The sequence below is a fragment of the Podarcis gaigeae genome (assembly GCF_964106915.1).
Source record: "Podarcis gaigeae genome assembly, chromosome: 8".
Lineage (NCBI taxonomy): Eukaryota > Metazoa > Chordata > Lepidosauria > Squamata > Lacertidae > Podarcis > Podarcis gaigeae.
Genome location: NC_139684.1, coordinates 20,004,452 through 20,130,060, shown reverse-complemented (window position 1 = coordinate 20,130,060; position 125,609 = coordinate 20,004,452). Strand labels below are relative to the sequence as shown.

The 125,609-nt window shown below is 46.1% G+C and overlaps 5 protein-coding genes across 5 annotated transcripts in view; 4 read left to right on the top strand and 1 right to left on the bottom strand.

Annotated features, from left to right (window-relative positions):
* Positions 1-18,701: 18,701 nt before the first annotated feature.
* TMEM278 (transmembrane protein 278) lies at positions 18,702-41,765 on the bottom strand. The gene is made up of 2 exons (XM_083752893.1): positions 40,647-41,765; positions 18,702-19,165 (listed from the first exon to the last, which is right to left on the bottom strand). Exons 1-2 carry the CDS (start codon positions 40,914-40,916, stop codon positions 18,896-18,898), a joined length of 540 nt encoding a protein of 179 aa, XP_083609019.1. The 5' UTR covers positions 40,917-41,765; the 3' UTR covers positions 18,702-18,895.
* Positions 41,766-58,888: 17,123 nt separating this feature from the next.
* On the top strand, positions 58,889-68,464 carry ANKRD65 (ankyrin repeat domain 65). Its single transcript, XM_083752721.1, has 4 exons — positions 58,889-59,299; positions 63,365-63,593; positions 65,649-66,198; positions 67,949-68,464. Exons 1-4 carry the CDS (start codon positions 59,293-59,295, stop codon positions 68,414-68,416), a joined length of 1,254 nt encoding a protein of 417 aa, XP_083608847.1. The 5' UTR covers positions 58,889-59,292; the 3' UTR covers positions 68,417-68,464.
* Positions 68,465-71,794: 3,330 nt separating this feature from the next.
* On the top strand, positions 71,795-77,436 carry MRPL20 (mitochondrial ribosomal protein L20). Its single transcript, XM_083752896.1, has 4 exons — positions 71,795-72,035; positions 73,313-73,423; positions 75,220-75,297; positions 77,196-77,436. Exons 1-4 carry the CDS (start codon positions 71,949-71,951, stop codon positions 77,367-77,369), a joined length of 450 nt encoding a protein of 149 aa, XP_083609022.1. The 5' UTR covers positions 71,795-71,948; the 3' UTR covers positions 77,370-77,436.
* A 4,167-nt stretch (positions 77,437-81,603) lies between these two features.
* CCNL2 (cyclin L2) lies at positions 81,604-98,079 on the top strand. Its single transcript, XM_083752678.1, has 11 exons — positions 81,604-82,205; positions 86,695-86,769; positions 87,398-87,507; positions 88,158-88,278; positions 90,298-90,362; positions 92,850-92,949; positions 93,213-93,317; positions 93,710-93,851; positions 94,872-94,989; positions 95,467-95,559; positions 96,689-98,079. The coding sequence occupies exons 1-11, from the start codon at positions 81,855-81,857 to the stop codon at positions 97,044-97,046; spliced, it is 1,638 nt and encodes a 545-aa protein (XP_083608804.1). The 5' UTR covers positions 81,604-81,854; the 3' UTR covers positions 97,047-98,079.
* A 19,593-nt stretch (positions 98,080-117,672) lies between these two features.
* Positions 117,673-125,609, top strand: part of LOC310850843 (C-signal-like) — a 14,611-nt gene continuing 6,674 nt past the window's right edge. The window contains exons 1-3 of the mRNA XM_083752846.1: positions 117,673-117,853; positions 123,047-123,098; positions 125,495-125,609. The exon at positions 125,495-125,609 is cut by the window's right edge and continues 73 nt beyond it. Coding sequence (XP_083608972.1) covers positions 117,713-117,853; positions 123,047-123,098; positions 125,495-125,609 — 308 coding nt within the window. The 5' untranslated portion in view covers positions 117,673-117,712. The remainder of the gene's footprint in view (positions 117,854-123,046; positions 123,099-125,494) is intronic.

Below are 125,609 nucleotides of genomic sequence, written 5' to 3'. Positions count from 1 at the left end.
ATCTTTTCACTCGCTCCATCTCAGTTTGCAAATAATTTCAGGCTTGTCAGCCAGCGATGTTGACTTCCTGGCTTGGGCTGATAAATGTTTCATAACGCAGAAGAAGCCTGACGATGACGAGAGCCCTGAAATGCTGCCCGCAGCAACCATGAAATATTTAACGGGGTGTTTTTTAAAAGCCAGAGTTGCATAAGGGACCTTTGTAGGTCTGGATTTTGTTCTCTCTTTAAGTAAAGCTACGGACACAGTGGCCGGTGGCCAGTTTGTGGTTCTCTGTTCATCAGAGATAACAGTGAAAGCGTTAGGTAATTTTCGATTCTAGACTTAATGATCTTATTCTCCTTCCTCCCCCTCCATGGCAACAGACACATACACACAAAATCTTTAGCTCAGGGAAACTGCCAAACTTTGGGGGCTTCTTCTACCCAATCAGGGATCACCATGCATAATGAGATATTACTATGTCATCGTGCAACCGGTCAGATTTGCCCATACAAATATTTCAAGAGTCTATAGGCTGATAGTGTTGGGGTTTGGCTATATATTTCCACAGTAGTGGCAAATTCAGAAGTGCAGCATTCCTTCATGGTAGTCATAGCCATGCCCCCTTCTGTTACATACAACCTTCTAAGATTATGCAATAATCCTATAATTATGGAATAATAATAATTAGAGATCAATGCAGACCTCTGTCTGTTTCTACTATTTTCTGGGCACATACACAAGCGAATCATTCTGAGTGCTCCAGTATAATATTTTTGAGTGGGTTAAGTTGCATTTTCCTTGACGTCCCATTGTACGTAAAAGAACTTGCACACCATTCTCTGAAAATTGTGCTTTCAGTGTTCCTAAAAGCTGAGCTTTGGAGCATGCAGAACAACTCCTCCTTGGTGCTCTTCCCACAACCTTTCTTCAGAGTGACTCTGAGAGCCAATCCTCAGTGGTTGACTCACCTCCTTTTACTCTGTAAAGGTAAAGGGACCCCTGACCATTAGGTCCAGTCGTGACCGACTCTGGGGTTGCGGCGCTCATTTCACTTTATTGGCCGAGGGAGCAAGCGTACAGCTTCCGGGTCATGTGGCCAGCATGACTAAGCCGCTTCTGGAGAACCAGAGCAGCACATGGAAACGCCGTTTACCTTCCCGCCGGAGGGGTACCTATTTATCTACTTGCACTTTGATGTGCTAATGAACTGCAAGGTTGGCAGGAGCAGGGACCAAGCAATGGGAGCTCACCCCGTCGCGGGGATTTGAACCACCGACCTTCTGATCGGCAAGTCCTAGGCTCTGTGGTTTAACCCACAACGCCACCCGTAACCCTGTCTCCCTTTTACTCTGATTGGCTCCAAAAGGCACAAAGGGCGAGAATACTTTTTTCAGTGACTAAAAAGTTCCACTTCCATGCTGATTGTTAGGGATTTCCCTTGCATGAGAAGACAGGCTCTGGCGGATTGAGCAGATGAGACCAATAGTGGGTCCAGCGGTCAAGAAGGTGGTTTCTGCATGTGCTGTAGAGGGAAGTGAGGGGCAGATGGTGCTTGTCAACCTGGGAAGGGAGCCCATCTAGGAGAAGGAAAACTCTGATCCTAAACCTCTACTGCCTTGCAGGATATATTTGGGAAAAGAAAAGGCTTAGGAGTATACCCTACACAAATCTGGAGTGGAGTACCTAAGATGGTTGGGTGGCACCTTGTAAGCCTCCTTCTGGCAACTCTGGCAGCCAAGCTGGTGCCAAATGTATTGCTCTTCTTTCCTTTGGACCACTGTGTTGCAAAGAGAACGTCAGCAATGTCTAGGCAACACGAAGACCATGTACATATGCAACAGACAATCTTTATAGAATTCCTTCAAACCATCACAAGTACAAAATGAAATCTTTAGTCTCAAAGACTCTGAAAATCTTTAAATGAAGTGAGGTACCAGACTGTGTAGGGACGCGGGTGGCGCTGTGGGTTAAACCACAGAGCCTAGGACTTGCAGATCAGAAGGTCGGCGGTTCGAATCCCTGCGACAGGGTGAGCTCCCGTTGCTCGGTCCCTGCTCCTGCCAACCTAGCAGTTCGAAAGCACCTCAAAGTGCAAGTAGATAAATAGGTACCGCTCTGGTGGGAAGGTAAACAGCGCTGCTCTGGTTCGCCAGAAGCGGCTTAGTCAAGCTGGCCACATGACCCGGAAGCTGTATGCCGGCTCCCTCGGCCAATAAAGCGAGATGAGCACCGCAACCCTAGAGTCGGCCACGACTGGACCTAATGGTCAGGGGTCCCTTTACCTTTACCAGACTGTGTACGATGAAAGAGAAGCTGTGAAGCTTTGTGTATTCAGCAAATATGATGTCCAACACTGAACAGTGATTCCGGATATTGACTACTGTTTCGTAGAATTCTTGGTCAGCTTGGTGGAAGGTTATAGAATTGCTACATAAACTGAAAATAAAATTTTACAGTTGATGAGCTGCATGCATTGTGTTGCTCTGCTTTCCTTTGGACCACATCAGCGAGGCTGAGAGGGGAGTCCTGTTGCCTGGGCAGCCCAGGGGAAGTCACTTGGGTGCTGCTAAGGCAGCAGTTTGACTTCAGCCCGGAGGTGCACTCCATTGTCTCTTGAATAGGAGACGGATGCTAACAACATGCTGGTTGGGTGACTCTAGGATGCTGGAGACAGGGACCTTTTGGGTTACGTGCACACACACACACACACACACACACACACACACCAGCAGAGTGCAGAAATAAATATTCTGGCAAGACTGCTGGTTGAAAGAACAAAGAAACTTAGGATAATAGAGACTTTTTAAAAAGATTGGGAACCTTTTATGATGTATATACAGAAGCAACGTAAGGAAACGGACTCACTTGCAGGGTTTGATTAGACACTTACAATTAACTAATAAAATATAATAATGATCTATAATTTTAACTCTATTAGGGAATAAGATAATATGCAGGAGAAGCAAATGCATTATAAACCAGAAAGGGAAGTTGGGGGAAGTCGTGGGGGGGGGGGGGATTTGGAAACTTATTTTGTGGTTATATTATCAGCAGTGAATATGTTAAAATTTGTTGTAAAACCTAATAATAATATTGGGGGAAGGAGGGGGGAGAAAGAAAGAATAAAGGAACTCAAGGTGTTTTTTATTCCTGGCAAACAAAGCCATTCTGAGTAGAAGCTTATATGGGACCATCATAGAGTCATCAGGTCAAGAGATTAACAAAAGATCCAAAGCAAAGTGGTTTGGAGAAGGAGGAGGAAGGAAGGAAAGCATAAGGACACACGACATGAGAAAGAATCAGCAAGGGAAGAACAGGGTGGAATCTACACACATGCTGAAAACGTTAAAATGCTTTAAAAAAACCGTTTTGAAAAATGCATTGAATTTGCTATAGCTCACCATCGCCATCTAGTGTCACAATTGTACATTGTACTCAATGTACAAACATTCAAAACGTTTTATTTGCAGCTGTGTAGCTGAGTCCTCTGTTGCCTTTCTGACCATCACCCTCCACTGGTTCAGGTAGCTCCTGGCATGCTTTTGTTGCTTTCCTCCCAACAGAGACTTTTACTGCCTTACGTAAAAATCGGAGAAGGAATCCCAAGGCAATCACGCAACACAACACAAGCCTAGTCAGTCATTGTGAATTCAAGGCATGCAGCTCTACAGCAGAGATCAAGTTCCTTCCTTTGACGTCACAGCAGCTGCTAATTTCGCAACGGTGGCATTAGAGAGGTCGTGCTGAAAACTTGATTTTCATATATCCAGATGCCTTTGAAAACCATTCACTCGTCCTTTCTCTCTTCCGCCTCTTCTCTTGCTATTCAGTATGTACCCTTATCCCATCTTTCCCCTAAAACTCGATGAATATATATTTGGATTAAATCATCCAGTTGTTGTTTTACATTCATGTCAGCATCAGGAAAATTATACAGCCCTTTGTTTTCCTTATTAGAAATGGCATGTTCTGCAGGGGTCAAAAATGCATCGTTCAGCATCCTAGAAAACCATGAGCTGGAAAAGTGAATAATTCAACCCTCAGCAATTTTTGAGCAATCTCTTTGTTTATTTAAGGGCTGGGCCAGGAAACTGCTCCAGTTGAATCAAGAGGCTTCAGAGAGTGAAAAGTGGTGATAGTAGTAGTAGTTTATTAAATTTGTATCACATACACACAGAGACCACTTTCCTTGTTCATATACTGATCACAGTTCTGTTTTCTGATCTGTACACTATGATGACTTCTTGAAACAATTCCAACCAATCAGGGGGCTGTGCCCACTGATCCAGGCTGGCTCTCGTGTGCTATTGGCTAGAAACAAATTTAAAATTAAATTTGGTGCCACGTCAACCAAAATATCTCTTACATAAGCTCTCTGGTGGCTTAAGGGTCTCGTCCCATCAAGGAATCACAGGTAGCTGCTGCTATGTCAGCCGTGTAATGAGTTCGTCTTGCATCATTTACTTACACACACTTAGTTTGTGGCTAAGACCAGTGGGAGGAAGCAAATTCCACGCTGAACAGATAAGCAGCAGTAAGAAGAATTCTCCCTTACCTCTGTGCTGCTTTTCTCTAGGCCCACAAGTAATCTTCTTCTTCTTCTTCTTCTTCTTCTTCTTCTTCTTCTTCTTCTTCTTCTTCTTCTTCTTCTTCTTCTTCACTTGAAGGAGGGCTGCCTCTCAGGTTTTTTAAATCAGCTTGTTACTGAGTTTTATAAACAGGGATCATAGGTGTGATAAATGATACAAATAAATAGACCAAGTCTTCTCATGTCATTTGTACGTCACAAAAATAGCACAATAAATTTGCAATAATATATGCAACGTATGGTTTGTTGTTAGTGGTCAATGCACATTGTCTTGGTTCACGGTTTAAATAAAAACAATAACCATAGCAAAGAGAAAACGGGATAGAACAGAGTTAATGGATAACATCCAACCCGAGTGCGTTGCTCATCCCTGGTTTGTCACCAGTGACTATTTCTGGAAAGCCAAGATCTTGTTCCGGTGAAATGGCATCAGGACCAAGTTTTGCAGAGTCATTGGCCTTGAGGAATCCCTCAGAATGTTGCCATTGATCTATGATGACTATGTGTCAGGGACTGGACTGAGGAGGAATGGTAGGGACTGCCACCCCCTCTTCCTGAACCTTCCCGAGAAGAGGACAGTATAGATCTACAACAGTGGTTTGCAGAAGGTCATAGAGGCTGCAGAAGGGAGAAACTGTGAAATATTGTGAGGGGAGCAGCAGGAAGAAGAAGTACTGGGGGAGAGACAGCTGACAGACTCAGCATTCTTAGAAAGTATTCCTGACCCCTCCCCTCCCAGTGTGGTGTAGTGGTTAAGAGCGGTGGACTCGTAATCTGGTGAACCAGGTTCACTTCCCCGCTCCTCCACATGCAGCTGCTGGGTGACCTTGGGCCAGTCACTCCAAAGTCTCTCAGCCCCACTCACCTCACAGAGTGTTTGTTGTTTGGGAGGAAGGGAAAGGAGAATGTTAGCTGCTTTGAGGCTCTTTCAGGTAGTGATAAAGCGGGATATCAAATTCAAATTCTTCCTCTTCCTCCTCTTCTTCTTCTTCCCAGGACCAGATGAGCATTGGGAGTAGTAGAACAGAAAGCTCAGAGGCAGAAAGCACAGATCAGCGGGCGCAGGGATGATGTACAGTAGGAGAGACGGAGGGGGTGGGACTTGGAGCAATGCCATTTTCTGAGACACTGCTTCCTACGTCTCTCTCTCTGTGAATATTGAATAAAATACCTTGCTAAGAGTTTCCTGTTTTTTTCCATTACTGGCAGCTTGCCATGAGGCAAGGGGGGGTCAGATTCCCTGAAGCCTGACGTTATGTTCCCCCTTCGCTGTCAGAGGATCTGAATGCCAATAGCCAGGAATCGCAAGTGGGGAGAGTTCTGCTGCACTCAGGTCCTGCTGGTGAGCTTTGAAGAAGAAGAAGAAGAAGAAGAAGAAGAAGAAGAAGAAGAAGAAGAAGAAGAAGAGTAGTTTGGACTTGATATCCTGCCTTTCACTCCCAAAGGAGTCTCAAAGCGGCTATCATTCTCCTTTCCCTTCCTCCCCAACAACAAACACTCTGTGAGGTGAGTGGGGCTGAGGGACTTCAGAGAAGTGTGACTAGCCCAAGGTGACCCAGCAGCTGCATGTGGAGGAGCGGGGAAGTGAACCCGGTTCACCAGATTACCAGTCCATCGCTCTTAACCACTACACCATGCTGGCTCTCTTATAATGGTTATCTGGTTGGTCAATGTGAGAACAGAATGCTGGACCAGGCAGGCTGGTTGACCCAGGTTCTTCTTAGGCTCTTATAAATAACATTGATGGACGGCTGTTGCTTTAATGTCCTGCCAGGGGACTTCCTGGAGCCATCTGATTGGCTACTGTGAGAATAGGATGCTGGACCAAATGGGCTGTTCCAGCATCCAACTGGGTTGATCCAACGGGGCTCTTCTTAGGTTCTTATAATATGGAGTTTGGTCCTAAGATCCTCCAGCCAAACACATCTTGCTTAACTGTAGGCAATTGGCCCCCAATATCAGATCAGAGAAGCACTTTTTACCCATTTGCTTTAAAACGTTTGCTGCTTTTTACTGTGTGCTTTGAAGAAGCTCTGTAAGTGCCTTAGATATATATATATATATATATATATATGCAGGTTTTGGTGTCCTCGGGTGTCTTCCCGTGTAAAAGTTGGGGTGTCTAGGCGACGTTTCGACGAGGTCTCACTCGTCATCTTCAGGCTGGTGCTTTCGGCTTCTTGTTACTGGAACAGAGCGGGATCTCAATGTTTGAGTTCCTATAAATACTGTAGAGGGGGTGTGGTGTCTAGCCTCCAATGTTCTGGGCAGAGAGGAAGTTCCCAGGCTAGTGTGCCTTTTCTTCTTTTGTTCCTTAATTATTTTTGTTCCTTAATATTTTGTTCCTTAATGTATTTATAGGAACTCAAACATTGAGATCCCGCTCTGTTCCAGTAACAAGAAGCCGAAAGCACCAGCCTGAAGATGACGAGTGAGACCTCGTCGAAACGTCGCCTAGACACCCCAACTTTTACACGGGAAGACACCCGAGGACACCAAAACCTGCATTCCTGTACCCGTGAAAATCTACGAAAGCAAATATATATATATATATATATATATATTTGTTTTCGTAGATTTTCACGGGTACAGGAATGCAGGTTTTGGTGTCCTCGGGTGTCTTCCCGTGTAAAAGTTGGGGTGTCTAGGCGACGTTTCGACGAGGTCTCACTCGTCATCTTCAGGCTGGTGCTTTCGGCTTCTTGTTACTGGAACAGAGCGGGATCTCAATGTTTGAGTTCCTATAAATACTGTAGAGGGGGTGTGGTGTCTAGCCTCCAATGTTCTGGGCAGAGAGGAAGTTCCCAGGCTAGTGTGCCTTTTCTTCTTTTGTTCCTTAATTACTTGAGAGATACCTTGAGTGATTTCTTGAGTGATATCCTGAGTACCACTTAGGTGGGTCATTAGGTGTGGATTAGTTGCTAAAGTCTTTGTGTCTTGACCTCTTGAACTTTGTGAAGAGTTTTCCTGAGAAGATGGCTGTATTGCACTTAGTTGTGCTTTGGCTTGGCTTCGTGTATAGGGGCGAGCTGTGGTTTTGTGGCTTGTGTCAGCCAGATCTGTGTAGGGATTGCAGGGGGGTGCAGCATCCGGAGGTGCCACCATGGATTGGCTACTGGATGGTGTCAGTAATTCATCTGTGGAGAGGGTCTGGGTTTGGGTCTGGTGTGGTTGATTGGTGTTGGCGTTCTGTGTGCCTCTGGATCTGGTGTCAGTTTTTGTGGGGAGGGCTAATTTCCAGATGTCTGGCAAGCGGGATGTGTCGTCACGCTTGTTCATGTTGTGAGGGTGTTTCTCTATCTCGATGGCTTCCATGATTATTCTCTTGTGGTGATGTTCCGTGTTAAAGAGCAATTTGGAATCTGCAAAATTAATTTCGTGTCCTGTTTCTTTCATGTGTTGGAAAAGAGAGGAGAGCCCCTATACACGAAGCCAAGCCAAAGCACAACTAAGTGCAATACAGCCATCTTCTCAGGAAAACTCTTCACAAAGTTCAAGAGGTCAAGACACAAAGACTTTAGCAACTAATCCACACCTAATGACCCACCTAAGTGGTACTCAGGATATCACTCAAGAAATCACTCAAGGTATCTCTCAAGTAATTAAGGAACAAAAGAAGAAAAGGCACACTAGCCTGGGAACTTCCTCTCTGCCCAGAACATTGGAGGCTAGACACCACACCCCCTCTACAGTATTTATAGGAACTCAAACATTGAGATCCCGCTCTGTTCCAGTAACAAGAAGCCGAAAGCACCAGCCTGAAGATGACGAGTGAGACCTCGTCGAAACGTCGCCTAGACACCCCAACTTTTACACGGGAAGACACCCGAGGACACCAAAACCTGCATATATATATATATATATATATATATATATATATATATATTTAACGCCCTACATCTTGCTCAGATAACCATTTTACTACCTGTGCTCTCTCAAATGCCCAGATATACAGCCTTGGTCCAGCCGGGATCTCTCTGCTAACATCAAACATGTGTGCCTGCTGTTTTGCAGAGGTTTGGTTAGGAAAATATATAGCTGAGACTGAACACCCGTTTGACTACATGAAGGTCACTGGGCGTTAATGTTGCAAACAGACACTTCTGGGATATTTATGAGCCCTGCACTAACTTCTCCCTACTTTGCTTTTTTCACGTTTTTGAGCTTCGTTGTAGTTGGCCTGAGGTTTGCACATCTCTGCAGGAGAACCCTGGATATGATACGCCGCATTGCATGCAAATGCACCCCATTAATCTTTGGCGACGGAGCTCAATAAAACGATACAGCAGAAAGCGAACTTGCTTTAGGCTACAGGCAGAGCGCAGGGGGGTTGCGGCATTTCTTCAACGAACCCTTCTCCAGCCAGGAGTTAACTTCCAAAACAAGTCTTTGCACGTGCTCTGAGAAAGCCACGACCTCTGGGAGTTGATTAATTGTGCGGATTTGGTTTGGTCACTGAAAGTGCATAAGTCACTTTGATAATACTTTGGGAGAAATCTGTCAAGGTGGCACGGCCAGACTCACGATTAGGCCAAGTGAGGCAGAGGCAGCAGATGCCACAACACTGATGGGTCCCATCTGCTGACTTGTAGTTTGTTAAGGGTGCTGAGAGTTATTAGGAGACTCCCCCCTTTTCCCCTACAATATTCAGAGTCCACCTCTTTTCCCAAGGAACTTTGGGAACTGCATATCTACCAGTCCTCATTAATAACCTCACTGCCGTACTTTGAGCTGGCTGGAGTTTCCGAACTGTTTGTAAAGGCAGCCCAATGAATAACACACTGCAGTAATCCGTCAGCAGTTTTTTTCTAAAGCAGAGCTAACCGTAGCAAGACGTACCTTGCCATCTTGTTGAGAGATAAGCTGCAGGCCTAGTAGTGGTAGTACTCTTCTTCTGTTACATCAGGGTTGGGGAAGCTTTTTCATCTTCCCTTCTGGACCATCTACTGGGGCCACCTGCCAGTGGCCAGAGGCCAAAGTGGCCAGGTCAATAATGTAAACATCACCTTTGCACAGTAGGCTAAATTTACACACATGCAGACACCTCTCTATCCTCCATCCAGGTGAGCAAAATTATGAGAGTTCACCTCATACATCTCATGGAAGGGTGTGGAGCAGGGACTGTGATGGCCTGGCCTGGAGAAAGAGGATGTTCTGGAGAAAGTTGAGGGCCACGTAGAGAGGACTAGAGGGGCACATTGCGCAAAAAATCTGACATTCACTCCAAAATGGCACCAAACACCCAGAAAAGGCCCTGGGCAACGGTTGGTGGTGAAAACACTACTTTTCCCAGAGACAAAACAAACAAACAGCCCTCGATGCCCTAAACCCTGGGGTCAGGATTTTGCCAAAAATCTGATACCATCCGATTCACTCCAAAATGGCGCCAAACACCCTGAAAAAGCCCTTTGCAATGTTTGGTGATGAAAACACCACATTTCCCAGAGATAAGCACTGATGCAGTGCCACGGGCAGGAGGCTAAGTGGTGGTGAATGTGGCACCTGGTAGTGGTATGGGAGAGGAGGGTGGTACTTCCTGTTTTGCCTCAAGTGGGAAAATGGGACGTACCAATCATGACTTCAGGATTCCAGAAGGAACAGCTGTTAGTTTGGAGGGAAGGAGTGCAAGGACTCGCAGGCCAGGTGGGGCTTGTTAGTTGTGGGAAGAGTTGCCTGATTCCTCAGCTGGAGCAGGCTCAGGGCAGGTGAGGATCACATGCCTCATCAACCCCAGAAGATATAACAGGAAAGCCACGCTGGCCTGGCCTGCAATAGAGATAGTGCCTGCTTAACGTGTGACAGGAGGGTTGGTGCCACTACACCACATGGAATTGACCACCTGCTGAAATGGCATCTTCAGGAGCCAGTGTGGTATAGTGGTTAAGAGCGGTGGACTTGTAATCTGGTGAACCAGGTTCGCGTCTCCGCTCCTCCACATGCAGCTGCTGGGTGACCTTGGGCCAGTCACACTTCTCTGAAGTCTCTCAGCCTCACTCACCTCACAGAGTGTTTGTTGTGGGGGAGGAAGGGAAAGGAGAATGTTAGCCGCTTTGAGACTCCTTCGGGTAATGATAAAGCAGGATATCAAATCCAAACTCCTCTTCTTCTTCTTCTGTCTTGCTCTGGGATTAATTGGGCACACAAGGGAAGAGATTACCTGTCAGGTATCCAGGACCTAAGCTGTATGGGGCTTTTGTACAGTGAGACATGATTGCAGTTAAACCAACAATTCATGCTTTGCCAGATGGGCACATGAAGGGGCTGAAGCTCACAGAGCTTTCATGTAAATTATTTTAGAGCGAACTATGTGAGATCACTTCCTTTGTCTGCCTTAGCAGGAAGCTGTAACGCGGCATACTTCCTTCCTTCCTGGGCGGCCTCCTCTTTCTTCATCATGCTTCCAAACTGACCACATGCGCATGCCTGAGCAATGCAAGTCAGACACCATTTTTGAACTTACATTTTGTCCTTTTGTGATTTAGATAGTGGTTATAACCTGCCTTCATTTTGCGACTGTAATTGCTGCTAGATTATGTAAGTAAATACTACTTTTATTTCTTCACAAAACAATGTGTGTATGATTGTTATTTCTAAGGGGGAGAAGAGGGGTCATACCAGGGAAAATTGAGTCTGCTTTAAAGCAACCTGGATTATTGTTTCTTGAAGGTTAAATCAACCTCACCTTAGCTTCCAAGTTTAAGGTGCAAAGGATGGCACTCTGCTGATCTCACTAATGTGAGCAAGGAAGGATAATAACTGAACAGTATACCCTTTCCTAGTACCTAAGCCCATTCCTACATGTACACCACTTCCAACACCTTGAACTTGGCTCGGTAGTTCATTGCAATTCTTTCAGCAGCAACTCACAGTGAGCAGTTGAGAACCTGGGACCTTCTGCATTCCAAGCACATCCTCTTGCTGCGATTTGGACTCAGCTTTCGGCTTGACCCTTGCCTCGCATTTCCCCCCTTCACATTTCAAAGCTCAACGGCTCAATCAGAGAGGCAATTGGCAGGAAAATCCCACTTGTCTTCCCCAATCAGGTTAATGGGGGAATTGAATTTCCATGGTAACCAACAGTCCCTTGCCTCCAGCACAACTAAGTAACCACCACCCCTTTGATAAGACAGATGAAAGGTCACATCTGGATCAATTAGACCTGATCCTTGAGATTTAGATTGGATTATGCTCAGGAATAGCCAAACCTGTCAAATTTGGTTTCTCATTTGGCTTTATTTTACAAAGCCCTGAGCAACTTAAGGTCCAAGATATCTTAGGGTCCAAACCCTTATCTCAGGCTTCCTCAAACTCGGCCCTCCAGATGTTTTTGGCCTACAACTCCCATGAACCTTAGGCTAGCAGGACCAGTGGTCAGGGATGATGGGAATTGTAGTCTCAAAAACATCTGGAGGGTCGCGTTTGAGGAAGCCAGTGTGGTGTAGTGGTTAAGAGCAGTGGACTTGTACTCTGGGGAACCGGGTTCGCATCCCCGCTCCTCCACATGCAGCTGCTGGGTGACCTTGGGCTAGTCACACTTCTCTGAAGTCTCTCAGCCCCATTCACCTCACAGAGTGTTTGTTGTAGGGGAGGAAGGGAAAGGAGAATGTTAGCCACTTTGAGACTCCTTTGGGTAGTGATAAAGCGGGATATCAAATCCAAACTCTTCTTCTCCTTCTCCTGGCTCAGACACTGAGATTATCCACAGGAGTGTCATTGGTGATCCCCTGAGTTGCCAAGGCTCATCTGACAGCAACAAGAAACTGTATCATCAACCATGTCATCGACCCAGTGAAATGCTCTGCCAATAAAAAATTTGGCAGGCACCTTCCGCTTCTACCAGTGTTTCCCAAACTTGGGTCTCCAGCTGCTTTTGGACCACAATTCCCATCATCCCTGACCACTGGACCTACTAGCTAGGGATGATGGGAATTGTAGTCCCAAAACAGCTGGAGACTCAAGTTTGGAGAAGCACTGCTCTGCACGCCTGCTGAAACTTTTCTGTGCTGGGGAGCTTATGCAGGCAATTAAGAAAGCATCTTTCTGTAATAGTTGGTTGGTGGTCTCTGATTTGTAACAGGGCCGTAGCTCAGTTGCAGAGCACCATCTCTGCATGCAAAAGGTCCCAGGTTCGAGACCCAAAATCTCCAAGTAGGGCTGGGAATGTCCCCTCATTGAAACCCTGGAGAGCTTCTGCCTGCCAGTGTAGACAGTACTGAGCTAGATGGGGCCATAGCCTGGCTCCATAGATGGCAACTTTTCAATGCCGACATTGGCAGATTGCCAGCCCAGGGAATCAGAGGGCATGGAAAAGGCCAAGTCATCAAGGCATTTTAGCTACCTGATATGGGAAATGAAATCCAATTTTATTTCACCCCTGAAAGCCTCTCCTGCGCTGCGGGAAGGTTAATGGCGGTTCCCCGGCAATTTCATTTTTCTGTTAATGATATTAAAACCTCTCATCTGGGGAAATAATAGAAAAAAGGGCAAATTCAATCTTCGCCGACATTATTAACAAGGCTTGTTCTGGAGAAGAGGGCTTGTTTCTTTGCTATCGCTGATGGAAAAGCCACAGCATTGATAGAAAAGCAATGTGTGTATCTGAAGAAGTGTGCATGCACACGAAAGCTCATACCAAGAACTGACTTAGTTGGTCTTTAAGGTGCTACTGGAAGGAATTTTTTTGTTTAGAAAAGCAATGTTATGTGTTTGGAGATTTGGGAGGAACATTGTTCTCTGGTCTGGCATCCACATTTATAAAATGACAGCAAATGATGGAATGCAGCCAGCAAATTCTGATTCTGAAGGTGACTTAGAGACACCAGCATAACAGCTTCCTCTTGTGGGGGGGGGGTGTCAGCAAACTTTTTCAGCATGGGGTCGGTCCACAGTCCCTCAGACCTTGTGGGGGACCGGACTATATTTTGAAAAGGAAAAAAAAAAGAACGAATTCCTATGCCCCACAAACAACCCAGAGATGCATTTTAAATAAAAGCACACATTCTACTCATGTAAAAACACCAGGCAGGCCCCACAAATAGCTCAGAGATGCATTTTAAATAAAAGGACACATTCTACTCGTGTAAAAACACACTGATCCGTGGGCCAGATTGAGAAGGCGATTGGGCCTCTGGGCTTTAGTTTACCTACCCATGGTGTACATCTTTCTTTCTTTCTTTCTTTCTTTCTTTCTTTCTTTCTTTCTTTCTTTCTTTCTTTCTTTCTCTCTCTCTCTCTCACACACACACACACACACACAATTTATAAACTTCTTAACACTGTAGTTTCTTAATGGACTATAATCAGGGTATATTGCTAGGGGGGAGCTGACATTTCTCTCAACCCAGGTTCGTCAACATAATATCTGTGGGCATAATGGTGCCCTTGAAGTCTTGCCCTGGTGCCCACAAAGGGGGCTCACTGCCCACTTGGTCACGAGCTGCATTGAAAACTGCATAATGTTGAAGGAGGAAGTGGGGAAGTGATGCTCTTCCCAACTTCCTGTTTCAGCTCTATGTGCTTTTCAGGGCTCAGAATAATTCTACTGGGTCTGACTTTTACCCAGATTCCTTAAAAGGCGAAATGTGCGTGTACACACATATGCTTTATAGCTTATTTATATATCTCTCCGAAGACAGGGGCTTGATCCTGAGGAGGTGAGAAAAGTGATGGGGGGGGGGGTCACACTTATGGCCCTTGCTCCAAAATCCAAACACGCCCATGAGCCTCGAAAAGTTGTCAACCCTTCCTCTAGCCATGTCTGCATCTTCTTGCCTCCTTGGTTGTCCTGAATTTACTGGAAGGGAAGGAGGGAGATGAGAATAAGGGAAATCTATTGGGGCATAATATTCAGATGGCAGATTGGGAAAGGTTATGCAAAACAGATCTGAAATTTATGGCATGTTGTACGCTGAAAGAAAATTATATGAAAATGATGTACCGGTGGCATTTGACTCCTAGTAAGCTAGCAAAAATGCATAGAGCAAGTATGAATACCTGCTGGAAATGTAAAGAAAAAGAAGGTACCTTTTATCACGTATGTAGTGGTCATGTAAAGTAATAAAGGCTTTCTGGGAAATGATATATAATGAACTGAAAAATAAGTTTGAAATAACTTTTGTAAAACAAACACACACAAAGCACCCAGAAGCCTTCTTATTAGGAATTGTAAGTAAGTACCAACATACCAAACGAACAGAAAATACTTTTTATGTATGCAACAAAAGCAGCACAGATGCTACTAGCCGAGATGGAAAGAAGAGTCCCTACCAGAGAGGAATGGCAAACTAAGCTGTTAGACTACGCCGAAATGGCAAAACTGACCGGAAAGCTCAGGGAACAAGAAGACAAAATTTTAAAGAAAAAATGGGGGGGGGAATATAATTTATTTAGGAGACCACTGTAAGCAAATTAAAACATTAGCAGGATTTTAACAACACTTGTAATGTAACAAACACTATGGGCAATTTGAATAGATATAAAATATAGACTATGATATAATACACAGTTGAAAATGTTGACAATAGGACCCATGGAGGGGATATGGGGAAGTCTCAAGATTCAGGGAAATCTCTTTATGTGGATATGTATTTGGTTTTGTTTTAAATTTATATTTGTAAAAACAAATAAAAAAGTGGTGGTGTTTTTTAAAAAAGAGAATAATGGAAATCTATTAGTATAAAAATGATATTTTAATATATAGGCAGAGATTGCAGGAGCATCAGGTATCACATGGAAATCGTACAGGTGGAGTCCAGAATAACCACATATTTATACATCAGGAGCAGGAGCTGGAAGAGTTACAGAGAACAGATAGCAGAGTTTCACACACCATTTCAAAGAAGTGGGTTGAGATTATCGCTCCCCTCCAACCCACTGTAAACAGGTTAAAGAAATGCACTTTAAATGAGCCAAAGGTTCTGCACATAATATGCATTTGAGGAAGGAGAGCGGATGGATCATAGAATACTGCGTGCACATTTCTTTCTGTTAAAAGGTAGCGTGAAGATAGAGAAGCCTCCTGCCAAGCTGGGTCTACTTTGAGCAGGGTGTGGGGAATCTTTGGTCCTACAACTGTGGCTGAACTACAATTCCCATTATCCATCCGGCCATTGGACACACTTGCAGGCCTGATGCCTGTGTGAATGGATCATTCATCTAGAGGACATGTCTCATGGGTTCTGGGACAGGATGTCCTCCGAAGACATCAACCAGGAAAGCATTTTGTGATGGCCTGGGATTTGGACTCGGATGCTGAACCTGAGGGATCCCAGCCTGCACAGGATTCCCCGCCTCCAGAACCAGATGAGCCAGGGCTGGGGCATGAGCCTGAAGAGTCCTCACCTGTGCTGGATCCTCAGATGCAGGCTCCAGCTGAGTCTGCTCTGGCTCCTGAGGTGATGGAGGACCCATTGTCCGCAGGTGCTCCACTCTCAGCCCCATCAGAGGAAGCTGAGGTTGCCTCTGGGTCCGGTAACCCTCCAGCCTCTCCTGAGCTGCAGAGGCTCAGGGCAGAGAGGTGGAGGGAACTACGTTCCCCCGCAGGAGGAGTGCTTGCCTCCAGGCCAGGAGAGGCGAGTCACCTGTGGACCGGGGCCACCTGATGACTTGGGGCAGATAAAAGCCAGCGAACCCCAGTCTCAAGTTGCAAGAGCAACATTGTGGTTGCTAGTTCCTGCCTGAACCCTGTCCTGCTTTCCTGTCTGAGCTCCTGACCCGCCCTGGCTCCCTGCTTGCAAGCCTGTTCCTGACTTCACCCGACTCCCTGCCCTGCACCCAGCTTCAGCTGCTACGGACTGCCTCCACTTTGACCACGGACCGGACTTGGACCACGCCTCTCAGGTAACCCACAGGACCAGCACACATTTCCTTCAAGGAAGAGTGTTTGCAAAACCATGGCAGTTCACAGTATATTGGAACTGGGTCTCTGCACTTTCAGGGGAAAGAACGTCGGTTTAATCACATCCTCACAGCTATTGTGCATTTTGTTCCTCATGAAGGTAGCTACGTTGAGACCAAGCATGCCTGGCAGTGGTGAAGACAAAGCATGTGGGAAATATAGTGGCTTTCTTTTTCCTCAAAATGGCAGCTGGTAATCCCTACTTGGATATTCTGGTTCTTCCCCAAACCTGAGACCTGTGTGGCAGTAGATGGGTTTGTTTAAACTAGGTGTGTCCCAGTTACGTATAAGCCATGTAGATGGGAGTGATACCTTCTGCAGAGAAGTTTAACAATCAATTCCACTTCCCAAGGAATTCTGGGAATTGTAGTCCTGTGAGGGAAATAGGAGGGGCTCTGAATGAATTTCAGCACCCTTAATAGAAAACAGCTCCCAGAACTCCTTGAAAGAAGCTGTTAATGTTTAAAGTGGTGTCATGGTGCTGTAAACGTCTGGTGTGAATGTGGTATAATGTAGGTGCATTGATTCTAATAGGTCTACTCTGAGCAGGACTTAATGGGGTACAACCCAAAGATTAGGGTCTTTGGTATATGATAATGATTCAAAATATGGATGACTACCATTAAGGGGGCGGGGAAGCTGTCAGGGTCCTGTCAGGTTGTCAGTTGAAGGGTGGCTGCCGTGGGAGCCTGGTCTCTTAGCGGTTGTGGGAGCTCCAGAAGGCAGTGGGTTCAGAAGACAGCTGTCCTGTTCAGCATAGCCAGAGGAGCACTAGAAATAATATTGCTTAGCACTGATAGAACTTAAATCAGAAATTGTGACAACAGCCCTGCAAGGCAGAATATTCTTGCTACATACCCTCCCACATTCCTCAGATGACAATAGGGACATTCTATTCTACATCAGTACCACTGCCAGTTAGTTTTATTCATTGATTAGGCTTCCCTAAATGCAGTACATAAATTCAAATATTTCTGTGCTTAAAATACTGCAGATTGGTGTGTTTCCTCTAATAACTTTAGTACTTGACCAGGAGGAAATGCTACATCAGTGATATGATGTAGAATAAGGTAAAGGTAAAGGGACTCCTGGGGACGCGGGTGGCGCTGTGGGTTAAAGCCTCAGCGCCTAGGGCTTGCCAATCAAAAGGTCGGTGGTTCGAATCCCCGCGGCGGGGTGCACTCCCGTTGCTCGGTCCCAGCGCCTGCCAACCTAGCAGTTCGAAAGCACCCCCGGGTGCAAGTAGATAAATAGGGACCACTTACTAGCGGGAAGGTAAACGGCGTTTCCGTGTGCAGCTCTGGCTCACCAGATGCAGCTTTGTCACGCTGGCCACGTGACCCGGAAGTGTCTCCGGACAGCGCTGGCCCCTGGCCTCCTAAGTGAGATGGGCGCACAACCCCAGAGTCTGTCAAGACTGGCCCGTACGGGCAGGGGTACCTTTACCTTTACCTTTAAAGGGATTCCTGACCATTAGGTCCAGTCGTGGCCGACTCTGGGGTTGCGGTGCTCATCTCGCTTTGTTGGCCGAGGGAGCCGGTGTACAGCTTCCATGCCATGTGGCCAGCATGACTAAGCCGCTTCTGGCGAACCAGAGCAGCGCACGGAAACGCCGTTTACCTTCCCGCTGGAGCGGTACCTATTTATCTACTTGCACTTCAACGTGCTTTCGAACTGCTAGGTTGGCAGGAGCAGGGACCGAGCAATGGGAGCTCACCCCGTCGCGGGGATTCGAACTGCCGACCTTCTGATTGGCAAGTCCTAGGCTTTGTGGTTTAACCCACAGCGCCACCCGCGTCCCACCAATATAGAATAGAATGTCCCTATTTTCGTCTGAGGAACGTTGGAGGGTATGTTGTTATCCTTACATGGGCTGAAGTGAAGAGAGTGGTAACTACCCTAAGGTGAGAGTGGGGAACCTCAGGACCAAGGTCAGCATGTGGCCCTTCGGGCTTCTCTATCTGGCCCTTGATACACACTGCCATACACATTGCACCAACTGAGCCTTGCATCCTCCTCAAATGTTCTTGCCTGGCCTGGAATGTGGTCTTGAATTCTGATTCTTGCTTGCCTGGAGGTGTATGTGTAGGCCGCTTTCCAAAGGTACAATTTGCATTTGTTGCTCCGCCCATTTGTTGCTCTGCCCACCCCCAGAAGGTTGCCCGGCAGAAGATGTAGCCCTCTGGCTGAAAATGTCCCCCACACTCACGCCCTAAGATGAACCATAAGATGCTCCATCTCACGGAAAGTTCCAGAATCAATGGGAGGCCCAGCGCCCCCTGGTGGAAGGAGAAGAAGCCATGGAAGTTTCCTCTAGATGGGTTTAGCCGTTGCCTGCTTCTTCATGGTGCCCTTATGGGGAAAATGAGATTTGGAGGACCGGAGAGAGGGGTGTGCTGGCAGGCAGACCAAGGAGCGAGAAGCGCTTAAACCCAGGCCTTGACATGGCTGCTCCACTCCTTGGCGCAGCCGCACAGCCCCCCGTCTTCGTACCACCGCCACTTCACACCCTTGTACGTGGCCCGGGCCCAAGGCTGGAAGCACAGGAAGAGGCGGAGACGCCTGACCAGGCCGCAGTAGATGGCCATAGCCACCACGATGAGCGGAGACATGATGACGAAGCCGAGGATGATCAGGGCGGAGGAGCTGTTGTCGTCCAAGATGGTCTTGCAGTAGGAGGCTGTGGAGTGGAGCACCTGCGAGGGGGTGGAGAGAGAGCGAGTCAGAAGATGTGGGAAGGGGAAAGAGTCGGGACCAGGGCATTGTTACCCAGGCTGCCTATCATAAGATCATAGAGTTGGAAGTGTTATATCAGAATTCTAAGGTCTCAAATATAAATTAAACGTTCATAAATGTACAAGGCAAACGCATACGTAAGTATATAAACCACGTGTCTGAAATAGTACAGGAGAGCAATCCTGAAGCCGTTTTGACTCTCCCAGTGACCTCAGAGATTCCTCTGAAGTAAGGGAGGCAAATGGGGAAAGCCTTCCCATTGTCTTTTTGCTTGCAAATTCTGTCTTCAGGGCATATTTATGTATGAAAGAATGGATTCAGGAACTAAACTATTAACCATCACAAAAGTATGCCCAGACTGCCTAGGTAATGCAATCAGTGACCATTATCAGGTATCCTGGCAGACAGGATTTCTGCTGTAGACCGCCTCCTTCTATGATGTATGTATGATGTTTTGGGAGTTGGTCTTGGGCTACAGGGCAGGCAATTTCAAAGGTCTATATAAGGGCTTGCACACCATTGTTCTGGGTTCCCTCCTCCCTCCTGCATGTGGTGAGTGGGGACCCTGTTGCAACAGTTCCTTGAATAAAGATCAGGCTTACTAGCCGCTTTGCTTCTCAATGTGCTCTGGTTGGCCTCTGTTTTCTCCTACCAATAGGGAACCCACTTAAGGACTCTATACGGAAACCCCATAAGGAAAAAGGAGCAGGGTTTTTTTCTTATAACAGAAGGGATCCTGAGGATCATCTAGCCCAACCCCCTGCAACGCAGGAATATGTGACCTGGATTGAACCCGCAACCTTGCACTCTCTAACCACCTTCGCTGTACTTTCTCTTTGGCGCCTGCTGGAAACATTCCTGTTTAGACAAGCCTTCTCAGATGCTTATAAAGTTAAGCTAATTTCAATCTGTTTTAGTATTTTAATTTTTGAAGTGCGGCTGTGACTTTTATTGATTTTACTGTTTTGGTTTTTTGTAGAGGTTTGTTCGTTGGTTGGTTTTTTTGTTTTTTGCAATCAAGCAGTGCATAAATTATACAAAACAAATAAGTAAATCATTACCACAACAAATAATGTGTGCTCCACTTCTACAACTTGCTATTGGCTACATTCATACCATACATTTAAAGCGGGGGCACTTCTAACAGCCTTGGCTGTTCTGGGTTTGTTGCTTAAGACCTGAGAGGACCAGGGTTCAAATCCAGTTTGGCGTAAAAGTTAGAGTGACAGACTATGACCTGGGAAAGACCAGGGTTCGAATCCCCACTCAGCCATGAAATTCACTGGGTGACCTTGGGCCATCTCTTAGCCTAACCTACCTCACAGGGTTGTTGTGAGAATGAAATGAGGAGGAGAAGCACATACACCATCTTAAGCTTGGAAGAAAAATGTCATCTATAAATAAACAAGCAAACAAATCCCCACTCAGCCATGAGGAAATAGGGAGGGGGATAACTATAAGCTCCTACCAGGAGATGCCAGGGGCCTTCTACATGCAAAGCAGGCACTCTGCCCCTGAGCAGATAATAGTCTAATAGCCACCACTGTGCTCACCGAAAATTTATTTTCAGCCGTTCACCATTTGCAAAGCATTCATTTCACTCAGTTCTCCCCACCCTGAAGTCAAAAAGGTGATGTTATTTGTATCTGACGCCCTCTCTAGGTTACCAGTAATTAATGCTGAACAGATACTGTTAGAGCCAGAGGGGAGGAAAAGAAATGGAGTTTGATGTTGGAGGGGATGGATGAGCCTCAACGGATGAGCAATGATGAGGGGCAACCTGAGCTGAATGACGCTCCTCCTTCCCTCTGTGCCAACCCCATCCCTCACTTTTGCCAATGAAAAGGCAGCTTCAAGAGGTAGCATTTATACTCGGCCAAGCAGGAAATTAGAAATGAAACAAGCTTGTAACAAACCACTGCTCCAGCTCAAAACTGATGCGCTACATACTGTGGAACTAGGGGTGTTTCTGAATATTATTTGCTGGGGACTCCAAGTGTGCTTGTGGTCTTCCCATTGAGGCATCTGGTTGGCCACAGTGACCCCAGGATGCTGGACTCAATGGGCCCAGCAAGAATTTCTGAGGTTCCTATGGCCCTAGCAAACTCATGATTGGCCATGGCCGATCATCAGTCTGTTTAGCTGGGAACTGGCAACGGCTCTCCAAGGATTCAAGCAAGGGATATTCCAAGCCGTACTGAAGAACCAGGGTGATGTCATGGTTAGCGTGAACTTGGGAGTCATGGGTTCATCCCACCCACCCCAACCAGGAATCTTGCTGGGTGGCAGAGAGAGGTCCACAATCAGAAACCAGAGAGGCAAGAGACCAAGAGGCAGAGATGAATCAGGCTGGTGAAGATGCCAGGGTGTTTCCCCCTCCTGCTGTGACCAGTTCCCCTCCCACCCCCCGGTATCCCAGGACCAGAAGAGGTATGAAGAGGGCAGAGGGCAGACAGGAGTCTCAGATTGCTTGGGAAGGTACCTGGGAGAGGAGGGAATTTAGGCAGCTGTCTTCAGCCTTCATAGCTGTCTCCTTGAGGCAAGACCTACTGATAAGAGTTGTTGTGCTCATTACGCTTGGCTCCCCTAAACAGCCTTGGTTTTTTTCAATAAAGAGTTAACCTTATTTACGCCGTGTGATTTATTGCTGGCTGGCTCTCTGACAATGTCCCAATGAGGAACCACCTCTGGAAAAGGTGCAAATCAGGCCCCGTGAGGAGCATGGCCTGGGCAGGGAGGCTCAAGGGCCAGACAGAGGGCCACATTTGACCTCACCCCCAGACCTGAGGTTCACCACGCCTGCCTCAATGCTCCAGGATCCTACCACAAGCCCGCCATCATGGCGTCGAGTTTCTCAGCATGACAAACATTCCTCTTTCAAAAAGAAAACCAGGAGGGGGAAATAAGTGAGCTTCTATGAGCCATTGCTCCTTGGGCTCCTCCATCGGCTTCAATCTCATAAAGGGAAATGAAATGACAAAATGAAACTGCCTACAGATTGAGTTCCCATGTGGCTGCTCTGCCTCTTCTTCCCCTGTTGTATATTCAATCTCCAGCCTGCCAGCCTGCCCTGATAAATTGCCGAGAGAAGCTAGCAGTCATCAGATTAAAGGTTTAATTATCCATTATGTCTGCCCGGCCTGGTGACAGCTCCTCAAGCTCTTACCCAGGGAACAGGCCGGCGGGAGATGCAGGTGACAGCTCTCACCCGGATGGCTTCCCAGTTCTGCTCAAGGGGACTTGGGTGTTTCTCAAAAGGGTTTGAGAAATGTCCAGCAATGGCATTAAAGTCTCTGTGTAATAGAAAACCTGCATTGCATACAGAAGGTCTCAGGTGCAATCCCCAGCATCTCCAGGTAGGGCTGGGGAATCTTCTTTCTTCCTTCTTCTTCTATCACTCGTAGCCAAGTAAGATTGTCTTCCATAAACACGGTTTTAACAATGAGTCCATAAGTGACTGTGGAGGCCAATTCTGGATCCACACGTCCTTCCACAGTGGGGACATTGGTTTCCGGGCAGGAGTTGATCACGGTGTGGATTTGCCAAGTGTGCCTTCCTCTTAACACGTTTCTCCCTTGTGTCCTGAGTTCAAGTGTCTTCAAATCCCATGGCATCTTTGGTAAAGGCTGTTCTCCAACTGGAGCGCTCACAGGCCAGTGTTTCCCAGTTGTCAGTGTTTATACTACATTTTTTTAGATTTGCCTTGAGAGAGTCTTTGAACCTCTTTTGTTGACCACCAACATTACACTTTCCATTTTTAAGTTCGGAATAAAGTAGTTGCTTGGGAAGACGACCATCAGGCACCCGCACAACATGACCAGTCCAACAAAGTTGATGTTGAAGAATCATTGCTTTGACACTGGTGATCTTTGCTTCTTCCACTACACTGATATTAGTTTGCCTGTCTTCCCTAGTGATATGTAAAATTTTTGGGAGACGCCATTAATTGAATCTTTCAAGGAGTTGGAGATGGAGTTTATATGTGGTCCATGAAACCCTGGACAGCTGCAGACAGTCAGTGTAGTAGGCAATACTGAGTCTGCAAACAGCTGCCCCCCCCAAAAAAGTAAAGTGCGGATATCTAACTGTTGGACATACAATAGGGATAATGCTTCTTTAAAATCTATGTTTTTTCATTGTCCTATATTGACAGATTTTTGGCAGGAGGTAACTGAAACCATCAACAGAACTGTACGGAACAACCTTACATTTACAGAGCAAAATATCCTCTTGAATTATATACCCAGCACATGCAACCTTACAAAAGGACAATACGAATGGGCTCTTTGCGGCCATACCACAGAAAAAAGACTGATACTGATAAACTGGCAAAATAAAAATGCTTCTCCGATTGAAGACTTATACAAACTCGCAACATATGAACAACTTGCTTATAAAACGCACACTTGCCATGGACAAATTTAATGATATTTGGAATCCATTCTTACAAATACTGTTAATAGGTTAAGATCTGGTGAAGTACAGTAACAACCTTGTAAAATATACAGTTTGGGGGTTCCCCCCCCCCAATGTTTTCATTTCTGAATGGGTTCTGTTTCTCTTTTTCTCTTTTTTGTTTGTGTCTCACCATGTCTGGTGCACATATGGTTATGTACTTTTTGAACATTCAAGATATTTTATTTTTTTAAAAGGAGAGTGCAGGGGGTATGTTGAGTGTTGGAGCAACATAAACGTTCTCTGCTGTGCTTTTACCTGCTGTAAAACTATCCAAACCTCCAGTTTCGAGTTTGATTTTCCAAGTAACAGTTTCCAAGAGGAAAAGTCAGGATACCCCGCAAGGTCAGGGCAGTGAGGAGGAGACACAGCAGTGAGAAGGAGTTGGGTGCATTTAACCTGGAGAAGAGATGGCTGAGAGGTGATATGATCGCCGTCTGCAAATTATCTGAAGAGCTGTCATGTGGAAGATGGAGCGAGATTGGTCTGCTGCTCTGGAGGGTGGGACCCCAACCAACAGATTCAAATGGCAAGAAAAGAGATTCTGATTAAACATTAGAAAGAACTTTCTGGTGGCAAGAGCCGTTGGATAGTGGAATGGTCTAGGTCGGAAAGTGGTGGACTCACCTTCATTAGAGATTTTTAAACAGAGGCTGGGTGGCCACCTGTCAGGGATTGTTTAGATCTTATTCCTGTATTGCAGGGGTTGGACTAAATCAGGCATCCCCAGCCTGTGGCCCTCCAGATGTTTTGACCTACAACTCCCATGATCCCTAGCCAACACAAGGATGGGCAAACTAAGGCCTGGGGGCCCAATCGCCTTCTAAATCTGGCCCACGGACAGTCCAGGAATCAACGTGTTTTTACATGAATAGAATGTGTCCTTATAGTTAAAGCTATCGTTTTCCAAGTAGTGAAGTATGGAAGTGGACCATAAAGAAGGCTGATCGCCGAAAAATTGATGTTTTTGAATTATGAGAGTCCCATGGACTGCAAGAAGATCAAACCTCTCCATTCTGAAGGAAATCAGCCCTGAGTGCTCACTGGAAGGACAGATCATGATGCTGAGGCTCCAGTACTTTGGCTACCTCATGGGAAGAGAAGATTCCCCGGAAAAGACCCTGATGTTGGGAAAGATGGAGGGCACAAGGAGAAGGGGACGACAGAGGACGAGATGGTTGGACAGTGTTCTCGAAGCTACCAGCATGAGCTTGACTAAACTGCGGGAGGCAGTGGAAGACAGGAGTGCCTGGCGTGCTCTGGGCCATGGGGTCACGAAGAGTCGGACACGACTAAACAACAACAAGAATGTGCCCTTTTATTTAAAAATACATCTCTGGGTTATTTGTGGGGCGTAGGAATTCGTTCCTTTTCCCCCCTTCAAAATATAGTCTGGCCCCTCACACGGTCTGGACTGGCCCCCTGCTGAAAAGGTTTGCTGACAGGACCAGTGGTCAGGGATGATGGGAATTGTAGTCCAAAACATCAGGAGGGCCAAAGGTTGGGGATGCCTGGACTAAATTACCATTGGGGTCTCTTCCAACCTTAAAATTCTATGATTCTACCACCACAAGGGATAATGGAGAATCCCAACAGAAACAGAGAGCTAGTATGGTATAACAGAGTACTGGAACAAGACTTGGGAGACCAGGGTTCGAATCCTCACTCATCAAGGAAGCTCACTGGATGACTTTGGGCCAGTCACAGTCTCTCAGCCTGACCTACCTTGCAAGGCTGTATGAAGAAAAAACAGGCCAGGGGCGGGAACTATGCGCACGACCTTGAGCTCCCTGGGGGAAAATATGGGCTGTAAATCCAATAAGTAAATAAACATCTGATTTTCACTTCTTCATTCCATGTCTGCACCAGAAATCAATCCAGCAAATGCAATCGGTGACCACTGTTATTGTTCGTTCCAGTATGCAAATAGTACATAATTGATTGCACTCCCCCTCGCTACCCATTTGCACTGTGTTTGCTTTGCAATGAGATGAATGGGGTGGAATAATGTAAAGGCTACATAATTAATCACATGGCTTTGCTGCAGCCAACAATGAAGTGAACAGCCGACTTTTTTGGCAGAAGGCGGATTGCAGCGGAATGGAAACGCTGCTCCGTGTCACGAATGGAAAAGGATGCCTTCCTCCAACTACCACCACTCTATGTGTTGCCTTCTGCTGCTTGCTAACTGAAAGGTTTGATGCCCTGCCCATCAGAGCCTGTCCGCCTTTTGTCTTGCCTGCTCTCTTTTCCGTGGCCAGCGTGCCTTCGCTTCGCCTTCGGCTGCAAATCACGCAGAGCAAAGAAACAGATGCCGGCTTTATTAGCGGTGCTTTATGACTCAGCCTGAAATTAAAACTGTCTGAGTCCAAACGCGGCTGCTTGCTGCTGCTGCTGTTTCTTTTGTCACCCAAGAGGCCGGCGAGAAATGGAAATTCTTGCCTTGTCCCAAAACAAATGAAAAAGGGCCGCAATATTTGTCCTCCTTTACTACCGCAGGAGACGTTGCCGAATGGGCTCGCGCTGATTTGAAAGGCGTCCGCAGCGCCAGGATATTGGATGTTACGGGGGGGGGGGGAGAAATTCTGGAAAGGGCAACTGAAAAGGATCAAGGGGTTGGAGCAACCCCCTGATGCGGAAAGGTTGCAGCGTTTGTGCCTTTTCAGCTTAGAAGGAAATGAAAATGACTTAATGGAGCCATTTCTCAAACTTCCTCCCTTTTTTGGAGCCCCTGCCCATAGGAACACAAGCAGATCCTGCTGGATCAGGCCAATGACGCATGTAATCCAGCATCCTGTTCTCACAGTGGCCAACCAGAAGCCTGTGAGAAACCCAAAAGCAAAACCTGAGCATTACTGCCCTCTCCCTTTCTGTTGTTTCCAGCAGCTGCTATTCAGAAGCATTTCTGCCTCCAACCGTGGAGGCGCAAATAATAATAATAATAATAATAATAATAATAATAATAATAATGGGCATTGTTGTCTTGGAAGATGTTAGACACTGGAGAGACCTGTCAGGAGTAAGCATGGACCAATGGTACCAAATAGTATGGGAAACAGCCCTACTAGAAAAAATAACCAATAATAATAATAATAATAATACAGTGGTACCTCAGGTTACATACACTTTGGGTTACATATGCTTCAGGTTGCAGACTCTGCTAACCCAGAAATATTACCTCGGATTAAGAACTTTGCTTCAGGGTGAGAACAGAAATCGTGCTCTGGCGGTGCAGTGGCAGCAGGAGGCCCCATTAGCTAAAGTGGTACCTCAGGTTAAGAACACTTTCAGGTTAAGAACAGACCTCCAGAACAAATTAAGTTCTTAACCCGAGGTACCACTGTAATAATATATTATTTATACCCTGCCCATCTGGCTGGGGTTCCTCAGCCACTCTGGGCGGCTTCCAACAGAATATTAAAATACAATAACCTATTAAACATTAAAAGCTTCCCTAAACAGGGCCGCCTTCAGATGGTCTTCTAAAAGCCTGGTAGTTGTTTTTCTCTTTGACATCTGGTGGGAGGGCGTTCCACAGGACGGGTGCCACCACCGAGAAGGCCCTCTGCCTGGTTCCCTGTAACTGGGCTTCTCGCAGCGAGGGAAGGTGGAGGGTATACTGGATCGAGGCCGTTTAGGACTTTAAAGGTCAGCACCAACACTTTGAATTGTGCTCGGAAACGTCAGAGCCCGTCAGAGCTGACAACACTAGCTTGATGGACCACGAGTCCATCAAGGCAGCTTTCAATGTTCTCTTACTGATGCCGCGACGTTTAATGAGAACTATTTTCCACTGCGTGCTTGAGAAACAGACGTCGAGGCCATTCATCGTGGCAAGAGGTTTCGTCAACAGCTATGATGAGCTGCCCTTGCTAGAAAGGGGGAAAGATGAAAGCCATCAGCCAAAAGGGAGCCCTTTTCAAAAAGCCAAGCAGTAATGACTGCTTTTCACCTTGTTAGCTGCACCAGGCAGGATCAAAGAACACAAAGCCAAACTAAAATGCGAAAGGGCAAGCTAGCATCCTTAAGAGTAGACATGCTTCAGAAGAACTCCCCTTGAGACTCTGAATTCTGCATCAAAGCTAGACTTGATTGATAGGTAGGAGCAGCAGGGCAAGCTACTCGAACGTCTGCCCCCAGCTGGTGAGAAGGGGCAGCGCTTCAGCGACACCTTACTCATGATTCATAACCAGTGGCAGATGTGGCCCAAATGCCTATTTCACATCCTGTTTCCTCGTGTTTCCGCTGCTTCTTTCCTCAGCTAACCTGCATCAACAGTTTCTTGGTGGCTCCGGTCAATTCCTCCGTTACTTGTTGATTTTATTCAGGGGCGCCAACTGCAATAAAATATGGAGGGGGGCACATAATCAATCGCAAGATGTGATTCTGGCCTCCTCAGATATTTTATTGGGTGGGATGAGAGTGTTGCAGCACTGGGAGATTGCAAAAACTGACCCCAAAGAGCAGCAGCTCGCAGCTGGATTTTCCCTGACTTCTCCTGAGGAGACTCCTCTTGAGAAAATGTCTCCGCAGCTAAACCCCTGCACAAACTGTGAGCTTTTCTGGAAATCCGGAGGGAGTGGGGGGGGGGTTGGGGGCATGACTTGGTTAGATAGGTTGCTGGGGGGTAGGAGGAAACATATAAGACCCTGATAAGAGCTGTATCTAGTCCAGCAATGTGTTCTCACAGTGACCAAGCAGATTAATTTATTTGTTTGCTTGCTTATTGCACTTATATCCCACCTTTTCCTCCAAGGAGTTCAAGGTGGGGTACATGCTTTCCCCCACCCTCCTTATTTAATCCCATAATAACCCTGTGAGGTAGGTTAGGCTGAGAGGCTTGCATCAGGTCATCCAGTGAGCTTCCTGGCTGAGTGGGGATTTGAACCCTGTTCTCACAAGTCCCGGTCTGGCATTCTAACCGCTGGCATTCTAACCACCTTGGCTCTCATTGGCTCTCAGTGGAAATTTCCATTTGCATACCAGACTGGTTTCCACACTATGCTTACAAATGCCTTCTCTGTTCTCTGTCCTGGAAACAAGAGGCATTGTGGGGGTTTAAAGGCATATTCCAGTCAGGCCAAAACACTCAAGGAGGGTATGAAACAGAGCCAGTGAGGGGTGAGGCCGGGGGACAGTTCTGAGGTCAAAGCAGACAGCTCCGAAAGTGTGATTGCATATAACATGGGTAGGCAAACTAAGGCCTGGGGGCCGGATCCGGCCCAATCATCTTCTCAATCTGGCCCGCGGACGGTCCAGGAATCAGCGTGTTTTTATACGAGTAGAATGTGTCCTTTTATTTAAAATGCATCTCTGGGTTATTTGTGGGGCACAGGAATTCGTTCATACAACGGGCATGCTTTGTGGGGGGCTGTGGTAGAATTATAGAATTATAGGGTTGGAGGGGAAGTTTTTAATGTGTGTCATTTTAATGTATTTTTAATCTTTGTTGGAAGCTGCCCAGAGTGGCTGGGGAAACCCAGACAGATGGGTGCGGTACAAATAATAAATTATTATTACTATTATTTATTATATTGAGCATCATCTAGTCCAACCCATTGCAATGCAGGAGTCTCGGCTAAAGCATCCATGACAGATGGCCATCCAACTTCTGCTGCTTGTATCCATGCCAGAAGATGCAAATAGTGCAGGATGTAGGGGCCACACTGGTCCCAGGAGCAGGCTACTTGTGGCATGTTACTTCTCTGCTGGTCATCACTTTGGGCAGTTCAAAGTTCTTGTGTTAATCCCAAAGCCTGGAACAACTTGGGCCCAAGCGGTGCCTCAATGACCACCTGATTCCTTATTCTCCACCTTGGTCATTGAGATCCTCTGGCTCCCCACACTCTCAAGGTTCAGTCAGCCTTTACTGGTGTGGAAAGCGTTGCCCTGTGGAACTCCCTGCCAGTTGAAGCTGGGCAAGAACAATCCTTGCCTTACCTTTTCGCTTCTCTCGGAAAACTGTGTTACTCAGGCAGGACTTTGAAATGTGACTTCCGCTTTTCCGCCAACCAGCTTTTAATTTTTTTTTAAATGATCTTCCTGTAATTTTGCACGTTCTATGCTGTCTCTCTGTATTTTTCCTGAACAGCGTGGTCTATAAATATCTAAATAATGAACTGAAATGAAAAGGGTCTGGAAAGGCGGCCAGGACAAAAAAAGGACAGATGAGGAGAGAAGGCGGCCTTGCAGGCATCGTGACTGATTCCTTTTCAAGGCTGCCTACTTTAGCCATTAGTCCAGCGAAAGGATCTGCTCATCAGGCAGAGCCTAATGCAGGGAGAGAGGAAAGCTTTCTCCTTCTTCGCCACCCTCTGCTTTGAAAATGGCCCAGAAAAAAAGAAAAGCCCGAAAGCACATAGAGAGAACATTATTTAGTGGACAAAAGCAAAGGTTTGGATAACCCTTTTCGAGCAGGATGGTCTGTTAGAGAGAGAACCAGGCAGGCTTTGAGAGCGGAGCTGCTAAATGGAGAGGGGGCATTGGTTGACGTTCCCCCCCTCCTCGCTAAAGTGGTCAGTGGCTTTTTTAAAAATAAAAAGGAGAAGGAAAACTCAGCAGCAGGCAAGCCTAAAAGAAAAGAAACCAGCAGTTCCCAAACATTTGGGTGCCACTGACCCCTTGGCTCCAAAAACTCGTCTCCAGCCAAAGCCCCCTACCCAATAAAAACAGATTATTCAGAATAACAGTTTGCACGGCCCAGTAAGGAGCGAGGAGACAAGGGACAAGGAAGAATGAGCAAAGGGGGAAACCGTGATTTGGAGCCTGGGGGAGGCAAATCCAGAAATCAGGACTAAATATTAGATCTAAAGGACACAGCAGAGCTAGGAAGACTATCCAGTCCAAATAAAAGGTAAAGGGACCCCTGACCATTAGGTCCAGTCGTGACCGACTCTGGGGTTGCGGTGCTCATCTCACTTTACTGGCCGAGGGAGCCGGCGTACAGCTTCCGGGTCATGTGGCCAGCATGACTAAGCCACTTCTGGCGAACCAGAGCAGTGCACGGAAATGCCGTTTACCTTCCCGCCGGAGTGGTACCTATTTATCTACTTGCATTTTGACGTGCTTTCGAACTGCTAGGTTGGCAGGAGCAGGGACCAAGCAACGGGAGCTCACCCCGCCGCGGGGATTTGAACCGCCCACCTTCTGATCGGCAAGTCCTAGACTCTGTGGTTTTACCCACAGCGCCACCTGCATCCCACAAATATGTGGCCTTTAATGGTCCTTTCTGAGGTGCGATCCCTGTCTGAAACCCTGCAGAGCTTCTATCAGTCGGTGTAGACAATACTGAGCTACACAGACCCCCTGGTTTGACTCTGTATAAGGCAGCTTCCTATTTCTCCCAAACATCATGCCATCTCTTCTCCAGGAAGTTGCTCCAGCCCCGCTGAACATTTCTCCACATCTTTCTGGCTTTCCGGATGTGCTGAGATGGTGGATGGGGAGATCTCCTGCATGACAGGTAATTAGGACCTATAAAATCTTGGAGAGCTTCCTCGTTCCTTGGAACACTGACAGTAAACAACCCCAATGAGGTAGGCAGTCTTGCTCCTCTGTGGCTGAGAAAATGTCAGCGCTAACAAATATCCGGAAGGAGGAAGCTAAAAAAATAAAATAAAATTGGGGGGGAGTGAGGGACACACAGACTGTACAGATTGAAACAGCATCAAGCTATTCCCTTACTCTTTTGAGGGAAGAGAGAGGGAGCTGTGTTTAGAAGAGGTAATTGTGTTTTGAGGGAGGCATGGCGTCCTGTTGTTCTTTCCACCCACTTTTCCTGCAGGTCAAAGAGGCGCAGCAGGTTCTTAAAGCAGCTGACAAACCTGACAAACCTGTTCAGCCAAAGGCAAAAGTATGAAAGTTCTGCAGGGAAGGGGAAAGGGAAATTAAACTTGCCATCATCAACATATTTCTCTTTCTCTCTCGAGACTTAAAACACGGGTAGGCAAACTAAGACCCGGGGCAAGATCCGGCCCAATCGCATTCTCAATCCAGCCCATGGACGGTCCGGGAATCAGTGTGTTTTTACATGAGTAGAGTGTGTGCTTTTATTTAAAATGCATCTCTGGGTTATTTGTGGGAATAAGAATTTGTTCTCTTTTTTTTCCAAAATATAGGACGGCCCCCCTCTGAAGGACAGTGGACCGGCCCCCTGCTGAAAAAGTTTGCTGACCCCTGCATAAATAGATTTGGTAGGTAGGTAGGTAGGTAGGTAGGTAGGTGGAAAGCTAGATAGATAGCAGACCCTCCAAATGCCCCTATTTTCCAGGGATGTCCCTGATTTAGAGAAGACGTCCCAGTTTCTGATCTGATGCCGGAATGTCCCGCTTTTCCTTAGGACGTCTCTATTTTCATTGGAGAAATGTTGGAGGGTATGGAGTTATCTGATCCCCAAGCCTTCTGCAGGCAATCCTGTATAGGGATTTACGTTCTTATCTACGCTGGATGCTGCCCAGAGTGGCTGGGGCAACCCAGTAAGATGTGTGGGGTACTCAGGGGTATTCAGCACTGGCACCTCCCGCCCAAAAAGGTTCAAAGTGTGGGACTTACTCTAACAACGCCTTGGTGAGTACTGGCACCTTTTTCTTCTTAAAAAAGCAAAGCACTGATGATGGGCTGCTGCCAGGACAAACTAGATTTTAATTGCTGGTTCTAAATGTGTCCTATGTATCTTATTCATTCTTTCTCACTGGTTTGCTCCTATTACTTTGTATTGTTGTTTTTCAAGGTTGTAAGCTGCCTTAAAGCCCACATTAGGAGACAGGTGCTTTCTCTCTCTCTCTCTCTCTCTCTCTCTCTCTCTCTCTCTCTCTCTCTCTCTCTCATTATCTACACACACACACACACACACACACACACACACACCCCAGGGCCGGATTTAGGTTTGATGAGGCCCTAAGCTACTGAAGGTAATGGGGCCCTTTATATGTCCAGCTGTCCTTTGTCAACAACAAATTGTCACTGGTTTTTGGTGTTGATTCTATCCTATACCATACTTTATGGACCTAATAGGTATCTAAAGCCATTTGCCACTGTTGCTGTATGTAGGTTTTATTTTATTTGTTTTTTTATCTTATATTTTGGAAATGTACATCCAGGTTTTTTCCCTTTAATTTTTTTTGGGGGGGCCCCAAGTGAGTGGGGCCCTAAGCCATAGCTTGGTTAGCTTATTCGTAAATCCAGCACTCACTCACTCACACACACACACACACACACACACGGGGAGGGAACCAATATGGCCCCCAAGCCTCTCTGTTTGGCACTCAGGACTCTTCTACATAACACGGCTCAGTGGTAAATTATTTGCTTCCCATGTGGCAGGACCCAGTTCCATTCCAAAAACTCCAGGCAGGCATGGGAATGTTCCCTGCTTGAAATCCTGGACTTGCCAGTCAGCATGGATGCTACTGAGCTAGATACCATACCCTCCAACATTTCTCCAATGAAAATAGGGATGTCCTATTAATTAATTAATTAATTAATTTATTATTATTATTATTATTCCCTGCCTATCTGACTGGATTGCCACAGCCATTCTGGGTGACTTCCAACATATATAAAAACCTAATGAAACTATACAGGGCTGCCTTCAGATGTCTCCATAGCTATCAACTTTTCCCTTTTCTTGCGAGGAATCCTATTCGGAATAAGGGAATTTCCCTTTAAAAAAGGGAAACGTTGACAGCTATGCTTATCTCCTTGGCTCGATGGAAATAGGGACTAAGGAAAAGTTGACAGCTATGGAGCAAGTGGCGCTGTGGGTTAAACCACAGAGCCTAGGACTTGCTCTGGTTTCGCCAGAAGCGGCTTAGTCATGCTGGCCACATGACCCGGAAGCTGTACGTCGGCTCCCTCGGCCACTAAAGCGAGATGTGTGCCACAACCCCAGAGTCGGTCACAACTGGATCTAATGGTCAGGGGTCCCTTTACCTTTACCTTTTAAGGAAAAGTAGGACATTTCAGGATCAAATCAGAAACCGGGATGGCTTCTGTAAATCCAGGACTGTCCCTGGAAAATAGGGAAATGGAGGGTCGGAGATACTGCAGTACACAACAGCTTCCTATGTTCCTATATGTTCAGGGAACGGCCGAACTCAGTGACAGAGCATCTGCTTTGCATGTAGAAGGTTGCAGGTGCAATCCCTGGCCTCTCCAGGTATGGCTGGGAGTGTCCCATATTTGAAGATGCCAATTCTGAGCTAGATAGACCAACTCAGAATAAGGCAGATTCTCATGTTCCAATGGAACTGAATCAGGGAAATAGGGGTCTCCCTTTGTAAACCCCGTGTAGAATCAGAAATGGCTGGTTTGGTTTTGGTAAGGAAATTTCCACTCGCAACGCATGCAGCCCCTTCTCCGCAGGGACTGATTGCCGCAAAACCCATCTCATTTGTTCATTTTATTAGCCAGCGACTGTCTTGGATGCCCAATTGAGCAAGCTGCCTCCTCAATGATGGCAAAGCCATCTCAAGCAAACAACCACAACCGTCTCCCAGGCGAGGGCTGGATCAGCAGCAGCAATCAATGCGCAATTAATCTCCCGATCAACAAATTGTAGGAGAGCCTACTTTTCGAGCTGTACGGGGACACACAAATGGCTTTGCCTTATACCCCCCCCCCCCTTGATCCCAGGGTTTGATCACAAAACAAAACCGCACACCGAGGCCATTTGAACGCCTTCGTTTGTGCACTTTATTTACGGTAAGTTAGTGCCTCGAAGCTGCTTCAGAGCAGACGCTCTTAAATCAGTTCAAGAGTAACCGAAAAGAAGGAGAAAGGAAGCCTTTAATCATTGAAGAGCTGAGGGCAGCTCCAGAGGCTCGAGGATTTGTGGGTGGGTGAGAGGCTGGAAGAGGACCCCAGTTTTGCCAGCACAGTCACGCTGCAAAGGGCACCTGAAGGAGGGGAAAGCTGGAACAGAGACCTCCCAGAGCCAGTGAAGGGTGTGGCTAATAATAATAATAATAAGTTTTTTGTACCCAGTCCATCTGACTGGGAGTCAGGCTTCAGGGAATCAGCTCTCCCCCCGCCCCCTTTGGCAGTAGTTAAGCAGAACAAAGAGGAAGGAGTCTTCTTACCAGTTAGAAACTTTAATGATCAAAGTGAGAGAAGAATCCATTCCTCAGAATGAAGGTGCTCCCAATTAAGGGTTGCACCCACTTCCTCCCTAGTCATCGATATCACTACCGCGTCTTGTAACATGATCTCGCAACCACTGTGCTTTCTAGGCTGCCACCTTCTCTGCCCTTCTTGACCTTGGGCTGAGCAGATGAATACTTTCCAGAGACAGTGAATCTGTTAACCCTCTCTCTCCCAGTTCTCCTCCTCCTAGCTGTTCCCCGTCCAGTACTTCCCAGCTTCTGCCTTCTGAACTATGTCCCTCTGCAAACCACTGTTCCAAATCTATACTGTCCTCCTGCTCCTGGGAAGATTCAGGATCCTGATCAGGAGCAGGGGGAGGGGGAGGGGGAGTCACACACCCCATTCCTCCTCAGTGCAGCTCTCCTCAGCACGGTCCCTGACACTGGGTTGCGCCAGCCACCCTGGGTGGTTTCCAACAGAATATACACAAACACAACAGAGCATCACACATTAAAAGCTTCCCGATACAGAGCTGCCTTCAGATTTCTATGGAAGGTCTTATAACATTTATCGCTTTGACATCAGATGGGAGGGTGTTCCAAAGCTTGGGGGCCACTGCCGAGAAGGCCCTCTGTCTGCTTCCCTGTAACCTCCCTTCTCGCAGTGAGGGAACCACCAAAAGGCCTAGAGAGAAGGGAGGGGCCTGGGGGAGAATCCCAGGGGCCAGAGAGAGAGAAATAAATTGGAGGGCCACATTTGTAGAGGAGCCTGATGTTCCCCCGCAACTGTTGTACAAGGGGTGGGGAATCTGAGAACTATCAAAACTTGAGTCGCTAAGCGCAAGCTCCTCAGCAGCCCCAAGGCAGAATGATGAAGGGAGAAACGAAGCCAAATATTCTCAGCTCTCCCCTTAATGGAAGAATCAGAGAGCCGTGCATCCATGCACAGCCCATGTGCGGAATACCTAATGAGAACGAAATTAGTTTGTCAATTTGAATAAATTGCAGGTTGTCCAACGGAAGCTGGGAAGGAAGCCCGCACAGCGCTCTGGGATCCGCGGCTGTAGGGTGGATTCTGTTTCTACAGTTGCTGCCGGTGGTCGGATACCCCCCCCCCCCCACAAACACACACACTCTTCCTTTCTCTGTTTAATTGAATAGACGAATTGCAGAGGCCGCGTCTAGCAGGGAGCAGCCTTAATTAAAATGAAATTAAAGAGATTTTTAGCCTGCGTGAAGGCAAGCACAGACAAAAGCAGGAGAGCAGGAGAGCTGTTGGCAAAAGTGGGGAGGGAATCGAGGGTGGCGATGAAATGGAGAGAAATATTGTGACAATAAAATAAAAAACTGCGGTGAGTAATCAGTGCTGGGAAGGATCCTCTGTCAGCCGAGACGTTACTGTATTTATCCAGATTGTCACAGAGGTTTGGTAATTACTGCAAAGCTATTTTCATGGGCTTTTTTAAAAAAGAAAAAGAAAAAAGAATGCATAATAATTTGCTTTCCTCCCCACATCTCCTGGCTCCAACTTTCATGCTTGCTTTTCTTAAATCTGCAGCAGGAGTAGGGTCACTTTGGCCCTCGGGATGTTGTTGAACTACAACTCTCATCTGACCCAGCAAGCATGATGTTGGGAGTTGAAGGCTATGCACTTGCTTCACGGGTGGAGGCAGTAACGCTTCTGAATTCCAGTTGCTGGAAACTGCAGGAGGAGAGAGTTGCCGTTGTTCTCAGGGCCTGTTTGTGGGCTTCCCAGAGGCATCAGCTTGGCCACTGCAAGAAGAGTGTGCTCAACTCAATGGGCCTTTGGCCTGATCTACACTTGAAGGAGCGTCTCGACCCCCATCATTCTGCCTGGACACTGAGGTCCAGCTCCGAGGGCCTTCTGGTGGTTCCCTCACTGAGAGAAGCCAAGTTACAGGGAATCCAGCAGAGGGCCTTCTCGGTAGTGGCTCCCATCCTGTGGAATGCCCTCCCTTCAGATGTCAAGGAAATAAACAACTTTCTGACTTTTCGAAGACATCTGAAGGCAGCCCTGTTTAGGGAAGCTTTGAATGTGTGATGTTTTATCGTGTTTTTTATATTCTGTTGGGAGCTGCCCAGAGTGGCTGGGGAAACCCAGCCAGATGGGCAGGGTATAAATAACTTATTATTATTATTATTATTATTATTATTATTATTATTATTATGGCTCTTCTCATGTTAAAGGATTCTGGAGAGTATTCAAGGATAAACACCGTACCCCAACACATGCACATGCCTAGACCATGACATGATAGACGTTTATAAGATTATGCATGGCATGGAGAACATAGATCGAGGAAAGCTTTTCTCCCTAGAACTCAGACTCCCTAGAACGCTAGATTTCAGGGCAAACGGAAGAAAGGACTTTGTTACGTAGTGCGTAGTTAAGCTATGGAATTCGCTTCCCCCAGGAAGCAGTGAAGGGCCACCAACCTGGATGGGCAACTTGAAAGCTATTATCAGTGGCTACTGGCCATTATGGCTATTCTCTGCCTGCTCAGTTGGAGGCTTCTGAATACTAGATGCTGGAAAGCTCAGGAGTGGAGAGGACCCTTGTATTTGGGTCCTGCTGGAGGGTTTCTGATCAGGACATCTGTTTGGCTACTGTGAGAACACGATGCTGGATTAGATGGCCCATTGACCTGATTCAACAGGCTCTTTTTGTGTCCATTAATTTTTCCAACTCTACTCTTCGTTTGATACAGCCCAGTGGGGATTTACTTCCGAATCAACATGCATAGGACGTACGGCACTGATTTGGTGTGTTTACTAATGCTTTCCTGGGCCCTGATGATTTCAGTGGCATTATTCACCAATAAAAGGGGAATCCTGCTCAGCATAAGGACGGACCAATCTATCCATTTCCGTTTCTCATTTTCCCAGCCTTAAATTAGTTCATCAGATTTTTGCATCAGTTTGCAATTAATAAAACAAAAGGTCCTTGTGAAAGTTCACCTGTGTTTAGTGGCTCTAAAATGAGAACGGAGCCAAATTTTTGTGTGTGAGTGCACACACCCTTCTTCTTGGCCAAGTTTCAGCTTCTCATACCCCATCTAAGCCAGAGCTTTAGTCCAGCCAGGTTTCTGCAACCTAATGAACTGCTAGAACAGAAGAGTGTGAAGCCACAGAGTGAGAAATGTCGAAGCCACATTCTGAGAAAGGTACTGGCGAGTTGGCGCTGTCCATTGCTAGGTGGTGCTGAAAATTTGGAGTGGCGTTGGCTTTTTTCCAGAGCTCTGGCCATGAAAGCTACTTCATATGCCCATTGGCTTCCAATGGAGACTGGCCCCTTAGTATGGCTAACTGATCCACCAACCGTCAGTCTGTCCTCGACCAGCCCCCATTTGCTCGCCTTCTTACTTGCATCCAGACCAAGAGGGTGCTGCTTGACCTCCTTAGTTTCAATGTTGCCTTGAGCAGATGAAGAACTAGAATGAGTTGCCTTTGCATATTAGTGGCTCTGACTCAGCCAATCATTGGCTCTGGCTCCACCCACTGTTTGGGCTCCCTGCACTCTGCCCTGCCACCCCACAATGGGCCCCAGCCAATGTTTCCTATATTATTTATTATTATTTATTAAATTCATATACAGTACAGCCCTTCATCCAAAAATCACAGGGTGGTTTACAGCATAAACATACAAAATGACACATAGGTTAACACAATGAAATGTGACACACTGGAAACCAAGCCATATGAGGAAGGATTGAAGGAGTTGGTTATGTTTAGCCTGGAGAGAAGAAAACTGAGAAGTGATATGATAGCCATCTTCAAATATCTAAAGTGCTGCTGTGTGGAGCAAGCTTGTTTTCTACTGCTCCAGAGGGTAGGAACCAAACCAATGGATTTCAAGTAACAGGAAAGGAGATTCCAACTAAATATTAGGAGGAACTTTCTGAAAGCAAGAGCTGTCTTCCAAGCTATCCCATCCCAGTGGAATGGGATAACTTGGAAGGTGAGGGACTCTCCTTCTTTGAAGGGACATTTTAAAGCAGAGGTTGGATGACCGCATTCCCTTCTGGAAGATTTCCAAGGCAGTGGTGGGCAGGGCCAGGGGCAAAAGTGGGCAGGGGCACAAATATAACTTTTATCTTTGCCATTTCTGCACACACTAACACACCCCTCTCTAGCCTCCATCCAGGCAAGCAGAAGGCTTTATCAAGGTACAGCCGGCAGGGCTGCTAGGGTGTGTAGCATGGGGAGTGTTCCAAGGGCCAGCTGGAGAGGACTGGAGGGCCACACTTGATCCCCCCCCCAGGCTTGAAGTTCCCCATTCCTGTTTTAAGAAGCACTGCCTCCGAGCATGTTGTAGGCAAAGGAAGAGCTGCTTTCTCCATGATCGATATACCTCTATGATGCCTCCCGTTACCCAGCATGTTCTTCCTAAACTAAAACAGCGTCATGCTAAACTGAAAGCACAAAAAAATGTTTTACAGAAGATATTTTTTTTTTATACAAGACCCACCATAACCTGCCAATACAAGGAAAATGAAACCACCACCACCATCATCATCATCATTATACTGCCCTATACCTTGGGGTCTCACAGAATAAATTCAAGATATAAAACCACAAAATACCTAATAAAAATAAAAACAGCAACTCAATACCCACCCGCCCCCCCAAAAAAAACACATTTTAAAAGGGCATAGGATGTAAATAGGATTAACCAAAGGCCTGGTTAAAGAGGAACATTTTTGCCTGGTGCCTAAAGGTGTATAATGAAGGCGCCAGGTGAACTTCCCTGGGGAGAGCATTCCACAGATGGGGAGCCATTGCAGAAAAGGCCCTGTTCTCGTGTTGCCACCCTCTGGACCTCTCAAGGAGGAGGCACATGAAGGAGGACCTCAGAAGACGATCACATGGTCTGGGTAGGTTCATACAGAAAGAGGTGGTCCTTTCCCCCACCATTATGTTAATGGACTACAGCTTCCATCAATTCTAACCACTATAGCCAGTGAGTTGAGGGTGATGGGATTTGTAGTCCACAAACCTCTGGTGAGGCCAAGTTGCTGCCACTTTGGGGAGTAAGGTATGTGGCCTCCCACTGTCTCTGGAGCCTCTTTGTTTGAATGCAAAGACTCATCCTGGGAACACGTGAAAGAATAACACAGACTATGGGGCATCTGGGAGTGCAGAGGTGACATCTTTCATCACTTAGTAATCACATCCTGCCCGCTTCATCCATCCTTTTATAAATGTATAGGTAAAGTTAATGCAGGAAAATACCACCCTAGGAAAAAATGCTTTGAGAACTCTATGATCTTATCAGCCATTCTAAGAACAGTTGGCCAGGAGTGGGAAATCTGTGCCTCTCAGATTACAACTCCCATCAGCCCCAAACGGCAGAGCCCATGGTATGGGATGATGGGAGTTGTAGTCCAGCTATAAAAGTAAAGGTAAAGGACCCCTGGACGGTTAAGTCCAGTCAAAGGCGACTATGGGGTTGCAGTGCTCATCTTGCTTTCAGGCCGAGGGAACCAGCATTTGTCCACAGACAGCTTTCCAGGTTATGTGGCCAGCATGACTAAACCAGTTCTGGCACAACAGAACACCGTGACGGAAACCAGAGCGCTTGCAAATGCCACTTTCCTTCCTGCCACAGCAGTACCTATTTATCTACTTGCACTGGCATACTTTCAAACTACTAGGTTGGCAGCAGCTGGGACAGAGCAACAGGAGTTCACCCCGTTGCAGGGATTCGAACTGCCGACCTTCCGATCGGCAGACCCAAAAGGCTCAGTGGTTTAGACCACAGTGCCACATGCATCCCTAGTCCAGCTATATGGGGCAGGGGAGCACCATGTTGCCTAACCCCCTGATGCAAGGTAAGGAATTGGGCTTCCTAACCAGAAGCATCTGAAAGTCGCATGTCACTTACCCGGGAATGGCACTGGAACCCAAAGTAGACCACCACGATGGTGGGCAGGAGCACGATGGCAAAGATGGCGGCCATCAAGAGGAAGTTCAAGAGGAAAGCCAAAGAGTTCATTGATGCCACCAGGCATGTCCAGGCCCAGCAGCCACAGGTGCTACGGCGCTCCATGGGCAGCAGTTGATCATCCATGTTGTAAGGCGGAAGTCCCTTGATCATCCGCGATGTGTCAGACAGGCTGTCCATGTCATAGTCATCCATCTCCTGATCAGACATTATTGAAGGGATCAAACAGGGCTTCCAGCCACCGAAAAATCTCTCTCTTCAAAAAATCCCCCTGCTCTTATCTGCCCTGGAACGCCTTTGGAACAGAGAAGGTTGTTGCTAATGTAGGCTTCTCAAAAGAATCTGTGTAGGCTTCTTTGCAGGATCTGGCTGACTTCTGCTGGATTTGATGGGCTTTGGGTTTGATCCAGCAATGCTGCACTTCTACACAATTGGCCAACACCAAGCATTAAATGGAATGGGGTGGAGAAGACCTCCCAAGAGTCCTGGTGGATGTTTCCAATGTCTGGTTGTCCCCCAACCTCCTTTCCACAGAAGTTGATCTTTGCCCTGGGCTTTGTCCAGATCTTCTGTTCAAGCAGAGATGCTCTAGCTGGAAGTTTGGGAAGAGAGGGAGAAGCCACACACTTGAACGTGGGTTGTTGCAGGCATGCTTTCCGCTGGCATGTCTCGTTCTACAGGAGTCCCTGCCCTATTCTGGGACAACCCATGATGCTCAAATCACCTTCCACACAGCCTCTTGAGAAGGAGCGATCTAGCAGTCACCTTTGCGAGAATCAATCTTTGGACTTTGAATCATTCCTCCTCCCTCTCTCTCTCTCTCTTCTGCAGTTCTGGAAGGCAGAATTTCTCTCTGCCAAAGTTTTCTCTTTCTTTCCAAAATCCCCCAGAAACATCAGCAGACCAGATTCTTTGCTTTGTTCAAGGATCCCAGCGATGCACAGCAGTGAGCGCAGAAGGACAGATCCTGAGTTTAATGGGAGGGTGCTGCATCTCCCTGGCTTTAGTCTACATCAGATGCTTCCTCGCTGTTAGCCGGCTCCGATCGCTGTGCAGTGCTTCAGGGTTTGCAGGCAGTTTCATTGACTCTCTCGCTCTCCCCCGACATTAGCCAATCATTGGCAAGAGCTGCTCCTCAACCCCCCTCCCCTCCCCTATCAGCACCACTTACTAAACACAGTGCCATCAAACCAGGCCATTATGAACTCAAGCATACATATTGCAGAAAGAAAATAAATAGACCAGCATTTCATTTTCATTTCACTTTTAATTTGCACGCTGCCTTTCCATGTTGCTGTACACAAGGCAGCGTACGGGCCGTTGAAGCCACAAAATACACAAAGGTCACACGTCTGATAACAATCCAATCCGAAGCAAATAAGTCACATGACTTTAAAATAAACCCACATTGAATAAAGCAACATTCAACAATTCATTTCAAATATAATATTGCACAAGAACATTAACTCTCAAAATACCAGCAAATAAGAAACAGAAATTCACCCTCGACGATTACAATTACTAGACTGTAGTCAATGAAAATAACAACAAAATCACAAGACCTAAAAGACCACAGCACATAAAAGATCATGTAAAAAAATTGAGCTGAGCAACCAAGTCGCACAGCTTATAAAATTAAAAAATACGCTTGCATAACTGGTCAGTTATGTTTGCCTTAACACCAGCTTGCCTTAACAGCAAGAATAATCCAACAATCCAAATTTAAACTATTATTACTACTACTATTTTTACTTTTAGAATTTATTTGCTGCCTTTCATGTCAAGAAGAAATATCACAGCAGTTCACAAACAAATAAAAGCCAACTAACAAGGGTAAAATCAGTTCTGAAAATACAGCTACCCGTAAATAAAATATCTAGTAAAATAAACTACTTTACAACTTCCATAATTAAAACCTGTCCATTAAAAAACAGTGTAACAGTTAACAAAGTAGGAGACAGAATAGTGGAATGGTTGAGCTGGGAGGGACCCAAATCGAGTTCAACTTCCTGCAATGCAAGAATCACAGCTAAAGATTCAAGTCAGGAGAGAAGGAAATAAGCAGGCGTGTCTTTAAGGGCCGGTGGAATGCCAATACTGATGAGGCTTTTTTCATTTCAGCTGGGAGGGCATTCCACAGCAATGGTGCCACCAATGAAAGAGTTACCAAGTCATCATCAGGCTGTGGCAAAACGAACTGAGTGCCAGGTGGGTGTCCAAATAGATATCCAAATGAAATTGATTATAAGATAGAATTGAGTGTTTTTGCCTGGCTGGAGTGTGTCCTTGAACTCTGATAATAATTCTGGCTTGACTGGGTTGGAGGAGGAGGGAGACATAGGGACATAGGGACATAGGAAGCTGTAGTGGAAATGCGGAAGACAATTGTATTTCGAGGAGTTAGGTGGCATGTCCCTTTCCCTTTAGCATCCCCAGTTTGAGGTCTGCTGGATTCTTGTGTTTCACACACCTGTGGGGAGTTTCTTGGCTTCTTCTGTGTTGCAAGTGCCGGCTGGATGCCCAACTCTCAGCCGCTCTGTATTAATTCCATCTCAGGGTCCTGGGCTAATCATGAGTAATGTCAGGCGCACTTGATTACACCAAGACAGGCTATAAAAGCCATAGGTGGGAGGGGCCCAGGAGAGCTTCTACCCAGATCAAAGGACCTGATGCTGGGAGACTGATGGTCAGGGTCTTTCTCTTGCTGGTCTACTTGGGGCTCCGGGCAGCTGAAAGGGAGATTAGGTAGCCCCTGTCGGGTATGTTTTATTTTATGCTTTGCATCCCTGCTGTTTATTTGTTAATAAAACTGTTTTGGTTCCCCTTTCACCTCCTCATTCCTTTTGTCCTGACATCCTTGGAAAGAACTGCTATATTTGGCAGCACAGAAGCTGTCTGTGATGGCCTGGGAATCGGATTCAGAGGCTGAACCTGAGGAATCCCAGCCTGCACAGGAGTCCCCACCTCCAGGACCAGCTGAGCCGGGGCTGGGGCTTGAGCCTGAAGGGTCCTTACCTGTGCCGGATCCTCAGGAGCAGACACCAGCTGAATCTGCTCTGGCTCCTGAGGTGATGGAGGACCCATTGCCTGCAGATGCTCCACTCTCAGCCCCGTCAGAGGAAGCTGAGGTTGCCTCTGGGTCCAGTAACCCTCCAGCCTCTCCTGAGCTGCAGAGGCTCAGGGCAAAGAGGTGGAGGGAACTAAGTTCCCGCAGGAGGAGTGCTCTCCAGGCCAGGAGAGGCGAGTCACCTGTGGACCGGGGCCGCCCTATGCCTCAGAGGAGATAAAAGCCAGCCAGCCCCAGTCCCAAGTTGCGGGAGCAACATCGCTGGTAACCTGTTCCTGCCGGCACCCTGTCCTGCTCTCCTGCCAGAGTTCCTGACCACACCCAACTCCTTGCCTTGGACCCCGCTTCAGCATTGATGGACAGCCTCCATACCACACCCTCGGACTAGACTCGGACCATGCTGCACGGTAACCCCCCAGGACCAGCACACTGTCCAACTAGCTTGGCATTCTCCGCACTGACTGGCAGCGGTCCACCATGGTTTCAGGCAAGGGACATTTCCAGTCCTGCCCAGAGATTTTTGGGGATTGAGCCTGGGACCTTCTGCATGCAAAACAGATCCCCTGCCATGCAAGTATGGCCCTTCTCAAAGGAAAATAGGAAGGTGCCTTCTCCAGCCTCAGACTGTTAGTCCACCTAGCTCCATAGTGCCTGCACTGACTGGCAGCAGATCTCCAGGGTTTCAGACCAGAGGTCTTCTGCACTCCTAACTAGAGTGTGAACTTGGGAACCTTCTGCATGCAAAGCAGGTGCTCTGATAGGGAACTATTGCCATGTGTGAGTGCATGCAGAAAGCAGCCTAGTGTACAAAACAAAACAAGGGTGTCGAGCTGACAATGGGGTGAAGGAAATGCATCCAGGGAATGGGGTGCTAATGGAGTCTTGGATCCCACCATGCCTGCAGAATCTCGCTCCATTTTTTGCCTTTGCATCTCAGTGTTGTTTCCCCTCCAGCATCAAGTTATGGCGGTGGAGATTGCCAAGTTTTGCGGGTGGGAATGCAGCTTGCAAACCTGCCAGGAGGCACCTTTAGAGGAGAGAGTAAAAAGACGCTTTTTCTGGGAGCGTGGGAAGTGTTCCTGCCAGACTTGTGTGAAGAGAACAAGAAAATATATGGAGGGACTGTCATGGCCCCTCTGAGGAGGGCTGCACAGATGATCCTGATCAGTAGCAGTGGGACAGTATAGATTTGGAACAGCGGTTCGCAGAGGGACATAGTTCAGAAGGCAGAAGCTGGGAAGAACTGGACGGGGAACAGCTAGGAGGAGGAGAACCAGAAGAGACTCTGGTTCACTGGAAAGTGTCCAGCCGATCAGTCCAAAGTCACGGATATTAGATAAGGCAGCTGCACAGAAGGCACAGTGGTTGCAAGATCAAGTTGCAAGAAAGGAAGAGACGAGGGTGAATCGAAGGGGGGAGTGGGTGAAAACCTTAATTGGGAGCACCTTTACTCCGAGAATGGACTCTTTGTTCTTTCGCTGTGATCATTAAAATCTCTTTAAGTGATAAGAGACTATTTTTCCTTTGTTCTGCTTATCCACGGCCAAAGGGAGGGAGGACGCTGTTTCCCTGAAGCTTGGCACTCTTTGAGGTGCAAACCGTGCTTGCCATTAAGACACCATGTCACCTTGCTTGCGGGACCAAGGGCTGAGACAGAGTCAGGATCGAGCTCAGTAATCGAGCTCTGTGTTGTCTACACTGGCCGGCAACAACTCTCCAAGGTTTCAAGCAGGGAGCTTCTGCTTGTAGATTGATCCCGAGACCTTCTGTATGTACAACAAATGCTCCACCACCGGACTACGGGTCAGGTCCGACAAGGATGGAGCTCACAGGTGTACAGCTCATGGTCGGTCTTTGAAGCCAAGGCTTCCCAAACCTTCAGGTGATATCACCACCTACTTTTCGTCTGACAGATGACCTTCTGGGTTTCCAAACTGTTAGAAGCAGAAGGCAGCAAGGCATTCCTGTGGTGCAATGGGTCTGTACATCTGGTTGTGAACAAGAAGGTTGGTGGTTCAAGGTGGGCAGGGTTCCTGCCTTGTAGGGGTTGGACTAGATGACCCTTGGTGTCCCTTCCAACTCTATGATCTATAGGGTGATGAGGTTGCCAGACCTCCAAGGGGAATTTTTCAAGTGAGTTTTCTCCACAGCTGCCGTGTTTAATATAGTCCAGAATGACAGAAAAAACCCCATATGGCATCCTTAGCGTGATAAACAGGAAATAGACCGCACAAAATGTTCCTTCGGGATACACTTGTTCTCTGTCACCCATATTTGAGGATTAAAATGTTTGTGTTTGCGTGTGTGTGTGTGTGTGTGTGTGTGTGTGGCTTTCATCTCCAGGGGATGGCTGCATTGTTCACTCTGCCATAATCCCAAATGAGCAAAGGAATCATAGGACTAGAGGTGGAATATGAGGTCCCAACCAAAGAAGAATGGCAACTTAAACAGATTGGAATATGTGCAGCTTGCGGATCTAACGTACAGAATAAGAGAACAAGAAAAACATTTGTTTGAAGAAGATTGGAAAATGTTCGTTGAATATATGGGGGGAAATTGTGTATACTGGAAAATGTTGTCAGCATTAAAATAATGCGTCTCCACCCCAACCGTTCAGCCCAGACACTGAGGTCCAGATCCGAGGACCTCCTGGCGGTTTCCTCAGTGCGAGAATGAGGTTACAGGGAACCAGGCAGAGGGCCTTCTCGGTAGTGGCGCCCGTCCTGTGCCCTCCCATCAGATGTCAAGGAAATAAACAACTATCTGACTTTTAGAAGACATCTGAAGGCAGCCCTGTTTAGGGAAGTTTTTAATGTTTAATGCTGTATTGTGTTTTTTTAATTCTGTTGGGAGCAACCCAGAGTGGCTGGGGAAACCCAGCCGATGGGCGGGGTATAAATTATTATTATTATTATTATTATTATTATTATTATTATTATTATTATTATTATTTATTTCAACAGTGTTAATAAGTTTTATAGATGTAATAATGGAATATTGAATGGTTTAGATTATATAAAATATACAGAAATTTATACTATGTAAAATGAACTGTGGAAAGAGAATAATTAATAATAAATAATAATAATAATAATAATAATAATAATAATAATAATAATAATAATAATAATAATTTATACCCCACCCATCTGGCTGGGCTTCCCCAGCCACTCTGGGTGGCTTCCAACAAAATATTAAAATACCGTAATACATCAAACATTAAAAGCTTCCCTAAACAGGGCTGCCTTCATGGAAGTCATAGATATAAATGAATATTCTAAATTGTAAAATAGAATATATATATCCTTGTCTTCTTGTGATGTCACAGCAGCTCAGCCAGTCACTGCCCAAGACTTTGCCACCACCCATATTTCTTAAAGTCATCACGCTTTCTAATTCCCTTCTTCTCCCAGACAATCCCAAACACAGACTTGTTTGCTCTCAAGCCTTCCTTTCTCACCTCCTACACTCAAAGTATGTGATGCTGGCATTCTTTTTTTTAAAAAAAGTTGTCAGCGGCCAGATCTAATTTTATTTTCACTATTCTATTTTTTCACAGAGAGAGAGAGAGCAGCTGTGACTTGGAAGAGGATGATTTAAGTGAGAAGGTGAGCTTAAAAATAACAGCAACACCATACCAAGCAAACCTAAAGCTGTTGAAGGGAAGTGGCAAAGATGAGCTCTTTAAGGCCACCATGTTCCCAGGAAATTATCTCATCCTGTATTAAACATTGTTGTCCAGCCTTTTCAAACCCAGTGCCCTCCGGACTATTTATTGTGTTTTATGTATTGCATTGGGACGCGGATGGCACTGTGGGTTAAACCACAGAGCCTAGAACTTGCCAATCAGAAGGTCGGCGGTTCGAATCCCCGCGACGGGGTGAGCTCCCGTTGCTCGGTCCCTGCTCCTGCCAACCTAGCAGTTCAAAAGCACAAAGTGCAAGTAGATAAATAGGTACCGCTCCGGCGGGAAGCTAAACGGTGTTTCCGTGCGCTGCTCTGGTTCGCCAGAAGCGGCATGGTCATGCTGGCCACATGACCTGGAAACTGTACGCCAGCTCCCTTGGCCAATAAAGCGAGATGAGCGCCACAACCCCAGAATCGGTCACAACTGGACCTAATGGTCAGGGGTCCCTTTACCTTTATGTATTGCATTTATAACTCACCTTTTTCTTCAGGGAGCAAAAGGTGGGGTACAGGGTGCTCCCCTTCATCCTTTAATCCTCACAACAACCCTGTGAGGTAGGCCAGGCTAAGAGTCAGTGACTGGCCCAAAGTGAGCTTCACGGCTGAGTGAGGTTTTTGAACCCTGGTCTCCTGGGTCCTAGTCTGACCCTCTAACCGCTACACCACACCAGCTAGGAATGGATGAATATCTTACGTCCAAATGCACCCCTCTTGTGCACAGATCTGAGTTTTTTTTTGTTGTTGTTTTTTTTTTTGAGTTTCACAAGAAAAATTGTGTGGATCTTCATATCCATTCCCCCTCATACAATATTACGGTTTTCCAGGAGGGGCAAACAAGCCATAATCTCTATATTCAGTAAAGAGCTAAACTTTGAGCAAGCTCATAAATTTCATGAAGTAAAAAGTTTGGTTAATTAAAAGCAAGCCAAGCACTGTTGCTGCCTTCAGTTTCGGATCACAAGCCCAGGCAGTTTCACACGGCTAGCTGCAGATAAGCAAAGCCCAGTGCCAGATTTACGTATAAGCTAAACAAGCTATAGCTTAGGGCCCCACTTTCTTGGGGGCCCCCAAAAAAATTAAAAGGGGGGGAAACCTGGATGTACATTTCCAAAATATAAGATAAAAACACAAATAAAATAAAACCTACCTACAGCAACAGTGTTTTGTGTTGTGTAGGCTCCTATGATGTAAGTAATGGCCACCGCCTGCTAGCCTAGCCTGCTCCCTAAAATATCGCTGGTTTGCTCATTTCTCTATATAGGGTGCCTACATTCTGCATGTGCAAATGGCTTTAAATACCTACTAGGTCCATAAATTACCATATTGCATATATTCAACACAAAAAAGGGACAAGTTGTTGTTGACAAAGGACAGCTGGACATATAAAGGGCCCCATTACCTTCAGTAGCTTGGGGACTGGGCAGACAGAGGTTGTCAGAGTGATGGGGTGTGTGAGGGAGGTGTGCTGGGAATAAGAAGGAATAACAAAGAGAGAGCCATCTTCTAGCAGGCTGGACTCCAGGGCTGCACTGCCGTGCGGAACAAATACCTCTTGAGATGACCATGCTGTAAGATCTGTATTCTCTTCATCTAGATACAGTTGCAAAAATGTGAATAAATCATATTTCTTAGCTGAAGGCAGCCCTGTTTAGGGAAGAATTTAATGTTTGATATATTAATGTACTTAATGTATTGATGTAAAGGGACCCCTGACCATTAGGTCCAGTCGTGGCCGACTCTGGGGTTGCGGCACTCATCTCGCTTTACTGGTTGAGGGAGCTGGCGTACAGCTTCTGGGTCATGTGGCCAGCAGGACTAAGCCGCTTCTGGTGAACCAGAGCAGCGCACAGAAACGCTGTTTACCTTCCCGCCAGAGCGGTACCTATTTATCTACTTGCACTTTGATGTGCTTTCGAACAGCTGGGTTGGCAGGAAACTGGTAGGTTGGCAGGAGTTTGATGTATTACGGTATGTTAATTTTTTGTTGGAAGCTGCCCAGAGTGGCTGGGGAAGCCCAGCCAGATGGGTGGGGTATAAATAAATTATTATTATTATTATTATTATTATTATTATTATTATTATTATTATTATTAGCTACAGCAATTTTCAGTGCAGATCCTGGGTGAGCGTCTGGAAGTCTCCTGGAATCTTGCTGCAACTCGGCAGAGAGGGAAGGTTGGCATGCTACCTTTGTGACAATCTGCCCTGTTTTCCATTTCCCCGAAGCTATTTGGACCCTAGTAGAAGGCATTCTTACGCACCGTTTGCCCTCAGATGTATTTTCTGTATGCACTTTGCACGAATGTACGTGTCTTTGTACACATCCTTTGGTTTCAGAAAAGCATTGTAAAATTCAGATGATGCTTTTTGACTGACCAGAAGGTTTCCTTGAACTCTGAGGAGTGGAGGTTGCCTGCCTGGGTGGAGAATAGAGAAGGTATGTTGTGAGTACAGTGGTACCTCGGGTTACAGACGCTTCAGGTTACAGATTCCGCTAACCCAGAAATAGTACCTCAGGTTAAGAACCTTGCCTCAGGATGAGAATAGAAATTGTGTGGCAAAGGCGTGGCGGAGGCGGGAGGCCCCATTAGCTAAAGTGGTACCTCAGGTTAAGAACGGACCTCCAGAACCAATTAACTTCTTAACCTGAGGTACCACTGTATTTGTAGAAGCTAGCCTACTGTACAAAAGTCAAACTTGCCTGTGTTCTTCTGCCCCCACAAAACGTTGCCCACAAAAGGAGCGTAGTCTTGGGGCTGGAAAAAGTTTCCCTGTCTCTGTGCTAGACTAAAAGACCTGTTATTGCCTCCCACACCAGCCTGATATTGATTTTCACCCAGCCTGAGCAATACTATCTTGGACAGATCAGATATGATGGCAGGGATTCGACCTCGGCTCTGCACCTTCGTTCTTGAAGGTGAAATGTAACGTTGACATGATTCACCTCAGAGTTTCTTCTTCCTCTCCCGTGAAATATAGGTTTGTGGGTTTTTTTCTAAAAGAGGGGGAAGAGGTGGAATAAAAAATTCATGGCATCGCATGTTGTCAAACGGCGGCTGTCAACAGCAGCTGCTATTGCAAGAAGATTGATGCCACTGCTTCCCGGAGCTTATCCTGGTCTCATTGCGTGACTGGAATCCATAGAGTGCCTAGGCCATGACAGCCTAGGCCAGAGGGGGAAGTAGCTGCATAATAATGTAGGAAAAGTCAGGTGGACCAGGCCAGTGGCCCAAATGGTCCAACATCCCGTTCTCACAGTGGCCAACCAGATCCCTGAGGGAAACTCAGAAGCAGGACTCGAGTTCGAAAGCAACATTGCCGTACCAACAAAAGAAGAGTGGCAGATGAAGATGATGGACTTTGCAGAACTGGCGAAGCTGACAGGAAAAATCCGAAACCAGAGTGATCAAGTATTCCAAAAGCACTGGAGTAAATTTATACGATATCTGAAAGATTTTCATAAGCCATCACTAGCAGGGTTATCTTGTAATGAGAAGTTTTCTACCTTTCTATGTTTGTTTGTTTTTAGGGACGCGGGTGGCGCTGTGGGTTAAACCACAGAGCCTAGGACTTGCCAATCAGAAAGTCGGTAGTTCGAATCCCCACGACGGGGTGAGCTCCCGTTGCTCGGTCCCTGCTCCTGCCAACCTAGCAGTTCGAAGGCATGTCAAAGTGCAAGTAGATAAATAGGTACCACTCCGGCGGGAAGGTAAACGGCGTTTCCGGGCGCTGCTCTGGTTCGCCAGAAGCAGCTTAGTCATGCTGGCCACATGACCCGGAAGCTGTACGCCGGCTCCCTCGGCCAATAAAGCGAGATGAGCGCCACAACCCCAGAGTCGGCCACGACTGCACCTAATGGTCAGGGGTCCCTTTACCTTTACCTATGTTTTTTTAAATTTTGATCTATTTTGTAATGAGTGTAATTAGAATTGGAAAACGTACAAAATGCAATGATATAAAGTGTCATGAGCCCATTTAAAAAATAAAAAACCCCACAGATTTTTGCCATTTTGTCACCCCCCCCTCAATGATGACACCCGGGGCGGACTGCACACACCACACACCCCTTCCTACGCCACTGACTCTCCCCACTTGTGGTTCCCAGCAATTCAGAGACAAACCACCTCTGACAGTGGAAGGAGAACCTAGGCATTGTGGCTAATAGCCATGGATAACCTTATTCTCCATGATAGTTTACAATTCAGTTATGGTTTATATGGGAAAGGGGCTTTTCCTTCAAGCCATGGGGTGAAGATAGAGGGCAACTGGCTTCTCTGAGGGGCAGGGGCCTTTACCCACCCTGGCCCCCCATGGCACCACCTCTGTGTGATGAATGCTCTTTGCCGGAAAACAAATAAAAAGGACATTTCAGAGCCAAATGTTCAGGAGGGAAGAAAAACGAGCTACCAGCTTGTGTAATAAAGACTTTCATTCCCTTAGGTGGCTTTTGAAAAAGGATAAGCGGTAATGAACCTTATCTAGTGTTTAGACAGAGAGCGATCCCCCAACCCTCTGCTCTGAATCAATTTTGCTCAGCCAGCCCCCACCTCCCCGGCTTGGAATGGCAGCTGACAGCTGTGGAAGGCAAACGTATAAGTCAATTATATTTTATAGTGCTGTATAAATCACTCTTCTGGTATACCCATCCCTCCCACCCAGGACACCTAGACTCAAATTGTCAGGTTGCAGCCCTGTTTAGATGCAGCCTAAGACTCTTAATCTCACAGTCGTGGGTTCGAGTCCAACGTTGGACAAAAGATTCCTGTGTTGCAGGGGGTTGAACTAGATGACCCTTGTGTTCCCTGCCAACTCTACGATTCTATAATACTGCTTTAAATGTAATATGCAGATAGGGTCAGAGCTGATGCCCTGGGAGGCGAATTCAACCCCTTTTGGGTCGACTGGGTGAATGAGTTCCTAGTGGAACCCTGTGTTATAAGAATTTTAAGGTCTCAAATGTAGAATAAATATTCACGAATGCACACATATCTAAGTATATGAACCATGTGTCTGAAATAGAACAGGAGAGCAATCCTGAAGCCATTTTGACTCTCCCAGTGACCTCAAATACTCCTCTGCAGAAAAGGAGGCAAATGGGGAAAGCCTTCCCAATGTCATTTGCTTGCAAATTCTGTCTTAAGGGTGTATTTGTGTATGAATAGGGTGAGCCTGTAACCTGGATTCAGGAACTAAATCATTAACCATCACAAAAGAATGGCCAGGCTGCCCAGGTAATGCAATCAGTGACCATTATCAGGTATCCTGGCAGACAGAGTTTCTGCTGTAGACCGCCTCCTTCTGTGATGTATGGATGATGTTGGGGTGGTCTTGGGCTACAGGGCGGGCAATTTCAAAGGTCTATATAAGGGCTTGCACACCATTGTTCTGGGTTCTTTCCTTCCTCCAGTGTGTGGTGAGTGAGGACCCTGTTGCAACAGTTCCTTGAATAAAGATCAGGCTACTAGCCGCTTTGCTTCTCAATATACTCTGGTTGGCCTCTGTTTTCTCCTACCAATAGGGAACCCACGTAAGGACTCTATACGAGCTCCAGAATTACCCCATAAGGGAAAGGGAGCAGTTTTTCTTCTAACACCTACCTAGTAATGTGGTAGCTGCACCACTAGACCGGATCTCATGAAGGCAGAGAGATAATATTAACAGCCCAGCTTCCCCCTCTTTCAATACCTGACACCTCCCACCCGCAGCAACACTGATGCACCTCGGAGGGAAGACGGATCATTTAATTACCTTCCCAGCTGCCTTTTAGCATTGCAAATGAGGCTGGGAGAGTTGTAAACAGCAGTGAGTTTGCCTTCGCTTGAAAACTTCACCGGATTCTTGGCTGACAAGGGTAATCATTAATGTAGATTAGCGGAATACATTCAAAGGCTGATAAGATCCAGCTATCTGTGAGCATTCCCAGAAGCAAGTTTTAAACAGATGGGTTGGGTCTGTTTTGAGCTTCTTTTCCACGGGTCCTTCATAAGGTGATGGAACAGTGCCAACCTTAATAGGGGTGGGACTGGAAAGGAAAATTTGGCATGGGTCACCCTTTCGAGTGGATGTTGCACCTGTGGTATAACTAGGGGCAAGGCGGTTTCTTGCAGGTAATGTGGGTCTCTTAGACATCAAGGGGCATTTTAACAGTTTCTTTCCCCGGCTGCAATTCTAAATAAGATCTCTCCTCTGAAGCTGGTTCCATGCACTGGGAGAAAATAACCACCCTCTCCAGAGGCATAGCTCAAGAAGAGAGATTTTCCTCTGAGCTCTGTGAGTGCTGCTTTCTCCCAATTGAAGTGCAGAGTGTTTGGGGACCGGGACATTCGCAGGGAAACCAAAAAATGCTTGTTTACGAAACTATTGTACTACCAACCTTACTGTATGCTTGTGAAACATGGACCACTTAAATCTCCATCTCGAATTCCTCAAAAGAATCCATCAAGGGTGCCTCTGAAAATTTTTATACATCACCTGGGAAGTTGTTGTTGTTTAGTCGTGTCCGACTCTTCGTGACCCCATGGACCAGAGCATGCCAGGCACTCCTGTCTTCCGCTGCCTCCCACAGTTTGGTCAAACTCATGCTGGTAGCTTCGCGAACACTTTCCAACCATCTCGTCCTCTGTCGTCCCCTTCTCCTTGTGCCCTCCATCTTTCCCAACATCAGGGTCTTTTCCAGGGAGTCTTCTCTTCTCATGAGGTGGCCAAAGTATTGGAGCCTCAGCTTCAGGATTTGTCCTTCCAGTGAGCACTCAGGGCTGATTTCCTTAAGAATGGAGAGGTTTGATCTTCTTGCAGTCCATGGGACTCTCAAGAGTCTCCTCCAGCACCATAATTCACTTGGGAAGACAGGTGAACTAATAGCAGTTTACTGGAAGAAGCAAATATCCTACATGAACCTGTCTAATCCTCTTCTAAAGCAATCTCAGTTGGTGGTCATCATCACTGAGATTCCCAACAGCAGCTCACTTAAATAAAAAATAAATAAGTTATTGATGTATATGTGGATCTTACTGATTGCTTTTGCTCACTTATAAAGTCATTTATATGCAGCCTTTCAGCCATAAAAGCAGCCCTCAAAGTGTATCACAATATAAAAAAACAACACATTAAAATGCAATAAAAACCAGTTCGAAATACAATAAAATCAGGAACAGGTGAAGGGAGTCACAGCATAATGAAGAGCAGAGAAAGAGCTTCGAACCAGACCAAAGCCGGGAGAAATTAAAGACTCCTGACAGCTCATCTAAAGCTTAACCAGGTTATCTAAATCTTGAAAAGAAAAGGATTACGAGTTCTGCTGCTGTCGTTAAACAAAACATGATGCGCCCTTGAGTGTCACGCCCACACATGACATTATTGTTGGGGGTCGTATCCAGTTAAGTTGTTGAAATGCATGAACCTCGGTTAGTCCTGTCTGTTAACTTCAATGTGTCTACTCTGACCGGGCTGCAACTCTGAGATCCTGAATTAGGTGCACATATTTTATATATCACTCAGTTGGTTAGAGCGTGGTGCTGGTAACGCCAAGGTTGCAGGTCTGATCCCTATAAGGGACAGCTCCCTATTCCTGCATTGCAGGGCGTCAGACCAGATGGTCCTCAGGGTCTCTTCCAAGTCCACAATTCTATGGTTCTGTATATGCACCTGCCAACTGTGGGTAACTCTTCATGCAACTTGATGGTGGGCTCTGATGCACATGTTTAAGGTAAAGGTAAAGGTACCCCTGCCCGTACGGGCCAGTCTTGACAGACTCTAGGGTTGTGCGCCCATCTCACTTAAGAGGCCAGGGGCCAGCGCTGTCCGGAGACACTTCCGGGTCACGTGGCCAGCGTGACAAAGCTGCATTTGGCGAGCCAGCGCAGCACACGGAAACGGCGTTTACCTTCCCGCCAGTAAGCGGTCCCTATTTAACTACTTGCACCCGGGGGTGCTTTCGAATTGCTAGGTTGGCAGGTGCTGGGACCGAGCAACGGGAGCGCACCCCGCCGCGGGGATTCGAAGCGCCGACCTTTCGATCGGCAAGCCCTAGGCACTGAGGCTTTTACCCACAGCGCCACCCGCGTCCCAATGCACATGTTTATTCCATAATAAATGTGCTGGTCTTTCTAGTGCTGCAAGACCATCTTCACCACTATAGGCCAACACCGCCAACCCATCTAGAAACCGGATTTTGCTCTTAAGCGACTCCTGCTCACTTGTACTCAGAGCACCATCTTGTGGACAGCTGGAGAAATGGTCCTTATTTTTACAACAGGGGCATGGTGATGATTCAGACGCCATTCGCACTATACACTTAAAGCTCTATGATGTCACACTGTGTGTGTGTGTGTGTAATTTTTATTAAATTTTCTGTTTTACAATTTTGAATACTCATTTAAACATCCTTAAAATATCAATGACTTGCCTTCTTCTCTTTCCATGGTTCATTTTGCATACCCCAAATCCCTGCATATTTTACACAAATGAAACCATTCAGTATCCCATTATTACATCCATCAAAACTTATTTACACTGTTGAATTTATCTTAATGCTGCCAACGTTTTCAAACCTACAAAATTTCCCTCCAGGTATACAATAAACATTTTCCAATCTTCTCCAAATGTATGTTCTTCTTGTTCTCTTATTCTATATGTTAGGTCTGCAAGCTGCGCATATTCCGTCAGCTTAAGTTGCCAATCTTCTTCCGTTGGGACCTCGCTCGTTTTCCATTTGGGGGCTAACAAAACACGGGCTGCAGTAAATAACCTTTTTTGACACCTGGGAATTTCTGTCTGAATTATCCCCAACAGAAAGAATCCTAAGAGCTGCTGCAGTTTGTTAACTCTGCTGAGAAGGGAGTCTTACAGAGGACTTCTTCTAGGTATCTGTGTCAGGCCCTGTCTGCATTATAGATTTAAAGTCGTATCATACCACTTCAAACCGTCATGGCTTCCCACTAAAAATCTGGGAAATGGTGGTTTGTTGACGGTGCTGAGGGTTTGTCTGTTAAACCACTAACTACGAAACAACCCCCGTAGCCCAGACTTGACCTGCCAGGCAGAGCTGTCTTGTCACTCCCAGAAAAATCTGGGTGGGTGACCTGGGACCAGAGAGATGCCAACTTTAGCAGAACGAAACAAAACAACACCAGGAGATCTTGTTACAGACAGTCTGGCATGCTCTGACATGCCTCCTCGGCGAGGTTCTTCCTGTTGCGCAGCGACCTACTATTCCTCACAGCACTTGATCTTCTCAGAGGGGTCGTGCTTCAGGGCTCGGGTGCAGGGATGCAATAGCAGGGATTTATAAACCTCTTTCCACTGGGGCCCAACAAGGTAACCTCTGGCATTCTGAGTACCAGTGCTCAGTTATTGCTGCTCTTGTTGTTGCCAACTTACCAGCAATCAGGTGGAACAAGTTGCTTGTTTTGTTGATTGCCTCAATTTCCATCTCCCCGACATCCTCCCCCAGTGGGATGAATATAGCAGCTTCAAGAGAGTCATTAAGACCAGGGAAATGGTTTGACGCCCCCTCCTCCTCAGTGCCCCTGCCCACACCAAAATCAGAAGGCAGAAACAGGGGCCGCGTGAAACTGGATTGCATCCTACACCATTAGCAAGTCAAAGCAGGACCTGCTACTCAGTGTTCCAGCACAGAGCCCATTGACAGGATACTCCATCCCGTTCCGCCTCTGTCCAGGTTTTCTAAAGAATCCACCAGCCTTCCACGGATGACGCTATAATTAATCCCTCTTGCTTCTGAACCAGTGAAGGATGGTCCATTAGGGCAAACAGGGCACTGCCCCACCAATCTTAGTCTGCCCACCCAGCCCCCTGCCAGCCTGCTTACTTACAGCTAGACTAAGGGTAGCCCTGCAGATCCACAGTGTGTTTAAAGCACATCCAATGCACATTTCAAGCATATCTCTCTCTATCTCTCTCTCTCTCTCTCTCTCTCTCTCTCTCTCTCTCTCATATACACACACAGAGACATGAATCCTGGGAACTGTAGTTTGCTTACGGTGCTGGGAAATGCAGCACTGAGAAGGGGGGAACTCACGGAAGCCTCATGTAGAATGCATTGCAGTAATCCGATCTGGAAGTTAGCAGAGAATGGAGTACAGTGGCCAAGCCATCTCTGTCCGAAAAGCATGGGGAAGAGAGGCACCTCTAGTGACAGTGCTGATTCTGCGAGGAGCATCCCCAAGCTGCTCACCTGCACTTTCCCGGGGAAGCAACACTGTCCAGGGCAGAAGAAGAAGAAGAAGAGTTTGGATTTGATATCCCGCCTTTCACTCCCTTTTAAGGAGTCTCAAAGCGGCTAACATTCTCCTTTCCCTTCCTCCCCCACAACAAACACTCTGTGAGGTGAGTGGGGCTGAGAGACTTCAGAGAAGTGTGACTGGCCCAAGGTCACCCAGCAGCTGCATGTGGAGGAGCGGAGACGCGAACCTGGTTCCCCAGGATTATGAGACTACCGCTCTTAACCACTACACCACACTGGCAGGCCATCTCCCCACCTCCTGGGCACGAGAACTCAGTATACATAACACCTCTGTCTTTTCTGGTTTCGGTTACAGTCAAGAACGTAAGAAGAGCCCATTCAAAATCAATTACTGCCTTTGATCACAGAGGTAGAGCATAACCATCATGGTTATTAGTCTTCGTTAGCTCAGCCCTCCATGAATTTGTCCAGTCCTCCTTTAGAGCCATATAGCTTAGTGGCTTCCACTGCCTCCTGTGGAACCGAGTTCCGTAGTTTAACTGGGCGCTACATGAAGAAGTGGAACGTGGGTGACGCTGTGGTCTAAACCACTGAGCCTCTTGGGCCTGCCGATCAGAAGGTCGGCTGTTTGAATCCCCGCGACGGGGTGAGCTCCTGTTATCTGTCCCAGCTCCTGCCAACCTAGCAGATCGAAAGCATGCTAGTGCAAGTAGATAAATAGGTACCACTGCGGCGGGAAGGTAAACGGTGTTTCTGTGCACTCTGGTTTCCGTCACAGTGTTCTGTTGCACCAGAAGCAATTTAGTCATGCTGGCCTCATGACCCGGAAACTGTCTGTGTACAAACGTTGGCTCCCTCAGCCTGAAAGCAAGATGAGCGGTGCAGCCCCATAGTCGCCTTTGACTGGACTTAACCATCCAGGGGTCCTTTGACCTTTACCTGAAGAAGTACCTTCTTTTAACTGTCCTGAACAGTCCAATATCCCGCTACACTGGATGTTCACACAGTTATGGGGAGAAGGTTTTTTGTGGTTTTTTTTAATGGGCCTCCATGTGAAAAAGGTCCGCCCCCCCCCCGATCTACAGTTTCAGAACTTCGACTTGGAAGAGCTCACAAATGTGCCCTAGGCAGGGAGCCAAGAAGTCTGTCAGGCCAATATCCTATTAACCATTAGCGGTCAGCCACCCCTCCCTCTTCTTAGAATCCATTTAGTCATTAAATAAACAGCTCTTGGTACACTCCAGAATGCACGGATCGTAACAAAACAAGGAGGCGAAGGGAGCTGGCTGGCTGGCTCTGCTTCTGAACGGGCTGGATATTAATGGGGGGCAAAGGCTTTCGGGGTTAAAATATGGTCTGGTAGCCGGTTTCCTTTACATAGGAATGGTCCATTTGTGTGTTCAATCAAAGCTTTGCTTGCACAAACAAATCTGAGAGTTGCTGCTCTGAGGACCCTCCAAGAAGCAGGAGAGACGACCTTGGGGCATGAGGACAGCCGAGTGTTGGGGAGCTAACAGCCGTGCGCGCCTCTTCGCACTCAGAACCCACGGGATAAGGGAACCGCCCACGTTTTGTTCGGGAGCAACCTCAGAATAAATAAAAGAGCGCCAGTCGGCCGTGGAAGAGAAATGACTGGTAAGAAAAATATATTTCTCTCTCGCTCTCTCCATTAAGTGTTAAATGTTCTCAAAAGGGAGTTTCAGTTCCTCCACTCTTGGCTGCTATGTGCAGAAACATGATACCCCCCCCAACTCACTTTCTAGATCCAGTATGATGCCCTGGGATATCAGAAGGTCACACGCTAGGCATGGGGCGGGGCCAAAGGCAGAAGTGGGTGGAGCAATGGGTGTAAATTTTGCCCATCTACAAGAGGCTAATACTGTGATAGTAATTTTGAGGTCTTAGCTATATGGTAATGTTTGTAAGTGTACCAACCAAGCACGTACATAGATCAGTACAGGAAGACCGACCTGAAACCATTTTGATTCCCAAACTGACCAAATGTTTTCCCTGCAAGGAGGGAGGGGGGTCAGGGAGCCTTCCCGTTGCCTCAGGAATTGAGTAATCAGCATTTTAATGGGTGACAGACTATCAGGAAATCAGATAACCTGGCAGAATCAGATAACCTGGTAGACAGGAAAAACAACATTCAAATTTCTGTTGTAGACCGCCTTTTCTGTGATGTATGTATGATGTATCTGGGGGGTGTCTTAGGTTACACCCCTTCTGTAATGTATGTATGATGTTTCTGGGGGTGGTCTTGATCTACAGGGTAGCAATTTCAAAAGTCTATATAAGGCCTTGCGCGCCATTGTTCTGGGTTCCTCCTCCTTCTCCTGCGTGTGAGGGGAGCACCCTGTTACAACAGATCGATAAAGATCAAGCTTACTAGCTGCTTTGCTTCTTAATATTCTCTGCTTGGCCTCTGTTATTTTCTCCTACCCATAGGGAACCTACGTAAGGACTCTAGATGGGCTCTTGGATACCCCATAAGGGGAAAAGGGCAGATTTTGTTTACAGTAATACCTGCACGCACTCACTCACCACCGCTCTCTGTCCCGCAGACAAGCAAGAATAACTATCAGCGCTCAAGGACACATCCTAGCTAGGAGGATGCAAAGCAGGGGCAGGGAGGGGTGTGGCCTTGGGAAAGGGGTGTGGCTTGAGGAGAGTTCCAGGGGCCAGAAAAAGAATCCTGGAGGGCCACCCTCCTGTATTAGGGCTACCAATTCAGCCAGAGACTAAGCTACACAGGGGGAGTTGTTGCAGGACCCCCCCCATCATTCAGTTTGTACAAACACAACACACACACACACACACACACACAACATACGCGACGTTTCTGTTATAAATTCATAGTAAATCAACCATACATCAGATTTACACCGGTTCACTTTTATTTTATGCCATGAAGGAAAGACTATCAAAGGGGGATGGTTTGATACAGGACGGCCCTTAACCATACCAGCACATACACAGGAGCCCTACCCAGTTGGCATGACAACCTTGATGGTCCCAGACAGAAGACCATCAAGGTCACAAAGGACTTGCATATAGGAGTGGATTCAACATGGACTGGAACAAAGGACAGTGATCAGATCTTCCCTCTGGGGGAAGGAAACTGCCAACTCCCCTTTGTCTCCTGGAAGTGACTCATGGGGAGGGGGAAAGGAGGAACCAGCCAGGTGACAAGACACTCAGGTTACCTCCACAACTCCTCCCTCAACCCCTCCTTTCTGTGATGTGTCAATGATGTAGTCATGATGTAGTTCTAGGGGTGTAGTTTAGTAACTAATAAAAGTTTGGGGGCTCTTTTGTTTGGGGATTCCATTTTGTTTCACCTGGTGGCAGGTGGGAGTCCTGTCGCGACAGTCTTCAATAAAGACCAAGCCTACTGGCTGCTGTTTTGCTCTGTTATTCCTGGCTGGTGTCCTTGTTTTTTTGTCCAAGGGAGCCCTCGCATTTCTCCGTTAACAGAGTCAATAGGATCCTTCCTGGCCCTTCCTGGTCACTTTGCTCTGGCAACCAATTGCTCAAGTGCAAATTGGAAAGTTTGTCGGCACCTGAACGCCTAGTTTCAGCCCCACCAACGGCTGACATTTCCACAGCCCTCCCAGAAATAATGAGAGCATCTTTTTAAAAAATATATATATTTATACTTTTCAGGTTTATACATTTCACCGATTTTACAATCATTTTGACACTTCAAAATCTGACTTCCTTCCCCCCTCTTTCTGCAGTTCCTTAAATTTATTTTTAATATCTTCTTAATTTTCTCATTTATTCATGCACTCTAAATATATACTCATATAAAAATGCAGGTTATTGCAATAATCCTGCCAATTTTCTTATCTGTTTACAATTTATCTGTAAATATTCAATAAACCATTTCCATTCTTTTATAAAAAGTTTGTTCTTATTTCTTATTCTTCCGGTAAGTTTCGCCATTTCTGCATATTCCATAAGCTTTTGTATCCATTCTCCCTTTGCTGGTACTTCTGCATCTTTCCATTTTTGGCCGAGCAACATTCTTGCCGCTGTAGTCGCATACATGAATAAGTTTATATACAGTTTAGGTCTATCCCTATAATTCCCAAAAGAAAAGCTTCTGGCGTTTTATTTTTACCAACGTTGTTTTAAACATCCTTTTCAATTCATTATTGTAATGGTTGTAGGGGTTGCTCGTGCGTAAGTTGCCGCCACTCCTGGCTAGGTTACCTGGTTGAACCCTTTCTGTCTGGACAGCCCTTCACTTCGTGGCTGTCTCAGTCGCTGGCAGAATCCGTCAGTGGGCGTTTCTTGAACTTCTTCCAGCAAAGAAGTTCTTTGACGCCAAGTCTCCTCCTACTCTCCCTGCGCGGAAGTCTTCTGCGCAGGGAGGGTGTGGGCAGCGGAGGACCCGTGCTCTCCCTGCTGGTCTCCGGTGAAGAGTCCTGGAGCCTCCTTTCCGATTCCCCCATCTGCCCCCCTTCTCCACTGGTGTTACGCTGATTTCCTTCCCCAGCAGATGGGTTGCCTCTCTCCCTACTGGGACCCTCTCCAGCATCCCTCTGGAGCCTTCCCTCCGCCTCTAGCTCCGATGGCAGTTCCCTGACAATTATATATCATATCCCAATAAGCTTTAACCTTCCTACAACATATGATAAAAAGAACCTTCTTTCTCTTTACATTTCCAAAACTTACTTGATTTATATTGACACGTTTTTGCCAATTTACTTGGTGTTAGATCCCATCGATACATCATTTTCATATACAGTCATAAAGGTAAAGGTAAAGGGACCCCTGACCATTAGGTCCAGTCATGGCCGACTCTGGGGTTGCGGCGCTCATCTTGCTTTATTGGCCGAGGGAGCCGGCATACAGCTTCTGGGTCATGGCAAACCAGAGCAGTGCACGGAAACACCATTTACCTTCCTGCCGGAGCAGTACCTATTTACAGTGGTGCCTCGGGTTAAGTACTTAATTTGTTCCGGAGGTCCGTTCTTAACCTGAAGCACCACTTTAGCTAATGGGGCCTCCTGCTGCCGCCGCGCCACCAGAGCAAGATTTCTGTTGTCATCTTGAAGCAAAGTTCTTAACCCGAGGTACTATTTCTGGGTTAGTGAAATCTGTAACCTGAAGCGTATGTAACCTGAAGCCTATGTAACCCGAGGTACCTATTTATCTACTTGCACTTTGACGTGCTTTTGAACTGCTAGGTTGGCAGGAGCAGGGACCGAGCAATGGGAGCTCACCCTGTCACGGGGATTCAAACCGCCAACCTTCTGATCGGCAAGCCCTAGGCTCTGTGGTTTACCCACAGCGCCACCCGCGTCCATACCTCGGGTTAAATATGCTTCAGGTTGAGCGTTTTCAAGTTACGCTCCGCGGCGACCCGGAAGTAACGGAACGTGTGACTTCCTGGTTTTGCCACTCGCGCATGCGCAGACACTCAAATTGACGTCATGCGCATGCGCGGAAGCAGCGAATCGCGACCTGTGCACGCACAGACACAGGGTGCGTTCGCTTCAGGATGTGAACGGCGCTCCCGAACGGATCCTATTCACATCCAGCGGTACAACTGTAATTTGCTCTTAAACTGTAACACGCTGTAAATTTTATATCCATATTCCACAATCATTCCCATGTCTATATTATGGCCAATATATATTGTCAAGATTGAGAGCATCTTAACGGGTTTCTTGTCCTTCCTCCCGAGAGGCACCAGAGTCGAGGCCAAGGCAGCAAGGAAATGGATGGTGCTGAGCGAGGAGGAGGATGCTGAGGAGGGGACCCTGACTGGGGAGCACAGCCAGCAATTTATCCCTGAGAATCACCTGATCCCGACTGCTGTGAAACCGAGCTGGAAGGAGCTGCACCGGGCGGCCCGGAATGGGGACACACCTCTGGTCAAGCAGCTGTTGAAGCAAGGGGCGGACACAGAGAGCAGGTGAGGTGAGAGGGGAGGGCCCTCTGCTGCCCTTTCTGGGGTCCAGGAGGAAGTGCAAGCACTGGGCCTGCGGTAGCGCTGCCTATGAGTCAGCAACGCTATTAGTTAAGAACAGGAAGGTCCAACTTCCATACCCTCTGACATTTCTCTGATGAAAATAGGGACACTGTCCTATAGTACAGTGGTACCTCGCAAGACGAATGCCTCGTAAGACGAAAAACTCGCAAAACGAAAGAGTTTTTCGTTTTCTGAGTTGCTTCGCAAGACGAATTTTCCTATGGGCTTGCTTCGCAAGACGAAAACGTCTTGCGAGTTTGTTTCCTTTTTCTTAAAACCGTTAATACCCAGGGAATCCGTGCTTCGCAAGACGAAAAAACTCACAAACCGAAAAAACTCGCAGAATGAATTAATTTCGTCACTGTATTATATCTATATCTGTATCTATATCTATATTATTTATATTTATAGTCTGTGCTTTTTTCTAAAAAATGTTTAGGGGTACTCTCATTCTGACTAAAGAAAATGATCACTATAGTACAAATCGGGAAAAATAAATACAGTAAATGGACAAAAGTACAAAGAATCAGAAAAATTTTAGGGGTATGTGTACCCCTGCGTCCCCTCCAGAAAAAAGCACTGAATATTTATATTATTTTTATTTATATTTATATCCCGCTCACCTGACTGGGTTTCCCCAGCCACTGTTGGCGGCTTCCAACATATATAAAAATGTGATTAAACATGAAGCATTTAAAAACAATTAAAAACTTCCCTTGGCTCGGGGGGGGGTCTCATAACCCCATACCCTCCAACATCTCTCCAATGTCAATAGGGACTTCCAAAGGGGGGGGGGGAAATGAGACATTCCAGGATCAAATCAGAAACCAGGACAACTGGCTGTAATCCAGGAAAATAGGGACAATTGGAGGATCTGAACTTCTCATACCAAGGAGGCCGCAACAGTAATTTGACATGAAACCTGCAGGCTGCAGGCTGTGTTGTTGCATGGGAGGGGGAGAGTGAGACCCTAATTCACCAGCACCACCCAAAAAAACCCCCTTCATGCAGCCTTCCCAAAATTGGCTAAGTGAGGAACTGGCTTTGGGAAGGAAGCAGAAGGCTCTGGCAGGGTCCCAGAGCCCTCCTACCTCCTTCCCAAAGCCAGGAAAGCGCTAACCAGGCTTTGGGAAAAAGGCAGGAGGACTCAAGGACTCTGTCAGATCCCTTAGGCCTCCTTTCCAAAGCCCAGTGCCTCACTTACCCAACTTTGAGAAGGCAGTGCAAGGGCTGCAGGGGGAGTGTCAAATGATTGACACCAGGCAGGCTCCCTCACCTGCTTAAAAACGTCTTAGCTTAGAGAAACCTATTCACATAGAATGTGGCTGAGTGTTTTAACCTGGTCTTAAAGCTTAACATTAGTGTCAATTTTTGAATGTTCTAAATACAGTCAAACCTTGGTTCCTGAACGCTTCCGTTATCGTACGTTTCAGCTCCCGAATGCCCCAAACCCAGAAGTAAGTGTTCCCATTTTTGAACGTTTTTCGGAAGCCAAGAAGCTCTTGCAGCCAATCGGAAGCCGTGCCTCGGTTGCCGAACATTTCAGAAGCCGAATAGGCTTCCGGAACGGATTACCATATTTTTTGCTTTATAAGACTCACTTTTTCCCTCCTAAAAAGTAAGGGGTAATGTGTGTGCGTCTTATGGGGCGTATGCAGACTGCGCAGCTATCCCAGAAGCCAGAACAGCAAGAGGGATTGCTCCTTTCACTGCGCAGCGATCCCTCTTGCTGTTTTGGCTTCTGAGATTCAGAATATTTTTTTTTCTTGTTTTCCTCCTCCAAAACCTAGGTGTGTCTTGTGGTCTGGTACATCTTATAGAGCGAAAAATACGGTACGTTTGACAACCGAGGTTTGACTATAGTTGTTTTCAGTGTTTTCAACAGTTTGTTTCATTCTCCTTGCAAACTGCGTCGAGGCTGCTGTTCCGTTCCGTTTCACAACCAAGCAGTATATAAATCTTACAAAACAAATAAGTAATGGGAAACCACCCTTTCAGAGATGAGAATGGCTGGACGCCTTTACACGCCGCCTCCTTGAATGGTAGTGCCGCATTGGTGAAGTTTCTCATCCAGCGTGGAGCGTTGGCCAATGCCAGCGACGCTTCCGGCTACATGCCTCTCCACTGTGCCGCTTGGAGCGGCCACAGCCAAGTGGCGGAGCTCCTCCTGCGCCGGGGTGCAGCGGCGGAGGCGCCGACCAAAGGAGGCCTCACCCCGCTCCATTTTGCCGCTGCCAACGGGCACACTCTGGTGGTACAGCTCCTCTTGCAGAACGGAACGGACCCGGCCGGCCTCGATCGTCACCAGTGGTCGGCCCTGCATTGGGCAACGGCCAACAACCGGTTGCATATTCTGGACCTGCTAATATCGCAGGGCGTCAGCCCGGATTTAGGAAGCGGAAGGAGTGTCACACCACTGCACGTAGCAGCCGAGAGCAGAAAAACGGAAGCTCTGAAGTTCTTGCTTGCCAAAGGCGCCAGCGTGAATGTTCAGGACGGCCTAGGGAGAACACCGCTCTCCATTGCTGCTAACAACGGCCATCATGAGGTTAGATTATTTGTTTGTTTGTTTGTTTCTTGTCTTTATACAGCCACGGGGGGGAGCCTGTGGTGTTCTCCAGATGTTAGCCAATGAGTTCTTATTGCTTTTCAAAGATTTTAGCAAATTAATCCAAATTTAATACAGATTTTAAAGTTGACTTGCTACGCTGCTTCCATGATGTTTCTCTTCCCTCCCTTACTTGCTGTTCAATGTTACCTACTTCCTCGAATTCCATTGCAATACTTCAAATATTTTAACATTTTATCATTCATTTCCCCCCTTCTTCATTACATATTCTTCAGTACATATTTCAATTTCTGCTTAGACTTTTATATAACTACAGTAGTACCTTGGTACTCGAATGGCTTGCCTCCTGAACAAATCGGCTCCTGAACGCCACAAACCCAGAAGTGAGTGTTCCGGTTTGCGAACGCTTTTCGGAAGCTGAACGTTCAACATGGCTTTTGCGGCTTCCGATTGAGTGCAGGAAGCTCCTGCAGCCAATCGGAAGCCGCACCTTGGTTTTCAAACCCTTTCAGGAGTCAAATGGACTCCCGGATTAAGTTCAAGAACCAAGGTACCACTGTATTACATGTCAGGTAGAGTTATTCTTCACTTTGTCAGCCCACAAAAATAATTGGTTATAAATCAATATTCCACAAATATTGGAATATGCCCTCCAGATGTTAGTGGACTACAACTCCCATGATCCCTGGTTACATTGGCTGGGGCTGATGAGAGCTAGAGTTTGTCCCCTTCTAAGGCTGTAAAATCTTTGAAGGGGACATGGCGGTGAGGAAGCATGGCTATCAGGGAAGGATCCTGCACTTCGGTTTTGCCACTACAGTATGGTGGAAAAGTTATAAGCTTGCATTTCGCTAATCTAGGCTTTGGGGGAGATTTTTTTTTAAAAGCCAAATATGTATTGAGTACATACTCATACTCAATCAGAAAGAACATTCTTTTTATTCATCAAAGAAGCTAAAACTTAAATTTGCTTATTGATTGTTTTTTCAGAAAAAGAAATAACAACTAAACTTTAATTTTAAAAATACAAACTTAAAAAATGAAACACAAAACACCAAATTTTTTTTGCCAGGACTTTACAAAGATACAGCCAATGTTCATGATCTAACCAGATAATGAGCTCACCCCAACTGACCAAAGCAGATCAAGGTTTCTTCATCTTCCTGGCCCAGAGAATGAGCAAAAAGGTGACGAGAAGAGACAGACGTAGGCAGAAGAAAAAGGCTGGAATGGACCTGCAGCTTCTACTTGAGCTGCTTCCAGAGATGTAGGCAGAAGCTGAAGGTCCATTCCAGCCTTTTTCTTCTGCCTGTGTCTGTGTCTGCTTCCCTCCTACGCCCTCCCCCTTAGTCTCTCCTCTGTCGTGCAGGCCAGTTATGGCAGCTCAGGGCCCCCCGAAACATTAGAGAACTTATGGATAAAGTGGTGTCCGGGGCTTACGGGAGTCCCTCGCTGTTTGCTGTACAGTGGTACCTCAGGTTAAGTACTTAATTCGTTCCAGAGGTCCGTACTTAACCTGAAACTGTTCTTAACCTGAAGCACCACTTTAGCTAACATGGCCTCCTGCTGCTGCCGCGCCGCCAGAGCCCAATTTCTGTTCTTATCCTGAAGCAAAGTTCTTAACCTGAAGCACTATTTCTGGGTTAGTGGAGTGTGTAACCTGAAGCGTATGTAACCTGAAGCGTATGTAACCCGAGGTACCACTGTATTTTCCTCTCCCTTTCACTAGATGGTGAAGCTTCTGCTGCAGAGTCAAGCAGCTGTGAACCTGACTGACCGCTACGGCTGCACTGCCCTCCACAAAGCTGCGACTGAGGGTCACCTGCCAGTTGTCTCCTCCCTGGTCAGGGAAGGTTCTGCGAGCATCGATGGGAGGGACCACCTCAAACTGACTCCACTTCACCGGGCTGCCAGCCGCGGCCACATCGCCGTCGTCAGCTTCCTCCTGGACGTGGGGGCAGACGTCAACGCCGCTGGCTGGCTGGGCAAAACCCCCTTGCACCTGGCTGCAGAGAAAGGGCACTTCCCTTTGATGGAACTCTTGTTGGCAAAGGGGGCAAGCCTTTTCCGGAGGACTCAGTGGAAGGAGACAGCACAGGAGCTGGTCTCAGAGAGGACAAGTCCTGGAGGCATCCCTAGCCTGGAGGACCCTGGGCCACCTCAGTCTCCCCCCTCCTGTAACTCTATAGCTTCTTGACTCAGCCCTCTGCCTGGTCTGATCACTTATTAAATGCTTGTCTTTTTAGTATTGTTATTTATGGTTTGATGTACAGTGGTTCAGTTGTAACATCGGTACAGTACTGGTGGGTGGGTGTATGAGAGCCAGTCGGGTATAGCAGTTAAAATGTAATGATAATAATTTATTATTTATACCCCACCCATCTGGCTGGGTTTTCCCAGCCACTCTTGGTGGCTCCCAACAGAATATTAAAAACACGATAAAATATCAAACATTAAAAACTTCCCTAAACAGGGCTTCCTTCAGATGTCTTCTAAAAGTCAAATACAGTGGTACCTCGGGTTAAGTACTTAATTCGTTCCGGAGGTCCGTTCTGAAACTGTTCTTAACCTGAAGCACCAATTTAGGTAATGGGGCCTCCTGCTGCCGCCGCGCCACCAGAGCACGATTTCTGTTCTCATCCTGAAGCAAAGTTCTTAACCCCGAGGTACTATTTCTGGGTTAGCGGAGTATGTAACCTGAAGCGTATGTAACCTGAAGCATATGTAACCCAAGGTACCACTGTAGTTGTTTATTTCTTTGACATCTGATGGGAGGGCGTTCCACAGGGCAGGCGCCACTACCAAGAAGGCCCTTTGCCTGGTTCCCTGTAACCTCACTTCTCGCAGTGAGGGAACCGCCACAAGGCCCTCGGAGCTGGACCTCAGTGTCTGGGCTGAACGATGGGGGTGGAGATGCTCCTTCAGGTATTGGGAATCTGGGAGACTAGGGTTCAAATCCCCCCAAGGGCATGAAACTCACTGGGTGACCTTGGGCCAGTCACCCATCCATCAGCCTTACCTACCTCTCAGGGTTGCTGTAAGGATAACATGGGAAGAGAATTGTTTAGGCCTCCTAGAGTGTGAATGTAATAAATCAGGCTTCCTCAAACTCGGTCCTCCAGATGTTTTTGGCCTACAACTCCCATGATCCCTAGCTAGCAGGACCAGTGGTCAGGGATGATGGGAATTGTAGTCTCAAAAATATCTGGAGGGCTGAGTTTGAGGAAGCCTGTAATAAATAAAGAAATGTAAGGGAGAGGCAATAGCTTTGTGTAGTTCCAGGCAATCTCTGGAAGTGAAGCACAGCACGCCTGCCCCCAAGTCTCTCTTACTGGCCATTGGGTCCCTCCCAAGACCACGCCCTCTCTCCTCAAGCCACACCCCTCACCAACCACACCCACTTTCCTCAGGCTACACACATCCATAGCCCTGGTGATTGTTTTGCCAGGTTGGGCAAAAGATAGGGCTCTAGGAAAGACCCCCAACAGAAATCCTGGCGAGCTGCTGCCACTCAGTGTGGACCCTGTGGTCTGACTCAGTATATGGCAGTTTCCTATGGAGATATGTTAAATTCTCTAACTGGTTTTTGTGCTGATTATGATGATAGCAAAGGGATTCCCTGGTGGAGTTTGGGGAAGAGAATGAATTCACTTGGCATTTAAGGGGGAACCTACCAAATTCACAAGGGACACGGGTGGTGCTGTGGGTTAAACCACAGAGCCTAGGAATTGCCAATCAGAAGGTCAGCGGTTCGAATCCCCGTGACGGAGTGAGCTCCCGTTACTTGGTCCCTGCTCCTGCCAACCTAGCAGTTCGAAAGCATGTCAAAGTGCAAGTAGATAAATAGGTACTGCTCCGGCGGGAAGGTAAACAGCATTTCTGTGCTCTGCTCTGGTTCGCCAGAAGCGGCTTAGTCATGCTGGCCACATGACCCAGAAGCTGTATGCCAGCTCCCTCGGCCAATAAAGCGAGATGAGCACCGCAACCCCAGAGTCGGCCACGACTGGACCTAATGGTCAGGGGTCCCTTTACCTTTACCTTACCAAATTCAGTTTCCAGAACAATGTGCAGGCATCCTTCAGAATTTGCACTTCTCTGAATTTTGCCATGCAGTTCTCCAACCGAGCAATGTTTACAAAAAGACAGACATTACGAGAGAGCATGCATTTATATATATATGTGTGTGTGTGAATAAAATGTGTTAGCGAAGCCAGCGTACACATTTGTGTAAGGGGAAATTTAGCAAAACTCTGTTTATTGGGAGAAATTAGCATGAAAATGCTATCGGATTTTCACGAGGATTTTTAAAATAAATAAATAGCAAATTGCTGCATGAATGTGGAAGACTGAATTTAAGATTGGGGAGATGGGAAATGGAGGATGGAAATGGACAGATTGGTTATATATGAACTATGTTTGATAACTTAGCCACTACAGCACTGTAGTTTACCCCTCCATCCATTTTTCAGTTAATTGGACAACATCAGGTTTTTGGTGAAACAGTATTCCGAGTGGGACTGGCGCTGGGACTGGCGCTGCATACAATCTTTTTCTCAATGACCTGGATTAAATTTTTTATTTTTTACCAACAACCAAAACACAAACAGTGGAAACCCCCCCAACAGCTGATACATTGGGTGTACATAATAATAACCTATTCAAACCAACCATATGTACAATTTTATATACATTAACACTCCTCCATCCACAAGGTTTACTTAAGTTTTAACATTTTAATTGCCCCAAATTGTTCAAACCTACCCACATAATTCAATACCTTCTCCAACCACTCCTCTTTCTCCCTGACCTTAAACCCTTCCATTCTGTGTATCTTCACAGTTAGATATTCTAAAATTATAATATTATTCAGTTTTTCTCTCCATTGGTTCACCCCTAGCTCTTCTGCATTTTTCCAATTACTCACTATAACCTGTCTGGCTGCAGTTACCATTAATTTTACCCATTTACATTCCTCATTTGTTTTTAACTCGGTGCTACTCATACTAAGAACCATTAATTTAGATATCCCCACCTTCCTACCCACAATTCCCGATATTTCTATACCAATCTGTTTCCCAAATTCATTAACTAACAGACAATCCCACCACAGTTCCCAGGACTGAGGTAGGGCAATGCATGGCATTATGAGACGCTTGACTCCCTAAATACCATACATTTAGTGCACGGTTCTTCCCCCACCCGAAGAATCCTAGAAACCGTAGGGTGCTGGGAACTGTAGCTCTGGGAGGGGTAAACTACAGTTCCCAGGACTGAGGTGGGAGAAAGCATAGTATTACAAGACTCTTGGCAGCCTAAAACACAATACATTTAGAACACGTTCCTTTCCCTGCCAACAAAACCCGCAGAGAACAGCAGCTTCAGCGAGCTACAGTTCCCAGCACCGTTAACAAAACTACCGTTCCTCTATTAGGGGGGCGCTCTTTGGTGCTCCAAAGGTAGCATGCGCCTTGTTTTTTGTTCTTCTGATTTCGACGGAGACCCGCGCGACCTCACCCCATAACAGGGAGTCCCAAAGAGAAGCGGAAGGCAGGGGGCGCGCGCCTGCCTTCAGCCTCTTCGCATCTGCCTTTGCACAGCGTTGCGAATCGCCGCTGTTTGCAAGCCCGGAAGGGAAGCCTTGCAGTTTGCACCGCGTGGCTTCCGCCCTCGCTTCTCCTCCTTTGCAAATCCGAGGAGGAGGAGGAGACGGTGGGGGAAAGCGGGCTGGGATGGTTTTTCTAACGGCCAGCCTTTGGGTCCGGGCCCGTTTGACCGATCGCTTTTGGCGGAAGCAGGAGGTGCTGAAGCATGCACGGGTAAGAACTGGGGATCGCTGCCCTTCTTCTTCCCCCCCCCCGCATAAAGCCCACCCTATTGCCCTCCCCAGCTCCTTTGCCCTTTTGCAGCCTGTTTCCTTGCTGCCCACGTGAATCCATTCATTTACTAGCTTGTGCGGTGGGTAGGCCTGCTTCCTGGTCTGTGTTCCGAGTAAGCCCTGCTCCAAGTAGACCCGTCGAAATTAACGGGAGTGTCGGAAGATCCCTGGGGGGTGACCTTGGGCCGGTGACTGCCTCTCAGCCGAGCCGTCCACGCAGGACTGTTTTAGGAGCTGAAATTATTATTATTATTATTATTATTAATAATAATAATAATAATAATAATAATAATAATAACAATAATCTATTATTATTATTATTATTAGCATTGGAAGCAATCCTCTCTTTTATCTGCTTAATTCACTTTGCAAGAAGCACCAGATAATATAGGACATTGTACAGTAATATCTTTTTTTTTAATTCTTCCGTGTGTTTGCCTATTTGTTTCACTCATTGCATGGTGTTGTCATTCTTCTTGAGTCCTCAATATTTCTTCCACCAGTCCCTTCTCTATTGAAAAGATCTGAGATGCTCAAAAAAAGGAAGTAGGAGATTAGCAACACATGCTAAAACTTCCTTTTCCAAGGTGGCTTTTGGGTGGAGGTAATTTATTTTAATCCAGTTTGTGATGACATTGAATTTGACATTTTTTCTTTAAAAAATAATAAAACATGGGCGGTATCCAATTCTAGTCCTTTCTCAAAGAAGACCCACTGTAGTTAATATTATTATGCTTTATATTTATTAGTCACCTTGCTCAAAAAAAGTCACCCAAAGCAACGTAGAAGCACCATTTAAATACTAAAACCAGCTAATAGACAGACATGATTTAGGTTCATTCCTATCAGTGGGTCTACTCTGAGTATGACTAGCATTGGCTACAACCCTTTAGTTTTCTTTCCCCAAAAGGAAGTTGAAAAATGCCCCCCTCCACAATATTCTGTAGGCGAATCCTAAAAGGGCAACCAAAATCGCCTCTCCTGTTAGGATACGTCAAAACATTTGGCGTCCTGCGACGGCCATGACACCCAGAGCTCCTTATTTCTCCCCAAGAATCCTGGGGATATAATTTGTTAAGCGGGCTGGGAATTGTACCTCAGGGAACTGCATAATATTCAGGGTTCTGCAACGAGGAAGTGCAAGGTGAGAGGAGATAACTTTCTGGAAGACCATTTGGGTATTTTGTTTTTAGTGTGTTGTGTGTTTTGCCTTTCCAGCATTTCCGTGGGCGGAAGAACCGTTGCTACAGCTTGGCCGTCCGTGCCGTCCACAGGGCTTTCATGTACGCCACAAAGGCCAGACAGCGGAAAAAGAAGGACATGAGAATGGTAAAGATGGCGGCTAGAAACGCCGCTCCGTTTGTGAGGTTTGCGCGTTGCCGTAACACTGCGAAATTTGCGCAGGCCCGATTAAGGGGTGGTTTGCTTGCTGTATTCACTCTCTCTCTGTGGGTGAGAAACTAGCACAGTCCTTCCTTGGAGGCTGGTCCATTAGACCGGCTTGTGGCGCTGCTCCACCAGTCTCGGTTTGCCTTCCGGCAGCCTCTGCCTACCTGCCTCCTTACTCACCACCCACCTAGAGGATAATAATAATAATAATAATAATAATAATAATAATAATTTATTATTTATACCCCGCCCATCTGGCTGCATTTCCCCAGCCACTCTGGGTGGCTTCCAACAAAACACTAAAATACAATAACCTATTAAACATTAAAAGCTTCCCTAAACAGGGCTGCCTTTAGATGTCTCCTAAAAGTTTGGTAGTTATTTTTCTCTTTGACATCTGGTGGGAGGGCGTTCCACAGGGCGGGCGCCACTACCGAGAAGGCCCTCTGCCTGGTTCCCTGTAACTTGGCTTCTCGCAGCGAGGGAACTGCCAGAAGGCCCTCGGCACTGGACCTCAGTGTCCGGGCAGAACGATGAAGAAGAAGAAGAAGAAGAAGAAGAAGAAGAAGAAGAAGAAGAAGAAGAAGAGGAATTTATACCCCACCCTCCCCCGCCAAAGCTGGGCTCAGAGCGGCTAACAACAATAAAAATAGCACAGTTTACATAAAATCACAAACAATTAATTAAAATACATTCTAAAATCAATTCAGAATAAAATTAATGGCAACCGTTGGGCTAGATGGGCCTGTGTCTCATCCACCTCTGTCTCAGTGTTGCCTTTGTAGATTTCAGCAGGGCGGCTGGAGATGAAACCAGAAAGAGTTGGCTCCCCCCATTCTCATCTCTGTCTGTGCCTGCCCTTGGTTCTTGCGCCACCTGCTGTCGGCCTCCTGGCCTTCTCACCTACCAGTCCAAATCAGTAGCAGCCTCCTCGAGAGGTGTGGAGGGGGCCAACACAAAAACGGGCCTTCTCTGCAGTGGAATGCTCTCCCCAGGGAAGTTTGCCTGGCGCCTTCATTATATACTTTTAGGCGCCAGGCAAAGACGTTCCTTTTTAACCAGACCTTTGGTTGATCTGATTGACATCCTTTTAAAATGTGGCTCCTTTTGGGGGGGTGTTATTGGGTTGTTGTTTTTATTTTGATTTTGTATTGTGGTTTTTATGTTGATCTTTTCTGTGAACTGCCCTGAGACCTCTGGGTATAGGGCGGTGTATAAATTCAGTGAATAATAATTGCATTTATTGAAAGAAATGCAAAATGTATACTTTGACGGAACAGGCTTCTTTTTTACTTAATTAAAGGTGTTTTGAAAAGACTGGCCAGCCCTGGGTGCCAAATGTGGCCCTCTGTACCTCTATCTGGCCCTCGGAACGCTTCCCAAGCCACACCCCCTTTCTCCAGGCCACGCCCCTCACTGGTCCTACTTTTTACCCTTCTTGAGTGCTTTGGCCAACTGGGATGTGTCCTTAAACCCTGATAATGTTTCTTGTTTGATTGGATGGATGGAGGTGTGTGTGTAGCCTGCCAAATGGAGGTAAAAATTACTTTCGCTGCCCTACCCCTTTTTGGCTCTGGCCCCTCCCACCACTGGCATGTGGTCCCTGGATGGTTTTCCAGAAGGGTATGCAGCTCATCAGGCTGGAAAAAGTCCCCCCACATCCGCATTAGATCAGCCCAGAGAAAGATGGCTGCCTTAGTAAACGTATCTCTGAGCGTTCCCGTTTCTGCTTTCAGCTTTGGCAAACCAGGATCGAAGCAGCATCACTTGAGCATGGTCTGAAGTATCACGTTTTCCGTGGCAGTCTCTCCCAGGTAAGTGGCTTTCCCTCACCCCTTCCTTAGCATACGGCCTGCTTCTGGAATAGCCCTTTTGGACCACCACCACCTCCCTTGATGAGCCCACCAGACACGAATGACAGTTGAGCAAAGGGCTGGATCATGGGCAGGCAAATTAAGGCCCAGGGACCGGATCTGGCCCAATCGCTTTCTAAATCCGGCCCACAAACTTTCCGGGAATCAGCGTGTTTTTACATGAGTAGAATGTGTGCTTTTAGTTAAAATTCATCTCTGGGATATTTGTGGGGCATAGGAATTCGTTCATTTTTTCCTCCAAAATATAGTCCGGCCCCCCACAAAGGCCTGAGGGACAGTGGACCGGCCCCTTGCTGAAAAAGTTTGCTGACCCCTGGGCTTGATAAACAGCAAGCCAGAGCTGCAAAAATGAAAATGGTGATGTGCCTAAATGCATGAGTTGCTAGGCATCTATTGGGCCGTAACAGGCTGTGTTTAATTTGCTAGCTGCAAGTTCTGTGTGTTTCCTTCTCTCGTTTCCCCACAACCTTTTTTAAAAAAATAAAATAAAATCTGCTTTTTAGTTTCCCACACTTTGGGAAACAGGAAGCTGCCTTATATTGAGTCAGATCATAGGCCCATCTAAGTCAGTAATGTCTACACGGACTGACAGCACCACTCCAGGGTTTCAGACAGGGATCTTCTTCCTTCCTTACCTGGAAAATGCTTTCTGGGACCTTGTGCCAACAAAGTCGATGTTGTACCATTGCCTCAGGCTCTTTCGGCTGCTCACACCGGGTTCCAGCTAGGCTGAGTGCTGGATAATGGCTGGAGTGTTGGCCTAGGACCCAGAAGACCAGGGTTCAAACCTCCACACGGCCATAATGCTCTCTGGGCGACCTTGAGCCAGTCCCCGTTCACAGCCTACCTCACTGGGGTGTTGTTGAGGGTAAGAGGGATAGAACCATGTTGTCAGAAGGGAGTGTGGATGCCTGCGAAGATAACAGCCAGGACTCCTGCCTGTCTTTTCAGGTTTTATTGAGCGCAAAACTTATGTACAGTGCAGAAGTTTCAAAACCATGTCTGCCTCAATCGCTAGCAGAATCCGGAAGTGCCTTCTTCCTATTTCTCCTCCAGCATAGAAAACCCTCTCTCCACCTTTTTTCCTTACGGTTCTGAGAGATCTGCATTGGCTCCCAGTACGTTTCCGAGCACAATTCAAAGTGTTGGTGCTGACCTTTAAAGCCCTAAACGGCCTCGGTCCTGTATACCTGAAGGAGCATCTCCACCCCCATCGTTCTGTCGGATGCTGAGATCCAGTGCCAAAGGCCTTCTGGCGGTTCCCTCATTGCGAGAAGTGAGGTTACAGGGAACCAGACAGAGGGCCTTCTCAGTAGTGGCACCCGCCCTGTGGAACGCCCTCCCTTCAGATGTGAAGGAAATAAGCAGCTATCCTATCTTTAAAAGACATCTGAAGGCAGCCCTGTTCAGGGAAGTTTTTAATATTTAACGCTGTACTGTTTTTAACACTTGATTGGGAGCCGCCCAGAGTCCCTGGGGAAACTCAGCCAGATGGGTGGGGTATAAATAAAATAATAATAATAATAATAATAATATGCGACGGAAGCTGCACATTCCTTTCCCTGGTAGCAAATTTTTGGCTCCCCTTTCTCTCGTCTTCAGTGTCTCCTGCAAACTTCCCTTCCCCAGAACCTGACAAAGTGCAGCTGCTCTGTACATTCCTGTCTCTCCCCGCTGCCCTGCAAACCGATCCCTGACACATGTATTGTCAACTTGAGCACCTTGGAGGAACTGCGGTATAAACCCGTATCAACAGCTTCCTGCCGTACTTTATCCACTTCCAGAAAGTTTGAGTTGCCTCTTAAGTTTCCCTTCTCTTCTTTTTTTCCATATTTCAGTGTCAAGTGGAACTGAACCGGAAAACGCTGGCCGACCTGGCGATCTACGAGCCAAAGACGTTCAAGTCCTTAGCCTCTTTAGCCAAGAGGAGAGGACAAGAAGGCCTTCTTGCCGCCCGAGGAGGTGGAAAGGAACCTGAAGGGATATTTTCACGCATTGTGAGATGTACATGAAGCAGGGGGCTGCTGCTGGCTTGTGGAGTTGTGCTAGTATTAAAACAGGAATATTTATACTAAAAAATATTCTGTCTCCATCTGTGATCCAAAATTAGTTCTTTCCAAACCCTCATAATCAACCCAGTTGGATTTGTGATTTGTTGAGGCGACAGAGATTCTCTTCATTGCGTTTTAAGGTGTATGGATTATAACCCGGTCTGCAGAAGTCATTTGTATGTTTGTGTATGAAGAACCTGTGCCTGGCAATTAATTTTTTAATTGTTGCCTTGGTTTTCAACTGAGCAAAAGGCTAGTGGAGTGTGAGGCTCTGCCCACTGACAGTTCAGTAAGTAGGAAGCTGCCTTATACAGAACCAGATAATTGGTCAGTGTAGTTCAGTGTTGTCTGCACTGACTGGCAGCAGCTGTCCAGGGTTTCGGACAGGAGTTTCTCCCCATCTGGTCTGGCAATGCTGGGGATTGAACCTGGGACCTTGTGCATGGACAGCAGATGATCTTACCTGCTCCTTGATCTCAGGAGCCATTGTGCAAAATTCATTACCCTATCTTAAGAGGTGTCTAACAACTTTCCAAAATATCTATAGCAGATACATCACCTCAACTTATTTCTAAGCATATGCAGAATGTATACAGCTGTGAATATGCAACTGTGGTGTTTTTAAACAGATACACTGGGCCTTGGTGATTTATGAGCATAGGACCTTTCCTTTTTTTAAATCTTTTAAAATAAAGGGTTTAAAATAAACCTATCTAAAGATATATTGCTTTTTTGCATTAAAAATAAATCTAGTATTTCATGAGAAACATTAAAAGATGAGCAGATTCTGCTATGACCTGATCTTCTGCATTTTTATTTAGAAGGAGGTCCTTCTGAGTTCAGTGGGACTTATTCTCAACAAAGTTTGTATACCTTTGTCGTCCCCTGATATTGAAGGGGCCAGGAGACTCCGTCATAAATGTGCATAATGCCTTGCTCTGTAGGGTCACAATCTTCATAAGCAACACATTATACAAACAAAACCTCTAACAATTTCTGTGCAGCGAAAACAAGAGACTTGTGGCCCCTTAAAAACTGGTTTTATGGTGTAAGCTTCCATGGTCCACGGTCCTCTGATTTCCCTGCCTCACATGAAAAGAATGACATAAATTAATCAAAGTTCTTAATTTTCTTTGGTAGCTAGACCGGGGCCTGAGTTTCTACCTGGGGCAGTCAAATTCTTGCCAGTGTGGGGGATGTAAAAATGTTGCAGAAAATTGATTTTTGTTTTGAAGTTTATTGAATTCACTGCTCTTTGACGCACAAGCTGATGAAGGTGTACTTCGCATAAGCCCCACTGCATTAGTGAAAAGGGCTTTAAAGGTAAATTGCTTCAATCCAGGAGACCTTTATCTCATTGCATACGACCTGCCCTCCCAACTAAGGTCTACTGTCGTGCCTGGGACTGAGACATGATTAAGATAGGCATGGGTCTTACTTTGTGTAGGACATTCCTCTATTTGAAGGTTTGTCCGGCTGAAGAAATAAGGGGTATAAGGGTTCAAGGAAGGTGGGCTTCAAAGTTGCCTGTCAGCAATTAATTAACACAAATGAGCAGGGCATGGTCTTCTAACACTATGGTGAGATACTGATCCTTGCGTTATTAAATTCCATCCTGTTTTCTAAATTTGCATCTATACATATAAATTAGCTAGTGCTAATTTTATACAGATCTACCCTTTTTTGCGGGGGGGGGGGGGGAGATACATCTCCTCTTTAGAGTGGCCTCTCATTCATCACTTTGTTACATGCATGAATCTTTTCCACCTTACGCATGAAATCCATCTGACATCCTGTTACAACAGAGTGGTTAAAACTTTTCTGTTACACAAAATCCGAACGTTGCTTGTATCTGACAAGACTGTTTCTAATCTTAAGGTGTTTGATTTCTTTTCTGGGGTTGTTTTAATTGATTTATTTTATGGGATTGTTTTAATTGCTGTTTTAAGCTGCTTTAGGGATTGCATATGTATTGGGGAAGGGCATGTGTGTGTGCATCTACATTTTCCAAATAAATAAATGACAGAAATAAACAATCTACTGTTATAAGAATTTTAAGGTCTTATATATATAAAATAGATGTTCATAAATGTGCCAAGCAAACACATACAAATATGTAAACCACATGTCTGAAAATCACAGTAAAGTCCTGAAACCCAAAATGACCTCAAATATGTCTCTGCAAGATCAAAGGAAATGAAAAAAACCATTGTCTCTGTGCTCACAAATCCTTCCTTAAGGGCACATTTAAAGTGTGAATAGGGTGAGCCTGTGAACTGTGACCTGGATTCAGGAATTAAATAGTTATAATAACAAAAGAGTGGCCAAGACCCAGATAATGCAATCAGATAACCTGCCAGACAGGAGATAAAACACTCAGGATTCTGTTTTAGATCACCCCATGTGGTGTATGTATGATGCATTGGGGGAGGTGGTCCTGGGATACACTCTCCTGTGAAGTATGTAGGATGTTTCTGGGGGTGGTCTGGAGTTTGAGGGTGGGCAGTTTAAAAAGTCTGTATGAGGACGGGCACACCTTTCTTTTGGGTTCCTCCTCTTTCCTGCTTGTGGTGAGCGAGGACCCTGTTGCAACAGTTTAATAAAAATCAGGCTTACTAGCTGCTTTGCTTCTCAATATTCTCAGGTTGGTCTGCTATTTTCTCCTACTGATAGAGAACCTACAAAAGGACTCTATATGGGCTCTTGGGTACCCCTTAAGGGAAAAGGAGAAGGTTTTTTCTCATAACACTACCCAGTTGATAAAAATGCAGCAATCTTTACTCCCCTTGTCCTTGGAAGTAATATTTTTCCTACATTGAGTTCAAAGACGGGACTGGACAGACTTTGGTAATATGGCACCCTGAGCAATGACAATATTTGGCATGCCCCTAATTATTTCTTATTTTCACAGTAATTTCTTCTGGTGCAGTTGTTCGTTTGTTTAAAAATCATTTTTATTTGATTTTACAAATATAAATTTATTTAAAAAACAAATACATTTCCATATAGAGATTTCTCTGAATCTCAAGACCTCCCTCCATCTCTGCAGGTCTTAATGTTGGCGTTTTCAACTGCATATTATAATCTATATTTTATATCTATCCATATTATTAATAGTATTTGCTACATTACAAGTGAGATTAAAATCCTGCTAATGTTTTCATCTGCTTACAGCAGTCTCCTAAATAAATTATAATTTTTTGCTCATTCTTTCTGGAAGTTTTTGTCTTCTTGGTTCCTGAGCTTTCCGGTCAGTTTTGCCATTTTGGCACAATCTGACAGTTTACCGGTAGTTTGCCATTGCTCTCTGGTAGGAACTAGGTGCAGTTGTTTTTTTTAATGAGCCTTCTCAGTAGGTACCAGTATAACTACTGGTTTTATTATTATTTATGATGATGATGATGCTCCCCATAGGCTCAGCACCTGGGGGGGGGGGGAATTGCCCACACCAGCATAAATAAATTCAATGCTGAGTAGCGGCTTGCCCTTAAAGTGTGTATAGGATTTCAACCTTACTAATAGGGAGTATACTGTATTAAGAGTGCAGCTTTTAAAGGCATGCCCACCGAAAAGTCCCACTCCTGTCGGTAGGATTTCCTCCGTAGTAAGTGTCTGTGTAGGACTGCTGCCTAAAAGCCAAGGGGAAAACGAAGGGGAACTTTGGTCCTTCTCCAAATTTCGAAGTTGGAAACAGGTTCAATTTCTGTGTTAAAACAAATTTGAGGACAAGGCAGGAAAACCAGTGTTGTGGCAAACAGTCCTCTTCAGAGCAGAACCATTGAAGATAATGGCCATGATTGATTTAGGCGCACCAATTTCAGTAGGTCTACTCGGAATAACACTTAGTTGGGTACAACCCTAAGCTTCCTTTGTTTTTAGCTCGAGTCGAGAGTGGTCGATTCCGGCATTGATGCAACTGAGGCAAGGGAGCATTTTGGGCCCTGTTCTCTCGCCTGACGTAACCTGGACTGTACCACTTCAAAGTACGAGGTGGTAATCTCACCTGTGTTTTTTAAAAGTAAGTGCCAGGGTTTCTTCATGACATGGTGATTTTCTATCGGAGGGTTTAAAAAAAAAAATTAAAAAGAGGATAAAAACCGTAATTATTTAAACTCTTTCCCCCCCTTCACTCTGAAGTGGTACAACCCAACGTGAGCCAGCCGTGCCAGAGAGTGCGCGTAGCGCATGCCGGGAAAACTTTGCCTTTCTTCCATTTCCCAAACGTACCTTCACCCGCCTCGTTCTGAGACGGTTGAATTCCCAACCGTTGCGTCACAACGGAAAAAGCCGGCGCTTTCGCCCAATAGGAGGACGCGCGTTTTTGCGGCTGGCCAATGAGGAGGAGGAGGTGGGGAGACAAAAGGTTTGCGCGTGACGTAGGCGCGGACGGGGGTTTGGAGGCGGCGGCGAAGTGAGTCAGTCTGAGGGGAGCGACGTCGAGACAAGATGGCGGCGATAATGGCGGCCGCGGGAGGAGCAGCGGCGCTGGCGACGGTAGGGCCCGGCCTCGCCGGCTCAGCGGTGGCGTCGTCGTCGTCCTCGTCGTCGTCCTCCGGCGGCTACTGCCCGCCAGCCCTTCCTCCTCCGGCTCTCCCTCCGCCCCCCGGCGCGGTCCGCATCGGCGACCGGCTATACTCGGGGGTCCTCATCACGCTGGAAAACTGCCTTCTGTCGGCCGACGCCCTCCGCTTCACGCCTTCCATGAGCAGCGGCCTGGACGCCGAGACCGAGGCTCAGCTCCGAGTCACCGGCTGTGAGCTCATCCAGGCCGCCGGGATCCTGTTGCGGCTTCCTCAGGTGCGGAAGGAGCGAGCGAGCGCTAGGCCTAAACCTAAGGCCTAGGCCGCACTCGCCTCTGGAAGGGAGGCCTTGAAGTGGGATTAAGGAGGGACGGGGAAGAAAAAGGAGAGAAAAGGTCAGAGAGAACCGGGAGGGGGCTTCGTTGGGCGGTTGAGGGCAGTTGGAAGGTTCTGGAAGACGGTTGGAAAAGAACCTGTTACAGATTCTGAGCGTGTCTGTCGTGGTGTTTTTTGGCCTATCTGAATCTAGACATCGAGGCTTCAGGATCCAGCGCTTTTATTTTTATAACTTAGTTCGTATTTAGTTCATACAAAAAAAAAGTATCTTGCCTTTGAGTCATTCAGGTAGCTTCACAAGTCGATCCAGAAGTCAGTGTAAGAGAATTGCAGGTAAAGGTAATGTACTGTGGCTTTTGTACATATGTATGCATTTATATGATAAAAAGTAAGCTATTTTCTTTAGCGTCTAAATAAGTTGGAAAAGTGTACAAGAATTGTGGAGGGGGAATTCTTTTTTCCTAGGTGCTGTCCCATCCCGGCCCTCCTTTCTTTATTCATTTTCTGCCCCCTCCCCGAAGCTCCTGCTTTTTATACCATCTCACCTGATGGAAAGTGTTCTGGCAAACTGAAAAGCTGCAGTGGTATTTGGTGAGTTTTTAGATAGTAGTAGTATAGATATTGCCTAGCTCTGTGTTCTCAAAGCCTGGGTCGTTGTTAGTAGTATGTTTTTATACAGCTGTGAAAAAGTTCTGTTTTTCCTGGGAAGATACAGCTTTAGATAAAGAATCACTATATTTCTATCCTGCCTCCTTACAGCAGTAAAATGAGGTAGGTTAGAAAGTTTCTGGCCCAACGTCACTCAGTGATTTCATTGAATGGAAATTAGAGCCTGGGTCTTTCTGGCCTGGTCCAAGTTTAATAGTCCAGCCACACTATACCACCACACTGGATCTCTTTTAGCTATTATTGCAGCTAGTTTATTTTACAATAAAAGTGCTACCATGCTATATATATCTATATATATGACTAAAAAGCATGACTCTCCAGTGTGTCTAAATATATTAATACATACCCAGTAAAAAGTGGAGAAGCCTATTATAGAGAGCAATAAAGTTCAAGCTGCTCTGTTTTTATTCCCCACCCCACTTCTCTTTCTGGGCACCTCAGCATTCCTCTGATCCTCTGCATGTACCTGGCAACAGAATGAGCTTTTTTGAGAGGGGTAGCCTTGTTAATCTGTTGCAGCAAAAGCAACAGAAACCTGTGACACTTCAAAAGACTAGAAAAAGTATTCTCCTAAAACTTCTGGAGTTAGATCCAGAACTTAGTTCCCATTGAAATCAGTTGGAACCTAAGCACAACTAATTTCATCTGGATCCAATATTTACCATTTAAGGTCTTACAGTACTTTGTTGTTAACATTGGTGTTGAATTCATCAAAGAAAATAGTCATATACCAGGTTGTTCTGTCCATTCTGGACTGGAATAGTACACTATCACACACACCCTTTTCTGAGTGTGACTTATTCAAGGAGGAGAGTGGATTTAATAGGACCTCTGGCTTGATTCATCAAGGCAATTTTTGACTTTTGGAGGATAAGTCTGTGGTAATTTAACAAGTTATTTTATAGCATTAAGCAACCTTCATGAATTTGCCTGGTAGTCATGATGCCTGCATCAAAACTCTCAGGTTCATGGGTGGTATCTAAGTCATGGAAGCAAAAGTGGGGCTTTTGCATTCAGAACAAAGTGGAGCCCCCAGGGGAGAGGACTCTTGCTCTCCCTTGCTTATGTAGTTTCTGGAAGTATTTGATTGGTCACAGTTGGAAACTGGCTACCAAACTAGATGGATCTTTGGACAGACACAGAAAGACTGTTTCCTGTAATGGATTAAATAAAATTATGAAGGCTGGATTCATGAACAGGAGGAATTCATGGGCAGCTGGTTGACTGCTGTGTCAAACAGAACATTAGACTAAATGAACCATTGGGCTGGCAAAGCAAGGCACATCTAGATTTTTTTTGCTGGGGGGTAAGAATTTGGATAGATACATGGTGTGCAGGTCTGTCGTTAGTTCTTGGCACTGATAGCTTAGTGGAACCTCTATGTCCAGAGGCAGTATAACTGGATACTAAGAGCTGGATGCCAATTTACAAATAATGGTTTTCACTATAAACTAGACAGATATTGTTGGGAGGATAATGCTGTAATACATGGACTGACTGATGCTTTGGATCTGGGATTGGGGCAGGATATTCTTAAAGGAAAAGAGTTCTATAGGGAGGAGTGTGTGTTTGTGTAATGATGTAGGATTTACATTAAAAATTGAACATTAAATTAAAGCTTGCTGAGAGGTGGTAGAATTGTGTTGTTGGGGCAGGGGTTATAACACACATTTCCCCAAGCAGAAACCATTTTGGAAGAGTAGTTTTATGGCTTTCTGGAGAAAACAAGTTAGCATTATGTGTGTAATATGTTTGTGTACTTTTTTATATAAGCTATATAATACACAGATGCAGTAGAGATAATGTACTGTTATAATTGTGCTTTATGCTGGGGCTTCAGTTGGGAGGGTTCCTAAGAAGCTGCTGTATTTTAAGGGAAAAGAAGAGTTGGTGGTCTTTTCCAAAAGCAAGGAAAGCAACTTGGAGAAGCACTGTTTGAGACTGTCTGACCTGGTCTTGATAAAGGAAAGCCTGCTGACTAGAACTCCCATGTTTTGGATGTAAATGTTTGGAGAATAGGAGAAAGGTGGTTGATTGGATTTGCTGCTTTGTTCAGTTTCCCTCACTAGCACTGGAGGGGGGGTGTGTTGTTCTTCCTCCGGGACAGTTGAGCCCTAGAACTGAGGACCCTAGGCTGCCAAGGATCAGTAGATCTTAAAGATTCTGATAAGGACCCCTTCCCACCCTGGCATGGGGATTTCAGTGTCCCAAGAAAAGGAGGAAGGCAGAGAGGGAAAAACCCTGCTTAATGGAGGAGGTTCGCAAGCCCGTAGTTCTATTCCAGGAAATGAGTGATGTAACAGGTCTTGCCCGGAAATGACGCTATCCCCTCCCTTGCTAGTCTTGTATGTTTGCCAAGACATTCCGGCAAGCCTGCTGGTTACCACCCTTTTGAGGAGGATGTGTTGGTGTTTTTTTCTGTTCAAACTAGAAGAGTTTTTGGTAACATTTCTCTGATGCTGAAACTGTGACGAGTTCACTGTGGCTGATTCATCTTGCCTTGTATCTAGCGACTTGTTTTTGTTCTCATGTTTTTAGGGGAATCTGTTCTTGGTTTCTCCTTCCGGACTTCCTCTGATCAAATGTTTTGTGCTGATTGATTGGCTTTTGAAAAGACTGTGTTGCCTAGTTTTGAGGAGGAACTACGATCTCTTTCATTTAGCTCTTAAATTTAACAGCTGGCTCTTTGGGGGGAAGCTTAGATGAGCAAAGCATTGTGGGCGGGTAAACTTTGTATGGTCTGAAGACCTGTATTAACACCAAGCAAATGTTTCAACCTCACTAGCCAAGTTAGAGTCATTGGATGAGGATGGTTACAATTTGACTAGTTTTGTACCTAAAAATACTTGTGACTCCCACCTTCCCATCATACAATTGACAGAGCACTGAGAAGTTCTTTTGAGTTCACTCCACCCCTTTTTAATTATGTTACTGTTTCTGTTTTATTGTAATTCACTCTGGTATCATGAAATTGATGAAGAGCAAGATAGAAATGGTGTAAACATTATCTGTGGAGGAGGGAGGTTATCTTTTGAGGGTCTTCAGTGAGGTTTCTTTCCTCTAGCAAGTGTTTGGCTTCACAGTACTAGGGCCGTCACACACATAGAAGCTATACTGTGTGACTAGGATTCTGGATCCATGCAGGAGTATTGGGCTACAATCCTAACCCATTTACCTGGGAGTAAGCCATATTAAATTTAGCTGGACTTATTATGGAGTAGGTATGATTAATATTGCAATGTTGAATAGGAAAGATTTCCTAAAACACCTTAGCAGACTGCTGCATTAGTGCAGAGCTAAGAAAGTAAGGAAGGTATGGGGATAAAAGGAAATAAATGTGCCTCCCCAACTATATAGTCAACAGTTCTTAAATATCCATGGCTTGTAATTGGTCAGGGCTTAAATCATTTATAATGGTCTTACAGGTGCCGAATCAGTTGTGGTCTGTTAGCATTCCTTCCAACATCTCTACAGTCATACCTCGGGTTAAATATGCTTCAGCTTGAGTGTTTTCAGGTTACGCTCTGCGGCGACCCGAAAGTAATGGAACATGTTACTTCCGGGTTTCACTGCTTGCGCATGCAAAGACACTCAAAATGACGTTGCGTGCATGTGCGGAAGCGGCAAATCGCGACACACCAGTCACGGGTTGTGTTCTACTCAGGATGCAAACGGGGCTCTGGAACGGATCCTGTTTGCATCCAGAGGTACCGCTGTATTTACTGTCATATTAATATGGAGTCTCATATTTTCTTTCTTAGGTTGCCATGGCTACGGGGCAGGTGTTATTCCAGCGTTTCTTTTATACAAAATCATTTGTGAAGCATTCCATGGAGGTATGGGCTTTGCTCTATTCAATTAATAATTGGTATCAATTTGATTTTATTGATTAAGCATGGTAAACTAGTTTGCTGAGCTTCCTGCATGTTAGCCCAGTGTTAGCACACTGATTTGCAAATAATTCCTATTGATCTCAGCTGTACATATTCCAAGCAAGTGTGCTGAAGTGTTAGTCACTGAAATGTATTCTGCAAGCTATTCTGCCATCTCTGTAACATAGTGATTCTTAATCCTGAGATTCTAGAAAACTTTTTTAAAAATGGTTTTCTGCCATAGTTTGCATTTGAGGCAAAAAGTTCCAGAAATCTATTTGTGGTCTCTCCTTTAGAGGGGAGTTCCACAGTTGGGACTCAGCGATAGAGAAGAAGCTCTCTGAAGGAGCTTCCCTGATAAGGTCAAATCTGAACTGATGGTCTTTCAAGCACCCTGCTCCCAAGCTGTTCAGGGCTTTCAAAGATAATGCATATCCCTTTCTCAATGTGCCCATAAATGCATGGTGAAGCTCCTTGTACAAGATGCTTACACTAGTCTGGTGGCCATATTCTGCATGTTATTGCTCCTTCAACTGTTGGAGATAGTAAGAGATCAGAATAAAACTAAGCTATGTTCCATATTCTTTTACAGCATGTGTCGATGGCCTGTGTTCACTTGGCATCAAAAATTGAAGAAGCCCCAAGGCGGATAAGAGATGTCATTAATGTGTTCCACAGACTTCGGTATCTGAGAGAGAAAAAGTAAGTCAACTGTTACTCCAACTGTGTGCCTTCACACAGTACACACAGTATCTGTTTCCAGGGATCGTGGCAATTACTCAAGGGCCATTTGTGACTTGCATTATCCCCTGCCCAAAACTCCAGAGGATTTCTTGCAACCCCAAAGAATGTCCCTGAACCCCGCCTTCCCCCAAAAAACCTAATTGGAAATAAAGTTTCAGTGAGTTCCAGCTTTTCCAGCCCTCGTTGCATCCTCAACTAGTGGCGGTGTCTGGGTGAAATTTTACAATTTCAAATTGTAACTTCAAAGGGTTGAAAGATTGCTTAGGTGGGTGCTTCTTCTCTGAGATTTTGGTAGTTTCTTCTTGAGAGGGGTCATTTTTGGAGTAAGTTTGCACAACTCCTATGAGTCGACTGTTCCAGAGGGAAGTTTGGGGTTCAAAAAGGCAACCAGTGCCAGTGTTGCCTAGACAGTTACAGACTTGAAAGTCTCTACAATCAATTATCCAGTTCCTTGGATAACTTGGTCCAAATTTAATCTTCTCATGCTGTTCCCATGAGACACCAAAGTTGTGTTATTCCACTGAGGTATGTCCATTGTTGCTCTACTTTTGTAGGAGGGATTTAAACTGATTTTTTTCTATCCCCCCCCCCTTTAAAAAAAATCCCAGGAAGCCTGTACCTTTGATACTGGATCAAGAGTACGTTAACTTGAAGAACCAAATTATAAAGGCTGAGAGGAGAGTTCTGAAGGAGTTGGGATTTTGCGTACACGTGAAGCATCCCCACAAGGTTTGTATTTCTTTTGTATTTTTAAGTTTGCCCTCTGAGCAGTGGATAAGAAATTAGCCTGTTCTTAATGTAGCCAAACCATTGGCAGTCTTTGTTTCTCATTTCAAGAATTGCCTGCTAGTGTCTCATTTGGTGAATGAAGACTGGTTGCTTCAGATATTAGGTGCTGCTTAGACTTAGCTATGCTTGAGTTCTCCATTCAAAGTCCTTGGCATGAAAGCAGCTTATTCTTGTGCAAGCAGGTAACAACACCATTGTGTATCTATTGGGTAGTGTGTGATAAGTCTTTGGCGGGTCAGCCCTACAAGTGGCACAGTGCAGAACTACATTTGTGTTTCTAAGATGTTCCTACTTCAGAGAGGGACTGGTGGCTGCTTCTGTTCCTCCCACTTTGTAAGCTTTACTGTTTGGCTTACTTTTTGCCCTGAAAATAATTGAGACATGTTCTATCACTTTAAAGAAGCAGGGGGACAGTTTTCGTTGGCCGCTTTCAATTTATTTTTTCCCAATTGTGCAGTCATGGCTGGTACGTCACTTACCACATTCCACTTCATAGATGGCACCAGTCTAGCATCTCGTTGAGTTTTATGTCTGATTGACTGTGCCAATAAGCAGGCAGTGCTGGAGAGTTAATCAGGTGTATGGACCCAATTCTGTGCCCAACTGAAGCTTACAGGCCTCCCTTGTTCCATTCAGGCATGGCACAATCCCCTTCTCTATCTCAGCTGCCCTTGGTGCTCATGTTCTAGCTATGCCACTTACATCATTACTTCAGCATTAGCCACTCATGGCTGGCTCCCGAAGGATGCTCAACAGGTTAAAGCCCAGATGATGTCTTAGGTTTGCTGGATCGTCTTGGACAGTGCATGTTACAAAACCTGACATACCTAACAAGATTGTAAGTCTTAATTGTAAGATTGAATTCTGCCTTGTAAAGGAAGGGCAGGATTTTAAAAATGGGCAGGATACATTGTAGCATTTTCTAAGGTTAATTCAGTCTGGTTTGACACCTGTCAGCTGTGGAAATGTGAACCCTTCAGTAGTAGGTGGGGTTACCATGAGTGGAAGCTTATGAAAACCCAGTAGTGCAGGCTCCCATCTTCTCTGACTTTTTCAGTCCTCAGATCTGCATCATCTTTTTGCCTGCATTTGTTGGAACATCCTGGTTGTTCTGGGTCTTAAAAAAAAAAAATATTAGTTTTCCATTTAATAATATACAATCACACCATTATTATCCACTTTATGTCTCTGGCTCTTTAGAGCCCTTTGACTTCCTTCCCTCCCATCTTGTGGGTTTGATAATTAACCTTTATATTATTGCATTTTGTACATTTTCCAATTCCGATAACTCCTTACCCAAAAAACTCAAAACTTAAATAAATATAAAAAGGGGGAAAATTCTCATTGCAAGTGTTCAGACAACGGTGCTAGTGATGTTAATTGCTTACAATTAATCTTTTAAATATCCTGTAACCGTACTCCAGTCTTTTTGGAATACTTGATCATCTGGTTTCAGATTTTTCCTTTAGCTTTGCCAGTTCCAGAGTCCATCATTTTCATCTGTCTCTCTTCTTTCGTTGGTACTTCTTGCATTTTCCATTTTTCATATACTCTTCTCTCTACCTCCCCCCAAAAATCGGACCTGTGTTACTAATACATTGCAACAAATCTTTGTATAGAAGTGCTTCCACCATTTCCCTCTTTGTTATTCCTATATATTTGAAGCAAGCACTGAAAAAGGAAAGCTGCCAAATAATATTGGGGTAAAAAAAGAGACACTTGTGACAGTGCACAGCAGTGCAGAGGAAAGAAGCTTTGCTGCACACATACTCTCAAGAGTACCACTTCTCTGACATCCTAAAACATATTCTTAACATTTTATACACACCGTGGAGTCATGTCAGGCCATTGATCCAGAGTAGAATGACCTGCATTGCATGGGTACCCTCCTCTGTCTAGATGAAAACCTCTTTCCACCACTTGGATCACCTGTATAACTCAATCACCCGTATCTTCCAGATAATCGTTATGTACCTTCAGGTATTAGAATGTGAACGTAACCAACACCTGGTCCAGACCTCATGGTAAGTTGATGTTTCTTGTTTTTATTGAGGCCAGCGGGGCAATGGCAAAAATATGTCATGTGTAGGGTCAGTACTTTTCTCCTCCACTGCCATGTTCGTGGCATGAGTATGGTTCCAGTCTTAGCCTGGAATGCCGCTTCTATCACCCCAAGTTGACGGGCCTCTTTGTTAAAGATTCAGACACTGTCTTAAATGGTAAGAGAGCTTTACACCCTCACAAATGCACCCTTTGCTCTTTCTTCCTTTTACTCCTGCCCATTCAAGTTACTGCTCAGGAGCAGGGCATGAAGGCACCCGCCCTCCCCTGTTTGCCCAACAGCATGTGTCATTCAGAAGTATGCTGCCTCTCAATAAGGTGTTAACCATACATCTACCCCCTTCATTCCTAGTGTGGGGAGGTGGTCACTTCTGCCATGCCATCATTTTACTTGAAAATTATTGTAAAAACAACCCTGCTCATACAGTTTTCAGCTTCTTGATATTGTTTATGCAATATATTGTGTCCATATGTAGTCTATCTGCCCCTTTCTTGGTATGGGTTTATATTAAATATCTCCCCCCCCCCCCGCTCCCATTGACAAATGGTAACCTGTGAAAACTGACATGATGTAAAAATTGACCTGAAAGCAAAGTTTGTGTTTCTACTAACTAAAATTGTCTGGCTGTTTTGAAAGAGAACCTCTTTTGACTCTTCTTTTCTGTACTCTTTTGATCAAAGGGTAGCCTCTGAGGGTAAGTGACTAAGACTTCTCCTCTGCTGCCCAAGCGCTATGGTGCAGGGATAACTGCCGTCTTCAGTCAAACCCAAGCAGGCTCCACAGAGAGAAGGCTGGCTCTAGACAGGTGGTATGCGTACACAAGTCGAGTTAAAACTGGCCGACTGCTGCTTGTGATTATTTTTTTTAACTTGTTAAATTTTATTTGTGCATTTTTCAGATAAGTCTGTGTTACTGTCAGGATGCTTTGTTCCCATTTTATATCCTTTAAAAAAAACCACAGACTTTTATTAAACTTGGGTTTAAAATCTTTGTGGGGTTGGGTTTTTTAAAAACGTAATTCATACTTGAAAGCATAACCATTGTAATAAGAAGATATGTTACTTCATAGCACCTCAAATTTTTTCTGTTGTACTTTTTAAACTGTGTGTTTTGGGGTCCTGCACATATCTACATATCTACTTCTGTATATCCATATCTGCAACGGGTTCCTTCCTCCATGCATCATAACAAATGCTTTTGGAACTTGGATTATATTGTGAGAAACTGCAGTTCAGTGTGGGGAAATAAATACAGGACCACCCAGGCAGTCCCTTTGGTTGCACCTAAAATAGGACTTTAAAGGGCTGGCCTACTCTTCAAAATCCCAGCTCATCTGGGTTAGTGTAAATGGCAATGGAAACATTTTGGATCTAATTAACTATAGTAACTATAGTATTTTTTCAAAACCTGCTAATTGAAGACTAGAAATCATTGCTACCCAAAGCCAGGGTCCCCATATTCTTCAGCTGCTTTGGTTTTGAACAAATTATGTAGGAATTATGTGCATAGCCTGATTTGGTATAGTGACATAGGTCACATATTAATTTGCACCTTTATGTCAGGCACAAACCATAGGCCCATTCCATTTTACAACTGTTTAAACTTTGTTCTGGGTTTTGTCCACTGTGCATTTTGGTGTGTTGTAAGGAATTATCCTTCAGATTTTCATTTTAAGGTCACAGAAATGCGTGAAATGTTCTGGCTGGGCTTTGTGCAATATTTTTACAGTGCAATATTTTTTACAGTTGCCTCATTCTGTGAACTTTTGTGTTGAGAAACCTTGTTACAGTGGGGCAGTCTGGAAGCGGCCCAATGACAACCCATTGAAGAACTTTGGTCCTTCAGCAGTGACAATACCAGACACCTGGACTGAATATCTGTGGTGCTCTCTTGCTCTCTCTAAAAGCGATTTGTGTGTCGGATACTTTCCTGAGTGGAGACTGGTCACTCCAAAAGAAGATTGCGACAGAAGATTCTGAATGCTTGGGAAAAGCCCCGTTCCTTCGACAAAGAACTTCTAGCCGGACCTGTGACTTCAGACTGTCCGTTTTAAAGTTTGCATGTCGCTCTGCGTGACGGGATAAAACGTAGATTTTGACAGAATTCTTCAAATTATGCTTCAAAAGTTGTGCCTACCGTAAAATAAAATGAATTTGTGGTGTTTTGCGTGAGAACAGGCCAGTAGCTCATAGCAGGGAGAAAAGTGAAGTTAAAATTGGTTCTCTTTCATAAAATGCCAACATCCAGTTAATAAATACTTGGCAGTTGTCCTTCCCTGTCAAATCTGTGCACTCCAACTTCTTGTCAGGTTTCACAGGATTATCTAGGATTCAGACAGCTGTAGAATGCCCTAGACAGCTAGCTACAGTGTGCCTTAAAAACAGCATAGCCAAAGCAGGGGACTTCAGCAGACTTCTGCAACTTTCCCCCCTCCTTTTTGTCTTCTCAGGAACTACATGAATGACAGTCTGCGGACAGATGTCTTTGTAAGGTTCCACCCTGAGAGCATCGCTTGCGCCTGCATCTACCTTGCTGCCAGGACTCTGGAGGTTGGTGTTAACCTGGCTCATGCTATATAAGATGCTCTTGTTTTCCTTGTGGAGTTTTTACTGCTGCAATGAGTGTGTTTCATGAACAAATGTGGAGGATTTAATAGTGGCTGCCTTTTTATTTCTGCTCTCATGTGCAGAAGGAAAATGGTGACTTACGTAGACATTTCCCCCTTTCCCTCCTTCATACACAGAAGGAAAGTGGGATTTTGAATGGGTTGGGTTTTTTTGGTGACTAATGGTGAACGGTGTCTTGCTCACAGATTCCACTTCCAAACCGCCCTCACTGGTTCCTGCTGTTTGGAGCTACGGAAGAGGAAATCCAGGAGATATGCACGAAAATTTTGCAATTATACACACGTAAAAAGGTTGGTCCTGCTTATTCTTTTGAATTTTTCAAACGGTGGGAAAGCACACTGGCGTTTTTTATGACTTCAGGGTACATATTTTCAAAGTTCTGTTGATTAGAATCTAAATTTCTTTTTTTCATCTTGAGTACCTGGAGAATTTTGTTCCATCCTCCCTGCCACACAGATATGGGATTTGTGCTGCAGCCCAAATTGTGCACATAATAATAGCAATATTGCTTAATAAAGAAGGTAACCTTGCCAGTAGCATGTCTCATAAAAGTGCCTGGTGTTTTGTTCCATTTTTCGATTGCATTTTCCATTGTGAGCCTTTGGGGGAAAGCCTGTCTATGCAATGCTCTTATGTAGGTGCCAGATCAATATTTTACTAAAGCACACACCCGTTTCCACAGGTTGATCTAGCTATCCTGGAAAGCCGAGTAGAGAAGAAAAAGCTCGCCATCGAAGAGGCAAAAGCGCAAGCCAAAGGCCTCTTACCAGATGGAACACCCAATTTGGATACCGTGTCGGGGTTTTCTCCTGCTCCCAAAACCGGTTGGTATCCCTGGTCCCATATGTGTGGTTCCTTACACTATCTCAGTATAGCCAGGAATATGGGTGCAGTATCATTTTTGAATGCCCTCCCACCTTCAAAACAAAACTCCTTGCAAATGGAAAACTACCCTATCACTGGGAAGGTTCTAGTTCTTTATATGCAGTGCTAGTTTCTCCTTGCAAGGAGTTATTAGGGTAGAGCATTAAGAAACAGACCCCCAAACTAAACCTGTGCATGTCAGTCATTGTGCTGCCTACTTGCTCTGTGTTGGCCAGGCCTAATTTCTCTAGATATGGGACGAATCCTCCCATCCTTATTAAGGTTTAGGCCTTAATTGTACCAAATTAGATCTCTGCTCACATGTGCTCCCTTTCATAGGAAGAGGATGACTTTAGGCCTCACTTCAGCACAGTGACCCAATTGAAATTGATGGCTGGGCATGTGGGAAGCCGGTACAGCATTCCATCTGGTTGGTGTCTCATTTAAATCTGGTTCTCTGCACATGCAAAATGAAATGCCTTCCCAGGCTAGAGTAACAATAAACAAATGGGTGGCGGCAACCTAGTTTTAAAGGAGCTGTCAGCCACATGGAATGTCACACAGGTAAATTACGCATGCAGGATCACATTTGAAGTTGTATCCCATTTGGCATGTACGCTACACCCTAACATGCTAAGTAAAGTAGGACCTGTTGTTGTCTTGATAATAGTTGTCAGCCTTTCTGATCAAAGCTCTCATTATGGTGAACTTGCAGATTTGTGTCAGCACTCCTGACTTTAATTTTTCCAGGGTTTTTCTGGACATGGAACATTGTAATCTGAAGGCCCTGGCTTGTCTCCAAGGCTGGCCCTACACTGAATATACCCACTGAATTTCCTGGACATGGTTGACTATGGTCCATTCATTTCAGTGGGTCTACTCTGAGTAGAACTTACTTGAATATGACCCCCTGGGTGATGGTACATAGAAGCATGTCATCCCTTAAGTTTTGACAGGACTTTCCTCTTACACATCTCTAGAGTCTCCAAAGGAAAATAAAGGCACCAAGCCTTCCCCACTTGCTGTGCAGGTGGTAAAAAACGCCAAGCGGAAAATGGAAGCGACGAAACGGATGAAATCCAACAGTCCCGTCAATGGGTAAGGGCCTTGCACGATAAACTGGTCTCTTTTCCCCCCCCCTGTATCTATTTCTTTGAATGCTTTTGCAGCAGTGCAGCTCTGTAACACTGCTCCATAAGGCCATGAGGGACTATAGGCTTGGCTTTGGCATAGTCAAAGCTTCTTTCCTGGGCTACTGCCTCCTGTCTGACTTAAATTACGTTGTGGGCAAAAGGGTCTCTGAGCCTCTTTGGGGAGATATTAGCACAGGCTAAAGTAGCTTTAAGGATTTGGGACACACTTTCTGGAAACCCAGGTCATCACATCTCTAGGTCATATTGAGTCCAGATAAGTGTGACCTGCTTCTGTTAACTTCATCCTAGCCTTATTGTGACAGTGTTGCCCCAGAAGTGGGTTGCCCTCATTTTTGGCCTTGGGCATATGTGTACCTAGGTTGAAGGGCTGACTGGGCCACTTGTTGCTTTGACATCAAATTCACTTGCTTTAACCTTCCAGCGTTCAGAAAGGCCGAGACAGCAGGAGTCGGAGTGGAAGTAGAGACCAGAGTTATTCCAGGTCTCCTTCAAGGTCACCATCTCCAAAGCAGAGGTATGTACTGCAGTGCCCTCTGGAAGGGACTAGAGTTCCAACTCTACCAATACCCAAGCTGGGAAGAGAGCAACCCCGTACCTCTCTAGAGCAGTGTCTCAGGTGAATGTAGTGGTAGTGATTGGCCAGCACTCTGTCTCTGGCATTTCAGATGATTTTGGGGGCTTGTCCTCACAGAGGCTGCAACACTTGGCACTGTATTCCACCACAGAAAGAGAATCTCTGCATTTAGGGAAAGGGATTTACCATAGACTTTTCTTTGACCTGCTAGTTTTCCATGTGTTTGATTCAGTCATACAAGACCATAGCATTGCTTGCTTCGCCCATTAATGTACAGTGGTGCCTCGCAAGACGAAATTAATCAGTTCCGTGAGGCTCTTTGTATAGCGTTTTTTTCGTCTTGCGAAGCAAGCCCATTGACAGCGGATTAGCGGTTTAGCAGCTTTTAGCGATCAGCTGTTAAGCGGCTTAGCGGCTTAGGAAAAGGGGGGGAGGGAAAAAAACCCGCAGGAACTTGCAAGACATTTTCGTCTTGCGAAGCAAGCCCATAGGGAAATTCGTTTTGCGAAGCGCCTCCAAAACGGAAAACCCTTTCGTCTAGCGGGTTTTCCGACTTGCGAGGCGTTCGTCTTGCGGGGCACCACTGTAGATATAAAAGGAGAAGTTGAAACAGGCATTTTGATTTCCAGCATGGATTTAAAAGCCGTGAGGGAGGGGAGATCTTACCTTGGCAAACACCTGGTCCTTATTCCCAATGCTGAAATCATTGGGAACATGTCTGGGGATAGGCACAATTGCTTGGTGATCTGCAGGCCAACCACATTAAGCCCAGAGGTTCTGCTTCTCTCTTCCCCAAGCCCTACTGCTGCCAGAGCCACAGCAGTATTTCTGCAGCCATTTCAATGTTTCTGCTGCACCTGAGGATGATGATGACATCATTAATGTCAAAACGTACCTGATCTGAGCTACTGCAAAGCTCTGTGATAGGACCTGGCGCACCCATCCACAGGTGCCTAGGAATGCTGTTGTCCCTGTGGGGTGTTCTTGTTCCACGATTGGAGCCACAGGGGTGTCTTTCTCAAATGTGCTAGCAAACTGAAGCCTTTCCCCCCCTTGTCCCCTCCACTAGGAAGAGTGAAAGCTATTCCCCATCGAGCGGCTCCAAATCCCACAGCCGCTCGAGGAGCCGAAGTGACTCTCCCCCGCGGCAGTTCAACCATGGCAGCTCAAGCTACAAAGCCTCCAAGATGAGGAGCTACAAGAAGGCCAAGGGGTACAAATACACCTCTCCCAAGCAGCGGAAATCCCGCAGCAGGAGCTCGTCACGGTCCCGGAGCCGCTCGCGAGAACGCTCGGACCACTCTGGGAAGTACAAGAAGAAGAGCCACTACTACAGGGATCAGAGGCCCGAGCGGCCCCACTCCTACGAGAGGCCAGGCCACCGCTATGAGAGGGAGCACCCAGGCCACAGCCGGCATCGCAGATGAGCAGGACCCAAGAACAGACTACGCGAGCTCTCGCTCTTGTCTTCCGGGGGCTCACAGACTTAAAACTCTTGGTGCCTGCTTGGTGCAAGGAAGGATAGTTAGAAGGACTTAATTGTGACATGTCCCATTTACTATGGTTGGGGTTTTTTGGGAGGGGCGGGTGTCTTTTGAGTCTCCTCATAATGTGGGAGAGCCTCCCACTCTTCCTGGATCATCTGTCTGTGTTCGACAGGCGATGCTCCTTTGCTGCTACAGAAGCAGGACTGTTTCCAAATAATATTGGACTCTGTGGAGAGAATTGCCTTATGAGGCTGGTCAGAGTGTTCAGACATTGCCCTTCCCAGCCCCAAAGGATTTTGGACACTCAGACCATACAGCGTTGCTTGGTGCTAACAGCAGTCCTTGTTCGTTTATTTCGCAGTGGACTTGATTGCGTTGTAGAACACAAGGTTAATTTTTTTTTTTAATTTTATAAGAATCAATGCCTATATTAGGCGGCCTTTTTGTGTGTGTATATATCTGGTGTTGGAACAGTAAGGACAGAGAAAGGCCTTAACCTGTTGAATTTCACCCACAAAGTGCAAATGCATTGAATTAAATGGGGGGGGTGGCTTTGTAACCTGCATACTGAATATTGAGAAATTTAAATTCCTCAACTAAAGACTTCTCCTCACCCCCTTCTTTCTTTTTGCATAAAGAACTCTGTGGAAATGTGAAAGTATTTAGATTCAGTGTGTTGGAAGTTGTCTATTTTTTAAAACGTGGTGAAATGCCTGGTGCTGGCCACCAGCTCAGGACTTCGGATGCTTTCATATAATATAACGTTTTATGTGGTTTAGATAAACTCTCTACTCAGGATCTTTAAAAACTCTTGAAGAACTGATAGTTTGCCCTCCCGTTGCTTGCTTATAAGAAGGTGTTTATATTAAGAGAGAAATTGTATGCAGCGCAGGAATATCCGTTTTAGTGGTATATCTGAGCTGTCTTCCTGTTCCCAGATTTTCATTAAAGTATTTGATTTTATATTTAAAAACCTTCTGCCTCTGTCCTCGCCTAGGATGGTTGTTTAGTATCAGCATTGGAAATGAGACGGCTTTGTTCTTAGCCTGTGCACAACCCCAGGGGGCTTAACTCTTAACTAAGGAATAGTTAATAAGAGTTTCTTCACTGGTGGACAGGTGAAGAATGCAGCAGTACAGTGGTACCTCTGGTTACAAACGCTTGAGATTACAGACTCTGCTAACCCGGAAGCAGTACCTTGGGTTAAGAACTTTTCCTCAGGATGACAACAGAAATCACGAGGCAGCGGGAGGCCCCATTAGCTAAAGTGGTACCTCAGGTTAAGAATGGACCTCAGGAACGAATTAAGTACGTAACCAGAGGTATCACTGTATGGGGTGTTGAACTTGGCTTCCTATACATCTCTACTCCTTTTAAAGCCTGCTTTTATTTTATGTAGCAATGTCTGAATGCATAGGCAAAAATTGAGTTTCCTGCTCCACAAAATCAGCAAGGGGGTGTAGAGAAGCAGGGGGCTGTGGGGGAGGGTAGTGGCTTGCCTAAGGTCACCAAGTGAGTTGAATACTGACCTGAGATTCAAAGTTCTGCAGGACAGTTCCTGCCATTTGCGTAAGAGCAGGATTGCAGAACCTCTGACCCGTGGGCCATTCTTGGCTGGTAAGGTCATTTCTCCCAAATCCATGCCCACCTGTCCCAAGTGTTGTCAGTGGCTGATGTTGGAGGGATGGGGTTCAATTCTGCTGCGATCTGCTTTGCTAATGGGTTCCCTGAAGGAGTGCACCGGTGGAGCCATTCCCACATGTCAGCCAGCTTTGACAGGTGCCTGATGGAACTACCGTCCAGGTTCCATCCTGACATCAGGTCAGGTGATGGGGCGGGACTGCCCACTTGTCAACATTGACCCATTAGGGGACATAAAGGTCTAGCCTGCGAAGCTTAAGAGGTTCTTCATGCCTGGCTTTAAAACTCTATTGCATTTGTAAATTGGGAATTAAGAGGGATAAACCAAAGGTATTTAAAAGGAGGTGGGAATGCAAGGCAGGAGACACCACATGCACATTTCACAAGTTTCATGCTGGGGGAGGGTGGCAGTAAAAGAGAATGGGTGGGGTCATATGGAAGGAATCCCTAGGCATGGGAAGGTGGGCCTCTCAGTGAGTGGTGGGCGAGTAACATGTAGTATTGTGGTGGGCGAGTAATGTAGTATTGGGAGCTTTCCTTATGGATTACTAGTGGTGGCTTTTCTTGGTACAGTACCAAATTTGCACCAGCGGAGTAGAAGTGGATTCTGCTCCTGGTTCCAACTACCATTTTGCTAAAGTTTGTGGAGAGGGTTATTTCTAGTTATAGGTGAGGCTTTGGTTTCTGAAATTTTAAGACAGTCTGCTTTAATATGGGATTCCCCCCACTTTAGCTTCTGGCTCCTAAAGTTCTGCTGAATGATGGAAGCTCAGATAAATTTCTGAAAACGAAAAGTCTCACTCCAGAAGTCCTCACCATAATACTGCCCTGTTTGACCTATTTTAGAGGGCAAGCTGTGGCTCTGGCTTGCCTTGAAATGCATGCTGACCCATTTGGCAGCTGAGCTAGTCATTGCTTAGGCTATATATTTAGCAAAGAGTCCTTTATGGATTGTTTGTATATTTAAAATGAGACATCTGGCTAAAAATAACCACAAATGTTTCTAGCAATATTTGGGTCCTACAATCCAATACTAGGGGCGCAGGTGGCGCTGTGGGTAAAACCTCAGCGCCTAGGGCTTGCCAATCGCATGGTCGGCGGTTCAAATCCCCACGGCGGGGTGAGCTCCCATCGTTCGGTCCCAGCTCCTGCCCACCTAGCAGTTCTAAAGCACGTCAAAGTGCAAGTAGATAAATAGGGACTGCTTTCTAGTGGGAAGGTAAACGGCGTTTCCGTGTGCTGCACTGGTGCTGCCTCACCAGAGCAGCTTCGTCACACTGGCCACGTGACCCGGAAGTGTCTCCGGACAGCGCTGGCCCCCGGCCTCTTAAGTGAGATAGGTGCACAACCCTAGAGTCGGACACGACTGGCCCGTACAGGCAGGGGTACCTTTACCTTTACAATCCAATGCTAGTCATCTTCAGATTAGACCCGTTCAAATTAACAGGCCTGACTAATTTAGGTCCATTCATTTGAACGGGTTTACTGTTTTAAAAAAAAACTTAGTTGGCTCCAACCCTCTGTTTGCAACTGGAAGAACTGTTAAGAACTGCTGGCAGCAACCAGGTTCACCTGCCAGGTGAGGCACTAGTAGGTTCTGGTTTCCATCTTAACAGGTGGAGCAGCGTTTCAACTGCTCTACAACCACAGCATTGAGATGAGCGATCAGGGAATGAGCACTAGTGGTCGCTGTTGAGCTTCTAAGCTGCCTAGAGTGGATCTTGATGCTGCTGCAAGGAGCAGATTGGAAAAGGAGCCTGGCAAGGAGAAGCTGGGATGTAGTAGTGGCTGTTTCCGTCACCATGCAGAGGAATTATATATTTATATAGGCGTTTGGAGCCCTAAGGCCAAAACGGCAGGGTAGAAATTCTAAAATGTTATTCCATGGCTGGTGCAGGTCAATCAAGGTCAGTACACTCCAAAGTGACTTGCAATAATTATTTATTGGATTTATACCTCACCCTTTTATTGAAGTCACTCAAGGTGGTAGACATCGTTCACCCTGTCCTTGGTTAATCCCCACAACCATAATCCTGTGAGCTGCATGATGAAGTGGGGATTTGAAGCCTGGTATGTGGCTAGCAGTTCTAAAGCACGTCAAAGTGCAAGTAGATAAATAGGTACCACTCCGGCGGGAAGGTAAACGGCGTTTCCGTGTGCTGCTCTGGTTCGCCAGAAGCGGCTTAGTCATGCTGGCCACATGACTCGGAAGCTGTACGCCGGCTCCCTCGGCCAGTAAAGCGAGATGAACACCGCAACCCCGGAGTCCGCAACTGGATGTTGGGATATGCCAGGGAGACGGGGGCATCAGGCAGGCCCCAGCTGGCTCCGGACGATCAGCAGTCTCCCGTGGAACAGCATCAGTCAGTCAGTGACACGAGCCTCAGATACATTTACAGACCCACATTTACAGACCCGTGCACGCTCTGTCAGCAGAGTGTGTAAATCACCTCACAGCAAAAGGCGGACAGAGGCAGATGTGCAAGCCTATTTACAGCATTTATTCAGCATAGTTCAGGAACGAAGGAAAACATGTCTGCATCCCTTAGCGTCCAGCAAAACAGCAGTAACATGAAAGCTATACAGTACAGTGGTACCTCAGGTTAAGTACTTAATTCGTTCCGGAGGTCCGTACTTAACCTGAAACTGTTCTTAACCTGAAGCACCACTTTAGCTAATGGGGCCTCCTGCTACCGCTGCCGCACGATTTCTGTTCTCGTCCTGAAGCAAAGTTCTTAACCTGAGGTACTATTTCTGGGTTAGTGGAGTCTGTAACCTGAAGCGTATGTAACCTGAGGTACCACTGTATTCAAAAACTGAAGTTCCCAGCGGGAGCTGGAAGTAAACAGGCATGTGACACACAACCGTCATGCCTGACCCTTTTAAGGTGGAATGGAGCTATATCCTAACACTGGACCTAATGGTGAGGGGTCCCTTTACCTTTACCTATGTGGCTATGAGAGGTGATCCCTCCAGAACTGGACACAATATGGGAGTTGCACCATAAATTTCTTCAACAGCATTGATCCTAGCAGTTTGCCACCACAAGGTGGGCCAAAAACATGGGCTTGAATCCTAGTGGGATCCGCATTGTAACAACTTGGGAGTGGCCCTCTCCTGTACTTGAGGCTGAGGTGCAGAATAAGGGGGACCAAATCTGAGCAGTACCACCGTGCCCGTGAAAGGTCTCTGTAAACATCCCTTCAAAAATCCACAATGTTAGCCTTTGCTCTTGAGTTCCTCTTTGCACAGGCTCAAACTCTCCTGCACGGAACACGGTCACATTTTCATTGGCTACCAGGACTGCACATCCATCTGCCTTTCTGTTCCAAGCGGAAGAGGGATGCAAAGAGCTTCTCTATGTGAGAGATCATGGTAGCTGAAGTCAGTGCCTTTCCTGTGGACAGACATGCCCAAAGCATCTTGCGGTCTTTTCTCTTTCTGTCACATGCCATTCTCTTCTGGCAGCTGTTTTGTGACTGCCACCCATGATGCTTTCTCAGCACCCTAAAGGGCACCCACCAGCATGAGTTTGACTAAACTGCGGGAGGCAGTGCAAGACAGGAGTGCCTGGCGTGCTCTGGTCCGTGGGGTCACAAAGAGTCGGACACGACTAAACAACAACAAAAACAGCCCAATTAAGCTAATGATCACGCTGGTGCAACTGTTTGCACAAAGACCTTCCAGGTTTCGGAGGGCCGGGAAATGAGAATAGACTTGTCCTAGTGTGTGCTATTTATTTTATTTCTAACTCGATAATCAACCTTCCCTTTTGATCCCCACACATCCTGGGACAATAGTAGGTTATGGCTCAGTCCCAGCGGTTGTTGGCGCTGGCTCACGGAGTGCTTTAAAAAGCGGAAGCTTTCAGGACAAACCAGGGATCCACATAATTGCTGGGTTCTTTGATATGGCTCACCCTTAATGGTGGCAGCTGTGTGTTGGTTGTGGACAGCCCTGTGTCTGGAGCCTCAGTCAGCTTGCAGATGGAGCTGTTGGATTCAGGAGAACAAAGGGACTTGTGGGATCTCTAGGCCGCTTTAGCCAAAATAAAACCCCAAGCCCCTGGAGCCTAAAACCTGCCTTTACATGTGTGTCAAGAATTGGTGGTTCCCATAAGAAAAGGATTGGACAAGCTGTGGGGAGGGAGAGAGAACATCTTGTCCCAGGAGGGAATGTCCGTCTGCACATGTTTCTAATCCTATAATTTGATCCCTGCCATCTCTACCTGAAAAGGGATTTTAAGTAGCACACAACATCACTGCAAAGAAAGCAAGATGATGATCCAGCGAGCAGATTGAGAGGTTGTATTCTAGATCCTGTTTGGGACTACGATTTCCACATCGCACTGGCTGGTTTTAAAATTTCTGTCCTGTCCATTCTCCCAAGGGAGCCCATGACAGCGCACAACAATGTAGCAAAACACTGCAATTAAAATAAAAGCATTATCTAAAAATAGGTTTTTTAGTATTTCTTTTAATAGCCAAACAGCCTTACAGCTAATCACCTAATGTACCTGCCCCATTGCAGGGGTTGCTCCTATATAGCTTAGTTTCAGTGGTCATTGATACGGAGCGACTCTGACTGGCAACTTCTGCGTTCCTGTGGGCTACTCTCAGCTGAAAAAACCTACTGAAAAATCTCCTGGAAACCTTGTCACTGAAGAGCCTAATGGGCGAAACAGGTGTATCCTGAGAACTGCCTTGTTGTTACTAAGTAGTTCTGTTTGTTACACTCTCAAGACATAGGACGATGCAAAAGGAAAATATCAGTATGAAATGGCATTGCCAACAGGAACCGTACGTTGTAATCATTGGACTTGACAATCTTTGGACTTGGCAATCCTTGGGCTTTACGACAATAAATACATATAGCAGGTTAATAGTAATATGATATGTTATTGCCATCAGGAACTGTGCTTTGCCATTTTTTGATATGACAATTAAATTACAGTTTTATTACATATAATGTTTTGTTACTTTACAGCCAGTTACATGTGTGTGGTGGTGTTCTAGACATGATTTACATAATGAGGCAATTGTGGTGTGTGATATCTTGTTCTCTGCTTGACTTAGTGTAGTTATGATGCTTGGCCGACTTTGTGTTTCGTTCATCCTTTCTGCTGCGCTGGGAACTGTAAGAGCACATAGACTTGTGCATACTTCCACTTAAAAACAGTTCACTTGCTCTCTTAGGAAACATTTAGTAACTGTATAGCTCTAACTGCACAAAATGGTTTCAGAGATGAAATAACATGGGGAGAGTCTCCTACAGATATACCTCACCAGAGAACATTCCACAAAATGGGGAGCCACCACTAAGGAGGCCCTGTCAATGATCAGTACTAACCAGGTAGCAACAGTGCCATCAAGAGGGCTGTGCTGGCAGGGCTAATGGGAGCTGGAGGCCCACAAGTTCTCCATGTCCATGAGTGGGGGAAGACTTTGATTCAATTCCTAAAACGATACGTGAACCAAAGCACAGCCAGCCTTTGAGATTTGCCCTGCTCTGAATTTAGCAGTGCCGTTCTCCGGCCAAGTAATGTTTGCCAACATGCCTATGCTAGGATAAAGCATGCATCTAAATGCATGTAAGCAATAATAACACACAAAAGCACATTACATGAGGCAAACATGCATACAAAAATGTGTCTATCAGTGGAAATTCGCATTAAAATACTGATGAACCGTCAGGAGGATTTTATTTTTTTAAAGCAAAGTGATGAGGAAATATGGAGAGCTGAACTAAAGACTGGAAAAAATAAGGAACTGAGGGAAGTTGAAAGTGACAGATTTGCCCACCCCTAGCTGTGCCCAATCCAGACCTTATGTTCTTTTGCCTTGGTTATCCTTAGATAGCCTTTTGTTTTGTTCTTTATTGCAGTTGGGCATTTTTCTCCACCTTTATCAGGTGTTGAATCTCGCCACATAATTGTGCTTGGCAGAACACAGTGTCACAAGAAAGGTGACTCATCTCGAAGCAGATGCTCTCAAGCTTTGTCACATACCTGTGGCAAGCAGTAATTCTGGCAACGTGGACTTCGGGGTTGGATTACCGCGATTCGCTAGGCATGGAGCTTCCCTTGCGCTCAGTCCGGAAGCTGCGGCTAGCACAGAGTGCTGTGTCACGGTTGCTGACAGGCATGAGACCCTCTCAGCATACAACAGCTCTGCTCAAGAGATCTGCAGTGGCGGCCCTAGTTCAACGTGTTATCAAAGGTTTATAAAGCCCTAAACAGCTTGGGAGCAGTTTACTTGAAGGATCGCCTTCCCCCCGTACATGCCCACTCAAACGCTTCGATCTGCAGAAGTGGCACCACATTGGCTCCCAGTACATTTCTGAGCACAATTCAAAGTGTTGGTGCTGACTTTTAAAGCCCTAAACTGCTTCGGCCCAGTATACCTGAAGGAGCGTCTCCACCCCCATTGTTCAGCCCGAACACTGAGGTCCAGATCCAAGGGCCTTCTGGTGGTTCCCTCCTTGCGAGAAGTGAGGTTACAGGGAACCAGGCAGAGGGCCTTCTCACTGGTGGCACCCGCCCTGTGGAACGCCCTCCCTTCAGATGTCAAGAAAATAAACAATTATATGACTTTTAGGAATCATCTGAAGGCAGCCCTGTTTAGGGAAGTTTTTCAATGTTTGATGTTTTATCGTGTTTTTCATATTTTGTTGGGAGCCGCCCAGAGTGGCTGGGAAAACCCAGTCAGATGGGCGGGGTATAAATAATAAATTATTATTAAATACTTGTTCTGCACTTGTAAGAAACTGGCCTTGTAACTATGGAACTCCCTGCCTATTGACACCACGCAGGAGCCTTCAATATACTCTTTCCAGCACCTGCTTAAAACATTTTTTTGTATAGGCAAGCCTATGCAGTAATGTCAAAATTAACGTGTGTTTATTTCTTTATTGCCCTCTGCAAGAAAGAATAGCTGCTATAGACTCCACAGCTGATAGAGCAGTCCTGCTTCCCATTTTTCTTTCCGCTAGAGCTTGGTGAAACTCTACATTTAACCCGTTTGACCTGTAACATTGACACCGTTTTTGTTGTTTGGTGTGGTGGAGAACCGTCGTCCCTCCAGATGTTGCTGAACTACAACTCCCATCCCATCCCAAGTTGCCCACGCTTGCCAGGGCTGATGGGAGTTGCAGATCATGAACGCTGGGCGGGCCAAAGGCTACCCGTGCCTGGAGTGAGGGGATAAAGTGTTTGAAGTGAAGGCTAGAGAGCAACAGGGATGTATTCTGCGTGAGTTCTACTTGATGTAGTTCCTTCGATGTTAGTTTTGGTAGTCAGTTGGTAGTTCGCCGCACCACAACCAGGGCAGTGGGTCAACAGAGGATGCGGACACCCAGCAAAGTCTTCAGAGATCTCCTGCTCCCAGCAAAGCAACTTCTTCCAGAGTCCCCGGTTAAGAGGAAAACTCTTCCACATAGTTCAAAGCAGCAAAATGTTTATTGGTTCTAGACACAAGATGGAGCTAAACACTGCAATCTATAGTTCTTCTGATCTTTGAACTAAAGAGACATATGTATAGTTTGTTAACATAGTTAGATCCTCAAAAACTATCCCCATGCTAGCTAATGCTGCTATGTAAAACTCGCAGCCTCTTCTCCTCACTTTCACAGATTCAGAGTCAGACCCAGGCAGCAAACAGGACATGCCACAATTCTATCATAAGTGGTGGTCTTGTAAAGCAATAAAGGCTTTCTGGGAAATGATATATAATGAATTGGGGGGGGGGGAATGTTTAAAATAACTTTTGATTTAAAAAAACACCCAGAATCCTTTCTATTAGGAATTATAGGTACCAACATCCCAAAGGAACAGAAAAAGGCTTTTTATGTATGCGACAACAGCAGCACGGATGCTGCTAGCCCAGAGATGGAAAGAAGAAAGAGGAATGGCAAACTAAGCTGTTGGACTATGCTGAAATGGCAAAACTGACCGGGAAACTCAGAGACCAAGAAGACAAGCAATTCAAGAAAGAATGGAGAAAGTTTATAATTTATTTAGGAGACCATTGTAAGCAGATGAAAACATTAAAAAGGTAAAGGTACCCCTGCCCGTTCGGGCCAGTCTTGCCAGACTCTAGGGTTGTGCGCTCATCTCACTCTATAGGCCGGGAGCCAGTGCTGTCCGCAGACACTTCCGGGTCACGTGGCCAGTGTGACAAGCTGCATCTGGCGAGCCAGCGCAGCACACGGAACGCCGTTTACCTTCCCGCTGGTAAGCGGTCCCTATTTATCTACTTGCACCCAGAGGTGCTTTCGAACTGCTAGGTTGGCAGGCGCTGGGACCGAACGACAGGAGCTCACCCCGCCGCGGGGATTCAAACTGCCGACCATGCGATCGGCAAGTCCTAGGCGCTGAGGTTTTACCCACAGCGCCACCCGTGTCCCTTTATGAAAACATTAGCAGGATTTTAATACCACTTGTAATGGAACAAATATTATGGATAATATGGATAGGTACAAAACACAGACTATGAAATAATATGCAGTTGGGAATGTTGACAATAAGACCCATGGAGGGGATTCAGTAGTGAGATTCAGAGAAATCTCTTCTTATGGATATGCACTGGGTATTGTAACTAATTTGCGCTTGTAAAATCAAGTAAAAATGATTTCAAAAAAAAAAAAAAGGACATGCCACAGGACATAATGAAAGCAATGCCCGAGAGACTATTATGCCCATATCTACATTCCTGAACCAATGGGAAGGTGAATGACTTGGCAAGTCATACACTCGGCCTCGGCTCTGTTGCCGTGGTAACCTAGTGCACCTGACACCCTTATTTCATAACATCCAGACATGGAGGATGTTCTCTTCAAGATGAGGCCAAGCACCGTGTGATTTAACCCAGTGTTCACAATACACCAAGAGTTTGCAGGCACAACAAATTTGGGTTTACAGTGGTACCTCAGGTTACAGACACTTCAGGTTACAGACTCCACTAACCAAGAAATAGTACCTCGGGTTAAGAACATTGCTTCAGGATAAGAACAGAAATCGTGCGGCGTCAGCGGGAGACCCCATTAGCTAAAGTAGTACCACAGGTTAAGAACTTTGCTTCAGGTTAAGAACGGACCTCCAGAACGAATTAAGTTCTTAACCCGAGGTACCACTGTAGTAATTTTGATGGAACTACTCTGAATTTGACTTAGCTGGATGCAACACCCAGATTCAAATCCCTACTCAGCCATAAAGTCTGTCATAGGGGTGCATAGCTGTCAACTGTTCCCGTTTTTTTAAGGGAAATTCCCTTATTCTGAATAGGATTCCTCACAAGAAAAGGGAAAAGTTGACAGCTATGTAGGGATGGGAGAATGGCAGGCCTCAGGCCTGAATGTAGCCTTCCAGTCCTTGCTACCTGACCCTTGTTGGTCCTGTTTCAACCCCATCCCACCCCCAAAAAAGTGGTTTTTGCTTTGCTTGAACTCAGACCGTGCCTCTTGCTCGCTTGAATGTACAGGGGGAGATATGTGCAGAAACTAGCTTACTCTATAAAGATAAAATTCATCCCAGTTGCTCCACTCACTTTTGACTCTCACCCCGCCCACCACTGGCATGTGGCCCCCGAAAGCTTGCTCAGGGGGGTATGTGGCCTCTGACTGGGAAAGGTCTGCCACCTCTGCTCTATGGGGTGATTCGAGGCTGGTCACTATTTCTCTTCCCGGCCTACTTCACAATGCTGTTGTGATGATATAGAAGGGAGCTGTTGTGTGTGTTGCTTTTGCCACCACCAGGCCAAGGTAGACCTCTCTGTAGTGATGGTAGTCGGGGCGTGTTCTTGCTCTTTCTGTCTTCAGTGCTTAACAAAGGCACAGTTTATCCAGGAGATTACCCAGCTGTGACTCAGGGAAATCCAGCATGTATTATTTGTCTTTGAACCGGAGGATTTGGGGTGCGTTATGTGAATGCTTTGATTTGAACCAGGCTGCTGGCGTGCCAAATACCTGATTATTATTTTTTTGCTTAATACCACTGCATATTTGTTTTTTTAAGTCATGTTCAACGAAGATAAAACTCCTCTGCTGGTTTCGGTTTTGCTAAGAACAACTCAAAAGATGCTTCCTTGAAATGGGTTTTGTCATCTAGCAAACCCAGAGGGAAATTGAAGGATAGGAGCTGCTAGCCAGGGCAAACACCTGCCAGCCAGTTTGATGGCTAGGGCCAGTGATCCAGGAACATAAAGTAAAGGTAAAGAGACCCCTGACCATTAGGTCCAGTCGTGGCCAACTTTGGGGTTGCGGTGCTCATCTCACTTTATTGGCTGAGGGAACCGGCATACAGCTTCCAGGTCATGTGGCCAGCATGACTAAGCCGCTTCTGGAGAACCAGAGCAGCGCACGGAAACACCATTTACCTTCCCACCGGAGTGGTACCTATTTATCTACTTGTACTTTGACGTGCTTTCGAACAGCTAGGTTGGCAGGAGCAGGGACCGAGCAACGGGAGATCACCCCGTCATGGGGATTCGAACCGCCGACCTTCTGATCAGCAAGTCCTAGGCTCTGTGGTTTAACCCACAGCATACTGAGATGCAATAAAACTGCTAGGATATCTGCAAAGCTATGCAAACCGGTGTGGTTTCAAATTGGATCCGTTATTGAATCCCGATTCTGTCTTCCACAGCACTGGACACCCCTCTCAGTTTTGTGTCATATGCAAAATGCATGAGCATCCTTTCAATTCCTTCATCTAAGTCATTGATAAATATGTTGAACAGCAACAGGTCCGGGACAGAACCCCACCAGACCCTCTGGACCACAAGACATTGCTGGGAGATAAGCCTTTAGGTTGGAACAAAGATTGATGAGACCAGTCATCAACTCTTAGAGGAAGTCCTCATGGTCTAAGCCTGGAGAGACAGGGAAGGGTGAGGCTCCTCCTTCAGCTATGTGTGTTCAGGGGCAGGGAAAGACAGGTTTAGGTTTTCAGATAGGATGATGTAGGGTGAAGGAAAATTGTGGCATTTTCCAGGTAACAAAGAGACAGCCAGAATGGTGGCTCCTCTGTAGACCTATGCCTGCCTGCTGCTATGAGAGGAGCAAAGAACCATCTTGAGATGTGAATGCTGAGAGCCTTCTCTCCACTGTCGTCTTCTTCTTTGGTGATCACTCGTAACCGAGTAAGATTGTCTTCTGTTATGTACTGAACTCATGAACAATAGGATCCAGAATGCAGCAGTCTGATTGGTCCACAGGAGCCACCCAATCCAGTTCCAGGCGGAAGTGAATCAGCGACATGAATGGCCTGCAGGAGCAGCTAATCAGGCTCCTGGAGGAAGTGAATCGCAACCTGATTGGCCTACAGGAGCAGCCTGGAATTAGCCAATCACACAGGGCCCATTGTGTAAATAATGTATATATACCTAGATGTTTTGGGGATAGATTCATTCATTGCTGCTACGAGCTGAATAAAGAGCATGAAATTCACACTCGACTCCGAGTATATTTCATCTTCCATAAACACAATCTTAACAGTGAGTCCGTAAGTGACTGTGGAGGCCAATTCTGGATCCACACGTCTTTCCACAGTGGAGACAAAGGTTTCCGGACTGGAGTTGATCATGGTGAGGGTTTGCCAAAGGTGCCTTCCTCTTGGCACATTTCTCCCTTTCATCCTGAGTTCAAGCATCTTCAAAGCCCAAGACACCTTTGGTAAAGGCTGTTTTCCAATTGGAGCGCTCGCAGCCCACTGTTTTCCAGTTGCCAGTGTTCATATTACATTTTTTTTTAGATTTGCATTCCTTCTAGTTATCTATTTCGGCGCATGCAAAAGCCAGGGAAAGGGCTTCTGTGGCAGAACTCAGTCAGGCGTCTTCAAAAATCCTTCCTTATTCATGTGAAATTCCTCCCTGCTTCCCTTTCTTCTCCCAACAGTCTCCGGTAGAGAATCGGTACCTGTCACAAATGGTACCTGCTAGTTCTCAGCGCATGTGTGTGCAACTATTTCAAGGCACATCAAGCACCATAACCATCAAGGGTAATATTTTGATGGGAAGCCGCTGGAAGGTGTTTGGAGAGCAGAGATGTGCGTGAAATTGTCAAAGCATCTGGGCTGAGGAAGGATTGCAGAAGCTGGTGGCAGTTGTTTCAAGGATCAGTCAAGAGTCTTATAAAACAATAAAGGTTATCTATACAAGCTTTCTTTAACTGCTAACTCTCACGAACCCTCCTGCTCTCTCCCTGTACTTTAAGTCCTGAATCGCTTCCTGGAAGCTGTTCCCTTAACCTGTGCTCTCTCTCATTGGGACTAAGGGCTCACAAGTCCTTGCCTTTGTTCTACATTTCTAGGAAGAGGTCTAGGATTTTCAGCTCTGTGTCCAAGCGCTTATTCCCCACCCCCACCCCCTGCTGTTTCCCCTGCAAAAATCTGCTCTTTAATGCTGGACCGGAACAAACAGCAGTCCGTGGAAAACCCACAATGCTGCTTGCTCTGATTCAGCAGTAGAGATTGGGTTTTACTGGGGAAAGTGGACGGTTGAAAGAAAAACACTCAGACACAGACCAAGACAAAGCGCAGAGCAAAATGTAAGTGTGCAGAGCCCTGAGGTTCCCCAGGTTAAGGACTTAATTCGTTCCGGAGGTCCGTTCTTAACCTGAAACCGTTCTTAACCTGAGGTACCACTTTAGCTAATGGGGCCTCCCGCTGCCGCCACGACACTGAGGTACTATTTCTGAGTTAGCGGAGTCTGTAATCTGAAGCATCTGTAACCTGAGGTACCAATGTACTACTGTCCTAACTCCTAATCCTCTTACGTAGTTCTATATAACACGGACACTCCTTTATAACTTTAACAAAGAAACCAATTATCACAACTAACTATATAGTTTAAAAAGTCCATATACCCCCTTGGATGTAGACATCATCTTTTAAGTGATGGGCTTCCTGTACTAGCTAACCTGCCCGGGTCTTTATCAGTTTTGCCACGGGAGACGTAATTCTTTCCTGGTGGTGCTTGAAATCTGTGGTATCCAAACAGGATGGAGATAAGTGTGAACGCTCATTCTACTTGTGAACGATAAGTCTCCAGGCTGCGGGCCAACTCTGCCCACCACGTGTCTGGTCAAAACTGATTTATTTTGGGAGGAATAAATTGCTTCTTGGGTGTTTTATTCCAGCCACCTTTTTTCTTCTTTTCTTTTTTGAGATTTGAAATTTCAGGGGTTTATGCAGATGACACAACATTGATGGCAGAAAGTGAGGAGGAATTAAAGAACCTTTTAATGAGGGTGAAAGAGGAGAGCGCAAAATATGGCTTGAAGTTCAACATCAAAAAAACGAAGATCATGGCCACTGGTCCCATCACCTCCTGGCAAATAGAAGGGGAAGAAATGGAGGCAGTGGCAGATTTTACTTTCTTGGGCTCCATGATCACTGCAGATGGTGACAGCAGCCATGAAATTAAAAGACGCCTGCTCCTTCGGAGAAAAGCAATGACAAACCTAGACAGCATCTTAAAAAGCAGAGACATCACCTTGCCAACAAAGGTCCGTATAGTTAAAGCTATGGGTTCCCCAGTAGTGAAGTATGGAAGTGAGAGCTGGACCATCAAGAAGGCTGATCGCAGAAGAATGGATGTTTTTGAATTATGGTGCTGGAGGAGACTCTTGAGAGTCCCATGGACTGCAAGAAGATCAAACCTATCCATTCTGAAGAAAATCAGCCCTGAGTGCTCACTGGAAGGACAGATCCTGAAGCTGAGACTCCAGTACTTTGGCCACCTCATGAGAAGAGAAAACTCCCTGGAAAAGACCCTGATGTTGGGAAAGATTGAGGGCATAAGGAGAAGAGGACGACAGAGGACGAGATGGGTTGGACAGTGTTCTCAAAGCTACCAGCATGAGTTTGACCAAACTGTGGGAGGCAGTGGAAGACAGGAGTGCCTGGTGTGCTCTGGTCCATGGGGTCACAAAGAGTCGGACACGACTAAACAACTAAACAACAAGAAAATTTTGAAGGGTTGACTTGTTTTACATTTGGTATGTTGTGTCATTATAGGACTGAGGGTTGGTTGGATGATGCCTGTGGGTCCCAACCAAGCCAGTGATTTAGTATTTGGTTAGAGTGTAGTTTGTAGTAGGGGGAACTGCAGAACTGGCGGAACCAGTTTCTTTGTTAAGTTACTCCCGCCCCCCCCCTCCTTGCCTTTATAGCTGGGTTACCTTCCTTTGTCTCCCTTTGTGCCTGCAAGGAGGTGACATTTCCCTTGCTTTGTTTTTATAGAGCATGAAGTGAGAAAATGAGGGATTAAAAAGTACAAAACCAGTCCTGTAAAGTTGCCATCCTTTGGTGCTTAATTTATTGTGGGTTCTTTAGGAGCGCGGGCAGGGTTGCGATTGCTTTTAAATTAACACAGTTTTAATAGTACAGAACAATCTCCTCCACATTTCATAGAGGAGAGTCTAAAGTAAAAAAAAAGGGCAAGCCCGAAATATTAATCCGTCAGTGCGAGCCATCAGGAAGTATCAAAATTCAAGTCCACAATGTTCATAGCAGCCAGAAAGTTTTGTGTCACCTGGGAATTGGCTTTGTATTTCATCTTAGCTCATGTAAACAATAACACCAGGCCACAAAAGAATCTTTATACTGCATTCTTTTAGTCAGAGGTCGATTATTTGAGAATTTTTCCGACTTGCCAAGCCATCTTATACCAGTTAACAAACATGCGCCCTTTAGGTCTTTTCAACATAAAACAACTAGCCAGGCAGCTAGGAAAAAATAGCCAATTCAAGGTTTGAAATGACAATGGTAAGTCCAGTCAAAGGCAGTTATGGGGTCGTGGTACTCATCTCCCTTTCAGGCCGAGGGAGCCGGCGTTTGTCCACAGACAGCTTTCTGGATCATGTGGCTGGCATGAATGAACCGTTTCTGGCACAATGGGAACACCATGACAGAAACAAGAGCACACGGAAACACCGCTTACCTTCCCGCCACAGCGGTACCTATTTATCTACTTGCACTGGCATACTTTTGAACTGCTAGGTTGGCAGGAGCTGGGACAGAGCAACAGGAGCTCATGCCATCGCGGGGATTCAAACCACCGACCTTCTGATCAGCAAGGTCAAGAGGCTCAGTGGTCTAGACCACAGCGCCACCCGCATACTGGGTTGTATCCAGTGCTGGTCTTCCTCAGAGGGGTCTCACTGGATACTCTATCCTTGCAGCGAGATGTCTAGCGCTTGCCCAAGTAGGAGAAATGCCCTCTAGGTACCCTTGTGGTTCTTGTTTCTTTGGGAGAGGATCCCTTGCGCAGGAAAAGCCTCTTCCTCAAATCACAGGTCCGCCGTGTTCCCCGTTGTTGGTTTTGCTGTCCGGATTGAGCTCAAGCACACACAACATGTGTGAGCACGCAACACTCTCCAACAGCTGGCATCCCTGAACAGCTCCTGTTGTGTCAACAGACTTTTGAAGAACGCCAGAGCGTCTGGCACCAGAGAGCTTGACTGATGTGCTGACATCCAGGATTAAGCAAAGAGCAGATTCAAATGGCATCTTAAGCCATTAATGAATGCTCCGATTGGCAAGGCGGCAAAAACTGTCACCAAAACAGCCCGATGACATGGGGAAGGCTGGGGTTTCCATTGTTATGTAGGATCTAGCTTTAGTGTGAGGAAATGGTGGACCTTCAGAGGTGGCTGAACTACGACTCCCATCATCCCCGGCCATTGGGCCTGCTTGCAAGGGCTGATGGGAGCTGCACTTCAACAACATCTGGAGGGTAAAGGTTCCCCCACTCTCAGCCTTGGCCAACCTGCTGCCCAACAGGTATTTTGGATTTCAGCTCCCCACAGTCCCAGCCACAGGACAGGGATAGCTTAACGACTGTTATCTTAGCTCTGGTAACCTCAAGGTTAGATTCCTGCAATGCGTTATACATAGGGCTGCCTCTGAAAATGGTTTGGAAACTTCAGCTGGTACAGAATTCAGTGGACAGTTTGCTCACCGGAGAAAACATTCCTCTTTAACCAGGCCTTTGGCTGATTGACATCTAGTGCCCTTTTAAAATGTGTTTGGGGGTGTGTGTTATTGGGTTGCTTTGTTGTTATTTTGATTATGTATTTTCTGTTTCTGTATTGTGATTTCATGTTGCAACCATCCTGAGACCTGTGGGGGTCTACAAATTCAATAAATAACAATAACAAATAATAGGAATATAGGAAGCTGCCTTATACTGAGTCAGAGTTAGCCCATCAAGCTCAGTAATGCCTACACTGACTGGCAGTGGCTCTCTGGGGTTTTGGTCCTCTCTTCCAGATCCGGGTGGCAGGTGGCGCTGTGGCTGACGCAGGTGGCGCTGTGGGTTAAACCACAGAGCCTAGGACATGCCGATCAGAAGGTCGGCGGTTCGAATCCCCGCAACGGGGTGAGCTCCCGTTGCTTGGTCCCAGCTCCTGCCAACCTAGCAGTTCAAAAGCATGTCAAAGTGCAAGTAGATGAATACAAAGCCAATTCCCAGGTAGATGAATAGGTACCGCTCCGGTGGGAAGGTAAACGGCGTTTCCATGCACTGCTCTGGTTCGCCAGAAGCAGCTTAGTCACGCTGGCCACATGACCCCGAAGCTGTACGCCGGCTCCCTCGGCCAATAAAGCGAGATGAGCGCCGCAACCCCAGAGTCGGTCACGACTGGACCTAATGGTCAGGGGCCCCTTTACCTTTACCCAGAGGATGCCAGGGATCGAACTTGAAACTTGCTGCATGCAAATCTGCCCCAGGCTGAGGCTGCTGAACTCTGGGGCTAGGGGAAATTCTGGGGATCTGCCACGGTTGCCATGCCAAAAGGGACTATGCTCCGGCAGGTTCCCTGTTTCATTGATCCTGGGTTTGCTCTCGGGTGGATAAGCACAGATCTGCAGCCATAAAGAGCCATGGTGAGTCCTGCCAATTGTTGTCTTTATGGGCCGCGACCTTTCGGAGTTGGCAAGGTGTTTGGCATTGCATGTCAGACGCCCTTTCCCATGGGTGGGTCACTGTTTGCAAACCGTGCAGAGTGAGGACAGTCATTTTTTTTCGGCAATGCTGAGTTGGATTTTTACAAAAAGCGTGGGGGGGGGGGAGAGAGTATTTTTAAAAGTACAGTCATACCTTGCGTTGCGTTTTTTCAGGTTGCGGACCGCTAAACCCTGAAGTACTGGAATGGGTCACTTCCGGGTTTCGGCGGTCGCACATGAGAAGAAGCGACAAATCATAACCTGCGCATGCGCAGACGCGGACGCTGCAGGTTGCGAACGTGCATTCTGCACGGATCACGTTCGTAACGCCAGCATCCACTGTACAGAACTCAATATCCACTTTTAAAATATCTTTAATATCTTTATATGTCTATACAGTGGTACCTCAGGTTACATACTCTCCAGGTCACATACACTTCAGGTTACAGACTCCACTAACCCGGAAGTAGTGCTTCAGGTTAAGAGCTTTGCTTCAGGATGAGAACAGAAATCGTGCTCCGGCGGCGCGGCGGCAATGGGAGGCCCCATTAGCTAAAGTGGTGCTTCAGGTTAAGAACAGTTTCATGTTAAGAACGGACCCCTGGAATGAATTAAGTACTTAACCTGAGGTACCACTGTATCTGTATCTATGTGTCAATATTAATATGGATATGGATTTCGATATATATCTCAAGGATGAGTTGGGTTCTCAGTGTGGGGGGAAGCTTAACTTTAGCAGTGGTTCAAGGAAAGCCGCTAACCGCTGTCAGAGGAAGGACGTGCTTCCCCCTGCCCCACGTGCCCCCCCAGCTTGAGAGCACCCTGCTGGTTTCAATTTCAAATACTTTAAAACTTCTTTCCCCCGAAAATTTTTCACTGTTCTTTTTGTAAACTGTTTTGAGCTTTGCTTGTTTTACAATCACATTGCACGAAACAATGATTAAAAAAGGAATATAACTCAGAAGGGGGTTGGTGGTGGTAATATTTTTGGCTATACCCTCCAACATTTCTCCCATGAAAATAGGGGTGCCCCATTCCATAATGGTAATTTTACTATTTATACCCCGCACATCTTACTAGGTTGCCCCAGCCACTCTGTGCAGCTTCCAACATATATAAAAACACAATTAAACATGAATAAAACTTCCCTATACACAGAATTGCCTTCAGATGGCTTGGGGGTCAGATAACTCCAGTGCTTTTTTCCTTTTAAAAAATGTTTAGCAGTACAGTACTATCATTTTCCTACTCATATTGAAATAAAAAGGTAAAGGTAAAGGGACTCCTGACCATTAGGTCCAGTCGTGGCCAACTCTGGGGTTGCGGCACTCATCTCACTTTATTGGCTGAGGGAGCCGGCGTACAGCTTCCGGGTCATGTGGCCAGCATGACTAAGCCGCTTCTGGCGAACCAGAGCAGCGCACGGAAACGCCGTTTACCTTCCTGCCAGAGCGGTACCTATTTATCTACTTGCACTTTGAGGTGCTTTCGAACTGCTAGGTTGGCAGGAGCAGGGACCGAGCAAGGGGAGCTGAAATGCTGCACCTCAATGAGGCCACAAAATGTTTAGGGGTATGCGTATCTCTGCGTCCCCCCAGAAAAAAACAGCACTGGATAACTCCATACCTTCCAACATTTCTCCAGTGAAAATAGGGGCATCCTAAGGAAAAGCGGGTCAATCTGGAATCAGATCAGAAATCAGGGATTCTCTAAATCAGGGAAAATAGGGACACTTGGAGCGTCTGACACGCCTACATATGCAGAGTGCATAAAGGCATCAACCAGAGCTCACGTGGGATCCCTTTTTTTTAAGACTCCCTTTTGATCAGGAGGCGGAAGCGGGGAGACTTTTTTGCCGCATCAATAAGTAAATAAACAAAAGCCTCTTCTCGCCTCGCTCACCGAAAGGCGTCAAGATTCGGAGGGGCGGGGTTTGGGGCGGGGCCTCGCGGGAGGGGGCGTGGCCTAGCTTTTAAAAAAACCCCTCGGCGCTCCAAAAAGTGGAGGCTCCCTGCGCGCTGCGATGGATCAAGCGCTCTGCCGCTCCGTGCTCATCACCGGCGCCAACCGGGGCATCGGCCTGGGCTTGGTCGAGGGGTTCCTGGCTGCCTCCCCCTGCCCAGAAGTCGTCATCGCCACCTGCCGGTGCCCTGAAAGCGCTCAGGTAAGGCGGACGCATTTCACCTGCACGCACCCGAATCCCCCCAAGCCCACCTGGACCAGGATCCTGATCCCCCCCCCCAGTGGCCAGCCAGGTGACAGAGTGGTGTAGTGGTTAGAGGCAACGCCGGCAAACGGGGGTTCGGATCCTGGTCCCCTCCCGCCATGAAGATCACTGGGCGACCTTGGATTAGTCACCGGCTCTGACAGACCGGCCGACCTCGTGAGGATGAAACAGAGGGCGGGGGGAGATGAGAACTGCGGAGACCGCTTTGAGTTCCTTGGGAGGAAAGGGAGGATATAAATAACTATTGAGACCCTCCTCTCTCCTCCCCGCACCCCAGTGGCGTAGCGTGTGTTGTCAGCACCCGGGGCAAGGCAAGTAATTTGCGCCCCCTAACCCGTGGATTTTAGTAGGGGCAGAGAGCTGCGAGTGCGAGCGCCCCCCCCCCAGATGTTGCGCCCCGTGCGGCCGGCCCTCCCTGTACCCCCCACGCTACGCCACTGCCGCACCCAAATCTCAGATCTGGAAAGAGCATCCTAAATCATGCTCCTTATGCAGATAGTTGTGGGAGACACCTTACTTTCCCGATAGTGGCGCTATAAGCCCTTCTGAAGATTTCCCCTCTGCTCCAGAATGGGGAGACTCTCAACTTCCCCCTTTCCAAGACACTGTATGCCTGTACAGTGGTACCTCAGGTTAAATACTTAATTCGTTCCCGAGGTCTGTTCTTAACCTGAAACTGTTCTTAACCTGAAGCACCACTTTAGCTAATGGGGCATCCTGCTGCCGCCATGCTGCCGGAGCACGATTTCTGTTCTCATCCTGAAGCAAAGTTCTTAACCCGAGGTACTATTTCTGGGTTAGTGGAGTCTGTAACCTGAAGCGTATGTAACCTGAAGTGTATGTAACCAGAGGTACCACTGTATCAGCAATGGGGTTCTATCTGCTTTTCCATAGATGCTAAGGAAAACCACACAGATTTTTTTCATAAAATTATTATCCGGCTCTCTTGGATAAGTGAGTTGAACAAAACCAGTCTTCCAGTGAGTGTGGTTGCATCATGGATTTATATAAGGGCTAAATGACCTTGCCAGTTTTATTTTAAATCTCTTTCTTTAACTCTACCCAATGCAGACGGTTGCTATTGCTTTCCGAGTGGGATTTAATTGGCATACCGGCAAATTCAGGATTGCACAGTTAAAGTTGATTATGTCCATAGATTTGTACTTTTATTTGTACTTTTTGTTTGCCGCCGCCTTTCCAAAGTTGAAACCATGCTCAAGGTGGTTTGCAGCATGAAAAAAAAATTACATAATTATGACATAACAAAAGCAGTCATAATAAATGTTAATAAAACATTTTAAAATACACAACCAAACCGAACAATTTCCACATAAATCACAAGAAGATCCAAAATAAAGATGCAGGAAAAAACCCACCCAACAGCAACATCCCCCCCAACAAAAAAATGCAAATACCCCAGACCAAGAGGCTGTTCAGCAGCCTCAGTTTTTGTAGCTGGAGTCTGTCCAGCCCCCCAGCCCTCCCCCCCCCCCCAGCTTGGCGGAACAGGCCTGCAAGACAGGGAGAAAATCTTCCAGGACTCACAGATAATATAGTCTTTGGCTACTTCCGCCTCAGTTTTTTTGATTGGCAGGTCAATCAAAAGGTCAGACTTTTTGAGCTAACAGACTATTGGTTGCTTTGAGGCAACATCGTCCAGGCTTCCCAGAAACAAGTGGGGATTAATGCTCATCATGCCAACATTATCTAATCTTCCCACAGGGAAATCAGAATGAATCTTTGGTGAACAGGTTCCTACAAGCTCCTGCTTTCATCAACCTAAGCTGGTGTTTCTCAAACTTGGGTCTCCAGCTGTTGTTGGACTACAACTCCCACCATGCCTAGCTAGCAGGACCAGTGGTCAGGGATGATGGGGGTTGTAGTCCAACAACAGCTGGGAGAAACACTGATCTCGGGAACTGTTTCCTGGCCAGTCCCTCCCAAGTCAGATCTCACCAGCTGGAATAATTTCTTTCCAATTTACCTCACTCTACACTCGCTTAGTACACTGAACCCTCTCTGCTATTTTAATCCCTGTTCCCCCAGTTTGGATAGATTCTTTTTTGCACCTCACTGCTGGGCAGATGAGTTCTGTCTGTGTCTATTTTGCAGGGAGGATAGAACACTCTGTGCATCCTTAGAGGCACTCTTGTGATTGAGCAGCACCTTCTAGTTCCCTGGGCTGTGAATTCCATTGGGAAGAGCTGCCACTCAGTGTGGTAGAACGGTAGCTTTGCTTCCAAAGGTCCCAGGTTCAATCGCTTACGTCTCCAGGTGGGGCTGGGAGAGACTCTCAGATTTCCAAACTCAGGAAAAATGACTTGAAGTAGAGAAGAAGGACTTGCAGCGTAGATGTTAACATTGTAATTAGCATTTATTGCCTAGGAGGAAAGGGTGGAATCCAAATAACTATTTAGGGTACTACAGTATTTCATCACAAAGCACAATGATTTCTGCTTTCATTAACGTACGTACTGCAATCCCAAAGTATGTTTCCTGGTCAGTCCTTGCCAGCTCAGTGTGTTTGTGAAGTTGGGATTCTTTTTACCTTGACCTGCCTTGTTCCATACTTTCTTAGTACAGTAAATTGTACTTTGTGTACCAGTTAGCTAAATATTAAAAGTAAAGGACCCCTGACGGTTAGGTTCAGTCACAGATGACTCTGGGGTTGTGGCACTCATCTAACTTTACAGACCAAGGGAAGCCGGTGTTTGTCTGCTGACAGTTTTCCCGGGCCATGTGGCCAACATCACTAAGCTGCTTCTGGCGCAATGAAACACCGAAACCAGAACAGTGCACAGAAATGCCGTTTACCTTCCCGCCGGAGTGATACCTATTTACAGTGGTACCTCAGGTTAAGTACTTAATTCGTTCCGGAGGTCCGTTCTTAACCTGAAACTGTTCTTAACCTGAAACACCACTTTAGCTAATGGGGCCTCCTGCTGCTGCTGCGCCGCTGGAGCACGATTTCTGTTCTTATCCTGAAGCAAAGTTCTTAACCCGAGGTAATATTTCTGGGTTAGCGGAGTATGTAACCTGAAGCGTATGTAACCTGAAGCGTATGTAACCTGAAGCATATGTAACCTGAGGTACCACTGTATCTCCTTGCACTTTTTGGCGTGCTTTCAAACTGCTAGGTTGACAGGAGCAGGGACCGAGCAACGGGAGCTCACCGTGTCGTGGGGATTCGAACCGCCGACCTTCCGATCAGCAAGCCCAAGAGGCTCAGTGGTTTAGACCACGGCGCCACCCGCGCTCCTAGCTAACTATTAGGGGTGTACAATTCTCCCTAGGGGGTGGAAAGGCGACAACCCAGTTAAACCCTTGACAGGAGAAGATTGGTCTCGCCTAGGCTGGATTCAAACGCAGATAAAAATTGAGAGGCAGGCGGTTGCAGTCCCTTGCCGCTGCCCCATACAGACATGCAGCATATTGGGGGTCCTGTTGCATTATGTCAGGATTGCAATACCTTAAGTACCACCTCTCTCCATATGAACCTGAGATCATCATCTAAGGCCCTTTTCTATGTGCCTTTGCCATGAGAGGTGCAGAGGGTGGCAGCATGAGAAGGGGCCTTTTCTGTGGTGGCTCCCTGCTTGTGGAATGCTCTCCCCAGGAAGGCTTACTTGGCACCTTGCTTATAAAATGCCCCTCTTCAACAGAGCCTTTGGCTGATTAACATCCAATGCCTTTTGAAATGTGTTGTGGGTGGGTGGGGGATTATTGGTTCCCCCCTCTCTCGTAGCCCACTGGCTGAGCATCGAGGGGGTCCAGCCTGCCAGCCCAGAAAACCCACCCCCAGGTGAGTCACCCACTTTGGTTAATGCCTCAAATCTGATGGGGCGCTTTCAGCGTTACTTTCTGTAGGGTTGGATTGGTGCTCTTTTATGAAGAAGTCGTAGTAGTTTGGATTTGATATCCCGCTTTATCACTACCCTAAAGAGTCTCTAGGGATGCGTGTGGCGCTGTGGGTTAAACCACAGAGCCTAGCACTTGCCGATCAGAAGGTCGGCGGTTCGAATCCCCGTGACAAGGTGAGCTCCCGTTGCTCAGTCCCTGCTCCTGCCAACCTAGCAGTTCGAAAGCACATCAAAGTGCAAGTAGATAAATAGGTACCGCTCCGGCGGGAAGGTAAACGGCGTTTCCGTGCACTGCTCTGGTTCGCCAGAAGCAGCTTAGTCATGCTGGCCACATGACCTGGAAGCTGTACGCTGGCTCCCTCTGCCAAGAAAGCGAGATGAGCGCAGCAACCCCAGAGTTGGTCACAACTGGACCTAATGGTCAGGGGTCCCTTTACCTTTAAGGAGTCTCAAAGCGGCTAACAATCTCCTTTCCCTTCCTCCCCACAACAAATACTGTGAGGTGAGTGGGACTGAGAGACTTCAGAGAAGTGTGACTGGCCCAAGGTCATCCAGCAGCTGCATGTGGAGGAGCGAGGAATCAAACCCGGTTCACCAGATTACGAGTCCATCGCTCTTAACCACTACACCACACTACACCACCTTTAATTAACAAGGGTTGCCCGTGTTTATGACGTATACGGCAAATCTGTCCTTTTCAAGACAAACCTGGCAAACCTGGAATGAGACTTGATACTCTGATAACACTACTATTCTTTACTTGGACTCATATTATTTTTCAGATCTTTGCAACTGGGCTCATTCCACGTGCCCGCTTTACGGTTTTGTTTTTCATCCTTTAATTTTTGTTTGTTTGTTTTTCCCTTTTTATTTATTGATACCTGTTCAAAAATATACAGACGTTCGCACCCATTACAAAGTGTACTTTTATAATACGCTGAAATTAAAACAGCTGATTAATATAACAAAGAACAAAGGCAGAAAGAAGCAAAGGGGGAAAAGAGACTGAAAGAGACAGAAAGCAAAAGAAGAGGAGGAGATTAAAGAAGCATTTTTATTATGTATTTTGTGGTTTTTGTATTGTATTTTTATGTTGTGAACCTGCCAGGGATCTACGGAAGACGGGCGGTAAATACATTTAATAAAGAAGACGAATAATAATAATACTATTGCTATCCTATGGGTGGAGGAAGGCTGGCAAGGGCTGCCATTAAAATGCATTTAGGCAGATGGGATGTCCACAAGTGTTGATTTTGTTCTTTCTTTCTAGGAGCTACAGAAACTCTGCAAGCAGTACAGCAACATCAGGGTTTTGCCGCTTGGTAAGCAAAAAGTTTCCTCTTCTGTTCTGCGCCTGACGGCCCCCATGAATGTATCTGAAGCTTGGGTCCCCAGCTGTTATTGGACTACAACTCCCATCATCCCTGACCACTGGCCCTACCAGCTAGGGATGATGGGAGTTATAGTCCAACAACAGTTGGGGGGACCCAAGTTTGAGAGACACCGAAAGAAATAGGATTGTATCCAGTGTTAGTCCTGCTCAGAGTAAACCCGTTGAAACTGAAGGACAAGGGGATGTGACGACGGTCCCGTTAGGAAGTATGGGGTTTTCTAATTGAGAGAAAGGTGAATCAGAGGTGGCATGACAGAAATTTACAAAATGGCATGGAGATAGTGGATAAAGAAATGTTTTCCTCCCTTATTCAGAAAGATTGCGTGTTGTTTTTTCCTTCTCTCTCTTTTTTTAAAATATAATTTTTATTAACAAACCAATCAAATCACATTAATTCCAAATTACAAAGCCAAATTTTTAATTTTTTGTTGGGGGTACCCATGCTTCGAGCTCTGAAAGGGATCCAAACATCTCTATTGCTGCTGCTTTAATATTCACAGTTCTGTCCAATCTTCACTTTATTATTTTCCTCATCATCTTGTTGTTATCATATATTCCTTTCTTTGTGACCTCTGATAGTGTCCACAAGCGGGTTAAAAACAAACGTTATACCCTGTGTGAATTTTCCTTTTTTAAAAAAAAGATATTTATTAAAGTTTAACAATAACAAAAAAAGAACAGACAGTAATAATAAAAAGAAGATTACAATACTTCAAAAATACAATACTAAAAAGAAGAGGGGGGAAAAGAAAGAAAAAGAAAAAAGAGAAAACCCAAAAACCATACAGTTAAACAATAACATTTAAAAACAATGTTTTTAAAAACAATAACATCCAGTGTTTTCATGTCTTTATCTTTCATTTACTTATTTCCAAGACTTCCTCTCGCCTCCTTTTTTGTATTCTTAATTCATAATTGTTTCACAAGTCCTTTCCCTCTTTCTCAGATTTTGTTCCTTAATTTATCTTAACGCAATTTAACCTTATATTTTACACTTTAACCCATTAACAATCCATTTTAACTTAATTCTTTATAACCTTTCTGCTAAGACTATGTAAGTTCATTCCAGCATCTTTCTAACATTCATTAATTTTACAATGTTTTTTAAAATATACTTTAAATTTTTTCCAATCTTCTTCCATCGAGTCTTCTCCCTGGTCTCGGATTCTGCCAGTCATTTCTGCCATTTCCATTATCCTGTGTGAATTTTCCATTCCTCCAAGAGCCATATTCAAGCAGACGCCATTTCAACACTTCCGTACAAAACATTCTTAAAGTCTGCCCGTTAATCTTTGCAGGCCTGTCAGTCTCCCCTCAATCTTCTTTGGGGGTTCTGCCAGGTCAAGCTCACAGTCCGATATAATGGTCTCCTCCCCCTCGATTGTAAAACCTTCAGCCAGGCCTGCTTCTTAATGAGTCTCTTTTTATAATTGCGTCATTCCAAAGGCTTTTCATTCCTTTCCAGATATTACACAAGCCATGTCTTTGATTAGTAATTCATTTCCACACAGTTCTTAATCATCCCGCTTATAATCAGTAATTGCAACGATTCTTCTTCTCTCGTATCATGAGAACGTCCAATGAGTCTGAAAGCTGGAAGGTTTAGGACAGGTGAAAGAATATACTACTTCATGCAGTTCCTAGTTTAGCTATGGAACTCACTGCCACTGGAGGCAACAATGGCCTGCCACCAGCTTGGATGGCTGTAAGTTGGGTCCTGCTTGTGGACTTCCCTTGGGGTCAGCTGGTTGGCCACTATGAGAACAGGGCTCTGGACTCGATGAACACCTGGCCTGATCCGGCAGAGTCTTCTTATGTTCTGAGCATAATTAAGACGGGCCCATTAATTTCCATGGGTCTACTTTGGGTAAAACATTGGTTACCAACAACCGTGGGAGAAAGGCCATGAATTGCACATCAACTGCAAATGCAAAGAACAGCAACGAAGAGAACAAATCCCAAACGTTGACCGATTTCCATTCTTGCACACAGACCAGCATGTGAACTGCAGCAAATTCTACTTTGTTTCTCTGCAGAATTCTCTGACATCCCTAGTTGCCAGTCACTATAGACAAGGCTGAGCTATGGATCATTGTTCTGGAGCAATTAATCCTTAACTGCTCTTTCCTCCCCACCCGCTCTGGACACCTCGGTGAGAGAGCTATGCAGAAGTTGACATGTTCAGTCCCCAGGTAGGGCTGGGGATGTCTACTGTCTGAAAGCCCGGAGAGCTGCTGCCAGTCAATGTAGGAATATTGGGCTAGATAGACCGGCAGTCGGACTCTCACTATTATGCATCATCTTCTCTTGTGTTCTCAAATCCAGATGTGGTTTCTGAAAGCAGCATCAAGGAAACAGTCAAGAAGGTGGAAGACATTGTTGGGGAGAAAGGGCTGAACTGCCTCATCAACAACGCCGGCATCAATGTCTTAGGCTCTCT

Excerpts from the sequence above, each read along its gene's own strand:
- TMEM278 (XM_083752893.1), bottom strand. The coding sequence starts at position 40,916 with ATGTCTGATCAGGAGATGGATGACTATGACATGGACAGCCTGTCTGAC. Across the intron at positions 19,166-40,646 it reads GGTTCCAGTGCCATTCCCGG|GTGCTCCACTCCACAGCCTC; the intron begins GTAAGTGACATG and ends ACCCCCTCGCAG.
- ANKRD65 (XM_083752721.1), top strand. Across the intron at positions 63,594-65,648 it reads GGGGCGGACACAGAGAGCAG|AGATGAGAATGGCTGGACGC; the intron begins GTGAGGTGAGAG and ends CCACCCTTTCAG. Across the intron at positions 66,199-67,948 it reads CTAACAACGGCCATCATGAG|ATGGTGAAGCTTCTGCTGCA; the intron begins GTTAGATTATTT and ends CCCTTTCACTAG.
- MRPL20 (XM_083752896.1), top strand. The coding sequence starts at position 71,949 with ATGGTTTTTCTAACGGCCAGCCTTTGGGTCCGGGCCCGTTTGACCGAT. Across the intron at positions 72,036-73,312 it reads AGGTGCTGAAGCATGCACGG|CATTTCCGTGGGCGGAAGAA; the intron begins GTAAGAACTGGG and ends TTGCCTTTCCAG. Across the intron at positions 73,424-75,219 it reads AAAAGAAGGACATGAGAATG|CTTTGGCAAACCAGGATCGA; the intron begins GTAAAGATGGCG and ends TTCTGCTTTCAG.
- CCNL2 (XM_083752678.1), top strand. The coding sequence starts at position 81,855 with ATGGCGGCGATAATGGCGGCCGCGGGAGGAGCAGCGGCGCTGGCGACG. Across the intron at positions 87,508-88,157 it reads CGGTATCTGAGAGAGAAAAA|GAAGCCTGTACCTTTGATAC; the intron begins GTAAGTCAACTG and ends AAAAAATCCCAG. Across the intron at positions 92,950-93,212 it reads TTGCTGCCAGGACTCTGGAG|ATTCCACTTCCAAACCGCCC; the intron begins GTTGGTGTTAAC and ends TCTTGCTCACAG.